The sequence below is a fragment of the Spermophilus citellus genome (genome assembly GCF_964194105.1).
Source record: "Spermophilus citellus genome assembly, chromosome: 16".
Taxonomy (NCBI): Eukaryota; Metazoa; Chordata; class Mammalia; order Rodentia; family Sciuridae; genus Spermophilus; species Spermophilus citellus.
Genome location: NC_138196.1, coordinates 52,191,476 through 52,335,654, shown reverse-complemented (window position 1 = coordinate 52,335,654; position 144,179 = coordinate 52,191,476). Strand labels below are relative to the sequence as shown.

Here is a 144,179-nt window from a genome sequence, read left to right as displayed (position 1 = left end):
TTCTCTGTGATCTCTTCAATTTATTTTATCAGTGTTTTATAGCTTTCATTGTAGAGATTTTTACATTCTTTGGATAAACTTATTTCTACATATTTTTCTTGTAGCTATTATAAATGGGATTGCCTTCTTGATTTATTTTCATTTGTTATTGATAAAGAGCAACAATACCAATTTTTGTATGTTGATTTTTCTATCCTATAACCTTCTTGAATTCATTTATTAGTTTTAATAGGTTTCTTGTTTTGGGGGAGGTTTTTTGGTGGAATATTCAGGGTTTCTATATATAAGATCATTTCATCTATAAACAATGACAATTTGATTTCCTCTTATACAACATGGTTGCCCTTTATTTATTTGTTTTGCTTAATTGCTCTGGCTGGGACTTTAAATACTATAATGAATAAAGGTGGTGTTAGTAGGCATCCTTATCTTATTATAGGTTTGAGAAAGAGAGTCACTAGGCATGGTGGTGCATGCCTATGATCCTAGCTGTGTGGGAGGCTGAGGCACAAGTTTGAGGACAGCTAGGCAAGTTAGTGAGAATCTGTCAAAAAATAAAAAGGGCAGAGTATGTAGCTCAGATGTAGAGTATCCCTGGGTTCAATTCTCAGTACCAGACACACACACACACACACAAACAAACAAAAGGAAAAATTGAGAGGGGGTTGTTGTAAGGGGCCTCTTCCATCCTATTTAATTTTTTGGAATAATTTCAGAAAGATTAGCATCTGTTCTTAATGTTTAGAAGAATTCAACATTGAAATAATCTGGTGCTGGGCTTCTCTTTGATGGGACACTTTCTATTATTGTCTCGATCTCATTACTAACTAACTGTATGTTCCAGTTTTCTTCTTGGTAAGTTATATGTTTTCCAGGAATTCTTTCATTTTTTCCAGGTTATCACATTTGTGTGGATAGTTGTTCATAATTATATCTAATGATCCTTTACACTTCTGTAGTGTCTGTTGTAATGTTTCCATTTTCATCTCTGATTTTTTTATTGGAGTCTTCTTTCCTTTCTTCTTGATTTAGCTAAGGGTTTAACCACTTTATATTTTTGAAGAACCAGGTCTTCTTTTCACTGATCTTTCACATTTTTTGTTAGCTTCTGTTTCATTTATTTTTTTTCATCCTTATTATTTCTTCCTTTCTACTAATTTTGCATTTGATTTGTTCTAGTTTCCATTCCTTGAGATGCAACAGTCTTTCTACTTTTTTGATATATGTGTCAGTTGCTATGAATTTCCCTTTCATACTGCTTTTACAGTATGTTTCCATAGGTTTGGGTATATTGTGTTTCATTTTTATTCGTTTCAATAAATTCTCAAATTTTCATCTTAATTTCTTCCTTGATCTTTGGGTTGTTGAGAATATATTTAGCCGGGCACAGTGGTACACATCTGCAATCGCAGCAGCTCAGGAGACTGAGGCAGGGGGATCTTGAGTTCAAAGCCAGCCTCAGCAATAGCAAGGCACTAAGCAACTCAGTGAGACCCTGTCTCTAAGTAAAATACAAAATAGGGCTGGGGATGTAGTTCAGTGGCTGAGTGCCCCCAGTACATCCCCCAAAAAGAATAAAATATTTAATTTCCATGTATTTGTAGTTTCCAAGGTTTTTCTTATTATTAATTTCTAGTTTCTTTTCATTGTGGTCAGATAAAATAACTTGACATGATTTCAGTTTTTAAAATATTGTTGAGATTTTTTTGTGGCCTCTGTCATATGATCTATCAAGTGAATGTTCATGTACTGTTGAGAAGAATGTATATTCTTCAACTTTTAGATGGAACATTCTATAGATGTCCATTTAGTCTAGGGTGCAATTTAACTTTTTCTCCTTTTTGATTTTTTGGGGGGAGTCTGGATGACCTGTCCCTTGCTGAAAATGAGATGTTAAAGTCCCCTACTATTATTCGTCTCTTTCTACTATTAGGTCTATTAATATTTGGTTTATTTATTTAGATGCTTCATTTTTGGAGATATATATATATATATATATATATACATATACATATATATATATATATATACATATATATATATATATATATGTATATATATATATATATATGATCAGAGCTGGGAGTAGTGGTGGATATCTATAAATCTATAATTGTAGTGGCTTGGGAGGCTGAGGCAGGAAGATTGCAAGTTTTATGTCAGCCTCAGCAACTTAGTGAGGCCCTAAACAACTTAGTGAGACCCTGTATCAAAATAAAAAAATAAAAAGGGCTGGGGATGTGGCTCAGTGGTTAAGCACCTCTGGGTTCAATCTCTAGTACAAAAATAAATGAACAAAACCCACAAATATTTATGATTGTTATTTCCTCTACTGAATTGACCACTTTATCACTGAAAAATGAACTTCCTTGTCTCCTTTTATGACATTTGACTTAAAGTTTATTTTTATGCAAGGATTCCAATTTGCTCACATTCTCACCCATCCTTATTATTTTCTGGTTTCTTGATAATAGCTCCACAATGGGGTGAAGTGGTACATCACTGGGATTTTTGTTTTCATTCTCTAGTGATTGGTGCTGCTGTAAATCTTTCCCTGTATTGGCTGGCCATGTGTGTATCTTCTCTGGAAAAATGTCTATCAACTCCATTTCCCACTGTTAATCAGGTTGTTTCTTGTTGTTAAGTTGTAGGCTATATTCTGAGTAGTAATCGTTTACTAGATATATCTTTAAAAATATTTTCTCCCATTCTACAGGTTGCCTTTTCACTCTGTTGGTTGGGTCATTTGATGCACACAAGTTTTTAATTTTGATGAAGTCCAATTTACTTATTATTTTTTTGTCGTGCTTTTGGTGTCAGAAAGCTTTTAATTGTTTATTTGAAATATACCCTGCCTCTGGGCTGGGGTTGTGGCTCAGCAGTTGAGCGCTTGTCTAGCACATGTGAGGTCCTGGGTTCTATCCCCAGCACCACATAAATATAAATAAATTTAAAAAAGGTACTGTTAACTCAAAATGGATCAAGGATCTAGGAATCAAACCAGAGACTCTGCGTCTAATAGAAGAAAAAGTAGGCCCTAATCTCCATCACGTGGGGTTAGGCCCCATGTTCCTTAATAAGACACCTATTGCACAAGAATTAAAGCCAAGAATCAACAAATGGGATGAATTCAAACTAAAAAGTTTTTTCTCAGCAAGAGAAATAATATGTGAAGTGAATAGGGAGCCTACATCCTGGGAACAAATTTTTAACCCTCACACATCAGATAGAGCTCTAATCTCTAGGATATACAAAGAACTCAAAAAGTTAAACAACAAAAAAATAAATAACCCTAAATCAACAAATGGGCCAAGGACCTGAACAGACACTTCTCAGAAGAGGATATACAATCAATCAACAAGTACATGAAAAAATGCTCACCATCCCTAGCAATCACTAGCAATCAGAGAAATGCAAATTAAAACTACTCTAAGATACCATCTCACTCCAGTAAGAATGGCAGCTATTATGAAGTCAAACAACAAGTGCTGGTGAGGATGCAGGGGAAAAGGTACACTCATACATTGCTGGTGGGACTGCAAATTGGTGCAGCCAATTTGGAAAGCAGTGTGGAGATTCCTTGGAAAACTGGGAATAGAACCACCATTTGACCCAGCTATTCCTCTTCTTAGACTATACTCAAAAGACCTAAAAACGGCATACTACAGGGACACAGCCACATCAATGTTTATAGCAGCACAATTCACAATAGCTAGACTGTGGAGCCAACCTAGATGCCCTTCAATGGATGAATGGATTAAAAAAAGTGGCATTTATACACAATGGAATATTACTCAGCACTAAAAAATAACAAGATTGTGGCATTTGGAAGGAAATGGATGGCATTAGAGCAGATTATGCTCAGTGAAGTTAGCCAATCCCTAAAAAACAAATGCCAAATGTCTTCTCTGATATAAGGGAGGTGACTCAAAATGGGGTAGGGAGGAAGAGCATGAGAAGAAAATTACCTTTAGGTAGGGAAGAGAGGTGGGAGGGAAAGGGAGGGAGAATGGGAATTGCATGGAAGAGGGAAGGAGACCCCCCTTTGTTATACAGAATACAGGTATGAAGATGTGAGGGGAAAAAAAAGAAGAAGAAGTGGGTCACATTAGATTGGGTAGAGAGAAGGGAGGGAGGTGAGGGGAAGGGGGAAATGGAAGGACATAGAATAAAATAGACATTATTATTGCTGTGGGTATATACGTAATTGCATGACCAATGTGATTCTGCAAACTGTAAACTCAGAAAAATGAGAAATTATATCCCATCTGATTCAAATGTATGATATGTCAAGATCATTGTACTGTCATGTGTAACTAATTAAAACAAATAAAAAATTTAAAAAAGGTACTGTGGTCAACTACAACTAAAAAATAAATATTTAAAAATAAAATAGAATATACCCTGCCTCCTGTGGAGATTCCTCAAAAAACTAAGAATGGAACCATCATATGACCAATCAATCCCACTTCTCAGTATATATCCAAAAGATCTAAAACCAGCATACTATAGTGATGCAGGCACATCAATGTTTACAGCAGCATAATTCATAATAGCCAAGCTATGGAACCAAGCTGGGTGCCCTTCCACAAAAGAATGAATAAAGAAAATGTGGCATATATACACCACGGAGTATTACTCAGCTGTAAGGAAGAATGAAATTTGCTGATAAATGGATGAAAGTGGAGAATATCATGCAAGATGCAATAAGTCAGATCCACAAAGTCAAAGGTTGAATGTTTTCTCTGACATGCAGAAGGTAATGCAAAATAAGGGTGGAAAAAGGAAGAAAAGAAAAGGGGGATTTCATCAAAATAGAAAAAAGATCAGAGGGAAGAGGAAGAGGATTGAAGGGGAGGGAGAGAAGCCACAGGATAAGGGGATAACAGTGGGGAAATGTGACCTAACTTTCCTATGTACATGTACGAAAGCACCAGAGTGAAGCGCACCATTATGTATATCCTCAAGGCACTAATCAAAACCAAAACCAAAAAAAAAAAAAAAAAAAAAAAAAAAACAAGGAAGTAAATTAGAAATTAGAGGGAATGGAACAGGAGAGGCAAGAGGCAGGGAAAGGGAATATACTCAGGGCCACATTAAAGCAAATTATATTCCATGCTTTTATAATTATTCAAAATGAAACCTAATGCTATGTATAAGTAAAAAGAACCAATACAAAAAAATGCCCTGACTCATAGGTATCACTGAACCAGGTCCCTCTATGTGCTAAGCTTCTGTCAGAGATAAATGTCTTTTGAAATACAGAACAGGGATAATTATAAAATTGAAATGTAAAACTAACGTAATTATGAAAGTTCCAAATACAGAGGAAGTTCCATATGCTAATAGTCTTACTAATATGTCCTGGGAGATTTCTTTAAGAATTCAGGGGCTGGCCAGGCCTGGTGTGCACACCTGTAATCCCAGCCGCTCAGGTGGCTGAGGTAAAAGGATTGCAAGTTCAAAGCCATCCTCAGCAATTTATTGAGGCCCTAAGCAACTCATTGAGACCCTCCCTGTCTCTAAATAAAATATGTAAAAGGGGTTGGGGATGTGGCTCAGTGGTTAAGCACCCTGGGTTCAATCCCTGGTATCAAAAAAAAAAAAAATTAAAAAAAAAATAAATAATGCAGGAGTGGGTACAAGACACAAAGGGAGACAAGGTGTTGGGGATAAGAATGAGATGAGATCGGGATATTTGGAAGGCCCTTCCTTAGAAAATTACCTACAGAGGCAAAGGGGCAGCCTCATTTTTTTTTAAATTTTTATTTTTTTTAGTTGAACATGGACACAATACCTTTGTTTTACTAATTTATTTAATTTCTGTGGTGCTGAGGATAGAACCCATTGCCTCACATGTGTGGGGCAAGCGCTCTGCCACAGAGCCCCAGCCCCAGATCCATGGGGGCAGCCTCATTTTGCTGAGGGAAACAAGGTAGTAAAAACACTTTGGGTGAAAGACCCCTCCTAATCTTGACACATGGAGAAAGTATTAAACTAACTCTACAGGAGGGCATTAGGCTGAAATGGCTCCTATCCCTGGGTTCCTACTTAAACAAAACAAAATGCACCCTCAGCCAAGCACCAGTGACCATCTGGGCTGGTCAGAGACTTTTCCACCAAATAGTCCAAATAAGGCAACTGCTCAAACTTTAACCAAGTAACTTCTTTGCTTCTTTATTTACCCTATAAAAACCTTCCCTTCAAATTCCTCTGGTGGATTCCCAAACTACTTTGGGTTTGAAGCAATTCATGAATCGCTGTTTGCTCAAGTAAGTTCTTTAAAATTTTAATGTGTCTTGGTTTATCTTTTTGCAAAGGGTTTTTGATCCTTTCCTGAAATTTACTTGTATTAAGAAGTGAGGCCCCGCCCCCACCCCTGTGATATTGCAGGCTTATTTTAGACTGTTGAGCACTTTGGCCTCTAACCAAGATTTGCCTTTTGCAGTTTGCTCTCCTGAAGTTCAGGTTTAAAAATCTCAATGTAGAAAGCTCAAGACAGAAGGCAGGAGCGCATGTCTTCCTACCAACTCCTCAGGAAACGCAATAGGAGAAGTCTTGCCCTTTCATGGTCCCAGGCCATAGCAAGGTCTCCTCATTGGGCCAAATCAGCTGGATTTCCCCAGGCCTGTTTTCCCTGTATCAAGATAGTGACACTGTCTTAGAAGTGACAGCTACTCTAAAGGTACCTGGACTTTTTTTGCTGCTTCATAAATAGTTTTACCTGGAATAAGAACTGGCAGGAAAGTCAACAGAGATGATTGTTTGCATCAGAGGGTGTCTAGATGATTGATCATGCTTCTCAAGGCTTGATTAACTCTATAACCTTGCCTGTCTCCTGGAAGATGAGAAATATTTCTGCTGAGGACAGAATGCCCAGCTGAAGTGAATACATTGCTAGTTAAATCATCAACCTGATCAAGAAAAGCTGTCTGCCTTCGGCTCAGACTCCTGTGCATTGGTCGATTGCTCACAACACATGCACAAGTCGTCCTGTTTTTTTCTGGAGAAAACCTGGAATCAGGAGAGAGACAACATTACCACAGAAGGCCGCAAGACGGTGTGATCAGCGGGGAGCTGTGATACTGACCCCTGAGCAGAAGAGGTGGCCATGGGGAAATGCAGTATGGGGGGAGGTGGGACCCTCGGTATGAAAAGTATTCATCATGGTATTTAAGTGATGATACTTTGAACCCACAGGAATTCACTAAAGTCTCCCTGTTGTAGAACACCTGTGATTTGTAAGGGTGTTTTTTTTTTTTCCCTCTTTGCCAAACTTCCTCGTAACCAGCAAGATTGCAATTAGTGAGGTCAGCACCAGCCTTGGGACCTATTCAGGTTTTTTGTTTCAAAGTATCATCCAAATTTCCACAGGTTGGCCATGTGGTCTTTTATAAAGTGTTAAAGATGATAAATTCAGAGGCCTGTGGATATAGCTCAATTCGTAGAGTGCTTGTGTCACATGCAAAGGCCCTGGGTTCAATCCCTAGCACTCCGCCCCCCCCCTCAAAAGTGACAACTCTAGTCTCCTGTCTTTTCCTAACCTCTCTCTTTTTTTCCTTTGTTCTTTTTTTCTCACATGACAGTACAGTCATACATATACATATAGATATACACATAAATACTGATTGATCTAAAAGTATTTGTATCATCCAAGTGAAGATCTTGGAGATTTTTCTGAACATCTACTTTGTCCCAACTAGATTAGGTTCAGAAGTAGCAACTCCATAGTAATTCAACTTATTTCTGCTATATTATATGATACTAGGTTTACCTTAAAGTGTTTTAGCATTCAATCTCAGAATTACCAGTCAGTCTCTAGGCCGTATAGTATAATACTCACTATTTAAACAATAGCAAGTTATTGTCATTTTATGACATCTCCAGATGTTAAAATCAAACCTATAGGATATTAAGTTGAAGTTTAAATATCAATATCTCTACCGGGCAGACATAGTCCAGTCAAGTTGATTGAAGAAAAACAAAAACAAAAACAAAGAATCACAGTGGATTTTAATTCCAACTGTTACACATAGAAGCTGCATGACTTTGGAAGTTTGCTCTTTCAATTTCATCATCTGTTAGTAACATGTTATGGCTGATGATAAAAGAGAATCAACACAAAATGTCATGGCAGGACCTGGTCCTTAAAGCAGGTGACATCAACACATGTCAGGCCCTTTTCCACCATTTTCTTTGCTTGCACTACAAAACTGGAAATTAATGGGTGTAAAAAGTGGTCTTGAAGAGACTGAATTGGAAACTTTGGTCATGCAAAAAGGGGGTTGGAAAGTCATCAAATTTTGTGGCATGAGGAATTGTTGGCATGTACTTGGAGCTTTTTGCCTCCAAGATATTTGTGGAACTTGAATAATGTTGAGAGCACAGTTTAGATGCTATCTGATTCCTCTACCATAGAACTTCCTCCCCTTTTCTGAGATTTCTAGATAGTGCCTGTTATGTCTCTACTAATGCAGTTCTCGATATTGTCTGGACTATTCTGGCAGTTCCCAAACAGACCCTTCTGCAATTTATATGAAGACTATAAAATGAACATTCCTTTAAGATTATGTAATGGGTTTTTGGTTTTGTTTTGTTTTTTGGGGTGCTGGGGATTGAACTCAGGGGCACTCAACCACTGAGCCCCATCTCTAGCCCTATTTTGTATTTTATTTAGAGACAGGGTCTCACTGAGTTGCTTAGCACCTCACTGTTCCTGAGGCTGGTTTTGAACTCGTGATCCTCCTGCCTCAGCCTCCTGAGCCACTAGGATTACAAGCATGTACCACCGTGTCTGGCTGTAATAGGTTTTTTGGGAAGGGTGGGGGAGAGTACTTTAAGTTTAAAATTTCATAAAATAGGTTTTCAGAAAATGAGAATTATTTGTTGCATATGTCTATCACACTATATCATATTCATATATAAACAGTTGGAGCCTCCATATCCATGAGTACTGAATCCAGGGGTTCAACCAACTGTGGATCAGATATATTTGGGAAAAAATATTATGTCTGTACTGTGATATTTCTTTTCTTGTCATTATTTCCCCAAACTATCAATATAAAAACTGTTTTCATTGTATTTGACATTATAAGCAATGCAGAGGTGAGTTAAAGTATATGGAGAAGGTGCATAGGTTATGCATAAGTACTGTGCCATTTTGCATAAGGAATCTGAGCATCCTTGGACTTTGTTGTCTGTGGGGAAGAGGAGGTGTTGGAGCCAATCTGAAGGATGACTGTTTCCTGTATTAGAGTGCAAGTTACTTGAGAGCAGAGACTGTCATACCTTGCCTGCACCTGTGGTGCCTAGCTCAGTACTTAGGACACAGTAGATGTTCAATAAATACTTTAATGAAAAAATTACTAAGAATACTTTGGGAGACATAAAAAAAAAAGTACAATCTATGAACAGGGTCTGAACTGCAAAAGTCAATCTCTACGTGTCAAATCCTGTCGCATTTTTTAGGACCCAGCCTGAGAGCAATACAATTTCTTCTGAGACTCCCCTGATCCTTTCAGAACCCCCAAATGCAATCTTCCCCATTTTTGAAGGCGCTTCCCATAGCACCTTTTGCCTCCTCTTTTGAAACACTTGCCCCTTTCTACTTATGTCACTTTGGGATAAGCACCTGCCTGTTCATTGTCATGCTGTCCTCAATTATTCTAAAAGGCCAACTGACTGTGGACCCTCACCAAATGTTCTTGAAATTCTCTGATCCCTTATTCAACAGCTAAACTATTAATTTTTTTTAAATTAAAAAAAAAGTTTATAGTAGCTTCAAACCCCTTTTGGAAATAGGTCTATTCATAATAAGATGAAACTAGGAAAATATTGGACTTCATGTAATAGAAGGAGTCTTCCTGAATTTGCTTCAGGGACCCATAGTTTATTTGTGATTGATGAAGTTAACCCACCTCTCCATACCCCAGATCCTTCATCTACAGAATGGAGATAATAAGAACATCTAAAAGTTAAAAGTTGGAGACAGTATATAAAAGGTGTTTAGGAGAGCTCTTCATAAGGGTCAGTAGCCAGTTGTCAGCTATTATTTAATACTTATAATAACAAATGACTCAGATAAAGATTCCTAGGTCATATTCATCTTTTCACGAGAATATCAGACACTGGAGATATGAAAGGAAATGACACTGAGATGTATTTTCATGTTGCTAAAATGGTTCTCTCTCTCAGTCATCCAACTTCTGTCGTCTCCATTTTAACTCCATGTCCCACCTTCCCCCCAACCCGCCCCTGAAATTTCTTCTCTTCTGGTAAGATCCATCTTTGGCTTAAGAAGGTCCTGCTTCTCTGCCTTCCTTCTCCATTCCCCTGAGGGCCCAGGTGTGCACTGCTTCTGATGCTCTCCTCCTCCACCTGCTGGCCACTCCGAAGGAAGCAGCTCATGTGCAATCTTCTGAGTTTCAACCCCCAGGTAATAAATTCTCCTGCTTTTAGTTATTCACATCCTTTGTTCACAGAAACTTTGAGTCTAGTGCCTTCTCATTACTGACCTAAATAATATCTCTTGATTTCAAAATGAAGTTCATTTTAGTAACAATCACGAGTCATCACAGAAGCTAAGGAACTTGGGAATTCTACGAAATCATTTAAGTTTCCAAGGTCCCTTTTTATTAGTTCAAGGCCACAAAAATCAGGATATCATGGAACTGGACTTCTAGCTCACATTGGCATTATCCAAAGAATTATGAGTCAGATCAAATTAACAAATAGTTACAAAAACATGTTCTCCTATTTTTACAAACATCTCTCTAACCAACCCACAAGTTCAACATTAAATTTAGAATTCTGTCTCCTGGGCATGCAGTGACGGAAGAGGAGTCTCGAGCCCCAGGTCAATTACCTTTGCTTCTCTCCCAGCCTTGTCCCTCACTTGAGGAGCCTTGCAAACCCCATGTGGGCTCTCTTCATCCCATTCAAGCCACATCCACGTAGGCTTACCCCGTCAGACAGCAGCACCTCAGATACCCCTCGAGCAAGTGCAGACTGCCCTTTGAAGAGAGTCCCAGAGAAGAGACCATGCAGCAAGGCCACTTGGTTAGAGTAAATGAGCACCTAGACCATGAATTAGAAGACAGGGTGCAAGCTCCAGGTGGGAAGGTGGAGAGGGGGTGAGAGGGGGGCTTTCTAAATGACAAGATCCAGGACAATGTCTCTCATGCCTGGGTGCAATTGCTCAACTCAATGGCTTATGGTGTCTCTTCAGCCCACCTTTCATTTCCCTCTCAGCCACACTGGACAGCTCCACAGAAGCTCCGACTTTCCCTGTGCTACCAGCAGCCCATCTCAAACTCAAGCATAACTCTGCCCCAGGGCCGCCTCCAACACTGGAGGGCTTTGCCTGCACACAAATACAGCCCAGAAATATTGGGGAGCTAACAGCCTCAGAGGAAACCCTCAACCCCTGTGGGGCAGTAGTTAGTGGGCAAATGTGCAGGTCTCCCATTGTTTGGGTGGAAAATTCTGGATGCCTTTCTGAGGTTGTGGCTGAAAGAAGCCCATGGCAGCAGCCTGGATAGTGTACAGCATGGTGGCCTTTCCTTCTCGCCTGTTCCACTCTTCCTGCCTTCTCTCTTGCTTCCTGGGATCACTTCCCAGAAAAACCACCCACACTCAAGTCCTTAGCCTGAAGCTCTGCTTTTTAGGGGTGATCAAAAGAATAAAGAGACAAACCCAGGGAGTGGAAGGAGCAGTCCGTTCCAAGTACAACAGTATCTCAGCACTATCTCACTTCTGCCAACAGTCTTTTAAGAAATGTGTCTAATAAGTGTTCCCCACACGTTTATATTATAACCTAACCTTCCATTAAAGAGGTTTTGGGGATTTTAAAAAGGGGGTAGTTCCTTTGTTCTTTTCTCTACATTAATGTGTAATTCCTTTTATAGAGCCCTGCTTTCATGGTTAAAATTTCCCGAGGTGACAATGGCCTGTTGGGAGGCAAGATGGAGGAGGCTGCTTATGGGAAATGCACAAGGAAGAGAAGCAGAAGTGAGAAGCTATTGGTAATTTTGATATCAAAGATTCCAATGAAGATGGGAAAGTGCAAGGGGGCCCTTTTTCTAGCTGACCACGGAACTAAGGATCACTTATACCAGATTCTCCCGGAGAATTTCAATTTCAAATCTTTGGCCTGACATTATTGAATACTTTCCTACTGGTCAGACCTTTGTCCAGATTGAAGCTTCATAAAATTAGGTTTCCGGGGCTGGGAATGTGGCTCAGGCGGTAGTGCACTCTTCTGGCATGCGTGCGGCCCGGGTTCGATCCTTAGCACCACATACCAACAAAGATGTTGTGTCCGCCGAGAACTAAAAAAAAAAAAAAATATTAAAAATTCTCTCTCTCTCTCTCTCTCCTCTCTCACTCTCTCTTTAAAAAAATAAAATAAAATAAAATAAAATAAAATTAGGTTTCCTTGCAACGGGAGGCCTGGATACGATGCTGGGGGCCCTTCTTCCTCAGCATTCTGCTTTGGGGCATCTGTTACTCCTGATCTGGGGGTAAACTTGAGCATTTACTATTTACCTCCACATTTAAAAAAAATCCTGGATCAACCTGGAAAAACAGTCTTAGAGCTGGCAGGAAACTTAGAGTTACTCAACAGATGAGACTCTGCCATAGGATTATAGCATAATGTCATCTGTGGTAATCAATCCTAAAACTTTCAAGTACACTGTAACCATTTGGCATTTAATAATATTTTCCACAAGCAAGGAGGTACTTTGTACCAACTTCCAAGTCTTCTGCTGGGAACCTATAATCTTATTATCTGTGCTGCCCCCTAGTGGTGAAAAGAAGCTAGGGCACCCAGACAAGGACATTGGTGCCAGTGTCAGGAGAGACGTTTGCAGACGTGAGTACAGACGATTACCATCCATTATCATCAATTCTACAATAATTTTATAGGTTGGTCTCCCTATTCAGAAATTACAATATCTTACCTACAGTTATGAGTGAACATCTTTATGTACAAATTCTGAAAATTCTTAGTCTCCAGATATAAGCCATGGAAACATGTTTTAAATATGCCAAGTATTTTTCAGCAAACACTTATTGAAACTAACCATGGGACAACCACAGTTCTAGTCCCTTGGGACAGAGAAACCAATAATACAGAGTGTTTGGTTGTAAGAACTCACAGTTCTTGCCTGGGAATAAACAACCAAAGAATCATTACAATTCAGTGTAATTACACCAGTGCTATAATGTTTTTTCTATCCATCTATATATATATATATATATATATATATATATATTTCCTTCCAGATGACAGTAATCTAATAAAATGTAAATGGCAGTTATGAGGGATACTCCGTTCTTTCCTGCAACCTTACTGTAAGCATCTCTCCACCCATCTCTTTTAAGTTGCAAATGTAGTCCTCCTTTGGTATCTGAGGGACAGTGGTTCTAGGACCCTCCATCTTTTTTTTTTAATATTTATTTTTTAGTTCTCGGCAGACACAACATCTTTGTTGGTATGTGGTGCTGTGGATCGAACCTGGGCCGCACACATGCCAGGCGAGCGCGCTACCACTTGAGCCACATCCCCAGCCCCAGGACCCTCCATCTTGCAATGCTCAAAATCCTTTATATAAAATGAGCTAGCATTTGTACAGAACCTAATAGCAACACACCCCCTGCCAGATACCTTAAATAATCTCCAGACAATTTATACTACCTAATACCATGCAGTATGTGAATAGTTGTTATATTGTAGTGTTTAGGGAATGATGACAAGAAAAAAAAAAGTCTGTGAGCACAGTTGGTACATGAGGTAATCTCAGTTATGTTAACTCTATATTTGCCTGTGGTTTAATTTAAGTAATTTGCCTTTTGAAGGGAACACAAATCCAACCAGAACTTAAGTATATATAAATGCTTATTTATTGATTTCATTAAGATGAGATGCCATTGACTCATCATTTGAGTAAAGTAGAACATCTGATCTGTGTTCTAGGGCTCTGTGTGTAACAGGTGTGTAGAAATACTGCTGCCCTCAGCCATTGGAGAGGCTCAGAGAGGCCTGGGGCCCTGGAGCCCTTAGGGAATTCATCTCGACTGACAAACATCTTTGTCTGTTTATTATCACTTGATATAGAAATATTATTTTCTGAGCCAGGAACAATAGCATATGCTTGTATTCTGAGGCAGGAGGATTGTGAGTTCAAAACCAGCCTCAGCAATTTGGCAAGGCCCTAAGCAACTTAGTGAGACCCTGCCTTGAAATAAAAAAAAAAATTTAAAAAGGACTGGGGATGTGGCTTAGTGGTTATGTGCCCCTGGGTTCAATCCCTGATATCATTAAAAAAAAATCTGGACATACTGAGATGCAAATGAAAAAGAACAAAGTGTTCCAAGGAACTATACCACACCTTTATGCTCAAGTCATATTAGTAAGTGAAAGTGAAGCTTCTCTAGCTTAAGTAGGAAACCTAACTAATATTTATATGTTTGTAAGATACCTTTTTAAGTGTTATTAAATAGGCAACTGATACAAATAATACAATCAATTAAAATTGCAGAATTGTAAGGGTTGTAAGTTACATTTCATAGAACCATATTTCGTAGCAATAATCTTAAATCTACGTTAAGAGATTTAATCAGAATTGAGTAATCAGAAATGAGAATAAAATTAATACAAAATTAATGCAATTATAACTGTCATTTAGAAACAAAGTGGCATTACATTATACAAGTGTTTGGGTTGATTTCTAATGCAGCCTGGGTTGTGGTTAAATGCTGGTTCCTCACCACACAGATTCATCCATATCTTGGCACTAAGAAGGTATCAGTTGTTAGTTATCTCTGCATTTTGCCACTGAGAAAGTACAAACTGTGAAGTTAGACCAGTTATCATACCCATCACATTTGGGGAGCTTTTAAAAAAAAAAAAAAAAAACTTTAGCTGTTTAACTGTCACATGTAGCATCTCAAGTGAAAGGCATTTGTCTTGTGGGGATTTCATTTTGTGCTTTGTGGCACATGAGAGGGGACCTTCCTATTTAGAAGCATTTAAGTATTTTGTATATCAACATGACAGTGAAAGGAACCTGTTATTATATTTTTAGAAGACAAGATCACAGTAACTAGTTCAAGGCATCTTACTCAGGAAAAGTCAGTTTTGCTCCTTGAGAGTGAATTCCCTTTAGCCCACTGCCATGACTTGCTGACCAGATCAGACCAAATTTTAGGTGGAACCATGCAGCAAAATGTGGTGGTTGGTGCTCACTGTCCTGCACTGTCAGCATCTGTGATGGTCAGTGTATCTGTCCTCTTGTTGACAAATGCTGCTTTGGAGTTTTGACTCTTTCCAGTTACAGCAGGAAAAACTTACTTCAGGGAGATGAGGAAGACCTTGGTTCGAGAGCAGGTCTATCGTTTGACCTTGTGGTCATTGGTGGGACCCATCGGGATGCCACTACTGACATGGAATTTAGTAGACTGGTGTTAAATCCTATGTCTAGGGACAAGAAACATTAATGGCTGTAAAATGAGTGGGATGAGCATTTGTTTATCCTGGGAGATAAAGAGTTGAGATCTGATGACTTGGTACTTTAACAGGTTTCTTAGTAATTGATAGGATTTGATAAAATCCTTTTTAGGGAGGGTTAAGCAATGTTTTCCATGGACAGACTCCAATGTTTGACCATGTTATTTCATAATTACACAGATCAACTGGTGGAACATCTCTTGTGATTGAAAAGTCACATCCATTCTATATTTTTTTATAATCCAACACAATAGCATTTAGCGCATGCATATTCTGTCCAAAGTGCCCAGAAAACTACAAATTAGTATTCCATATGCAGAGAATATCAGTCATTTATAGCCTGAAGAGTTCATAGTCATAGAGCTATGTGCAGGGTTGGGTTGAGTGTCATGACAAGTTCATTTTCCAAAATGCCATTTTGATACTTTGCCATTCTTGCTGGGTCTGGATGATGCAAGTAGCAGCAGCATTGTTGAGGCTCTGTTTACACCATCCTATGAAGAGTCCACTTACTTTTTGTGTGTGTGTTTGTGTGTGGGGGGGGATTGAGCCCAGGGCCTTGTGCATGTAAAGCAAGCACTCTACTAACTGAGCTATATCCCCAGCCCCCCACTTACTCTTAATGAGCAAAGCATTTCAAACATGGAGTAAAATCTTTTACATTCTCTGTGTATAAGTTGCTTTTATCAATCCTGAAAAGATACAATTACTATAGCAGATATTAATAAGGATAACATTTCTATTACTAAATCAAGTCTGAATAATAATATTCATTATTATTTATTATTCCTTCAAGGAGAAGAATGAGATTTTCCTTTGTCTTTAAATTTTTTCTTACTCTATGGACTTGAAAAATGGGGGCAATTCTTAAGTCCGGTTGAGCTACCATGAAAAGATTGCAGAGCATATTGATCACATCTTATTATTATTAGAATCCCAACTAAAAATTCCTGTCAGCTAGTCCATGAATTTAATTAGTGGATAATCAAAGTAAATCCTTTGGCAGCAGCCAGAAGCCACCTAAGTAGTGCCAAAAATCATTTGGATACTCAGTCACCCTTGTAGTCTGCCGTAGTCTGGCTGGGCACAATTCAGGAGCCACTTGTCAAAAGAAACGAGCTTTATTTTTAGAACACACACACCAAACCACACAGATCCTCAGGAAAAACCTTCAGAGCCCAACTGCCACCACCAGCTTCCCACAAGCCTCTCCATCTCCCCCCACTCCTCCTGCTCTTGAGGCTGATTGGCTGGGTCCTGTGGGCAGAGCCAAAAAAAGTACCCCAATGAGCAGCTCTGTGGTCTGAAAGGGCGGGGAAACAGCCCAATGAGCATCACTGCAGAGGAGCCAATCAGTTGGCAGCTAGAAGTTTGCTGGCAGCTGGAAGTTTGCTGGGGCCCCTTCGGCTGTGGCTCTCAACAGTAGTCTGCTAAATATTTCTCCTCCCAAATATGGGGTTATGATAGAAGACTTGATCTATTTTAAAATCAAGTGTCCAATATGAGAATGAGAAAAAGAGGACCATTTGAATACATCAAATATCAACTCTTTAGAAGGGACACCCTATTGTCTTGTAGTTGTCACTAGTCACATATTATCCCAAAGCAGAACCAGTGAAGTTCTTCTTGGAGGAAACAGAACCTACTTGAGGAACAAAGTCCAGCTGCTTAGGACTCCTTTTTCCTCCAGGGTTGGGGTCGGGCTAAGGTCTGGTGGTATTTGGTTGGAGCAGGGTGCTTAATATAAAAAAAAGTTTGGTTTGCTTGGCTGCCCTTTTATTGATAGAGGTAGCAGGCTTTCCTTGGAGGATTGTTTTTTGTGTGTGTGGCAGACAAGGGGGTGGATGGAGAGAAGGGGTATCTATGCCCACTAATGTTGTGGGGTGTGGCTTCTCCAGCATCCAGTCCAGGGTATATAAGACAAAAACAAAAACCCAGGGGACCTACTGCCGTGCATCCCTGAGTTCCTAGTTCCTTACCCACTTTCCCTTCTATCCACTTTCAGAGTTTTCTTATATTTATTTTGTATAAGATGTTCAAACTTTTTAGCTATACTTAGCAGGAAGAAGAAGGAGAAGCACATTTACTTCATTTTGTTTTCTAATATTATATATCAAGTAGGAATCCCATTGGAATTCAGAAACATACCATCAACTTCAGATGTCTCAGAAGAAACAGAGTGATCTAGGTCAGAGTTTTCTCCATTATAAACCTTGCACCTGGGTCGTTTTTTAAAATCAACTTTATTGGGGTCTGATATCCATATAATGACAATTTAAATATAATAAAATGCACTCATTTTAAAATTGCGATTTTTGGGTTGGGTAGGTACCAGGGATTGAACTCAGGGGCAGTTGACCACTGAGACACATCCCCAGCTCTATTTTGTATTTATTTAGAGACAGGGTCTCACGAGTTGCTTAGCGCCTCACTGTTTCTGAGGTTGTCTTTGAACGTCAATCCTTCTGCCTCAGCCTCCTAAACTGCTGGAATTGCAGACATGTGCCACCTGGCTAAAATTGTGTTTTGATGATTTTAAACAGATGAACATATCTATATAATTTTTCCCACCATCCTATCCAGATCCCTAATGTCTCCCTAATCCCCCCTCATCCCCAAATCTTCCTTGAGCCCCTTTCCAGTTGATATGCCCCAATCCCTGCCCTGGGCAAGTACCAATCTGATTTCTTTCACTGTAGTTAGTTTTTTTTTTTTTTTTGCTTGTTCTAAATCTTTGTTTAATGAAATCAGATAGTGTATACTTGTGTATCTGACTTCTTCCACTTAGTAAGATGCTTCTGAGATCCATCCATATAGTGTGAATTAGTAGTTGCTCTTTTTTTTTTTTTAGTGAATAAATTTCACTGTATGACTATACCTCAGTTTGTTTGTCCATTCACCCCAGAAAGACATTTGTATTGTATTATGAATAAAGGTGCTATGAATGCTTACGTACAAGTTTTTTTTTTCCCCAGATGTGTTTTTTCATTTCTCTAACATCTAGGAGTAGAAAAAATTTTTTTATTAGGTGTAAATGGACACGACACAATGCCTTTATTTTTATGTGGTGCTGAGGATCGAACCCGGGTCCCGCCCATGCTAGGGGAGTGCTCTACCACTGAGCCACAGTCCCAGCCCCATATCCTTAACTTTATAAAAAACAACTAAACTGAATTAGGTGTCTGATTTTGCATTCCTAATGAAAGCCAGTGAGAATCCTGGGATGGCGCTCTGGTTAGAGCACTGGTGAGAATCCCAGGATGATTTTAGTGCTAGCCTTCACCAAAGGCACTTATTTCTCCATGCTCACATACACTGGAGGTCTTTAACTCCCCTTTAAAAGAGTTGAAAGGCCAGTCTGGACAGACTCTGGGGTCTACTTTGCAACACCCAGAAACACTCTGGACATTTGACTTTGAAATTCTAGATTTTGAATCCCACACATTTTTCTCAAGCCTAATCCCACTTTTGGTCACCTATCAGGGATCCTTCCTTAAAGGAAAGCTAACACTGCTGGGTCTCCTTCAGAAGCTCAGCCTAAAAGAGATGTGAAGGTCATTTGGAGGGTCGAAGGTAGCAGAGAACTGTAGGCCAGCCAGATGTCAGTAGCCTGGGAAGGGGAGAATGACCAAGATAATTGTGTGGCTGTTTTACTCCTATAAACTTTGAGGAACTTTGTAAGTCACCCCGTTTCTTATGCTCATGGAGTCTATTAATATGAATACAACTTTTTCCTACTGTAAATGAGAAAAATGTTTTAATTCTTTTATATGAAAGAATTAATCCTCAATTCAATCAAGTCAACATCAAAGAATTTGAAGACAATTTTTTTTTTAACCAAAGCTGGGTTATAGTGGTCATTTCAGAAATTTAAAATTTTAAATGAAAAATGTCCTGACCCATTCACTTTGGCTAGTGTGTTTTCCATTTCCTAGCTGTTGCCCATTCATCAGACCACTTGTTAGAAATCCTAAACCATTAATATATCTCTCCTTTGATAACTAGGCCCAATCAACCCTTGGAAATCTCAGGCAAGACAGCACTACAGGAACTCATCCAGAGCAGGGGGCTGGATGAATTTGGTCCTGTTTGGGCTTTAATTTTCTCCTATTTAGATGGAGGGTATTTCCAAAATTACACCCTATGCCACTTGACATGTTCTTCTGGCTGCACAACATATTTACCATGTTCCCTGGGACACACAGACAAAGGACTTTGGAATGACAAAACATACTTCCTCCCGGGTGTGACATTTCCAGGAAGGATAACATTTTTCCCAGGATGTGGCATCTACAAAATTTTCCAAGATTGTGTAAAATATGTAAATGTGACACAAAGAAAATTCTGGTGAATTTTCTTAGCAAATCAACAGCTGAATCACAAGGCATCTATCAAGCATTACTCACCACTTATTAAGGATCAGCCCTCTCTTGGAGCTGGTATGAGTAAGCAGGCAGGACAGGACCAATTCCAAGGTGCCCATCCCCCATACCCCGTGTACATGCCCTGTATGACCACATCTGTGTTGCAGGAAGGACACATGTGACTGATGGGATTCCACTCTGCTGAGTAGCCAGGTCTTATGCCAAGAGCAAAGGATCTAATCAGTTAACTTGAATTAATCAAGAAGGAAGTTATTCCAAATGAACACCACCTGATCAGATGAGTGCTTTAGAAAAGCCCGGGCAGTCACAGACAGGAGGAGATAATTTGAAGTGAGAGCGCTCCTCCTTCTGACTTTGAGTAATGTTCTATGGAGGGGGCCCCATGGCAAGGGTGAGGGTGGCCTGCAGATGCTGAGAGAGGTCCTTGTCTGACAGCTAGAAAACAGGAACTTCAGTCCTACAACCACAAGGAACTGAATTCTACCAACAAAATTCTTGAGCTTGCAAACAATCTTTTTCCTAGTGAGATAAGAATATACCCACCTGGTACCTTGATATCAGCTTGGTGAGAAATATGAATCTTAACACTCCCCCCACCACCACCCTCAACACACACACACGAAGAAGGCACACCACCTCTTTTCTGAAGCATTAGAGCTAGGTTTTGGGGTATTAGCAATGGGTATAGGTATGTAACGGAGAGAATCTGAGGAGTCTCAGAAGAGAGGGAAACTCAGGACCAGTGAAGTTCTTGGCATATGTGATGGAAGAGAATTTCAGCATGAGCCAGACAAAGGCAAAGACAGAGGTTTCTTTAGGAAGCTAGATGATTACACATTCAAGGGAGAATGTAGCAATCTACATTCTTGAGAGTGAGAAGCGGCCCTGAGTTAGGCTGGGCGTCCAATATTTATAGGAGGACTATAACAGGGGCTGGACTGGAGGTGGATTCAGGGTAGAGCTGCACTTTCACACCAGTTTTCCTGGGCTTGTGTATTTCCCTCAAGTTTGCAACCTTGTTTTCTGTATCTCAATGGCTTGATTCTGCATTCCAATGGCTTCAGGGTGTTTCCTATAGATTCCTGTATTTCTCTCTCCTTATCCTGAATCCTAATCTCAGGTAGAACAAAAGGGAAAGATGAAGCCAAGGGATACATCCCAGGCAGGTTCCTTTCCCTCAGATCTTATTTCTTTCCTTTACTTATTCCAACACCCACTCACTTTGTACCACTGTATTAATAATCCTTTAAATTTTGTTATAATGAAATATCTGAGGCTCGGCACTTTATAAAGAAAAGAGGTTTATTTAACTCACTATTCTGAAAGTTGAAGGGCATGGTGCTGGTATCAGCTTGGCTCTGGTGAGGACCTCATGGCATATAGTATCACTATGGTTGGAGCACACGAGAGAAAGGGGGAGAGAGAGGGAGAGAAAGAGGGAGAGAAAGAGGAGAGATCACAGCCAGACTGGAAACCAAAGAGCTGGGGATATGGCCAGGTTTATTGTTTTTTAATTCTGCTCTCAGGATGCAGGAGAACTACCTTAATCCTTCCCAAGGTCATGCTCTCAATGAACAAACAACTTCCCACCAGGCCCCAGGTTACCACCACCTCCCACACTGCCACACCGGGGGGCCAAGCCTCCAACAGGTGAACCCTTGGGGACAAACTACAAAAAACACTTAATGAGGAATGTAACATTCCCTCACAGGGCAAGGTTTCTAATCTAGGACCCCACGTGGGTGCTAAGAAAAATCCCTAAAAAGCTAAAATATTCTGGCTTAACTTGGCCTACTCCCTGTGTAGTCTGGGGGAGGTAGGATGTGCCATCTCCTTAAAGACCTAAGTCTCCTCCCCACCCACCTCAGTGTGATTCCAGTTTGATTGAGTTGATTACAGTCCATCTGTTGTCCTGTAGTGTCACCCCCTTCTCCACAGAAAATCTGAACTAAGCTTCTCCAGAATTCTTCACCATAATTGATTTTAGGACAATCAGCAAAAGAATCTCTACAAAAGAGTTCAATGTAGGTAAAATTCCTGTTTTCCTGTTGCTCTGTTTTACTTGGCCAGTGGCCTAGAAGAAATCAGGACTCCAGGTGCTGAGCGCCCCTTTATTAGTTTTTCACAAACATTTATCCAGTATAGTAGTTTGTAGAAGTGTGTTTGCAAATGCAAAATGTGATTAAAAAAGATAAATCCTTTAACAAGGCCTCTGGTCTTGAGCTGGGCTTCACAGAGATGTCTACATTTCTAAGCTAAGAGAAGTTACCAATTGGGCTGGCAGGGGGAGGAAAGAAAGAGGAGAAGAAGTTGTCCCCTTCTCAGGTGTTGTCCTTGAAGGGTTCACTTGCCCAGAACAGTGAAAGAAAAAGCTGCTTTTATGTGAACTTCTGCAGACTGTGAACTTCTGAGCCCCTCCCCTTACATGATGGGTATAAAGTTCTGAAATTACCTGAACTTGGGGTTCAGGGGATTAATTAATTACAGTGAAAGCTGTACCCTCTGAGCCTGGCTGCAGCCAAATAAAACTGTTTCCTGCTATATTTGGTGCCCTGCCTCATCTGTCCCCTACAACAGTTTGGTTTTAGGATTGACTAGAATCTCTCACTGTCAGCTGGGAATTGGTGCTAGGTTTCTCTGTGGATTTAAAAAAGAAAAACAAAAACATAAACCAATATCCTCAGATTCTCAAGTCCAGTACATCAAATGGTATAATATTTGCATAAAACCTATGTACATCCTCCTATATTTTAAATCATCTCTAAATTATTTATAATACCTACTACTATGTATGCAAATAGTTGTTACACTCTATTAATCAGGAAATAATGACCAAAAAAATCTGAACATGTTCTGTACAGACACAATCTTTATTCTAATTACTTTCTATCTGTGGTTGGTTGAATCTGCAGATGCAAAACCTGAGGATATAGGTGTAAGCGCAAAATAATGGGTGCAGACCTCAACAGATTTAGGGAAGCCATTTGTTGTTCTTTGTAGAATCAGGCAGAATGGGGACTCATTTTCTGGATGTGAAAATAACCACCAGTTACAGAGGGGATTTTGGTTTTATAGGGTACCAGTAGGGTGGTTTCGTCACTGGAACTTGTGGGTGCGCTGTTTGGATAGTTAGGGGCTAGTCATGTAGGTTCAAACTTTAAACTCAGGAGGGCAGCAGTAAAAGGTTGAGACTCATTTTTACTTGGAGAGATAGGAGTCCAGTTTGCGAAGGATGGGTATTTCTTTTTCTGGAATTTATTGTCTCCTAGAGTTTCTGTATTCGCCTCCTTCCTTCAGGGCCCACTGTTCAGTATTCACTGTGTGTCCTTTTAGGATTAATTTGCAATGGGGGAAGGTCAAATTCCAGAGCCTAATATTCAGTATTCACTTCCTTCCTTCAGGGCCCTCTGTTATCACGAAAGGATCTACCAGAAGGTTAATGCTGGGCTAGTTTCCCCTTCCTCCTCCTGAGCTGCTTAGTCTCCACTGTTCTTTGTGGTTGTTTTGTAGGATTATTATTTTCCATAACTGTTCATTTTAGACTCTGAAAAGATAACGGAATAGGGGCACTGGATTTGGATCTGGCTGCTTTGAGCTGAGAAGGGGAGACCACCTTTCAGAGTTCTGGAATAGAGCATGGAGACCCTGGTGGGGAGAGGTAAGGTGGGAGGGGATCTTGAGGTCTTCAAGCAGAGTTCCCCTTTGTGTTCTTGGGGAGTCAGAGGTGAGCAGGAGAATGGCATCCATCCATGTGTTGTAGAAGGCATCTGGATCCTGGCAGGTAAACTTATTAAGAAATCATTCCCATATAAAATTAATTATTATGCTCGAATTCGGGACCCCCCAAAGACCATCAGAGACCAAGATCGATGTAAGCAGCAAAGAGGTGTTTATTGCGAGCTAGCTCGGTCCTCCGCACGCACACAGTAACTTGTGACACTGAGAGGCCCCAAGCCCAGGGTTTGCAGCAGTTTTATACATTCTCTGGGGAAGGCAGGGACTTTACATACATCATAGCATCTCTTAGCAAATCATCACACACCGAGGGAAAATCAAATAAAAACTCTAAAACATGATTAGCACATTCACTGGCGGGAACTAGTTGGGTAAGAGTGACTGGTTAGTACAAGAGGGGGATTCATTTGAACTAATTGGTTTAGGCCATGAGGGGAGTATGTGCTGAACTAACTACATGGTTTCCCAACATGCTATCAACCACCATAAACTACTAGGGGTCATCTGGCATCCCAGGTATTTTCCCTGTCTCATGCTGATTGGTGGTTGCTAGGGGATTGCTATGGGTCCTCACCTAGCCCGAGTCAGGGACACCTGGCGCCGCAAATCTCTCCTGTTATTTGTAGATAAACAACTCAGCAGAGTGGGTATGTGCCTAGGAGTGCTCTGTGGGTTTTTCCAAGGACAAGGGTCATGCCCCCTTCCTTGGACAGACTTTGCTCTGAGGTAGAGGCTGGTTTCTCAAAAATGGAGTCACATCAGTTTTTCATAATAATAGGCAGAGGAAAGGTTATTGAAAGTATAGTGAAATTAGGTGATAAGAAAGGTGAAAATTGGGGCTGGGGTTGTGGCCTAACATGTGCGAGGCCCTGGGTTCCATCCTCAGCACCACAAAAAAATAAATAAATAAAATAAAGGTATTGTGTCCACCTAAAACTAAAAAAAAAATATTAAAAAAAGAGAATAATTTCAGCAGGTAATACAGTTCGGACCCTCTTGTCCTTAGTCAGGGCCATGTGTTCTATTCAGATATAGGGTGTACTCTCCATGATTCCAGGAGCGCAGGGTCTTCAGAGCATAGCAAGCATGATTAACCATGGAATCATCATTTCCTGTTTTTTTTTTTTTTTTTTTAAGAGAGAGAGAATATTTATTTTTTTTAGTTTTCGGTGGATACAACATCTTTATTTTATTTTTATGTGGTGCTGAGGATCGAACCCAGCGCCCGCAAATGCCAGGCGAGCACACTACCGCTTGAGCCTCATCCCCAGCCCAAGTTTCCTGGTGTTTTAATCTTCTTCTTGCTCAACAAATTTTGCAAAATAAGAACAGAAATAAAATTAACAGTATAGTTATAGCTAGTAATCCAGTCACATGTGTAGAAAAGCATTTAAAAGGGTTCATGGGAGAAAGTCCTTCAGCTAAACTGGCCCAAACTTCTTCACTATTAAAAGTAGGTGTTTTTGCATTGGCCATGGTCAGAACCTGAGATTGTAAGTTTCAAACCATGTTACTATGTGAGCAACGGCAGGCTGTGGGATGTGGGCCCAATAAATTTCTGTGCCATGGGTCATGCTCACAGTTGTGCATGTTATTAAGATTATCATGAGGAATCTATTAGTATGAATAATGAATTGACTAATTTTTCTCAAAAATTTTCTGGTTATTTCTGTTGCTGCTTCAACGTGTCCCCATGGCATGGGGTATGTCTTCCAGGTTTGAGGCATTAACATTTTCATCAGCAGGGGCAGGATTTTCATTGAACTCATCAATTAAATTAAATTTGTCTTTTGACAATATTATTGTTCCCATTTTAGAGATGAGGAAATGAGTTCAGACTGGGAAGTGGCAGCCAACTATGGATTCCAGAGCTATGTGCAACCCAAGAGAGAAAGGGTAGATGTGAGAAGTGGAGCAGAGAGAGGAACTGAAGTTGTTTCATTTGAGTTGAAAGGAACTGCATGTGATTGTTTTGAGAAAATATTTCTTAGTTGTATTTTATCTATGTTTCACATGCTGAAAAACTCTTAATATGGTGGATTTACTTTTCCCTTCCCAAGGACACTCCATAGTTGATATCGATCCAATGATTTGAAGGGACAATGAGATCAGGGCTTGAACACAAAACAGAGAGAGGGATTGATGGTTCATGGATAAATGTTTACAATAAGCCTCCATCAATGACTTTGTGAGATGAAAGAAGAGAACCCATAGTAAATCACCTTAAATTTTAGTAGGTAACTGTAAGAATATGAGTGTATTAGAGTGGCTCTGAGTTTGTAACAGTGGCTAGTGCTTTGTGAATTGTCCTTTGCAAGGTTACACCGAATCCCTTTGCCCAACATTCTAAAGAAAAGCAGTCACTCTTTTTATTCCCTAGAATTATATACCCCTGTAGTTTCATTTCCATCTATTTAGCTTAGATGCCATGGTTCATCAATTTAGAAAAGCATTTCCTAGAATCCTTGAAATCTGTTGATTCCTGTTTTAAATAAATGCAGGCAAAAGCCCAGTGTTGGAAAAAACCAACACAGGCAATACCCGTGCCAAGCCCTAAACGTTTCTAGATAAAACCACAGTGAAGGTTGCTGCCACTGTACACTCACAATGTAGGTTTCAACTGCCCCGCCCCCACCATTTTACTGATCTTTTCTGGTCAACTTCTCCCACCCTTAACTTTGAACTCAATTCCACTCTCATTTCTTACTTTCGGTGAGTCCTTGACTTGTTTCAGATGATATAGAAACTACCATTACAGACTTCCTGCCACAAAAAGTACACATCTAGCTTAATTCACACCTAGTTTCTCATACTTTTACTGTTTTTTAAAAGAAAATAGTCTCTTCTCCCTGCTGCACTCTAATTATGCTGGTTTATCCTTCTTGGGGTTCTCAGGGATCCTATACTGCCAGTTACTTTTCCCTCTAACATTTTCAATTTTTTTCTTAATTGGATCCCTGCCATCAGCATTTATACTTGCTCAAATCTCTTCCACTTAATAAAGCAAAAATCAAAACTTTCAACTCACTTTTCCCTCTAGGCACTTCCTTTTCTCCTGTGTGAATGCACCAATGTATTTGACCTATTTTCTTTGCAGTTAGGTTCCTGCCATTTTTAAAAATCATTAAAACAATGTTGCAATGAAAATATTGCCTGCAATTTTGTATATTGGCAGGTGGAGAGATAGTCTATATTTCTAGATAGTCCCACTTCAAAGACTAAGGATTTGATAGGTATGGTCATATTCCACAGGGGATCAGACCACTTCACACTCCCATCAATGGGAGTATGTATTTTCTGCCTTGATAGCAAATTTTGGAAATTTTTGCCAGTCTTAAGATAACATAATTCCTTAATTTTTTCTCATTATGATGGAGAACAAGCTCTTTATTCAAGTTTAAGGGAATCTGGTCTTTCTTTTTCTGTGGTCTTTTTTAATGCCATTGGCCCATTTTTCTAATGAGCTGTTGGTCTTCTTTTTTAATATCTGAGACCTCTTTATATAGCAGGGAGATTAGAATAGGCTAGATTTTTCTCAACACAGTACAAAGCCACAGTTTTAAAAAAAGAGGCTTAATAAAATAATTGAAGCCACTTTCTTCCTTGGAAATAAGAGCTCCTGTTCCAATTTTATTGTTTCTGACTGAACCCCAGCCTCTGTGGTTTAGATTGTCCTTTGCCCTGCTAAAAATTTATGTGGTAGAAAAATTTAAAATTCAGAAATATGGTCCTATTTATTGACTGAGATCTATGCAAACCTGGCATCCTGGTCATTTTAGAAACAGGACGGGACCTTCTCATAGGACCCATGACCTGAGTGAGGTCTGGTCATTTGCTAGCACCTTAAAATGTCACATTATAGCCTTGTTGCATCCTCTTTACTTCTTCTGGATTAAGCTCTTGGTTAAAAATATTTTAACTTCCATTTAGCAGCACAACATCAAATACATCATCATCAATAAAGAACTCAAACACATTGGTGATTTTAAGTTTGAATTTATGTTTTGAAATAAAAATGCAATAACAAATATTTACAAAATTGTCACACAGGAACACATCATAAGATACCATTATATGCTACATTGTCTTAGAAAAAGTCAATAGATCGAATCAATTAGCTGTAAATTAAAACATAGTTCCTTTCTTTGGGCAAAAAGAAAGCTCATGTGAAATGCTGGACAAAAGCCAGTGAGACCTGCCAGTATAGTCAGTAATGGCTCAATGTTTCCAGGTGTGAGGAAGCCAGGATTCTGGCCTCATTGGCTGGGGCTAAGCTCTGGCCTCCAGGTTCCCTCTGTGCACAGGACAGGCTTCCACCTGATGCTTCTGAAGTCCTGTGTGCATGGTCCTTTTATTTCAGATAACTACATACAATTTTGCCACTATTTTACTTTGTAAACTTCAGAAAATAACATTTACAAGTTTTACCACAAGGAATACCATAATTTTTATTATGACTCTCACCACCTTGGAAAAATATCCATTTTGTAAGTTTCTGGTTTGGTCCATCTTCTTATGACATGCCTAAGAAGCATCTGCCACACGCAAACTTGTACATGTAAGAAACCAGAGGGTGGTGCTTTTCTGAAGCCCAGTCTATGGCTCTGCCTACACTGAATAGGCTGTCCCACATCTTAGGCTCAAACTATTTTCTCTCAAATTACAGAGTGCCCAGCTGATCATTTATTGTTTTTTCCTTATATTTTCACTATTTATTGTACACATCATATTTCAGTATGTTCCTGTAGCAGTTCTTTGTTTAGCCTAACAATCAAAAATTGAATTTTTTTATATTAGTTCTTTACACATTTTGTTGGTCTGTAAAGTTGATTTGCATAAAAACAAATGAGAAGAAACATATGCTGGTAGATCTTAGCACCTTAGAGTTATGATTCTGTCTGTCCATTAATATTGCAAGTTAGCCTTAAAAGAATCAACTCAGCTTGCTCATACTTTCTCTAAAATATTTAGTTCTCTTCAAGTAAACATAATTTTTTTATAATAGACATGCTCAGAACAAATAGCACAAAACCATAAGCTATGACAACTGATGTAAAAATGCAGTTGGCTGACTTCCATTTATCAATTCTAAAATAAAGGCTTAAGCCTTTGAACACGCCAATGTCCTCCAAGTTCTAAGGTCCATAATTCCACATCATCATTTATATAGTTTGACAAAAACTAGAATGCACAGTCTTAAGTGTGTGGAGGAAAATATTAAAATTCATCATTACTGAAACATTTAATCTTCATAAATTATTGAAAATTCATAGCATGGCATCACTAAATCTTGTGAATTATGAAAGATGTAAATTTACAATAATTTCCTCTCCTAATAATTGCACCATTATTCATATTTATTTATTCCTAATTAAATTCAAGTCCAACTACCTAATTTTGAGGTAGCTTCATTGTGGTTCTACTGCAGAAGTGGTATGTTTCAAAGTACCATCTTTAGATAAAATTTAAGTGGGAGAGGAAACAAAGTATTATTTATATTGTTGTCTCACTTGGCATACAAACTAACAAAATCAACTATTTCTTTAGGGATAAAAATACAGTTCTTTTGTGAGCATGGACACAATACATGGAATCTGTTTCTTTGCATGAAAAGTGGAGTCAAGAGAAAAGGACTCAAATTCTGTTGCTACCTTCCGGTTTACCCGAGTGAGAATATGCATAAACTCAAGCTTATGAGCATATTGTTTCAGCAGAGCACACAGTGACTGGATGAACCAGGATCCATCCTTGGAATTTCGCCAGGAATAGTAACCTACAAGACAACATATAACCAAAATATCATGGATACCTGACTTTAATTGACTCTGTACATTATTATATAACCTCAATGATAAAAATAAGCATGAACTTCCATAGGTCTTTTTAGACTTAAAAAGGAAAAATGGCTTCTTTGGTTTCAGGAGAAATGATGCTGGGCTGGGGGTGGGGGGAATGTGCATTGTGTATTCACCTCTGCTTTCGGCAGGGAAAGAGAATTGTGGATTAACTTTACCACTGAGTTACCGAGAGTTTTACTTTCTGGGCTCCCTTCCCATAGATAAGAACAAACAAACATGCAGAAGATAAGATGATGCAAAAGCAAAGACATATAAAAAGGACCATTATAAAATTATGTGGTCTTTCAATCAAATTTCATTTTTTAGTTATAAGTAAACACAATATCTTTTGATTTAATTTTTATGTGGTGTTGAGGATCAAATCCAGTGCCTTGCGCATGCAAGGCAAGTGCTCTACCTCTGAGCCCCAGCCCCTCACCTTATTTTAATATTGGCTTAGTCAAGAAATAAATTGCTTATATATGAACACACGTTTTTTTAAAAAAATATTTTTGTAGTTGTAGATGGACAGCATACCTTTATTTTATTTGGTTATTTTTATGTGGTGCTGAGGCTCGAACTCAGGGCCTCACAGGTGCTAGGCAAGCGTTCTACGACATAGCCCCAGCCCCTGCACACATATTTGAGATGTCATTAGCTACAGGCATCTAAATAAAGTACAATAAACACAGAGTATTCAAAAAGTCTGAAAAGGGAAAATAGTGTTTTCCTTGTACTTTTTCAGATCAACCATTGGACCCACTGCATTTAACTTAGAAGTACTGCTCCTGGAGAAATAACTAGAAGATAAAGGAAACCATATTGAACATATTTAAAAATGTAACACTGTTTAGAAAACTCAAAGTGTCAAAGAGTTTGGAAACATAAGATAAAACATAGATTTATGTTTCCAAAGTCTTTGACACCTTGAGTTAGCTGTATAATAGTTGTAGAATCAATAAAATATTTATGTATATGTGAAACACAACCATAAAAATGTGGTTAATAGCATATTTATAAATTATTTTTACCTTCTTTATTTTTTCCCATTCACTTCTACCCTCTTCTATGCTAGCATGTTTATCTTATTACCTGTCTTCCAAAGAATTCCTAGAAAACAGTCATCCCTTATTCACAGGGGATGTGCTCCAACATCCCCAATGGATGTCTGAACCCTATATATGCTGTTTTTGTTTTTTTTAATGTGTGGATTAACTAAGGGATTTATTTATTTTTCTAAGACTACAGAACTATTGTTACATTTTTATTCATTTCAATCAATCATCACTTAGAAAATACGGATGTAAAAGAGTTCTGTAGTCTTAGGGGAAAAAAAAATCCTTTGTATAATACACACAAACACATTCATGTCTTCTACCCACAACTTAATGCCTTTTCCATCTTAACTAAGAATTCATCATGTACTGCGGCCACAATTTCTGTAGTTTATTGTGTAACAGCAAAATTAACATGAATTTCTTTTTCTTCTTCACAACTTCATGAGAGATTCATTCTTACTGTATATCTTAGAAACCTCAGTACAAAGTTTTTTGTTTTTTTTTCCTATAGGAAGTCAAAAACTTTCACTTATTCCCCCCCCCCTCCCCACATAAAGGAACCACTTTATGGCTTCTCTTTGGCATATCTGAATTTCCAACATTACTACTTTTAAACTTTGGGGCTTTCTTAAGTAAAATATGGGTAACTTGATTATAAGAACTGATAACTAGACATTAGATGTGACACTGAGATGGCTACTGTGTGACTAATGAGTGGATAGCAGATACAGCCTGGGTACAGTAGACAAAGGGATGGTTCATTTCTCAGGAGAAATGAAAAGAGATTTCATCATGCTACTTTGGGTATATTGTGATTTAAAACTTAATGAATTATTTATTTCTGCAACTTTTCATTTAATTTATTTTCTGGCTACAGTTGACTATAGTTAACTAAAAATACAAAAACTGAAACTGTGGACAAGGGGGGATAAACTGTACCTCTCTTCTATTTTAGTAAGTGGGTGAAGTTCTTACTTAGCCTCTGTTGCCATATAGTATACTCTTTTTGATATTTTAAGTTTGTGAATGGCACTGTGTAAGTCTACAAATTTTAAAAAAAATATTTTTTAGCTGTAGATGGACACAATATCTTTATTTTTTAATGTGGGGCCAGGTATCGAACCCAGTTCCTCACACATGCTAGGCAAGTCCTCTACCACTGAGCCACAACCTGGCCCCCATGTCTACAGTTTTTTGAGATTTCTCTGTGGTAGCCTAAAAATATAGACAAGATGGTTATTTTTTAGGGATATTGAGATCTTAACAAGTTTCTGGAACATACTCTTCATTGCTTAAGTCTCCAAATGGCCAAAGTGAAATTCATTTAAAATCTACACATAACATTCACTATATGTAACTTTCTTACCTGGTGCTGTAGAATATGCATATAAGAAGTCGGCCTCTACTGGTATTTTGTGGCATGCCATGTCATCATCAATGCCACTGTCTGTCTCAATGCCACAGTCTAGTTCTGTACCCCGGCAGGCCTACATGTTAGAAAATAAACATTTATTTAAAAAATATGTGTGTATGTATGTAACTCATATCTAAGGTAAAGGCTATGTAAAATCCAATGCTATTTACTGAGTCTGTCTGATATAAGTCTACAATTGAAATGTACTCCATTTTCCTAAGTGTTGGTTTAAATGAATAAAAATGTAACAATCGTTCTGTAGTCTTAAGGAAAAAAAAAATCCTTTGGATAATCCACAGTGGAGTAAATTTTTTTTTTTTTTAAAGAAACACATTTCTTTCTTTTTTTTAAAATTGTAGTTGAACACAATATCTTTATTTTATGTATTTTTTTTATGTGGTGCTGAGGATAGAACCCAGGGCCTCACACATGTGAGGGGCCTCACTCAGCACTCTACCACTGAGCCACAACCCCAGCCCCCTCACAGTGGAGTAAATTTAATCTCTGATTAATTCTCCACAACTAAGGTGTTCAATTTCATACTACCTGAATAATGAAAAGTTTGGGTTTTCCAGTTAGACTTCTACAATAATCTCCTCTGAAGAAACTTGTTAATTTTTTCAGGTCAACAGGTCCATTTGTTCCAAATATTATTCCTTCATCACCATGGCTTAGAATTACACAAATAAAGCTGCTCCTTTTGCTATGATCTTCTTTAGAAACTAGAAAGACATTTATTGAGGAAAAAAAAAAAAAAGAACAACTCTTGCAACTTTATTCAGCAATCTCAGACATACTATAGGTGAATCAGATGAAAAAACTGAGAACAGCGATATTCAACTACAAGAATGGAATTCTAGTAACTTATACTCCATGTATGTGTAATATGTTAAAATACACTCTACTGTCATATATATATGTAAATATATATAATTATATGTAAATATATATATGTAAATATATATAATTATATGTAAATACATATAATTTATATATAAATATAAAAGAAAACTGAGAATAGAACTATGAGATCATCTAAATCTAACTGAGAATAGAACTATGAAATCATCTAAATCTAACTTGGGGCACAGCCACAAACTGGAAACCACTGTAGGGGGCTAGCATGAATAAAATTTATACTACTTATTAAAATATATAAGATCAGAATTATGTGCATGCAGTATAATTCCACAGTTGAAGGTCATTCTTTCTAGTTATTTCTTACCATTGTGCATTAACTCCACAATTTCTTCACGTGTAAGGTCATTTTTATTCCTGACTTCATATTTCAAGTTCATGAATATTTCTCTGAGGTTTGCTGCATCTACATCTGTACCAGACCGAGAGGCCATTCCTTGCAACAGAAAGAATTACTTTTAATTGCATTTTAAAAGAAGAATATCTGCTTTGAAATAATGAACTGTGTAGCAATTCATGAAATCAGTGAATTCTTCCTTTTAAATGGTTAAGAAAATCTGAATTATTTTAAACATGTAACACAAAACCTCTTTAATTTTTTGCATATAAGACACTTTATAATATAAGCTGTCTCAGTGTTACAGATACAAGGATATCTTTCACAGATGTTTAGACAGTGAAAAACAGAAATGACTTCAAAAGCCTAACAATAAGGGTTTGGTCAAATACATTAGGATTCATTTGTATAATGGAGTATGTTGCTTTTTTTAATATAAAATTTTGGCATGGAAAAATGGTCATTTTATTTTTTTAAAGAATAAAAACCACTATGATCCTACTTTTGTTTAAGAAAAAAATATATATACTCACAGGGACTGAATTTCTTTAATTCTAAGTTTACAACAATTTTAAGATACATTACTGTTCTCATATTTCATTAATACTATTCATCAGGTATTCTGCTATGGGTAATATCTTTTAATCCTTCCAACTACATGAGTTATTACTATTAGCTTCATCTGTAATGGATGTGGGATATGGCACAGATGAGTTAAAAAACTTGTCCAGGGGCTGGAGTTGTGGCTCAGTGTTAAAGCACTTGCCTAGCATGTGTGAGGCACTGGGTTTGATCCTAGGCACTGGGTTTGATCCTTGGCACTGTATAAAAATAAACAAATAAAATAAAAGTATGCTATCCATCTACAACTATAAAAATAAAATAAAATAAAATAATAATAATAAAAAAAGAGGTAAAAGAAAAGAAACTTGTCCAGGGCTGGAGGTATAGCTCAGTGGTAGAATATATGCTTAGCCTGGGGGAGCCCATGGGTTTAATACCCAGCACAACAAAACAGAACAAAACAAACAAACAAAAAAGATAGGAAAGAAAAGAAACATGTGCAAAGTTTGTGGGCCACTTTACAGAATGGAAAACACTGCTAGTCATTCAAATTTCAAACCAGAAAAAGCCAGACTACTATTATAAAAATTTTGGGGAGGGGGGGGCAATGGAATGAAATGCTTTTTAAAAGAGAAAAGGAAGGAAAGAAACAAAAAAGAAAGAATAAGTTCAATAGCATAAAACTCTATAGGCCAATACAAATGGATATTTGTAGAAAATGAGATAGAATACTATTATGGTTTAGATATGTGACGCCCCCCCAAAAGTTCATGTATGAGACAGTGCAAGAAGGTTTAGAGGTGAAATGATTGGGTTGTGAAAGCCTTAACCTAATCAGTGAATTAATCCCCTGATAGGGATTAACTGAGTGGTAACTAAAGGCAGGTCGGGTGTGGGTGGAGGAGGTGAGTTATTGGAGGAATGCTTTTGGGGCATAGAATTTGTCCTAGAGCTCCCTATTCTTCCTGGATGTCTTGAGCCGGCTCCCTCAACCACACATTTCTGCCATGATGTTCTGTCTTGTCTCTGCTCTGAGGAACGGAGTTGGCCATCTATGGACTGAGACCTTGGAAACTGCAAGCCTCAAAATAAACTTTTCCTTCTTAAAATTATTCTTGTCAGGGCTGGGGTTGTGGCTCAGTGGTAGAGCACTCGCCTAGCATGTGCAAGCCTGGGCTCGATCCTCAGCACCATATAAAAATAAATAAATAAGGGTATTGTGTCCAATTACAACTAAAAAAAATAAGTATTAAAAAATTATTCTTGTCAGGTCTTTTGGTCAAAGCAACAAAAAAGCTGGCTAAAATATCTACAAGTAAAATTTTAATACGTAAAGCAAATGACAAAGTGCTTTGTCATTTATTTAACAGCTAAGTTGGTCTCTCAATTTGTAGCCAAAAGTAATAAAAACAGTACCAATCAGATTAAGAGACCAATTTCTCAACTCTATTCTCCTCAGTCCTTTTAACTAACCTAACACCAACTCCTGCTTATCTTTCCAGTATAATCTGACTTCCTTCCATTCTCACTACTATTCTGGTTGGGAGTCTTCTAAATTAGATCTGTACACCTAGTTTCTCTAATTAAAAAATAATTCCAATATGATTAACATGCTGATTTAAATAATTATTACAGCATTATATTAAAGATGAAAAAATAGGAAAGAGACAAAATACTAATTTATATGGTAAAATATGCAAGTTAAATATTGGCATATTTAGGTGATGCAGTAATATATAATATTGAAATAACAGGGAAATTATGCAGGCCATGAAAAAAATGCTTATAGTATATTGAGTAGGACAAGGAGGATACAATATTTGCTTGCATAAGTTTTCAAAAACACTGTCATAAAAAAAAAAAAAAAAGATCAAGGAATGTACCAAAATGTCAATTAAGTTTTGGGGATTGTGAAGTATTTCGTTTTCTATGTTGTCTAAAAAGATATTCTAAAATGTGTTATTAGATTCAAATCATACATGATGCACTGAAAATGGGACGTGGTGCTCAGTCCTTGGTGAATTTAAACACAGTAGTTTCAGTGGTGAAGGTAGAAAATGGAAAGGAAAAATAGGTTTAAGAGAAAGTGGCACGAAGGGAAGATGTCAAGCTTAAACTACATGTTTTCAAAATTTAGGGAAGAAGGGAAGGAGGTGAGCATCAGATCAAACCTTAAGAGGAAGCACACTAAAACAAAGGTGTCTTTAATATTCGATCTCTGTCATCTTTGTAGGGTAAAGAGGAAAAGGGCAAGAGTCAATGAAGACACAAGAAGTAAAGCAGGACCGACCAAGTGGGGGAATAAGAGCTGGGACTCTGGAGTCAGACACACCAGGGTCCAGACTCTAGCTCTGCTACTGTATACCTACGTGACTGTATAAGGTTTTTAACCTTCTGTAATCTAACAGTAGTTAGTTACTTTTCAGGATTGTTGTAAAAATAAAAGAGACAATATCTGTCATATGCTTTGCAGGTTTTAGAAAGAAAAAAATACTACTACTTACTTAGGAATTGTTGAGAACCTTTTATTGTCATAAAAGAGAGAGCAGAAGAATAAAGAAGCAAGGGTTACAGGTTAGTAGGGGTAGAAGCTAAGCACATAAATAGGAGGCTGGCTGTGGGAAGAGGAAGAGCTTCTGAACATGGTAGAAAAGGCCACATTGTCTTAAAGGACCTGCAAGGTTCTGTCTTTTCTCTACTTTCTGGCTATTCTGTATCACAGTTTACCAATCATTTACACATGGATTCTGTTTTTTTTTAAATATCAAATACAAATGGCACAAATGCTTGAAAAGTTTAAAATATCAGATAAGATACATACCAGTGCTTTTATGAAAGTTCTTATTATTAATGATTAAACATAAACCCATTTCAGGATAATCCATTTTGTAACGATTGTCCAAGGATATTCCAGAGTCCATTGATTTGCTTCCATGCATGGTCTTTCTATTTGGAAATCAACAACAGTTCATCAAGGTAGAAATGACTGGACTGATCCATTAATATAACTTTTATGACTCATAAGAACAGTTTACATTTATTTAATGCTAGACACAAAATTTTGTGCTAAAGGTTTTTCCTCATATAAATTTTACAACCCATTTTACAGATGAGGAAATGATTGGCCTGAGGCTAAGCAATATGCTGAAGGTTATGCAGATACTGTGTCAGAGCGAAGGCTGGAGGAAAACTTTGCTGGACTTGGAGTTTAGGCTTTTAACTTCTGTTTCATGTTTTCCTCTAAATTTTAATAAAATTTCATCAAATGCATTTTATAATTTAAAACATTTTTTTGCAATTCTGAAATAGTTTATCCTTTAAGGAAAGAATGACATCTTTTTTTTTTTTTGTAGTTATAGATGGACAGAATACATTTATTTTATTTGTTTATTTTTATGTGGTGCTGATGATCGAACCCAGTGCCTCATGTATGCAAGCCAAGCACTCTAACACTGAGCCATAGCCCCAGCCCCAAGAATGATATCTTAGAGATCACCCTGAAATGATAGGAAATCACTAAACTTCCTCAAACTCTATGAGCTCAACAAATGAATAATTTATTAATACACAGAAGCACTGTTATAAATAATTGAAAATACTTGTCTGGAAGTCACTTATTTTAAAAACCTTGGCTACGGAAGCCGGGCATGGTGGCACACACCTGTAATTCCATGATTCAAGTCTAAGGCAGGAGGATCCCAAGCCTCAGCAACTTAGCAATACCCCAACTAAAAATAAAATAAAAAGGACTGGGGGCTGGGGTTGTGGCTTAGCAGCAGAGTGCTTGCCTAGCACATGCAAGCCCTGGGTTCAATTCTCAGCACTATATACAAATAAATAAACAAAATAAAGGTATTGTGTACGACTAAAAATAAATAAATAAATATTAAAAAATAAATTAAAAAGGACTGGGGAAGTGGTTCAGTGTTAATCCCTAGTATCAAATAAACAAACAAACAAACAAACAAATAAATAAATAAATTCAAACCTTGGTTATCCAGATCAGGGGTCAGTAAACTGATTTTTTTTTTTTTTTTTTTTTTAAAGAGAGAGTGAGAGAGAGGGGGACAGAGAGAGAGAGAATTTTAACATTTATTTATTTTTTCTTAGTTCTCGGCCGACACAACATCTTCGTTTGTATGTGGTGCTGAGGATCGAACCCGGGCAGCACGCACGCTAGGCGAGCGCGCTACCGCTTGAGCCACATCGCCAGCCCTGATTTTTTTTTTTAAGGTACTGGGGATTGAACTCAAAGGCACTCAATCACGGAGTCACATCCTCAGCCCTGTTTTACATTTTACTTAGAGACAGGGTCTCACTGAGTTGCTTAGCTCCTTGCTTTTGCTGAAGCTGGCTTTGAACTCAGGATCCTCCTGTCTCAGGCTCCTGAGCTGCTGGGATTACAGGTGTGCACCACTGTACCCAGCTTAGTAAACTGGTTTTTAAGAGACAAATAGTAAGTATTTGGGGCTCTTAGATCATCTAGTTTCTGTTGTAGCTATTCAATTTTGCTAGTGAAATTAGCCCAGAACTTTATGTGAATGAATGGGTATGGATATGTTCCAAAAACCGACCATGATTCTGATCGTGATCTACTAAGAATCTGGAAATAACAAGTCCAGGAACAACCAAACACCAAAACCTTAAGTCCATATACTCAAGTACTTTATAGTATTTTAGATTTTTAACAGTTTCAAAAATTTTGTTGGAACAAAAATTAAAAGTAGTAAATTAAAGGAGTCAAGGTAAGAAAACAATTTTAACATTTAGCTAGAGGTTAAGAGCCCATATTTTACAGCGAAAATGAAAACCCTAAAAGCTTCAGGTTATATAGTATGGGTGAGCCTCACTAATCCAAAAATTCAAAATCAGAAATGGTCAAAAATATGAAACTTTTTGAACAGCAACGTGATGTCATAACTGGAAAATTCCACACCTGGCCTCATATGACAGGTTGTGGTCAAAACGCAGGTGCACTGAAGGTGTCATATAAAATTACCTCAGGTTTTCTGTGTAAGGTTTTTATAAAACATAATTTTGTTTCTAGACTTGGGTCCTATCCTCAGGACATCTCATTATATACATGAAAATACAGCCAAATTTGAAAGAATATGAAATTCAAAACACTTTGGTTCTCATCATTTCAGATAAGGGATACCAACCTATAATAGACCACAGAACTTTTAACTCCTCTCTCCTGATGCCCATTCCCCAATGCCTCCTGCTGCCTCCTTAGGAGGTAGATCCTCTACCAGCAATATGATCACTAGACCAAGAGGAGCCACGTCTTAACAAAGACCAGAGACTCAAAATATGGGAATATGAGGGTGCCTTATATCTGTGAGACTATATGCAGTTTCCTGTTTATATGATATTCTGTATGACAAGAATATAGGGAAATGTATAAATCACTTTAGAAGTATTTAAACACAACAAACTACAACAACAAACTCTGGAAAATGGGATTGCATTTCAAAAGTTTGATTTTTAGGAAAATTACTTTGTTCAACAAACATGCTAAATCTTTACTACTACTAACTTTTCAATAGCATTGCTACAATAAGTTGTTTCACAGTAAGTGGTCTACAACAATACTGGGCCTCAGAAATAAACTTAATAAAATCAAAAATTTTCCTTTCATTGATAGATAACAATTATATATCTTTATGGGGTGTACTGTGATGTTTTGGTACATTTAGACATTGGGTTGATCAACTCAGAATACTTAAAAGTATCACAAAAGATTTCACATGGAAAATAAGAGACATCAATTAAATGAAGAGTTTTATATTTTTCATTTCTCTAGCTACTAGTTATTGGAAGTATTAATAAGCAAACTAAAAGGAAGGCCAAAACAAAACAAAACAAAGTTACAGTAAAAGATAATCTAGAAATAGGCAATTCTTTCCCAGACTGAATATTGACATTGCAATTTAAAATCTAGAAACCAGAGGTCAAAAACACCCTAAACACAAAACCTCTAATCCTGTACAGTGATTTAGGAAGAGCCAGCACACTCTGAGGAGTGAGTTCTGCCTCTGCTGTCTGGTACTTCTAGTCATGGGTCAGAAGCTGTACAGGCCTTTTCCTTTATCCTCCCTATGGTTTTTTTTTTTTTTTTTGAGTTTTATCCTCCATTTAGCCCATATTCTGCTTCCCCATTTCTCAAAATCTGCTGTATTCCACATACCCATTTTTCTCTGATTGTGTAGGATTCCACTTAAATACTCACTGTTCAAAATTTTTAATGGATTTTGAATCCACTGAGTTTTCATTGTTCTCCATGGTTACTTTTCTTAACTAGAATATAAGCAAAATAGAATAAAGTCACTATAAAGTGAGTCATTATAAAACCAATGTACTATATTAGTCTTCCCAGTGATTATTTCTCCAGATACCCTTGTTTTTCTTCTGTTATTAAAAGTCTCTGTGAGTCAGACCTGGGGAGAATGAGCCTTTGTAAAGTATGCACATTATAAGCTCTCTCTTTTTTGTTCTTAACTGAGCTATGAATTACATATAATAAATCATATCAGTACACAGAGAACTGTGCAGCTGGATAAATTCTTCCATTTGTGTATCTCTGCCAGATCAAGATAGGGAACACAACTTGTTTCCTTTGTCACACAACAAAGCAGGTCATCTGTAGGAATTTGGCTTCCAACTAAACACAGGTAAAATAAAAACCAAAAATTTACCATAATGGTATACCTCAGATAATACTATTCTACAATGCTTAGATTCCCAACAGACACAGTACCAAGAAGTTCTAAACCTCCATATAATCTTTTTTTTTTTAAGAGAGAGAGAGAATTTTAATATTTATTTTTTAGTTCTCGGCGGACACAACATCTTTGTTGGTATGTGGTGCTGAGGATCGAACCCGGGCCGCACGCATGCCAGGCAAGCGCGCTACCGCTTGAGCCACATCCCCAGCCCCTAAACCTCCATATAATCTTTATTCTGAAACTGAGTTTTAAGATCCCAATTTCTCATTTAGGATGTCGAAGGGTCTAGGAAACCTAGAAGTAAAGACCATAGAGTTTCTGCTTTCATTCTTCCATCAATTGCATCTCACACAGTGAACAAGTCCTTACAATCGAAGCCACCACCACTTACTACTATGTGAAACATCTCGTCTTTACTCTTCATGGAAATTCTACAAAGTCAAGAAACCAAACTTTTAGTGATGAAGTGAGTTTGACAACAGACGCCCACTGAGTGACAGATGCCCTTCTATTCCCACTCTGCTGTGCTGCCTGAGGAAGCCATCTCCTTATTACTTGTCTTCTGAAGTTCTATTAGTAGTCTCTAGCTTTCCAGGAACAAAGGGACTTGCCCTGGTAGTGTACTTCCCCAAATAAAAAGAAAACAGACAGAAACAAAACAAGAAACAAGAACAAAGACGCTCAAAAGAATTTCTCAACTCTAGAAGCCCTGGAATGTCAAAAATTTTAAGCAAAATACAACTGTAACCTCTGTACTATGCTAAAATAAAAAATACTGGAGAAATACACAATCCTACCATCAGGACTCGTCACCCATAAAAGGCTTTCTAGAAAGTCCCCTGCTTTTTAAGTGTTAAAAATCTTAGTGCCACATACATAAAACTTACCATTTTAACCATCTTAAAGTATATGGTTGAGTGGCATTAAGTACAGTCACACCATTGCACAGCCATCACTGACATCCTCTCTGGAACTTTATGTTCCCAAACTGAGACTGCATGAAGGCCCCCAATCATGATCTCCTGGAAATAATTCCTTCCCTTTACAAAGCTAGATTCCTCCCTCCCCTCTCTCCAGTTTTGTGTGCATTTCTGGTGGGAAAGATGGAAAAAGAACACAGAGAAAAGGAAGTCCATTTCAATGTAATCACAGAAGAGGGGAGTGTTTCACCTTCTCCCAAAGCCAGTCTATGGTTTGCATTTTTATGAAGGCTCTTTGCTTTTCTACCCTTTTACCTCCTGTAGGATTTTTAGAAAAATCAGTGGAGGATGCAAGCACAACTGGGATGAACCACCTTTTAGTTAGCTAGCAAGTATTTAGTGAGCACATATTTTGTGCCAGGAATTAGCCTAGACTCTTCAACAGAGTGGAAGATGAAACAAGTTCCTTCCTTTAAGAAGCTTTCATTCTAGACAGAAATAATTATAAACTAATAATAATAAGATTTCAGACACTGGAAGGAGCTCTGAAGAAAATAAAATAAGGTTAACTAATAAACGGGGAGTATGAGCTACTTTAGCTAAGGTGGGGGGAAGTCACCGTTGAGGTGATATTTATAGAAATCTAAATGATATAGGTGTTGCCACTAGAGGATGTCACTGCTGGAGGAAGGATCAGTAAGTACAAAGGATTTGGAAAAGTTGTGGCACGCATGGTACAGAAAGACGAGTTTGACTAGTGCATGGTAAAGGAAGCGAAGGAGTAAAGAAGGATGACAAGGGAAAGGTAAATTACATAAGGTCATAGGAGACAGAAGGAACTTTGATTCTGTCCTAATTATAAGGAGAAACCATTGGAACATTAGGTGGAAGAGGAACAGCATTCTGAATAAAGGGAGAATCAGCTGCAGATGGTCAGAATGGTAGCATATGGTCCAGTGAGAAGACTTTCTGAATAGTCCCAGCAGAAGATGATAGTAGCCTAAACTAGAGTTGAACAGTAGATATAGATAAGAATCTAGAAGTTGGGGGAAAGATCAGGGCAAGAGATATACTGGGGCACCCTGCTATTTAGAGATTTAGTAGAGAAACTGTTTGCATGTGGTATACAAAGCATGCAAAAATCTTTCAAAGAGAGCTTATTCATCCATTCCAAGTCTTGCTAAGAGGTCAATTTAGATGAGAGCACTGGTTTTGTTGAATGTTATGCATATAGTAAGAAAATACTATCCGAGACCTGAAAGTGGGCAAAAGAGATTTTTAGGTCTAATTTCAATGGGGTGCAGGCATTGTCTAGAACTCTCCGGGATTATGGATTCTATAGGATACACTCTTTTAACTAGACTCTTGACAGTATCTTTACAACTCTAGGAAGTTAAGCCATAGAAAATAGCTAGGCTAATGATTCTTGTCTATAGCAGTCAAATTGAATTTTTCTTGTAACGATGTAATTGATATCCACCTGACCAAAAAAAAAAAAAAAAAAAACTGCTCCTTCCAATTTACATTTATTACCCTACAGGAAAGTAAGGCGGCGGGGGTGGGGGGGGAGTGTATTCTAAGGAAATAATACCAGCGGGTGGTAGGAGTAAGGAAAGGGAAAACCATGCATTAGTCATTTCAAAAATTGGAGACTGAGAACAGAGACATGTTTCAGTTACAGCATATCCAAATAATGGTTTATAAAGCTAATCATTTTAAATTTTCCCCCCACTTTCTTTTATTTTGTACTAGGCACTGAACCCAGGGGCACTTAATCACTGAGCCACATCCCAGTCCTTTTTATTTCTTGAGACAAGGTCTCGCTAAGTTGCTGAGTCCGGCTTTGAACTTGCAATCTTCCTCTGCCTTGAGTCATTGGGATTATAGGAGTGTGCCACCATGTCCGGCTCCCACTTTTTTTTAAAGAACTTATCAGTGACATAGGGAATGCTCACAATTTAAGGTTAAGTGAATTTAGGCTATAAAAATCACTGTGAGGGCTGGTGTTGTAGCTCATGTGGTAGAATGCTTGCCCAACACATGTGAAACACTGGGTTTGAGCTTCAGCACCACATAAAAATAAATAAATAAAATGAAGGTATTGTGTCCATCTACAACTAAAAATTTTTTTAAAAAAATTCACTGTGATCTCAAAACACACACAAGAAAAAGAATAAAAGTATGCAAACCTTCATGTAGTAATATATTTATTAATAGTGGCTATATCTGGATAATGGGAATACTGACAACTTATTTACTCCTTAATATTTTCTAAATTTTTCTATAGCATTTGGATTGTTTTTAAGGTTAGAAAATACTAACTATGAAACAGTATCTACAGTGGCTAGAAAATTTTAACCCTTGACACTGATTCAAGCATGATAAAAATAAGGTTACTGAGGTGCCACCCTTTTTTGCCTATGTCATTCTCAGTACTGTGTCCAGTCTATCTACCTTTCTCTTTTCCTTTTAATATGGACAATAAAAATGTATTAGGTACAAGGGGCTGGGATTGTGGCTCAGCAGTAGAGTGCCTGCCTAGCACATGTGAGGCCCTGGGTTCGATCCTCAGCACCATATAAAAATAAATAAAGATATTGTGTCAAACTACAACTAAAAAAAAAAAAAGTATTAAGTACAAGAAAAATCTCAAACTTCCATGCCAGGTAGGCATCATAGAGACCTACTTGTCTCCATGCTTGTCAATTCAAAGTGGGCAGACCATAGCCAAAGTAATTATTCACCTGCGGTTGAGAAATGAGATGTGGTTAATTTGTTTAATGGAGGTACGGGGGGATAACAAGTCCAGAAACTGGTGAATTCATTATAAATGGCTTATTTTTTTTTAATTTTATTTTTTTTTATTGGTTGTTCACAACATTACAAAGCTCTTGACATATCATATTTCATACATTAGATTGAAGTGGGTATAAATGGCTTATTAATATATTACAATGCATGAGAAAATATTATTATCTTTGTTTCAAGACTTTATGAGTAATCAGTAGAAAATCTGGAAAGATGTCAAGAAAGTGTATTAAAAGATGTTTTACATCACATGTCATCAGATAAAAGCAAATTTAAGACCAGAAACCACAATACACCTATTTAAAAGGCCAGAATCCAAAATACTGTCAATGACAACTGCTGGTGAAGATACGGAACATGTAAAATGATACAGGCACTTTGGAAAACCATTTGGCAGGTTCTTGCAAAATTAAGCATACTCTTACCACTTGATTCTTAGTATTTACCCAAAGGAGCTGAAAACTTAGGTCGACACAAAAACCTAGACAGGTGCTTACAGCAGTTTTATAAATAATGATTCTTTAAGACAGTGGCGTAGTATTCAGTGTTAAAAAGAAGCAAGCTGTCAAGCTATGAAATGACAGGGAGGGAACTTTAAATACATTACTCCTACATGACAGAAGTTAATCTAAATTATTCCCATTATATGACATTCTAGGAAAGGCAAAACTATGGTTGCCAGGGATTAGGAGAGAAGGAAAAGCACAGAGGGCCTTCTTAAGGCAGTAAAACCATTGGTTGGTACATAATTACAAATTTGCCCAAACTCAAAATATACTCCTCCAACAATGATAGCTAGTGTGAACTCTGGACTTTGGGTGATAATGATGTGTCAATGTAGGTCCATCAATTGTAACAAATGTACTGCCCTGATGGGGGATGTCAATAATGGAGGAGGCTAATCAAGTGTGGGGTTGGGAGGATATGGGATAGCTCTGTACAGTCTTTTTAATTTTGCATTAAATCTACAAATGTTCTGAAAAATAAAGTCCAATTAAAAAACAAAACAAAACTGGGGCTGAGGAGGTGGCTCAAGCGGTAGCGCGCTCGCCTGGCATGCGTGCGGCCCGGGTTGGATCCTCAGCACCACATACAAACAAAGATGTTGTGTCTGCCGATAACTAAAAAGTAAGATATTAAAAAATTCTCTCTCTCTAAAACAAAACAAAACAAAACACCAAAAAAAAAAAAAAAACTATTCTATCTTTATGACTGATAATAGAATATTTAAATAGGGATCAGCTTTCTAGAATTTTATAATATTTGTTTCTTGGCTCAGACCAATGTAAGATTTTATCTAAATAGTAAGTCACTTTAAGTAGTTGTTTCCTTAAGCCAAACACAAAAGTCAAGGGTCATACCTTGACTTTCAATTTTGCTTTAAATACCGTTTTTCTCATATATAGAACCTTGAGAGAAAAAAGGGAAAAAAAAAGTATGTGTGTGCAAATCTTATGAAAATTGAGGGGAGACTAGTAGAGGAGAGGACTTAGCAGGAAGAGGGGAATACTGGGGAATGATATTGGCCAAATTATATTGTATGTAAGTACAAATATGTAACAATGAATCCCACTATTACATAAAATTATATTGTATCAGTAAAAAATATGAGAAATCATTTTCTTTTCCTACATCAAACCAACTTTCTTCAACCAATTATTGAAAGTTTAAAAAACGTTCAGACAGATCAGTCTTATTGCCAATAAACTCATTTCTGATATTAGAAATGAGACAGATGAATTTGAAAAAAAAAATTAATTCTTCCAGGACTGGAGTTAAAATATTAACTTATATTTGATAAGGATTTCTTAGGAACAGATACTACAATGAATTTATTTTTTTCCTCATTATTATTATGTATCATCTCAGTTATCAGTTGATCTTCACAGACAACTAATTTTTATGTGATGGTGAATAAAATCCTTCTAGCACCAGACATGTGCACATTTGCTATCTGTCATCATCTGCTTTTTCCACGTGAAGTACTAAATCCAATCTCTTGGGAGTGGAGCTGTGCCTTCTGCAGAATTGCTAATGTTACACTCAACATTACCTCACCTCCATTAGCTAGTGACTGGCTGAATACAAATTATTCTGGGGATGGTGATCTCATCTTAGAAGGATAAAAAATCATCTCCTAAGGGAAACCTTTATTGCCCTAAATGATAATAGGAGTTAGGTTCTTACATTTTTCTATTGACAAAAATACACATAAGTGAAGATAAATAATGGGGTTTAAAATACATACCCTGGCACAACAAGAGACTTAACTCTAATGGTTCCTTACTGTGATGATGTGTTATTCTTTGCATCAGTTTAGGATTCTGATAAGAAATCAAATTTTCAACATATATTGGGGTCATGGAGAAGTTGTAAGTAAAGCAGCTGACATTAGATACCAATGTGGAATTTAGGTCTTAAAATTACTAACTCCTGAATTCCTTTAACACTTGCCACAGAAGTTACAGCAGTCAGATGTTCAAAAGTTAAAAAATGTTGCCAGTATAAATTTACTGTCACTCTAAATAGACATTTAAACATTTCAAGCTGTGTTTTTCTAAGGAAGTGAAAAGTTGGAATGCTTTCCCTATTTACATGCTGGTTAGTCAGTTATTTGTTGCAATACTGGCATAAACAGAATAAATTTTCTATAGAACTAAAGTAGAGGAATAGAAATTAATTTCTAAAATTGAAATTTCTATATTAAGTTGCAACAGATTAACTATTTGAAATTAAAAAAAAAAAGCACCCTGTTACTGAAGAATAAACAGTGTGAAAGTATGCATAGGGTAGGGCTTTCAAAATAAGATGTTAAGTTAGTATAAGCAGTTTTAGAGATTCTTTTTTTTTTTTAATTTTTATTTTGGTTATAGATGGACACATACCTTTATTTTATTTATTTATTTTTATATGGTGCTGAGGATCGAACCCAGTGCCTCACACATGCAGGGCAAGCACTCTACCACTAAGCCACAACCCCAGCCCCTAGAGATTCTTAATTAGGAAATCTGCCCCCCATTATTAGGCTGTTTTTGGTGCCTGTCCTATAGGGACACTCTAAAACCTGGTCTCTGCCCTGAGGGTTTTCTAAATCTTATGAGACCTAAGAATCAACATTGATCATTTTTGAATCATTTCCATGAATATGAATACTTTGAAAAAAACACTTCTAATTTAAAAATTTACCTAAGCAAAAATTAAAATGCCTTTTATTTCTGGTTAATATAGACTACTCTGGGATGAAAGGCCCATATGTATTTTTAGTCAGTCCTCTTAAAAAGATCCTGAGACACAATGGTCCCATTTTATGCTTCTGTTAACTGAGACTTAGAGAAGTTTAAAAAGTGTCAGAGCCAGAATTCATACAAGGATATGACCCAAGAGAGCCAACTCCCACTCCATATTCTATAGGCGGCTAAAATCATATGGGAGTAGGGCTGAAGTTGTGGCTCAGCGGTAGAGCACTTGCCTAGCATATATGAGGCACTGGGTTCTATCCTCAGCAACACATATAAATAAATAAATAAATAAATAAATAAATAAATAAAATTAAAGATTCATCCACGACTTAAAAAAAAAAAATCATGGGAATGATGATACCAGTTAATTTAAAAAAAGGCAATAAAAATCCATAATCTGAAAGCTATAATTAAGTTGAGACAAAGAACATTAGTAACAAGTTAGAAATCGACTACTGAGAACTGAAATAGGATATACAGTTGTCCCTCGGTATCTGTGGGTGATCTGTTCTAGGACCTCTCTTGGATACTAAAATGCAAGGATGCTCAAGTCCCTCATATAAAATGGAATACTACTTGCATATAACCTATCATACCTTCTATATATTTTAGCTCATCTCTAGATTATTTATAATAGTTAATACAATGTAAATGCTATGATGTTCAGAGAATGACAAGAAAAAAAGTCTGTACATGTTCAGTACAGAAGCAATTTTGTGTGTGTGTGTGTGTGTGTGTGTGTGTGTGTGTGTTGCTGGGGATTGAACCTAGGACCTTGTGCATACAAGGCAAACACTCTACCAACTGAGCTTTGTCCTCAACCTATCTCCTAATATTTCTGATTCGTGGTTGGTTGAATCCACAGATATTAAGTGGCAACTGTAGAGTACTTATTCTAAGTAATGAAGAAAATAGGAATGAAGATTATGTTTCTGATGTCATGAGGTCATTTACTTCTAAAATAAAATAACTGGTTTCATGTTAGGCATTCATTAAATCTTTGAGAGATTTCCTACATTTCCACCTGCCTCCAAAGGAAGGGTGAATCCATTCCAATGTGACTTCTGGGAAGACTGTATTTCTATCAAACAATTTGAAAAATATCAGGGTTACATTTATTACCTATCAGTGACAACAAAGTCTCAAAAGCAGTTACATTTCCAGATTAAGTAAGTGAAACAGAAACAACATCTGTGTCACAATAGGTTGGATAAGAAAAGATTTCAGTTGTAATAATGTACCAGAGGTTTTAAATCTGGTCTCTTTCCTATCTCTATTTGATCTCTAAAGTTCTTCAGGGACATATAAGAATTACTTATATGGAATTATAAGAATTACTAAACTGGCTACTATCATTGGGCCTGATAAATTCATCTCTCTCTTTTTAAAAATACTTATTTCTTAGTTTTAGGTGGATACAATATCTTTACTTTTTTTTTTTATTTTTATGTGGTGCTGAGGATTGAACCCAGTGCCTCATGCATGCCAGGCTAGTACCCTATCACTTGAGCCACATCCCCAGCCCTAAATTCAATCTCTTAATAGTTAAAAGGTAATTAAATTTAAAAACACACACACAAATGGAAAGTAAGATTAAATACAGAATAAACTAAATTAAGTTGTAGCACATGCACATATGCACCATACTTTCCTTTTCTTTGGTGTGGGCCACACAATAAGAAAAACTAGTATGTTATCACTATTCAGAGCCTCCAATTTTGTGCCACAAGTCAGAAAGGACATGGTACAACATGTGCAAGGGGATCTGTTTTTCCTTCTCTCCCAAGTTCAGTCCTGAGATAATATTTTTTGGAGACACAAAAGGAGAAAATAGAAAATCCCCTGTAGACCTAAATATTTTGTATGAAATAAATGTAGAATGAAGGATCGTAAGTACCATTTATAAAAATTATATAGATAACCATAATAATTTACTGAACATCAACTGTGGGCAGATATGTAGAAACTCCTACTTAGGTTTCTATTTTCATTTAACAAACTGAAGATCAAGTCTTCCTATACATGTTCCTTTTGCAACAGGCATTGCCTAAGAAGCATCTGTCATATCCTTTACAGTTGTTTGTATTCTTTCCTACTAGATTGTAGAGAAGAATCCATGAGGGATTGACTATACTTATCATGGTGTTCTACATTTTATTTTCCCCAAACCAGAACCTAACACAAGTGAATGCCTGTACGTGTGTGTGTGTGTGTGTGTGTGTGTGTATGTGTGTGTGGTGTGTGTTTGTGTTTTATTACAGTATTTTGCTTTTTAATGATTATGCCTGATCTAGAAAAAAATAAACTTTTTTTAGGATTATTTAGCAAATTATAACTAAAACACGTGGATTAGAAAAGAATGGTAGAGGTGAAACATGAACTCATTGTACCATAGAATATGAAAGATAACATAAGTGCTAAGTAAAGTGGTGGAAGACTTTATCAAGATGTGCTCAGCCACTTGAATGTGCTATGGTCACATGATCTCTAAAAATTAAATGTAAAGCTTAAATCAACCCTGTTATAATCTGAATGTTTGAGCTTTCTGAGAAAAGGGCTTGCCCCCTGCCATTTTAAGAAACTGGCATCTTATCTGATATTTGAAATTAAAATGCTGTTTATTGTTTTCAAACATAATTTAAGAGAATCTCCTACTGCTTCATTGCTCTTCTAATGTTACAAAGCTATTTTTATCTTCATGAATGACATTGTATTCATTCTGGTCTTAGTATTAGGTAATTCTTTAAATTCTTCCCGAAACATAGGGAGTATTGGACTTTAAAGAAAAAAATGTGGGGGGATGGGAATAGGAAAGATGGTAGAATGAATGAGACATAACTTTCCTATGTTCATATATGAATACACAAACAGTGTAAATCCACATCATGTAAAGAACAAAAATGGATCCTAATTAGAATAAGCTGTACACCATGTATGTATAATGTTAAAATGATGTCATGTGTACCTAAAAATAATTTAAAAATCAAAAAGAAAAGAAAAAAAGTGGGAATTTTTAGATTCTTAAGTATTGTTTTGTACCTATTTAATGAATGCAAATGTATTGGAGGGTAAAGGTATTCTAATGTCAGATGACCTAAGCCTAAGTCCCCAAGTTGAGACTTGCTAGCTCATCCTATAAATTAGTTATAATATATGCACCTCACAGGGTTGTTGTGAGGATGAGTTGAACAAATGTCTTTGACAATACATTCTGTATTATGGTAGGGTATGATAAAGTTATCTGCTAGGGAATGAACATAGCCCTGCATTTGCCTTGTTGAGCCATTTTACCTGTGAATATCTGTATAAGATCTGCATAAGGGTAGGATCTTTGTCCTTTCTACTACTTCAGTTTAGCCTAAATCAAGTCAATCCCTCATGGAGTTTGCTTATAATCCAGTAGAGAAGAATACAAACTGTAAAGGATATGACAGAGGCTTCTTAGGAAATGCCTGGTGCAAAAGAAACACATAATAGGAAGATCTGATCTTCAACTGTTAAAACAGAAACCTAAGTAGGAGTTCCCACTTGCAAGCAAATGTGATGGGAGGAGAACGGGAATATAAATATGTTCCAGGAAGAGAACAGGTATGAAGGTGAACACAGGACCTTATAGAAAGTGAAAGGATACATGGTAAAAGATAACGCAGAGGAGGGTATTCAGGACCTCAATATTTGGCTTTCTGTTAACCACATTAGGGTACTAGATTTACCATGAGGATAAAGAAACAGTTTTCTATATTTTCACGTTGTAACGAATGGACTGGAATGAAGCCGGAGACAGTGGGGAGACCAGAGAGGAGGCTGGCAAAGTCAGAGCGGTTGAAATTAGAGATGGAGGGGCATGCAAGGATCTTTAGGAGGCAGACGTTTAGGAGGTTGACAAGTCTTGGTGACTAACTGCGGAAGGAGTGGGTGGGGTAGGTGAGACGTATGCTTTCTGGGTCCCCAGGCAGCAGCTCAAGTCAGGCTTAAGATCAGACCCACTGAGAAAAAGAGTGTCAAGTGTGACACTATTTCAGCACGAATTGAAGGGATTAAGCTGTTGATACAGTAACTTTGACTATGGATATAGAAACACAGAAAGGAACTGGGGGATTGACGAAAGCCACCAGGACTGAAAAGGAATTGGGGTTAATGCTTAAAAATTAGCTCCCCTAAAAACTAAAACCACACAGTCAACCTGAGAAAAATCTAGGATCGGGTCCTAGACAACAGCAAACTCCAAACACTCGTGCAATAATGGCAGGATCAGCTCCCAGAACCAGTGCCTCAGTCAGCATCTGGCAGGCTTTCAGCCCCCAGGGCAGAGTTTCCCGGGGCCGCTCCTCCCTTCTCGATCCCGGGCAGGGCCGGCGAGTCCAGCCGCCGTCACTTCTCCAGCATCCCACCTCCTCCCGTCTCGGTCCTGCCTCCACCTGCCGGGCCTCAGCGCCCACGGCCTACCCACCCGGCCGCAGCCCCCTCCCCGCCCGGCCTCCGCCGACAAAGCTCGGCGCCCCGCTCTCCGGCCTCTCATCTCCTGGGTCTCCACACCCAGCACAGACTCCAGCTCCGCGGCAGGGTCTCTCCCTCCGCCGCCTCACTGCTCGCCCCCGCAGTCCTAGTAGTCACAAAACAAAGGATCCGCTGCCCAGACCGCCCATTTCCTCGGTCCCCTCGCAGCAGCTGCAGACACCAGCAGGTCCTGGCGGTGGGCGCCGGGCTTGGGGGGGATGAAGCCAGCGAGCCGAGGGCAAACGACGCAGGGCAGACAAGGGGCGAGCGCGCCACTTACCGCGTAGCTCTAGCGAGCGCCACACGGCACACACCGCTCCCCTCCGAGACTGCAAGGCTTCCGCCACCCGCCGCCAGGAGAGATAAGTGGAGAGCTAGGCCCGCGCCGCCGGAGGCCCGCCCCCACAGGCCCCGCCCCTCCCCCACAGGCTCGGCCCCGCCCCCGGCCCGACTCGGCCCCGCGGAGCTCACACTTCGGTTGGCGACAAAGCTTACTTCAGCTCCGGCCCGCCTGGCCCAAGCCCGCCTCAGGACCACGTCCCCGCTGGGCCCGGAGCGGAGCCCGCCTTTCTCCGGCGGCAGCCCCGCCCCGCGCGCTGGGCCCGCCCCCGCGCGGAGATTGAAGTCTGCATCCCGCCCTCGGCTGAAGACCCGCTGGCTTCCGCCCCCGACCCACTGATTTCCGGAGGTAAGTTGAGGTACAACCCCGGCCACGCCAGGTCCAAGGTCACTAACAACTGAGATAAAGTGTCTCCTGCTGCCCAGTTTGAGCTCCGGGAGGGAGGGAGGGAGCAAGCCCAGACTCGCACTTCCCCTCAAAAGACCTCAGGCCTTTCCTTGGTTTCCCCCAGCTCCCTGCCTCTAAATCAAAAATCTTAACTGTCCTCCAGGTTTCCGGCCTGTTTTGGGTTCTGCGCTCGTTCCAGACCCTCATGCAAACTGTGAAGTGTCTTCATAGAAGAATATACCAACGCACATGAGCACGAACTGCTGCTCAGATTTTGTGTTTAGTTATAATTTTGAAGTTCTGTCAAGAAATCGGGGACACCCCCCCATGGTAGAACCTACTTTCCCCCAACAGTTTTGTCCAGTTGGATGTAAATCGGGCTATATTGCTATATTCTGATATAAATATACACAGTTAAACACATGGCACCCATTTGTTGAGTGCTTAGCCTGGGCTCTTAAATTTCTTAACACAGTTAGTTTTTCTTTTTTTTTTTTTTTTATACCAGGGATTTAACCTACTGGCGCTTAACCACTGAGCCACTTTTTGAGACTGGGTCTCACAAAGTTGCTGAGACTAGCTTTGAACTTGCAATCCTCCTGCCTTAGCCTCTGGAGTTGCTGGGTTTACAGGCGTGCTTTGATAAAACTGAGGACTAGGACCCACTCAGCCCTAATAGTGGTTCAGCAGGGCAGTAATTAGCAAAGAGAGAACTAATATGATTTAACAAGTCCTCCTTACCCCATTGTGATGCCCCCCCCCATTTTTTGGGGTGCATTGTAGTTGTACATATTAATGTTACATATTCATTCATTAGTTGTTATATATTCACACAATATAATTAATTTGGCCAATATAACTCCCCATTATGCTAAATTTTCTTGCAAAAATCATGCTTTCAATAAAGCATTAGCAGCAGTTTCTTCTTTTCACCTAAATTATACTAATTTACTTAATCTAGAGAAGTATTAATTATAGCAAACAGCTAGAGGCAATGTTTCCTGACTTAGCCCTATCATTTCTCTTTACAGAGTGTCCTGGAGGTAGCAGAATTTGATCTGGACCTTGAAGGAGAAGAATTCAGGAAAAGCAACTGTGAGAGAAACAAGAGCAAGAGAATTTCTGGAGTGGTCCAGGAGCAGAAAGTGATCATTATCATTCATTTGGTGAGAAAGCTGAATGAGAATAATAATAGGTAAGTGATTTAAGGCCAGATTCTGGAGGGGAGTTTAGACTTCATGAAGTAAGCTATAATGTGAATTGAGTGATGCTGTGAAATAGTTAATTAGTATTCCTATGGAAAGTTTTGAACATAGTTTAAGGATGCGTCTGGCAGAGTTATGTTGTTTGGATGGGAGATGGAGCATGCCTATAATCCCAGCAGCTCTGGAGGCTGAGGCATGAGGCAGGAGAATTGCTAGTTCAAAGCCAGCCTCAGGAAAATTGAGGAGGTAAGCAACTCACTGACACCCTGTCTCTAAATAAAATACAAAATAGTGCTGGGGATGTGGCTCAGTGGTTGAGTGCCCCTGAGTTTAATCTCTGGTTACCCCGCCCCTCCCCCCCCCCAAAAAAAAGAAAGAACTAGAAAAGAACAATGTATCAGTATAAGATTTTTTTTTTTTTTTTTTTTTGGTACGGGGGATTGAATCCAGGGGTGTGCTTTACCACTAAGCTACATCCCCAGTTCTTTGTATTTTTTTTTAAATTTTGAGACAGTGTCTTGCTACGTTGGTTAGGGCCTTGCTAAGTTACTGAGGTTTGCTTGAACTTGTGATCCTCCTGCTTCAGTCTTGAAGTCGTATGTATTACACTCACGCACCTCTGCACCCCATTGCTATAAGCTTTCTTTGCCCATATGATAGGTTTTTTTAAAAAATTTATTTATTTACTTTTTTTTTTATTTTTTTTTAATTTTTTATTGATTATTTAAAGCATTACATAGCTCATGATATATCATCTTTCATACATTAGACTCAAATTGTGTTTTGAACTCCCATTTTCACCCCAAATATAGATTGCAGAATCACATCTGTTACATATTCACATTTTTACATAATGCCATATTAGTGTCTGTTGTATTCTGCTACCTTTCCTATCCCCTACTATCCCCCCTCCCCTCCCCTCCCCTCCCCTCCCATCTTCCCTCTCTATCTCCCCTGCTGTTGTTCAATTCTCTCCCTTTTTTTTCCCTCCCCCTTGCCCCTCATAGCCTCTTATAATTTTATGTATCCTTGAAGGTCTCCTACCATTTCCATATGCTTTTCCTTCTCTCTCCGTTTCTCTCCCCCCATTCGTCTTTGTTTACTGTAGTCTTTTCCACATGCTCTTCCTTCCTGTTCTGTTCTTAGTTGTTCTCTTTATATCAAAGCAGACATTGGGCATTTGTTTTTTAGGGCTTGGCTAGCTTCACTTAGCATAATCTGCTCTAATGCCATCCATTTCCCTGCAAATTCTATGATTTTGTCATTTCTTAGTGCTGCATAATACTCCATTGTGTATAGATGCCACATTTTTTTTATCCATTCATCTATTGAAGGGCATCTAGGTTGGTTCCACAGTCTAACTATTGTGAATTGTGCCGCTATAATCATTGATGCAGCCGTATCCCTATAGTGCGCTCTTTTAAGGTCCTCAGGGAATAGTCCGAGAAGTGCAATAGCTGGGTCAAATGGTGGTTCCATTCCCAGCTTTCCCAGGAATCTCCATACTGCTTTCCAAATTGGCCTCACCATTTTGCAGCCCCACCAGCAGTGTACAAGTGTACCTTTTTCCCCACATCCCCGCCAACACTTGTTGTTGTTTGACTTCATAATGGCTGCCAATCTTACTGGAGTGAGATGGTATCTTAGGGTGGTTTTGATTTGCATTTCTCTGATTGCTAGAGATGGTGAGCATTTTTTCATGAACTTGTTGATTGATTGTATGTCCTCCTCTGAGAAGTGTCTGTTGAGGTCCTTGGCCCATTTGTTAATTGGGTTATTTGTTATCTTATTGTTTAATTTTTTGAGTTCTTTGTACATTCTGGATATTAGGGCTCTATCGGAGGTGTGGGGGGTAAAGATTTGTTCCCAGGATGTAGGCTCTCTATTTACCTCTTTTATTGTTTCTCTTGCTGAGAAAAAACTTTTTAGTTTAAGTAAGTCCCATTTGTTTATTCTGGTTGTTAACTCTTGGGCTATGGGTGTCCTATTAAGGAATTTGGAGCCCGACCCCACAATTTGTAGATCGTAGCCAACTTTTTCTTCTATCAGACGCAGTGTCTCTGATTTGATATCTAGCTCCCTGATCCATTTTGAGTTAATTTTTGTGGATGGCGAGAGAAAGGGATTCAATTTCATTTTGTTGCATATGGATTTCCAATTTTCCCAGCACCATTTGTTGAAGATGCTATCCTTCCTCCATTGCATGCTTTTAGCCCCTTTATCAAATATAAGATAGTTGTAACTTTGTGGATTAGTCTCTGTGTCTTCTATTCTGTACCATTGGTCCACCCGCCTGTTTTGGTACCAGTACCATGCTGTTTTTGTTACTATTGCTTTGTAGTACAGTTTGACCTCTGGTATCGCTATACCTCCAGATTCACACTTCCTGCTTAGAATTGCTTTTGCTATTCTGGGTCTTTTGTTTTTCCATATGAATTTCATGATTGCTTTGTCTATTTCTACAAGAAATGCCGTTGGTATTTTGATTGGCATCGCATTAAACCTATAGAGAACTTTGGGTAATATCGCCATTTTGATGATGTTAGTTCTGCCTATCCATGAACAGGGTACATTTTTCCATCTTCTGAGATCTTCTTCTATCTCTCTCTTTAGGGTTCTGTAGTTTTCATTGTATAAATCTTTCACCTCTTTTGTTAGGTTGATACCCAAGTATCTTATTTTCTTTGAGGATATTGTGAATGGAGTGGTTTTCCTTATTTCCATTTCAGAAGTTTTGTTGCTGATATATAGGAATGCCTTTGATTTATGCGTGTTGATTTTATAACCTGCCACTTTGCTGAATTCATTTATTAACTCTAGCAGCTTCTTTGTAGACTCTTTTGGGTCTGTTAAGTATATTATCATGTCATCCGCAAATAGCGATAGTTTAATTTCTTCTTTTCCTATTTTTATGCCTTTAATTTCTTTTGTCTGTCTAATTGCTCTGGCTAGTACTTCGAGAACTAAATTGAATAGAAGTGGTGATAGAGGGCATCCCTGTCTTGTTCCAGATTTTAGAGGGAATGCCTTCAATTTTTCTCCATTCAGAATGATGCTAGCCTGAGGCTTAGCATAGATAGCTTTTACAATGTTGAGGTAAGTTCCTGTTATCCCTAGTTTTTCTAGTGTTTTGAACATAAAGGGATGCTGTACTTTGTCAAATGCTTTTTCTGCATCCATCGAGATGATCATGTGGTTCTTGTCTTTAAGTCTATTGATGTGGTGGATAGCATTTATTGATTTCCGTATATTGAACCATCCTTGCATCCCAGGAATGAATCCTACTTGATCATGGTGCACAAGTTTTCTGATATGTTTTTGTATTCGATTCGCCAGAATTTTATTGAGAATTTTTGCATCCAAGTTCATTAGAGATATTGGTCTGTAGTTTTCTTTCTTTGAAGTATCTTTGTCTGGTTTTGGGATCAAAGTGATGTTGGCCTCATAGAATGAATTTGGAAGAGCTCCTTCTTTTTCTATTTCTTGAAATAGCTTGAAAAGTATTGGTATTAATTCTTCTTTGAAGGTTTTGTAGAACTCCGCTGTATACCCATCTGGTCCAGGGCTTTTCTTAGTTGGTAGTCTTTTGATGGCTTCTTCTATTTCTTCTTTTGTTATTGGTCTGTTTAAATTGTGTGTGTCTTCCTGTCTCAATCTGGACAATTCATATGCCTTAAGAAATTTATCGATATCTTCGTTATCTTCTATTTTATTGGAATATAGGGTTTCAAAATACTTTCTAATTATCTTCTGTATTTCTGTAGTGTCTGTTGTGATATTGCCTTTTTCATCCCGTATGTTAGTAATTTGAGTTCTCTCTCTTCTTCTTTTCGTTAGCGTGGCTAAGGGCTTGTCTATCTTATTTATTTTTTCAAAGAACCAACTTTTAGTTTTATCAATTTTTTCAATGGTTTCTTTTGTTTCAATTTCATTGATTTCTGCTCTAATTTTAATTATTTCTTGTCTTCTACTACATTTGCTGTTGTTTTGCTCTTCCTTTTCTAGATTTTTGAGGTGTTGTGTGAGTTCATTTATTTGTTGGTTTTTTCTTTTTTTGAGGTAAGAACTCCAAGAAATGAATTTCCCTCTTAAAACTGCTTTCATTGTGTCCCATAAATTCCGGTATGTTGGGTCTGTGTTATCATTTGACTCTAAGAATTTTTTCATCTCCTCCTTTATGTCTTCTATAACCCATTGATCATTCAATAACATATTGTTCATTTTCCATGTGATGTAGGATTTTTCCTTCCTTCTTTTATCATTGATTTCCAATTTCATTCCATTATGGTCAGATATGGTGCATGGTATTATCTCCACGCCTTTATATTTACTAAGAGTTGTCTTATGGCATAATATATGGTCTATCTTTGAGTAGGATCCATGTGCTGCTGAGAAGAACGTGTATCCACTTGATGATGGTTGATATATTCTATATATGTCGGTTAAGTCTAGATTATTGATTGTGCTGTTGAGTTTTATAGTTTCTTTATTCAGTTTTTGTCTAGAGGATCTGTCTAATGGCGAGAGCGGTGTGTTGAAGTCACCCATAATTATTGTGTTGTGGTCTATTTGACTCTTGAACTTGAGGAGAGTTTGTTTTATGAACGTTGCAGCTCCATTGTTGGGTGCATACAAATTGATGATTGTTATGTCTTGTTGGTGGATGGTTCCTTTTAACAGTATATAGTGACCTTCTTTGTCCTTCTTGATTAACTTAGGTTTGAAGTTGATTTTATTCGATATGAGTATGGCCACTCCTGCTTGCTTCCGAGGGCCATGTGAGTGGTATGATTTTTCCCAACCTTTTACCTTCAGCCTGTGTATGTCTTTTCCTATCATATGAGTCTCCTGAAGGCAGCATATTGTTGGATTTGTTTTTTTGATCCAGTTTACTAGCCTATGTCTCTTGATTGGTGAGTTTAGGCCATTAACATTTAAGGTTACAATTGAGATATGATTTGTATTTCCAGTCATGCTTCTTTATTTATTTATTTTAGTTTGGTTAGTTTTGCTTTTTGGTTATTTTCCTCCCCCTTTACTGAGCTACTTCCTGCTGTTAGTTTTGGGCACTATTTTTCACATCCTCTTCTTGTAGTGTTTTGTTCAAAATGCTTTGCAGAGCTGGTTTTCTTGCTGCAAATTCTTTTAGCTTTTGTTTATCGTGAAAGATTTTAATTTCATTGTCAAATTTGAAGCTCAATTTTGCTGGATATAGTATTCTTGGTTGGAATCCATTATTTTTCAGCGTTTGAAATACGTTATTCCAGGATCTTCTCGCTTTCAAAGTTTCTGATGAGAAATCTGTCGTTAACCTAATTGGTTTACCCCTGAAAGTAATCTGCCTCTTTTCTCTCGTAGCTTTTAATATTCTCTCCTTGTTCTGTACGTTGGCCATCTTCATAATTATATGTCTTGGAGTTGGTCTATTATGGTTTTGAATGTTTGGGGTCCTGTAGGCTTCCAGGATTTGGCAATCCATTCCATCTTTCATCTCTGGGAAGTTTTCTAGAATTATTTCATTTAATATGCTGTCCATTCCTTTGGTTTGAATCTCTGTGCCTTCTTCTATCCCTATGACTCTCAGATTTGGTTTTTTTATGACATCCCATATTTCTTGAATAGATTGCTCGTGGGAATTAAGCATCTTTTCTGTGTTGACTATATTCTTTTCAAGTTGATAAACCTTGTCTTCATTATCTGATGTTCTGAATTCTACTTGATCAAGTCTATTTGTAATATTCTCGTTTGAGTTTTTAATTTGGTTTATAGTTTCCTGTAATTCTAGGATTATTGTTTGATTTTTTTTTAATATCTCTATCTCCTGGTAGAGCTCGTTCTTTGCCATTTGAATTTGTTTGTTTAATTCATTTTCAAAATATATTTTTATTTCTTGGACTTGCTGTCTCATGTCTTCTCTAATATTCCTTTCCATTCGAGTTAGGTATGCCTTGAGTTCTTTCCCTATACCTGTTTCTGAAGTTTCTATGTCCTCCTGTAGAATTGAGTAGTCTTGCATTGTTTGTAATCCTTTTTTCCCTTGTTTTCTCATGTTGTCCACGTTACTTTCCAGCTCTTTTTGATTGTCGTGTTTCTGCTCTCCTCTATAGATTTGTTTTGTTTCTGTATTACTCTGATGTCTCTCCTTTGTGTTGTTGAAGTATGACTGCTAACGTGGATTCCGCTGGGAAGGAATTCCGACGTTCGAGCTCCAGTGACGACACTACTCTGCTATGACAGGCCCCAGTCTCCTTGCCGGGGTGCCCTAATGGGGGGGTGTGACTGGACTGTCTCTGTGTGGTTTCAGCTCCCTGTCGTGGCAGGCGGGTAGACTCCAGCCGCCCAGTATCACAGGCCGCGGACAGGTGATCCGTCACCAGCGGGAGGGCGTTCTCCTACCGCCCAGTTACGCGGGCAGTGGGTGAACTGTCGCCGGCGGGCCTGAAGTTTACAGCTGCCCAGTCGCGAGGGCCTTGCCTCTAGGCTCCTGGTTTCTCCTGCTAGCCTTGGTTTCTCCTGCTAGACCAGATTTCCCCTCAGTGATGATTCTCGGCAGTTCAAACTGTACTCTGTGCCTGTTTTGTTGTTGCAATCTGTCGGACAGTGGCGGTGGATACTTAAGCTGTCCAAGATGGTGGCCGCTGGTTACCTTAGTGGAGTGTCCCTTGTGGGGGGTGGGGCTGTACCACTTCCGTCCCCGTCAGCAATCCCGAACTCAGCCCGGGGGTCAGTGCGGGCTAGGGCTTGGCTGGTGGGATACCACAGTGTCGCAGCCACTTAATTCCCTGCTGACTAGTTAACCCCTTCTCTGGGGCGCCACGCCTTCTGTAGCCTCGGGGCAGGCCGCGCGAATCAGACAGCCTGGATCTCCGGGGTCACACCGTTGGCTTTTGGGATCCCCGGCACTCTATGGTTTTGATTTTTTCTGCTTGCCCCTCCCCCAGCGCTGGCTAGACAGGTTTTGTTTTGGCCGCTGATGGGAGGGGGGATTGGGGGTCAGGTGCCTCTAGCTCTCCTTTAGTCTTTATGCAGGCTCACTCTGATAGTCCCTCCCCCTGAAAGTCTAGGAGAGATTTTAAGCGAAATCCCCCTATGTATGGAGGCTGAGCTGGGTGACACACACCTGTTTGTTGTTGCAATCTGTCGGAGAGTGGCGGTGGTTACTTCAGCTGTCCAAGATGGTGGCCGCTGGTTACCTTAGTGGAGTGTCCCTTGTGGGGGGAGGGGCTGTACCGCTTCCGTCCCCGTCAGCAATCCCAAACTCAGCCCGGGGGTCAGTGCGGGCTCGGGCTTGGCTGGTGGGATACCACCGTGTCGCAGCCACTTAATTCCCTGCTGACTAGTTAACCCCTTCTCTGGGGCGCCACGCCTTCTGTAGCCTCGGGGCAGGCCGCACGATTCAGACAGCCTGGATCTCCGGGGTCACACCTTTGGCTTTTTTCCTTTTTTTTTATTGTTGGTTGTTCAAAACATTACATAGTTCTTGACATATCATATTTCACATTTTGATTCAAGTGGGTTATGAACTTCCATTTTTACCCCGTATACAGATTGCAGAATCACATCAGTTACACTTCCATTGATTTACATATTGCCATACTAGTGTCTGTTGTATTCTGCTGCCTTTCCTATCCTCTACTATCCCCCCTCCCCTCCCCTCCCCTCCCCTCCCCTCTTCTCTCTCTACCCCCTCTACTGTAATTCATTTCTCCCCCTTGTATTATTTTTCCCTTTCCCCTCACTTCCTCTTGTATGTAATTTTGTATAACTATGAGGGTCTCCTTCCATTTCCATGCAATTTCCCTTCCCTCTCGCTTTCCCTCCCACCTCTCATCCCTGTTTAATGTTAATCTTCTTCTCATGCTCTTCGTCCCTACTCTGTTCTTAGTTACTCTCCTTATATCAAAGAAGACATTTGGCATTTGTTTTTTAGGGATTGGCTAGCTTCACTTAGCATAATCTGCTCTAATGCCATCCATTTCCCTCCAAATTCTATGATTTTGTCATTTTTTAATGCAGAGTAATACTCCATTGTGTATAGATGCCACATTTTTTTTATCCATTCATCTATTGAAGGGCATCTAGGTTGGTTCCACAGTCTTGCTATTGTGAATTGTGCTGCTATGAACATCGATGTAGCAGTGTCCCTGTAGCATGCTCTTTTTAGGTCTTTAGGGAATAGACCCAGAAGGGGAATAGCTGGGTCAAATGGTGGTTCTATTCCCAGCTTTCCAAGAAATCTCCATACTGCTTTCCAAATTGGCTGCACCAATTTGCAGTCCCACCAACAATGAGCAAGTGTACCCTTTTCCCCACATCCTCTCCAGCACTTGTTGTTGTTTGACTTCCTAATGGCTGCCAATCTTACTGGAGTGAGATGGTATCTTAGGGTGGTTTTGATTTGCATTTCTCTGACTGCTAGCGATGCTGAGCATTTTTTCATGTGCTTGTTGATTGATAGTATGTCCTCCTCTGAGAATTGTCTGTTCAGGTCCTTGGCCCATCTGTTGATTGGGTTATTTGTTATCTTATTGTCTAATTTTTTGAGTTCTTTGTATACTCTGGATATTAGGGCTCTATCTGAAGTGTGAGGAGTAAGATTTGTTCCCAGGACGTAGGCTCCCTATTTACCTCTCTTATTGTTTCTTTTGCTGAGAAAAAACTTTTTAGTTTGAGTAAGTCCCATTTGTTGATTCTAGTTATTAACTCTTGTGCTATGGGTGTCCTATTGAGGAATTTGGGGCCCGACCCCACAGTATGTAGATCGTAGCCAACTTTTTCTTCTATCAGATGCTGTGTCTCTGATTTGATATCAAGCTCCTTGATCCATTTTGAGTTAACTTTTGTGCATGGCGAGAGAAAGGGATTCAGTTTCATTTTGTTGCATATGGATTTCCAGTTTTCCCAGCACCATTTGTTGAAGATGCTATCCTTCCTCCATTGCATGCTTTTAGCCCCTTTATCAAATCATGATTATTGTATGGTAGTCTATTAGACTCTTGAACTTGAGAAGAGTTTGCTGGATGAACATAGCTGCACCATTGTTTGGGGCATATATATTTATGATTGTTATGTATTGTTGGTGTATGGTTCCCTTGAGCAGTATGTAGTGTCCCTCTTTATCCCTTTTGATTAACTTTGGCTTGAAATCTATTTTATTTGATATGAGTATGGACACTCCTGCTTGTTTCCGAAGTCCATATGAGTGATATGATTTTTCCCAACCTTTCACCTTCAGTCTATGTATATCTTTTCCTATCAAATGCGTCTCCTGTAGGCAGCATATTGTTGGGTCTTGTTTTGTGATCCATTCTACTAGCCTGTGTCTCTTAATTGGTGAGTTTAAGCCATTAACATTTAGGGTTATTATTGAGATATGGTTTGTTCTTCCAGCCATATTTGTTTATTATGTTACTAAACGTGGTTTGTTTTCCTCTTTGATTATTTTCCCCCCTTTACTGTCCTACCTCCCACTGTTGGTTTTCATTGTTGTTTTCCATTTCCTCTTCCTGAAATGTTTTGCCAAGGATGTTTTGAAGAGATGGTTTTCTAGCTGCAAATTCTTTTAACTTTTGTTCATTGTGGAAGGTTTTAATTTCATCTTCCATCCTGAAGCTTAATTTCGCTGGATACACGATTCTTGGTTGGAACCCATTTTCTTTCAGAGTTTGAAATATGTTATTCCAGGATCTTCTAGCTTTCAGAGCCTGTGTTGAAAGATCAGCTGTTATCCTGATTGGTTTGCCCCTAAATGTGATCTGCTTCCTTTCTCTTGTAGCTTTTAAAATTCTCTCCTTATTCTGTATGCTGGGCATCTTCATTATAATGTGTCTAGGTGTGGATCTCTTATGATTTTGCACATTCGGCATCCTGTAGGCTTCTAGGATTTGGGATTCTGTCTCATTCTTCAAGTCTGGGAAGTTTTCTCGTATTATTTCATTGAATAGATTGCTCATTCCTTTGGTTTGGACCTCTATACCTTCCTGTATCCCAATGACTCTTAAGTTTGGTCTCTTTATGTTGTCCCATATTTCTTGAATGTTCTGCTCATGGTTCCTTAACAGTCTTGCTGAGCTGTCTATGTTCTTTTCAAGTTGAAATACTTTGTCTTCATTGTCTGATGTTCTATCTTCTAAGTGTTCTACTCTGCTGGTAGTATTCTCAATTGAGTTTTTAAGTTGGTTTATTGCTTCCTGCATTTCTAGGATTTCTGTTTGTTTGTTTTTTATTACCTCTATCTCCCTGTATAATTGATCTTTTGCTTCTTGGATTTGTTTATGTAATTCATTGTCGAAGTGATCTTTCATTGACTGATTTTGTTGTCTAATGTCTTCCTTGAGACTCCAGATCATCTGAAGCGTGTATATCCTGAATTCTTTATCTGACATTCCATCTGCTGCAGCTATTACCTCTTCTAAATCTGAGTTGACCTGCATTGCTTGTGGTCCTTTCTTTCCTTGTCGTTTCATACTGCTCACGTTTCTTTCTGCTTGGTGAAACTGTTGTGTTTTTGAAATTTTCCCCCTATATATTTATATTACTCTTGTATAGTTAAAAAGTCTCCCTTGCAGGGCGGGCAGCGGCTGTGCTCCTCCTCCAGTTGGTGTGACGTGTCTACCACGCCCGCGGACCCCTGGGGCTGTTCTGCTGGTCGGTGGCAGGTCTGCCTACCTTGCAGGCGCGGGCGGCGGCTCTGCTCTGCCCTTAAACCAATTGGGGTGACGTGTCTACCACGCTGGGGGGTCGCTGGGCCTGTTCCGGGCGCGGGAGGCGGCTCTGCTCTGCCCCTACTCCAATTGGTGTGACGTAACTACCACGCCGGCGGGCCACTGGGCCTGTTCAGGGATCGGGCAGTGGCTCTGCTCTGCCCCTACTCCAATTGGGGTGACGTGACTACCACGCCGGCGGGCCTCTGGGCCTGTCCCGGGCGCGGGTGGCGGCTCTCCTCTGCCCCTCCTCCAATTGGTGTGACGTGTCTACCACGCCTGCGGACCGCTGGGCCTGTTGTGTCGGTCGCAGGTCTGCCTACCTTGTGGGCGCGGGTGGCGGCTCTGCTCTGCCCCTTCTCCAATTGGGGTGATGTGACTACCACGCCCGCGGGTCGTTGGGTCTGCTCCGGATGTGGGCGGCGGCTCTGCTCTGCCCCTACTCCAATTGGTGTGATGTGTCTACCACGCTGGCAGGCCGCTGGGCCTGTCCCGCCGGTTGGTCGCAAGTCTGCCTACCTTTGCGGGCTCGGGCGGCGGCTCTGCTCGGCCCCTACTGCAGTTGGGGTGAAGTGATACCACGCCGGTGGGTCGCTAGGCCTGTTCCGGGCGCGGGTGGCAGCTCTGCTCTGCCCCTACTCCAATTGGTGTGACGTGTCTACCACACCGGCAGGCCGCTGGGCCTCTTCCGCCGGTCGGTCGCAGGTCTGCCTATCTTGCGGGCTCAGGCGGCAGCTCTGCTCAGCCCCTACTGCAGTTGGGATGAAGTGATACCACGCTGGCGGGTCGCTAGGCCTGTTCCAGGCGCGGGCGGCAGCTCTGCTCTGCCCCTACTCCAATTGGTGTGTCGTGTCTACGACGCCGGCAGGCCACTGGGCCTGTCCCGCCGGTCGGTCGCAGGTCTGCCTACCTTGTGGGCTCGGGCGGCGGCTCTGCTCGGCCCCCACTGCAGTTGGGGTGAAGCGATACCATGCCGGCGGGTCACTAGGCTTGTTCCGGGCGCGGGCAGAGGCTCTGCTCTGCCCCTACTCCAATTGGTGGGACGTGTCTAGCACGCCGGCAGGTTGCGAGGCCTGTTCCGAGCGCAGGCGGCAGCTCTGCTCTGCCCCTACTCCAATTGGTGTGACGTGTCTACCACGCCGGCAGGCCGCTGGGCCTGTCCCGCTGGTCGGTCGCAGGTCTGCCTACCTTGCGGGCTCAGGCGGCGGCTCTGCTCGGCCCCTAGTGCAGTTGGAGTGAAGTGATACCACGCCGGCATGTCGCTAGGCCTGTTCCGGGCGCGGGTGGCGGCCCTGCTCTGCCCCTACTCCAATTGGTGTGACGTGTCTACCATGCCAGCAGGCCGCTGGGACTGTCCCGCTGGTCGGTTGCAGGTCTGCCTACCTTGCGGGCTCAGGCGGCAGCTCTGCTCGGCCCCCACTGCAGTTAGGGTGAAGCGATACCACGCCGGCGGGTCACTAGGCCCACTCTGGGCGCGGGCGGCGGCCCTGCTCTGCCCCTACTCCCATTGGTGTGACGTGTCTACCACGCTGGCAGGCTGCTGGGCCCGTTCCACCGATCAGCCGGTGGTCTGCCTACCTTGTGGGCTCGGGCGGCAGCTCTGCTCAGCCCCCACCGCAGTTGGGGTGAAGTGATACCACGCCGGCGGGTCGCTGGGGCTGTTCCGGACGCAGGCTGCAGCTCTGCTCTGCCCCTCTGGCCCCCACAGCACTCAGCAGGATCCGGACCGAGAAGCAGTCTCTGCGGGTTCCTCAGCCCTGGGTCAGAGCAGCTCCAGGAGCCAGAACTCGGCCGCTCTGGGCTCCGTGCATGCTCTGATAGGAGCAGGCTCCAAGAAGCAGCCTCCGTGGGCTCCTTAGCCCTGGGCCAGAGCAGTTCCGGGAGCCAGAATTTGGCCGCCCCGGGCTCCGTGTATGTTCTGATAGGAGCAGGCCCCAAGAAGCAGTTTCCGCGGGTTCTTCAGCCCTGGGCCAGAGCAGTTCCGGGAGCCAGAACCCGGCCTCTCTGGGCTCCGTGCATGCTCTGATAGGAGCAGGCTCCAAGAAGCAGCCTCCGGGGGCTCCTTAGCCCTGGGCCAGAGCAGTTCCGGGAGCCAGAATTTGGCTGCCCTGGGCTCCGTGTATGTTCTGATAGGAGCAGGCCCCAAGAAGCAGTTTCCGCGGGTTCTTAGCACTGCGCCTGAGTAATTTATCTGCAAGACGCAGGCAAATGGCAGCCTGAAATTACCTGTTCTATGGTTGAATGAGCTGAGATCAGTCGAAAACAGGGATGATGACGTCAACTCTCCAAGATGGTGGCCGCTGGCTTCGTCTGTGGTCTGACCGGTGGAGAACCGAACTGGACCGCTTCCTTCCCCCGTCTCAGACCCAGAATTCAGTACTGTGTACCGTGATTGCACAGCTGGCAGGAGCCCACAGAATCCGCAACGCTGTATCTTTGCGTTGCTATCTCTTGCTTCCCAGCGCGTGCCGCAGATTCTAGCCACAGGGCGATTTGCTGAATAAGCGGCGTGACCCTCCATGCGGACAAGTCGCTCGCGTTTGAGCCCCTGTAGCTGATCCTCGTGCGATCAAAATCCTTCCACTAGGTTTTGGAGCACCCCAGTTTTGCTAGAAATTCCTAACAAGATAGTTTTTAGCTGTTCTAACTCTTCATTCTTCCGAACAGTGACGCAGTACACGGGAGTGATGCACTCCCTTCGCCGCCATCTTCCCCCTCCATGATAGGTTTTTGGGAATTTAAATATGAGTTACTTTTGTTTAAGCATACACAGGCAAAGTACTGAACTGGGGGGAAAGGAGGAAGTTCAGTTAATTATGTTTAATTTCTTAAGGTGTTATTCATCCAGGAAGTAAACATAGAATACTTCTTTTTTTTTGGTACCAGGGATTGAACTCCGGGGCAGTTGACCACTGAGCCACATCCCCTGCCCTATTTTGTATTTTATTCAGAGATAGCGTCTCATTGGGTTGCTTAGCACCTTAGTTTTACTGAGGCTGACTTTGAACTCATGATCCTCCTGCTTCAGCCTCTGAGCTGCTGGGATTACAGGCATGCACCACCATGCCTGGCCCATAATAATATTTCTACAAGTGGATTTTTTTTTTAAAGAGTGAGAGAGGAGGGGGAGAGAGAGTGTGTGTGTGAGAGAGAGAGAGAGAGAGAGAGAGAGAGAGAGAATTTTTAATATTTATTTATTTATTTTTTTAGTTCTTGGCGGACACAACATCTTTGTTGGTATGTGGTGCTGAGGATCGAACCCGGGCCGCACGCATGCCAGGCGAGCGCGCTACCGCTTGAGCCACATCCCCAGCCCCTACAAGTGGATTTTGACCACATACTTTAGAATGAATATTTAAGCACTGAGAAAAATAGTATATAAATGTATTACAAGCAACTGGAAAAGGATAATATTAAGAAAACCTTGTCATATACCAGAATATTACTAAGTATTAGAACTAGAATATTACTAGAAAACACAAAATCCTGATGAATCTAATCTCAGTATAGAGGGAGAAGTTGGAGTTAGGGGATTGGGGTTGATCTATGATTACACAAAAGGAGAACCTAGGAGAGCTGGGCTAGAAAGAAGCATGGCAAGATTGGCTTCAGGTCTCCCTAAAAGCTAGTGAATATGAATCATGTATTCCCCTAGTCCAGCTGCTGAGGGGAAGCCACAAAGAGTCATAGCTGAGCAAGTCTGAACATAAACCCAGGGAAGCCAAGGCTGCTTAGATATGATTGACTCTCCATTTATATCCTCATTGCCCCTTCTTCCATAGTTACCCTGAAAAGACTAACCCAACCTTTTTTTCTAGCTCAGCCACCTGATGAGGTATAAAACATGGTTAAATAGACATTCTGGTGCAGTGTTAAGAAATAAATTATAAAGCTCTTTAAACCTACTCTCTTAAAATACATCAAGTATTTTCCTTTGGAACCTGGAAACTATTGCCAAAAATAGTTTTGGTCTCTGGGTAAAAAGAATCTTTATGTATAATTATATAAAAGAGTACTGTATTCATTCTCCACCAGGAATTAAAAGCATTTCTAATATGATGACATATTCTCCCATAAGGTAGGGATGAGGAATATGATAGTCCCAAACCAGAATGCCAGATGCCTTCCAATTCTCCATTTCCTTTGCTTTTGTCATTCAACCCTCCAGTTGTCTTCTGATCTCATGCCAGCTGTTAAAATTTTTGTGCTGTGCAAAGAATTTGGGACATGATATATACTGATCCCACCCACTCCCCGATGCCCCCTGTTGATGCTCCTGGTTTCCCAAAGGCAGCAAATCTTCAACTGGTTTTCCATTGAAGACTCCGTGACTTTAATGTTTGACATACTCCCATGTTCATACCAGGATTTTTATAAAAACAAGCAAACTTTTTCTTCTCTCTCTCTTTTTTTTTTTTTTTTTTTTTGTGGTGCTGGGGATTGAACTCAGGGCCTTGTGCATGTGAGGAAAGCACTCTACCAACTGAGCTATATCCCCAGCCCCAAGAAAACTTTTTCTGAGAAGATTTCAGACTAGCTGTTGTGGTGTATGCCTCTGATCCCAACTACTCTGGAAGCTGAGGCAGGAGAAGCATAAATTTCAGACTTGGCTGGCAACTTAGTGAGACCCTGTCCCAAAAGAAAAAATAGAAAGGGCTTGGAATGTAGCTTAGTAATAAGGTGCTTGCCTAGCACGCATGAGGCCCTGGGCTCAATCCCCAGTACTGTAAAAAAGAAAAATTAAGATTTCAGTGTCACTAAGTGTGAATGTTTATATGGTTATTCCTAGTCAGTTGTTGGTTAGATACTATGATTCAGATATGACTGTATTCTGTGTTATTTTCTTCATTAAGCAAACAGTGGACTTTGTTGAAAGTTAATACATTTCATATAATAGACAGTTTCTCAATTAGGTTTATCTAAATATAGTGGATTTTTATGTAGTTATGAAGCAGATTAAAGTAAAATGAATATCCAGAATCTATCTAGCAATAAAGAACCATAGCACTATGTATACACACATACACACACACACACACACACACACACACACACACGCACACATGCACACACACAAGCTGGGGATTAAACCCAGAGCCTTGCACATAGTAGGCAGGCTCACCACTGAGCTACACCCTCAGTCCATTCTCCCACCCCTTTAAAATTTTTTTTGTCTCCCAAGTTCTCCAGGCTCTCCCATACTTGCAATCCTCCTACCTCAGCTTCCCAAATAACTGGGTATAGGAGCTGGGTTTATAGCTCAGTAGTAAAACACATGACTTGCATGCATGAGGCACTGGGTTTAATCCTCAATATCACATAAAAATAAATAAATAAAATAGAGATATTATGTCCAAATAACTGGGTAGCTGGGATTACAGGCGTTGCATCACCACATCTGGCTAAGAACCATAGCACTTTGTATCGACAAGTTAAAGTAGCTTTTAAAAATACTTGTAATGCAAAAATAAATAAATAAATGAATTTTAAAAAATACTGTCCCATTTCCTCAATCCACCGAATTGATGTTTCTTTCCGAGGAGTATCTGTTGTGAAATTTATATTGATATCTCTAGAACTATGTTTGTTTCTTGGTTTACAGTTTTCTTGTGGATTAGATGTTACTCTGGATTCACATATCTAACTGCTGGTGCTGGCTATTAGCTGGGATGTTTTGTTTCTTCTCCATATGACCTTTCATTCTTTATGAGGCCACAGTTATAACATGACAGTCTCAGGAGAGAACTCCAGGATAGCCAAATCCAATGCAAAATCACCTCTGTTTATTTTACATTTGTCAGTGTGACATTAGCCCCAGCAAGTCACAGGGCTAAACCCAGAGTTGATATGGAACTGAGCTTAGATGGCATCTCTTGCTGGAAAAAAAAATTGTAATGACATTTAAGTGACGTTATGCTTAGATACTAAAACTTGTGTTGGGAGACAAGAAATAGACGTCAGAAACAGAATAAAAGAGAACTAAGAGGTACACACTGGTGTCTAGACGTGAACTCTATACTAAGAAATAGTAGCAGAAGAATGGTGACCAAGTTAGTGGCACCAGCTGGGCATGTAGGTAGCTAGGTGGTGCAATAAAATGGTTATAAGAAAAGCTATAATGATTGAAACAAAAAAAGCACTTACATTTATGTGAAACTTTGTACAGTATAAAATATTTTTATATTCTTATCACATCTGTACTCAGGATACTACATAAAGTAGTCAAAAAGTTATTAACTCCCATTTAAAAAAAAAAAAAGCAAGATTCTGGGAGCTTTATTAACCTTTCTGAAGTCATAACACTACTACGTGAAAGAGCCATTAGATGGAAGAGAATCTAAGATTTCTGATAACCAGTCCTGTTCTTGTTCAATGGTAAAACTTCATGTAAAGAATAAAATATAGGGGCTGGGGATGTGGCTCAAGCAGTAGCGCGCTCGCCTAGCAAGCATGCGGCCCGGGTTTGATCCTCGCACCACATACAAACAAAGATGTTGTGTCCGCCGAAAACTAAAAAATAAATAAATAAATATTAAAATTCTCACTCTCTCTCTCTCTCTCTTTAAAAAAATGAAAGGTATAAACTCTTTAATTTAAAAAGAGAATATAAAGCAAATAAAGACATAAATGTGGGCTGGGGATGTGGCTCAAGCGGTAGCACGCTCGCCTGGCATGCGTGTGGCCCGGGTTCGATCCTCAGCACCACATACAAACAAAGATGTTGCGTCTGCCGAAAACTAAAAAATAAATATTAAAAACTTCTCTCTCGCTCTCTTTAAAAAAAAAAAAAGACATAAATGTTAGGAAATAGTTTGAAATTTTATCCACCAAAACATGTTCTAAACAAAGAAATTGATGGCCTTTTTGTTTGTTTGTTTTAATACTAATTGATAGAAAACTTGAGTGGAACAGGATTTATTCTCCCCACACTTAAAACCAATGAAGAGAAAATGGGAAGAAAAACTGAAGCGAATTGAAGAACTAGCATCTCAGTATGAGAGGAAACCATTGTCCTCTGTTTATAGACCAAGATTGTCCAAGTCAGAAGAACCACCCTCCATTTGGAAGCTGTTTTATCGACAAAATGAAGCTTTTAATTTTGTTAAAAGCTGTAAAGAGGTAATTGCTTCATCTTCTTTTTGTTTTTTGTAGAACAACTATGACTCAAGATTTCTAAATATATCTATTTGACTCCATTTCAGATTATGTTCTCTATCAGGAGAATTTAATAGCAATCTTAAAATCACATGTTGTAGGATATTATTCCTTCAAATCATTAACCATTTAATTTGTATTAGTAATAAAAAATGATATAGATAGTCCAATTAGCTTAAAAAATGTGTAATCACATTTAAATGAAGCTGTGCTTAGAGAAAGGGCAGCCATACATATTGCCAACACATTAAGCAAGTGGGAGGAAGAAGTACTTGAAACATTCAAAAAAATTAATACATGAAGCAATAGAGTACATTGCACATTCTTTGTTTATTGGGTACCATCAGAAATAAAGAAGTATAAAGGAAAAGATAAGGTGCATATTTTAATCCAAATTAAATGTATTGTAACTCTTGGCCATTGATGCTGTGTAGAAACCTAATACACTTAAGTTTTGGGAGTGAGACCCTTCTTTACCTAGCAAGAAGAGGCTCACTTATATCTTATCAAAATAGTTTAGGAAATATAAGAAAAACTTTTCTTAATTATTTTGTACAAACCTAACTCAGGTATCAGAAATTAAAACATAGATTCATGTCAATTTGGATTTTTAAAAAAGATACAGGTGTCTGCCTGCTGGTTTTGTTAATTACCAACTTATAAAATTTATTTCAAAAAGATTTTTAATAGGATCAAGCAGCTGAGTCCTATGATTTTTTCATTCATGAAAATGAAAGTAGGCTGAACAGCTGCCTTAGCTTAAATGGAAACAAAAGAACATACGTATATATGCCTTTATTAGAAGCAGCTCTACAGCCCAGCCATGAAGGTCTATTTAATTCAGTATTCTAGTAGCCTTTAAAAAATTCATTCCCACACAATTTTATAAATATTAGAGAATTGATTAATTGATTTTTAGCTCAAATTATTTGTAGTAATATTTAGGTAGTTTTGAAATAAATATAGCTTTAATTTCATATACTAAGAAATACAACTATCGTAGGAGGTTTTAACTTAATGTAATGGAATCAAGAATTTTTTTCCCCTTTAATCCATTCTGTTTGTTTCCATTTTGTACATGATGTGAATGATTAGAAATAAATATAAATAGATTTTGAATTGCATGGATATAGTGACTTTTTTAATAATATGATTGTCCATATTCTAGTTTCTGAAAACTTGAAGCATGAAAATGTTTATGAATATTTAATAGCATGCAGTTGAATTTAGATTTGCGTTTTTTGAATTTTGTTGAATATTATTTTTGATTTTTTAAGGATGTTCACGTATTTGCTTTGGAATGTAAAGTGGGAGATGGTCAACGCATTTACCTTGTAACAACCTATGTTCAACTTTGGTTTTACTATAAATCTCGGTAAGTAGTTTCTAACAGATTAGTCACTCCTTTACTATTAGAATTGGGTTTGGAGTTCCTTTGTCATAGCAGTGCTCAATTATTTCACCTGGTGTTGGAAAGAAAAATCTCTCTCTCTCTCTCTCTCTCTCTCTCTCTTTCTCTCTCTCTCTCTCTCTCTCTCTCTCTCACACACACACACACACACACACACACACACACACGTTTGTGTACCCAAAGGGAATTCTGTGAAGTTTTTCTTTTGCAAACAAGTATTATGTTGTACTATTATTACAAATGAGTATTTACCTGATTAATTATCTAATAAAGAAATATCTGCTTTCTGAGCGATTAATTCACGGATTTTCCAGACCTGAATAATGTATGGAATTAATGTAAATTAATATGGGATGCTTGTTTCAATTTAAAATACTTTCATTATAATGTTACTTAAGTAGTTGCAAATATAAAACTAGACATAGTTATGTTTATTTACATGGAATACTAATTAGAGGTGAATTAAAATTCTTAAGGTAATGTGACAGATGATGTTTTGCTGAAACTAAACCTTGCAACATAAATATGATACTGATTATTATAAAACGTGTACCTGCATGCATGTGCCTGATGTGTGTGTTGAATTCCTGTACTACCTATTACATGTTAGTACTATACCCCCATCACTTTTCCTTCTTCAAGTTACTACAAACCCTTTATTTGTATAGTATGTCATCTGGACTTCACTTAATCTGAATTATCATTTACATTTGAGTCATCATCCATTCTTTTAAAATTTTTTTTAATTAAAAAAAATCGGGCTGGGGATGTGGCTCAGTGGTAGCACGTAGGCCTGGCATGCGTGAGGCACTGGGTTCAATCCTCAGCATCACGTAAAAGTAAAATAAAGATATTGTGTTCACCTAAAACTAAAAAATAAATATTAAAAAAAATTTCTTTGTGGTTATAAATGTATAGAATGCCTTTATTTGTTTATTTTATATAGTGCTGAGGATTGAACCCAGTGCCTCACACATGCTAGGCAAGCACTCTGCCACTGAACTATAGCCCCAATCCTCATCATCCATTCTTATTACCTGTATCACAGTCTTTCCTCCCTTTTTAGCAAATGTGTCCATTAGAAACATTAGTAAAGTCAAGTCATTCAGAATATTTCTTTACCAATTTCTAAAATATCTTACTACTGAAAATACAAAATTGAAAAATTCTCATGAAAAATTTATAGAACCTCAAGAATATGTGATTCTGGGATCGCAGTTTGAGGGAAAAAAATATTTTCTAAAATTTGTTTCATGATGATACCAAAAAACAAATTCAGAGATATTATATAATATCAAATATTTGTGAATAAATAACACTGTAAGACTGACCTTATTTTCCAGTTAAATAATGTTTTAGAATATAATTGTTATATCTTTTGATGGAAACTCTTGGTACTCTGAGCAATAAACCTATTGTGAGCACATTTTCTTTATCACGTTATTTCATAGGCATATGTAGTTGAAGCACTGTTTACACTGTCCTTGAGGTATAAGATCAGCTTCCATGATTTAAAAGGTAAAAGCCAGATGCAGTGGCACACACCTGTATCCCAGCAAATTGGAAGGATGAGGCAGGAGAATCATGAATTACAGAGGCCAGCCTCAGCACCTGTCTCAAAATAAAAAAAATAATGGACTGGAGATATATCTCAGTGGTAGAGTGCCCTGGGTTCAATCTAACTAACTGACTAAATGGTATAAGATATAAATCTAACAATCTTGAATTATTCAATTTAGAAAAAATCTCATGCACTGCTATGAAGTTATTCCTGAAAATGCTGTATGCAAACTTTATTTTGATTTGGAATTCAACAAACCTGCCAATCCTGAAGCCGATGGGAAAAAGATGGTTGCATTACTCATAGAGGTAAAGGATATTATAGTTTTTCTTCCACTTTCTATTCATCTCTTCATTCATGTATTCATTCATTCAGCAAATCCAGTCTGTGTCACTTTAGATTTTGTATTTCTCCTTATTTCTTGCTACTCTTTCTTTGACTTTTATTTTTTTGACTTTCATTTTTTAATGCTACTTCTGTGAGTAGTATTAAAAAAAAATTGAACCATGAAAATTTTAATTTTTATCCAGATATTTTAATATCACTTTTTTTTAAGAAAGCTTTGAGAAAGATGGCAATTTGGGAGTTTTCTGTGTTTTTAAGTTATGCATTAATTCTCTGACTTCATTACAAATAGCTGATTTTGGTAAAGGCCAGATAAAATATTTTTTACTGTAAAATTTGAGTACTGAGATGAACCTCAAGGAAACTTCAAAAGGTAATATCAGAATATTTGAACTAGCAGGAGTTTGGGAAATCATTGTATCTTGTTTCTTCATGAATAAGAAAATCAAGACATAGAAGAGACCATTGCCTGCTCAGGCCTTACAGCTAGTTATTGGCAAAACATAGTCTAAAACTATAGTTGTCCCAGTTTTCATAGAAGAGAAAGGTATAGTTCACACTCCTTTGCCCCCAAAACAAAACAAGTTTTATTTTTCTTAAAATAGCCATTGAACAATTAGAAATAAATGTTATTTCATTAGAGTTGGTAAATTATGCTTAATTTTCAATTTAATTATTTAAAAAAATTTTTTTAGTTGCAGTTAGACACAACACCTTTATTTTATTTATATATGTTTATGTGGTGCTGAGGATCGAACCTAGCGCTTTGTACGTGCTAGGCAAGCACTCTACTGCTGAGCCACAACCACAGCCCCTTAATTATATTTTAATAATTCATAAGTCTTGATTTTTTTCTGATGTGTGATACATTTCTGTTGTCTAAAGTAGAATTTCCTATGTAGCTTCTCTGAGGCTTTACAATTAATTAAGATTCAAAGATTGGGCTGGGGTTGTGGCTTAGTGGAGGAGCGCTTGCCTAGCACATGTGAGACACTGGGTTTGATCCTCAGCATCACATAAAAAACTAAATAAAATGAAGGTATTGTGTCTATCTACTACTAAAAATTTACTTAAAAAAAAGATTCAAAGATTTTCATCAGCATGAAATGTGGTGATTCCCTTAATAAAGATGTACAATATTGTATTAGAAACTAGAAATATCCCTAATGAAATCAACGTTAGTATAAATCCTGTTTGCAATGTAGATTAATGAATATGGGTGAAAAAGAGCACTTACATGTTCAAAATTCTTTTCCTCCTAATTCATTACATCATTTTATCTAAATAAGCCTTGAACAACTCATCTACATCAACAAAACTTGGAATAATTATAGAGCTCTAGGTTCAAAATTATATATTTTCATTTAACATGTTTACCATGTTGATAGAATTGTTCATATTAGGATTGTTTTACTTAGTGAAATGCTTTTATAAATAACTATTGAAGTTATTTTCATTTGTCATTTGTTGGTTACTTTGTATGCAATAAGTCTATAGTCCAATGAATAATTTTTTATTTTGAATCTTTGAAGAAATACAGATTAGACTAGGTCTCTTCTTTTGTTATGGTTTTATTAGTGCAATTATAGTTTTTACATAATATTAGGTTTTATTTTGATATAATCATACAAGCATGGAATATAATTTGCTCCCCTTCAGTCCCCATTTCTTTCCCTTTCTCTTACTTCCTTCTCCACCTTCTCCTTCCTCTACACTACTGGTCTTCCTTCAATTTATTTATTTTTTTATACTAGTTTTTTTTTCTATTTTTTTTTTAAAGAGAGAGAGAATTTTTTAATATTTATTTTTTAGTTTTCGGCGGACACAACATCTTTGTATGTGGTGCTGAGGATCGAACCCGGGCCGCGCGCATGCCAGGCAAGCGCGCTACGGCTTGAGCCACATCCCCAGCCCTATACTAGTTTTTAAAATATTTTATAGATATACATAAAGGTGAAATTCACTGTGGCATATTCCTGTGTGCATAGCATAATTTTATCAATTTTTAATGTAAGTGACAGTTAATAAGTAACTGATTAATAATAACTACTTATAATATTAGTGCCCTTTGCTTCATTGACTTATATGACAAATTTGATAAGCCTCTTCTGCCAATTAGGATGAATTCTAGTGCTAATGGATTTTATCAGGTAGTGTTGTTCAAAAAATCATTATTCTTATCCTCTAGATTTTACAACTTAACTAGTTAAATAACTATAAATTTTATTTAAAGTTTAACTTAAGTTGCAATCACTACATTTATTCTCTGTAGCTCTAAAGTACAGAACTCTGTTTCATTCATCTACCAGAAATAATTTTGGCCTCTACCAAGTCGAAAGCACTGTGCCTGGCCTCTAGGAATACAATGGTGCACCCAAAGAGACAAGAGTTTCTGACTTCACAGAATTTTTAATCCTATGGAGAACAGATTTAGCTGCCATTTAAAAAAAATCCATAATGAAGAGACTTAAACAGGATAGAAATTTATAATATCCCATGTAGCTCCATTGAATTAGGTTTCAGGCTGTTGCTTTACCAATCCTGAGATGTTGCCTAATTCACATTATGAGTGTAACCTAGAAATAGCATACATTGCTTCTTTTCACATCCCACTGGCCAGACTTAGTCACATGTTCGTGCTTTTCTGAAAAGGAGTCTAGGGAAAATGGTCTTTACTCTTTGTGACCTCTTACCTAGCTAAAAATGGGGATTCTGTTTCTGCAAAACGAGAAAACAAATGTTAGGAGATGCCTTCTGTAATAGAGAAGAAACAAATGTCAAAATAACCACATAAATTAGCATAAAATTAGATCATATATTATTAAGAGATAAAGGCAGTCTTTATAGTGATCAGTGATTGTGACCAGAATCTAAGAAGAGGCAGGAAGAGTCCTTCCCTAGAGCCTTTGGGGAAATCTGGCCCTCCCAACACAGATGGATGGACTTCTAGCCTCCAGGACCCTCAGAAAATAAATTTTTGTTATCTAAATCCACCCGGTCTGTGGCACTTTGTTAAGACAGGCCCAGCACACTAATGTATGCACGTCTTAAAGGGGCCCTTTCCCTGTTGTTGGGCAAAGAGGGCCTTCGGTTGAGTTTCATCTTCATTGGGATGAAACTAATCATGCTAATTTTCTCTGAAAACTTGGACTGCAGTTATGCCTTTTTTCTTGAACCAATTTAAAGTGTTCAAGTAGTATTTGCCTAAATCCTCCCACTTATAAATAAATTGACTTTCCTCAAGATGCGCATCAGAGTTTCTTATCCCAAACTTATTTGCCTTTTATTACGGTCTATTACTTGTGTTCCCTAAATATAACATGGTTACTTCCTTATGCTTGTTCCTCATTATTCAAATCTGTACCTTAAACCTTCTCAAACTCTTTTTGGCAGGCTGTAAAATCCCCAGGCATTAGGAAAACCTCAACTAATCATACAATAATAAATATTTTGATAAATGGTGGGAGAAAAGGTTGGGGAAGTGTTCTTGTTTTGGCAGCAGTAAAATAATTTTCTCTCCATATAGCAGTCCTGCAGACTTCTTTCCTGGTTTCTAATAAAAATGGGCCACATCTTCTCCCTGAAAAAAAATTAGCATAAAATTATAGTTGTGTCAGTACTGTAAAGAGATAGAATACGTAAGGAGAATTTGGTGTCAACATGGAGATTGATGTAACCTTCTCTGAGAAAGTGGTAATTTACTGATGAGTAAACTCAGATAATGAAGGGGAATATGGTACTCTAATAATACCAAAATAATGTTAATGAATACAATTTGTTGCATAACTATTAGGTGTTAAAGTAATTGGCAAGAGCATTTTTACTATTTTCAGGATAACTTCACATGGTGGTTCTTAGTAGCTTCATTTTGCAAAGGAGAGAAGGAAGGCTTATAGACACGTGACTTGTCTTCAGATTGCATAGCCAGTACTTTCAAGCAGTTGCATGTGCCATACACTGTGCTGACTCCTAGATCTCATTTTTTTTCACTATTTTTAACAACTCCCAACATTAGGTGCTATTATCATTCCCATTTAGCAGTTGAGGAATATAAGGTTTAGATTTGTCCAGAGTCAGAGCTGATAAATGACAGAGCTACAACTCAGACTTACCTTACCTCATTTTGAGCCCTTACCCAGGTTGCTGCCTCTGTAACTAATGGCTGTCAATGCCAGTGTCATCTAACCCCAGAGGCTGTATTCCTGAAGGTGAATTGGGGTGCAATACAAATGAGAAATTTTTTAATAGCTCAAATTTTTAAAAATGGAATTAATGACTTTTTAACTCATGTTTAAAGAGATGTTTAAATTTGTGATTTTTAAAGGAGGTTAATGTACACATTGTTTGACTTCTAAGAGACCTCTTTAATCTTTAGAGCCAATGAATTCTTGAACATAAATATAATTTTTAAATGATATATTCAGTTTATAAATTGATAAGATTGTTATATTGTAAATGTTCTAAAAGTAAGTAAAAAATTTATTTTTAACATTAGACTTATTTGTGCCAAGATCTTTGCATTTGCTCATAGAAAAACATTTAAACATACAAATTATTTACATTTTACTTGTGTTTTTAGTATGTTTGTAAAGCACTTCAAGAATTATACAATGTTAGTTGTTCATCTGAAGATGTTTTCAACTTGGATTCTAGCACTGATGAAAAATTTAGCCGTCATTTAATATTTCAACTCCATGATGTGGCATTTAAAGATAATGTTCACGTTGGTAAGTACACTACCTTTTAAAATACTGTGAGTTCTATTAACAGCTCATATTTTCTTATTCTGCTTAAAATTTTATAAGTTTTTATGGTTGCCAACCTGTCCTAAAATATTGAAATGTGATTTTTTTGCTTTTCCAGAATTTGTCCTGATCTCTAAACTATCTGTTCCATGAAGGTTAACCTACTCAGGTTATCTTTGGCATTAGTGCTTTTCTCTCATCACACATGTTGGGGTTGGCCATACATGTCCTGGTACTGGTTTCTGTTTAACAGGATTCATTTCTGTTTTCTGGATAACTCGTAAGCAGTCTTTCATGTCAAGCCTTATCTGTAATGCCTCATATCTGCATTTCTGACCTTTGCTTCAGAATTGTGGTAACCTTCACTTTGAGCTTTGAGTCCCACATCAAGAAAGACTCATAATATTGTTCCACATGTAATTTCAGGGTTGGAATCTAGATGTATAAACCCAAAATTGTAACCAGAGTATTTGTTCCAGGACTGGGCATTTAGAGATACAGGCCTGAGTCTAAAATGAATATAGAGTCTACTGGAGAGACAAATAGGCAAAAGGGGAATACCAACTAATAAGGTCTAAATAGGAGCAAAAATTCAGAGTGTTTTTGAAAGCAAGGATAGGACAAGCATTCCTAGATCTAATTAGCAGATAGTTGACTGAAGTTCAGGAAATGGGCAAGCCATTTCAGCGCTGCAGGTTCCTTAAAATTTTATCAGTAGCTAGGATGAAAGTCATGAACGTAGTCACTAAAGGACGGCCTTGAAAATTGGGAACTTAATTGCTGGATCAGGGCAGTGGTAGGTCACAGTGGCCTGGTGTGCTGTGTGCACAGGGCTCCTTATTATCTCCCCATTTTCTGTTAACTTACTGCATATTCTTTCTGTCTCTGTCTCTCATCCCTTAGATATTACAGTCTATCCTTGATCCTCTTCTCATTGTACTTGCACCCTTGATGAATCCACTGTCATAACTTCCATTATCATCTGTGTTGATGACTCTCAAGTCTTTATCCTTAGCCCAGATTATTCTCCTAGATACCACACTCATACTGCCAGCTGCCTTGCAAACATCCCCATAGAGTCACTTCAAACTTAACATGTCCTATGCCAAGCTCCTCAGCTTCTCAATCTTCTCTCACAACATGTATATCAGTGAGTGGCGTCACTCTCCACCCAGTTACCTCAGGAAAAAATTTGTTGTCAGAGTATCTCTCTCCACCTGCTCATTCAGTCTGAGTGAACTGTGCCACTCGTGTTCCTCAAACCCTTCAGTGATTATTCCTTGCCTTTAGGGAAGTATACAGACATCCTTGCTTGCAAAACGGGACCCACTGTGCTCCAGCCTCATCTCTTAACTCTGTCCTCACTCAGCTCCTCCTGTGGGCACATTTTCTCTAGTCCTTGAGACTTTGCATTTTTATTGCTTCTGTCTGAACAGGTATACCTCCAATTCACCTGGTCTATTAAGACTCAGTGTAAATCTCAAATCATCTGAGCTGTTTCTGTCACATCCTAAACCCTAATGTTTATTTTAGTGTTCTGGGCTACAGAAAGTGTCCCATACTTATCATATCAAAGCATTTACCACTTCCTGGGATAGTTTCCTGTTTTCCTTGTCTTCTTCTCTATTCCACTTAATGTTTCTGTACAGCAAGGGGCTATTTCTTATTCACTATTGTTTTTTCAGAGCTTAGCTTACATATATTAATAGTATTTTTTATCAATAAAAAATTTACTAATATAACAACAGTAGCAGCAATAATAAATACAAATGGAAATTTAATAGATATTTGCTGAGTGAATGTGTAGAGATTAAGTAGAGTGTGAAAGCAGAATCTGACCATGATTATTTCTTTGTTTCCTGTTTACTCCTCATAGTCTTCTCTGTGACTACTGGCCACAGGCTAGAAATGGAAAATCCATTGCTAGGAAAGAAAGGGAGAATAGAACTACATATTTTTTCTGAAAGCAGACAACATTTATTATATAGACAAAGGTAAAAAAGCATTTATGTCAGGAAAGCATTAAAAACAAAAGTATAGAATGCAAGTTTGGCTATTTGGGGAGCAATGAAAATCTAGTGTGGTTAAGGCAAGAGACATAATCAGACCTGATATATGAGATGTCATCTAAGGCTCTTGGCTCTAAAATTATGAAGTGCCAGAATGAGATGCAGAGAATATAAAGTAGTTCAAACTTTCCCTTCAGTTCCTCTCTCTCAGTGTATCTCTTGATGAAATTTCAAGTTCCTTTTAGAAAGGGGAATTAGAGTTTAATCTATACAAATACGCTTCTGCGTTAGTATCTGAAGTGTCTGTGATTGATTAGTTCTTTTCAGTTATTGCCACCCAATATGAGTTGCTGTCTATGAGGAGTGTGGGTGACATGATTCGAGAAGGGAAGTAGAAAGCAGAATAGTTTGCTGGGAGTCAGAGTGTTGGCACTTAGCTTCTGTCATCATATCCTGGCTAGGTTATCCAAGGTCAAGGGCCTACCTGGCCTCCTCAGCACTACTGTCACAACTTTTATTGTTTTATTGCCTAGTTTAGCCCTCCACTGTGCTAGCTTCATGAAAGAAGGTTCGAATAGTGAGAGTTAAATTAAAGTTTTAAATTAAGGTTTTAAATTAAAGAGACAAGACTCTAATTACCTTTAAACCAGCTCTAGGACGGCTCCTCCTAGCTCCAGCCTCAAATCACCTATTGTGGTAGAGGAGAGAGAGAGAGAGAAAAACAAAAAATTCTGGGGAAGATCCCATCCAATGAAGATTAAGGGGGGGGGGCAGTGTCCCAAGGTCAGGGGCAATGATTGGGTCTTTGGGGTAGTGGCCAGACACGCCTCTGTATGTTCAAGCCCTCGAACCTGGAGAAGGGTGGGGAAAGCTCTGACACAGCTATGCCTAAGCGCCTCTCACCCAGCCAGGGAGGTAACTCAAATCAGGTGTGAGGATGGCCTCCCATGGCCTAGGGTGGAGGAGATATAATTTTAAGTTTCTAGGAAAATTAACTGATTCAGTTTATGCTTATTTTACTTGTTGTACTTTTGAGTCATGATTTCTTGTCACTCAGTGTTTATCTTCTCTCCCTTGTGTCTGTGTATCACTGTAAGGATCAATGCTTTTGCTTTCATTTTGATGTTTAGTATCTTGTAAGAAATTGGATTTATTTCTTTAAATAGGAATGTAATTAGAATGTGTATGTTATAATTTAAGGATTCAAGCCTTTTTGGTAAATAAAGTAATAAAAACACCAGAGTATTACAGTTTTAAAATTAAAACTAAAATTTACTTACATTATTACATTTCTTCAGTATTGTTACACTTAATAGCCAAGTTACTACTTGAAGTTGTGCTATAAATAGTAAATGTGAGTTTAAACAAATGTTAGTTTGTCTAAACAACTTTATGTACAGATAAGATGACTCTACTATGAAGAGCTCTTAGGGTAAATGTCAGAGACGAAACGTTTCTAATTGCTTTCATCTAATTGCTTTCACTCTATGAGGCCATAGATCATCCTGGGACTGGTTGGAGGGAGAGGTGGGATTAGCAATCACCTTGGAACTGACAAGTCAGGGTTCTTAGGGCATGTAATGGCAGGTAAAGGGAAAGAATGAGCTTGTGAGAAATTTATTGACTCCAGGGAGGGGAAGCGAGGAGACATGGGATTAGGAATGATGGTGGAATGTGATGGACATTATTATCCAAAATATATGTATGAAGACATGAATTTGTAATAATATAATTTGTATACAACCAGAGATATGAAAAATTGTGCTTTATTTGTGTAATAAGAATTGTAATGCATTCCACTGTCTTACATAAATAAAAAAAATTATTAAGAAAATTTATTAACTCCATGAGGGTATGGTAGAGATTCTCTCAGTGTTTCTGTCCATTATCTTAGGAGCACAGTTTCCTGATATAAACCCTTCATTCTTTAATCATTGATTGTAAAGATAAGTCTTTTTGATTTGTATTAATAAAAGTGGTGCTTTTTTGGTGACAGCATGTTAGATTCAGCACCATACTAGCAACATGTAAATAATTTGTTTACAACTGACACCAAGCTCCTATGCTAGGGGAAATTGAAAAAGTAAGAGTACACAGAAAGAAGGAAGTAGCAGGAGACACATGTTACAGTTTACAGCAACAACTCAGTTTCAAAAACGGAAATTTAAAAAACAATAATAAAAAACCCTTACTATGTAAAATTTTCAGACGTAGATTTATGTTTGGATCTTAAATTGTAGGTTGCAGAAAAAAATTAACCACAGTACCTTTTTTTTTTTTTAGGTAATTTTGTCAGAAAGATTCTGCAGCCTGCTTTTCACTTTATTGCCAGTGAAGATGATGATAGAATTCTAGAGATAACAGACCATGAATCTTCCCATTTTTCTGAAGCACCATTAAAACAAGGGAGTTCCTTGAACAAAATGTTGACAGTTAAGGATATGGGAGAGAGCTGGGCGTTAAATTTGGAGGAACTGGGGAGACTGGGGTCAGCTGACAAAAGTGGTCCTGATCTTTCATTTTTAATTGTAAAGAACATCATGGGAGAAAAGCATCTTTTTGTGGATCTAGGTAAGTAGATTGACAGCTGTTTACAAAGCTGGGTACTTTGTAAAAGACAAGTCAGTGCCTGCGCATAGGTATGGTTAGGTTCTTGCTATCACCATTGTTCCACAATGATATTTCGAGTCACCAGCAAAATGTGATCAGTGAGTTCGGGTGCTAGGAATCTACTGGGTTTCTGTTTAGAGATCTTGGGTCCCTGTGGAGTTGAAGCACTAGGTTGGCTTGAGCTCCAAAAGAGAATGCTGTGGCTGGCTGTGCTCTAGTTCTGACATTTGGACCAGCACACCCTAACACTGCTAGAGATTAAATCACTTTCCAAAACAGACACAATGTGAACACGCTGCTCATGTGGTAAAGTACGGGTAGGCATTTTCTAGACTGGGAGATTTGTGGTAGTGGCAGGAGCCATTACATCAGCTTTCTTGCCATGGTCAAATGATAACTTCTTCAACCTGGCCAACCTCCACTGGGTTCTGATCTTTGAATTGAGGATGTAGGAAGCCTTGGGATGAGCAGACTGCAGCCTGATTCAACACATAGGCCAATCAAGAGCCCTAATTCAACAGCTCCAATTTTATGTACTAAACCTGATTTTTTTTTTTTTTTTTTTTTTTTTTTTTTAGTTCTGGGGATTGAACCCAGGGCCTTGTGCATGCAAAGCAAGCACTCTACCAACTGAGCTATATCCCCAGACCCTAAACCTGATTTTTATGCTGAGTTCATAGCATGAGATGTGATAAATTGTAAGAGCAACATTTTTGTCATGGACTGTTTGAGCACTGCAGAGAGCTTTCAGAGTCTAAACAAGATTCTAGGCAAGATTCTGAGGCCAACAGAGATACCAGAAATAGGGAAGTGTTCCTGCTGAATCATACATCTTTCAGATATCCCCAATAAGTACCAGAATTTGGAGAGAGATAAATGCAGTGTACTGGTTTGGAGGTGAACAAGCAAGTAAGTTATGAGTAGAGGAGCATGTTTCCAAATGACAAGTTTGTTTTATTAGCAGAAATCAATTTTAGTTGAATAAGCCTGCAGTAAACTAGGAAAAATGCATAAGAAGAAGTTGATGGAGAGACAGCAGCATTAGCCAGTAAATATATTTTACCCCAGAATTGAAATGTCCATATGAATACCCTAGTTCATGTCAGTTCTGTCTTTGAAAGTTAGGTCACTGGACAGTGGTGAAATTTTCATGATAGTCTTAAAATTTCAACAGGATATCCAGATTTATTTGAATACCAAATGAGTGAGAAATCAAGTCCTAAACTGTCCTTTGAAAAGTTTGGAGATTTAATAGTACATGTCAAAAAGTTTCTTCACAACTTTTTAATGGAAGCATAATAATAATTCATGAGTGCTCAGGCCAATGAATTACTACAAAGTGAACACACTTCGCCAAAACCATTCCACCCCAGGCAAGGAGATGGTCGGGAACCCATGACCTACTCCATACCCCTCCCCAGGCAGTGTGCCTCTCCTCCCCAGAGGTAACTACAACTCTTCCGTCCTCTAACATGGGTTAGTTTTGTCTATTTTTGAACTTTTTATAATTGGAATCATGTGTTAAATTTAGCTTCCCTTTTCACTCTCTTAATGATGTCTTTGATGAATAAAGTAACCTTTAAATAGTAGTAATACTCTGATTTATCAGTGTTTTCCTCTGTGATTAGAGTTTCTTCTATGTTGTTAGATCTTTCTCTATCCCAGAGTCATGAAGATATTCTCTAGCTTATTTTCTAGAAGTCTTTTGTGTTGCCTTTTTTTTATATTTAGATCTGCAGCCTACTTGGAATGCAGTTTTGCTTACTGGGGGATAAGGAGCCAAGATTCATTTTTTTCTAATGTGGATTTGCAGTTGTCTCAGCACCATTTGTTGGAGTGACTGTGCTTTTCCTGCTGCTCACTTTTCCTGCTGCTCAGCAGTACCACCTCTGCCATAAATCAAGTGTTCATATATATTCTGGCCCATTTCTGGATTTTATTCTGTTTCATTGTTCTATTGATCTGTCCTTGTGCCAGTACCTCACTGTCTTAATTAATGTAGTTTTTTAGTAAGTCTTTATATCTAGCAAAATAATTCCTCTGACTTTGTTCCTTGAAATTTCTTGGCTATTCATGACCTTTTATACATCAATTTAAAATTGAAAATCAACTTTCAATTTAAATTTAACTTTCAATTTTCAATTTAAAATAGAAAATAAACACATAAGCCCTATCACAATTTTGATGTGGATTATATTGAACTGGGAGATCAACTTGAGGAGAATTAACATTTTCATAATATTGTGTCTTCTGATCTATGCATATGATATGTCTTTGCATTTACTTGTATGTTCTTTCATTTCTCTCAGTAATGTTTTATAATTTTCTGAATAGAAGTCTTGTATGTCTTTTCTTAGATTAATTCTAAGTATCTGATATTTTTTGATGCTTTCCTTTTCTCTGAGATTTTACACCATAGATCCTTGCTGTTTTTGTAGCTTCCCAATAGTCTTAATTTTTTTCTGTTATCTTTGTCTAGCTTTTCTATTTGTTTTCAACTGGACAGTTGCTCCTTACTATTTCTGAACATGGCATTCTTCCATGTCAGCTCAAAGTTATCTTATATATTGCTTTAATTTTGTTTATGGCTGTTTGTAGAAAATAATTGTTTATTCTGGTAATTATATACTAAAATAATATTTGCTGACTGTAAAACTAATCACAGAAAACATGCATTAATTTTTTAAATTAATTTTTGATGTAGGAGTTTATACAAGAAACAGAAACTTCCGACTGTATAAATCATCAAAAATAGGAAAGCGTGTCGCTTTGGAGGTTGCTGAAGATAACAAATTTTTTCCTAAACAGTCAAAAAGTATTTCTGAAGAAAATCAATATTTCCTTTCTTCCTTGGTCAGCAATGTCAGGTACGTAGTATCAGAACTAAACCACTGTATATTCATGAATAATTATTAATCAGTGGCACTGTATGTTACTGAGATGTGAATTGTATAAGTTCATTCTACTTTAAGACCAAGAAGGTTCCTAACATACTCTTTCCTCCATTAACTGAAAAATACTAGTAAAAGTTACCTTTTAACCACTTAGTTTTCTCCTTATATCTTTTTTTTTGGGGGGGGGGTACCAGAGATTGAACCTAGAGGCATTCAACCACTGAGCCACATCCCCGGTCCTTTTTTATATTTTATTTAGAGACATGGTCTCTCCTGAGTTGCTTAGGGCCTTGCTATGTTGCTGAGGCTGACTTTGAACTCTGGATCCTCCTGCCTTAGTTTCCCGAACCGCTGGGATTACAGGCATGCACCACTGCATGCAGCTCTTTATATCTTTTTATGATTATATTTAATTTATTTTCTAGAATTTCTGAAATAATTATCACATCTGTGGAGAAAACACTACTCCTTGTATTGAATTTGAAAATAGTTACAGTTATTTTCTCATTTTCCCACATACAAACCCACATAATCTACATAGCTCTTTTATTCATAAAGTATTTGTTGGGCTAGGAGGGTAGCTCAGTTAGAATCCTTTGCCCAGCATGCTCAAAGCCTTGGGTTTGAGCTCCAGCACTGTCCCTCACCAGAATTTTTCTTGAAATCATTACTTATATGGTTATATCACCTATTTTTTTCCAACATTATATCATGAATATTTGCTAAGTCAATAATTGGCCAACAGTTAATTATAAATAAAACTTATTGCCTATATAAATTTTCTATTATGGTAATGTACTTTAACGTACTTTGTTGTCAGATATATTGTTGAACATTTAGGTTCTTAGATTTTGGTCATTTTTTAAAAGTGTGAAAGTCAACCTCATTCATTCTCCTCTTTTCTGAATTGGCAATTTTGTTAGCCCAAAACATTAGGCTGTGATAGACCAAATCATAATTGACTTCCTATAATTCTTTTCCCTTTGCCTTCCCTAAATAGTTTTTAAAATTTAAAATTTTTTTTTTTTGTAGTTTTTTAGGTGGACATAATGTCTTTATTTTATTTTTATGTGGTGCTGAGAATCGAACCCAGTGCCTCACACATGCTAGGCAAGCACGCTACCACTTGAGCCACATCCCCAGCCCCCTAAATAGTTTTTTAGGAAAAAAATTTCATAGAAATTAATTTTAAGAATAAACATTTAAAGTACATTGCTGTAGGGAAAGTTGTGTATAGTTAACAACTATTATATAGTAGGGTGAAAAGATGGATTTTTAAAAAATTTTTATTGTATCTTTGTATGTTTGTGTTCCTTTAATAACATCATAGAAGTAAGGTCAAAATCTCAGTTTCTTTTCTTTACAGTGAAAACGATAACAACATTTATCTTATAGAATTGTTGGGAGAGTTAAGTTTAATTTGTACACATAAAATATTTACAACAGTTCCCAGCACATGATGTCTGCTCAGAAATGTTCGTTGGTGGTAGTGGCAGCAGCTGCAGTTCTAGAAGTGGTATTAGTGGTATGAAAATTCTCGAACTCTTGCTGCAGTGTCAGTACTAATCTTACAAGGAAGTGGAGGATTCTTCTACTGAATAAGACTACCTTAATTGTGTTTTATGAGCCCAAGTAAATACCAAGTATTACATTTCTAGAAATAAAGGCTAACTACTACTACTACTACTATTACTACTACTAATACTACTACTACTACTACTACTACTTCTTCTTTTCTTTTTAGTTGTAGATGGACACAATACTTTTATTTTATTTTATTTTATTTTTATGTGGTGCTGGGGATCAAACCCAGTGCCTCAAGCATATTAGGCAAGCGCTCTACCACTGAGCCACAACCCCGGCCCCTAAAGATTTTATGATTATCGCCCTTTTTAAATATTACAACAATTTCAAAAAAATATCATACTTTAGATTATTGCTTTAGCTGTTATAGAATCCTCAGATTTAAAATCTCTGTATTTGGGGCTGAGGTTGTGGCTCAGTGGTAGATCACTCATCTAGTATGTGTGAGGCCCTGGGTTTGATCCGCAGCACCAAGTAAAGATAAATAAATAAAGGTATTGTGTCCATCTACAACTAAAAAATATTGAAAAATAATCTCTAATTGAGGGATTTTAAATGATCAACAACCTATACTTTAAACAAAAATTTTTAATTGGCAAATCATAGTCTTATAAGGTAGGATTAGTGTCTTTCTATGCAAATGTGAAATAAAAATAGAATTATTTGGAATTCAGTTTCCTCTGTGAAGTCATGCCACTTTAATTCTAATATAATATTACTTTATTTCTTTTACCTATATTCTTCAGATTTTCAGATACTTTACGAATTCTTACGTGTGACGCACCTCAGATTAAACGAAAGCAAGCTGAGTATTTGAATAGTACCATCACTTCAGGTAATTTTAAGAAAATAATTTCCTATCAGAATTTAAGGATATAAAGTCTTTTTTGCCTTTAAAATTTTAAGTTTAAAGTTCATATCCACTGATCATTTAAAACTACTAATTTCTATGCCAAATAAAAAAAGTTTATGAAAATACTAATCACTAATTTGTATTTTATCATATTTAAAAAAATACAAAAGAGTTATACATTGTGTATATAAAATAAACACATTTCAAAATAAAAGCTACAGTTTCTTACACTGTCCTTTCTACAAAGACAGTAGTTTTCTATTTACCCTGCCAACCTTTTCCTGAATTTCCAATATAGAGAACACTCACTTTTTTAATGGTTGCAGAGTGTTTCATGATCTGTTATCATAATTTACCTCTTCCTGTACTAAAGAACATACCGTTTTTTTTCTAAGACTTCTTACATGAACTCTTCAGTAAAATTTTTTCAAAAAATATTTATTTTTTAGTTGTAGTTGTACACAATACCTTTATTTTTATGTGGTGCTGAGGATCGAACCCAGGGCCTTGCACGTGCTGGGTGAGCACTCTACTGCTGAGCCATACCCCCAGCCCTCCAGTAAACTTTTTTATTCACTATTTTGGTTTATTATAATTTATGATAATGAAAAACTGAAAACAATGTAAATATACAATGAAATTGGATTAATTACATACTGTGAAATACTATAAAACCATTAAATTTAGGTTTTTATGATGTGGAAAAATAACCATTTATGATAGAGAAAAAGTAGGCTCTAATATATGTATATTATGCTCACAAGTTTGTTAAAATATGGATAACTTTTTATATATTTATTTTCTTCTGATTGTTTAACATGTAATATAGGCATTGACTTGGAGTCTGTTTCCGTCATTTCTGTACTATTGTTTCCCCAAATTTCTCTAATTACTTATCTGAGAAGTAAAAGATAGATCTTTCTGACTTTGCAAATTAAATGAAATTATAAATAATACATTAAAATGATCACATTAGATTTTTAGGTAGAATTGAGTCATCAGTTCCTTCTAGTTAGAGACACAGAGAACACACCAGTACTGAGCAAGTTGAGTTTATTTTTCCTTGAAGCAATGGAGAACTACAGGTATCTTAATAAGAGGGTATAAGAAAAGACTTAGAGAATCTAGGCATGGATTAGGTGTTTTTAGAGACTATACAAGGAAACATGGATTTATTCTGAATTGGAAAATCAGTAATTGGTTATCTTTTTTTTTTTTTTTTTTTTTTTAGTACTGGGGATTAAACTCAGGAGCACTAACCACTGAGAAACACCCCCAGCCCTATTTTGTATTTTATTTAGAGACAGGGTCTCACTGAGTTGCTTAGTGCCTTGCTTCTGCTGAGGCTGGCTTTGAACTCATGATCCTCCTGTCTCAGCCTCCAGTGCTGCTGGGATTACAGGTGTGCACCACTACACCCAGCTTGGTTCTTTAAAAAAAAAAAAAAAATTTTTTTTTAGTTGTAGATGGATACAATGCCTTTATTTATCTATTTATTTTTATGTGGTGCTGAGGATTGAACTCAGTGCTACACATGTGCTAGGCAAGTGTTCTACCACTGAGTTACAACTCCAGCCCAGCAACTGGTACCTTAATAGGTCTTATTTAGACAGAAGGCAGATGGATGAGAGGGAGACTGAAGTATTTGTTAGCCAGGATGTGGTGGTGTTTGGCCATTTTTGTGGTTTGGAAAAATGTTCACACTTTGTTCACAAGTGATTACAGAGAGGGCTTAATTTTGTCTTGAGTCCTCATGACCACAGAGTGACCTTATCTGATGAAATTCTGTGAAGTCATTTATTTTTAACAGAGCCTCAAGGCAAAGAAAGGTACAAGAGCCAGGCCGGCTCATGACAGCTTGGCCAGTAGAACTAGGAAGTGCCTGGAAGCGAAGGGCTGCTTTTCTCTTTGTCAGACTGAAGAAACCCTTTGACATTAGTAGTTTGAAAATTAGTTAACATTGGGCCTAAGTGAGTTGAATTTTACCTGCTTTCTTGTAAGAAGCAAGAACCTAGGAACTGACTGGAGGGCAAATTGCAAAAAAGAAAAACAAAAACAAAACCCAAAAACTGATGGGTTGCAAAACTCATAATTGTACTAAATAACAATTTAATCAAAGTTTAACATCTAAACTTTTACCTATTTCCATTTATAAATAATAATTCTCTTTGTTGCAGTAGAAACCATTGAAGGTTTTCAGTGTTCACCCTATCCTGAAGTTGATCGTTTTGTTCTTTCTTTGGTGAATAAAAATGACATTAAAGGAGGTAAAGCTTATCTTACTCTTTTTTTAATTGTTATATGATAGAGTAACAGTACCTTTAGAAACATTCTCTGCATTTTAGGAATTCGGCGCTGGAGCTACTTTTTCCCAGAAGAATTATTGGTTTATGATATTTCCAAATTCCGGTGGTGTGAAAACATTGGAAGAGCCCACAAAAGTAATAATATCATGTGAGTAATATTGTTTATTAATGAGTTGTATGTATTTAATTTATGGTATATTTTAAATGTTTATAAATTTTAAATAAAATTGAGAATACAAAATTTATGTTGGTTTTCTGATAAAATAAGTTGTAATTAAATTTGTATTTGTTGTATTTAATGTTTTATCATATTTAATTTGAATTTCTTAGTTATTACATTCCTTTTAGTATATACCAGCTTTATTCATACTCTACTTGATAAAATAACCCTTTAGTAAAATATTGACAAGACTAAAATAGAATTGAGCAGGGAAAGCAAGAAGGCAATGAACAGGTGGACAGATAGTGATGGAAAGGTATGCCACTGCTTTTCACTTGCCATTATTTTTTGACACCTTATGGATCTAGATTGAAATTGGGCAGATTTGAGCAAGAGAGAAGCTTCTCAGTTGCTGTTAAGTTGGTGGTAAAAGGGGTGTTCATTTGTTCAAGACAAAGCATGATATTTATTGAATGCTTTCTTTGTATGCCAGGCTCTGTTTTAGGAATTTTCTTTAAAATGCCCCCAACAAAAGGAAAAAAAAACATAAAAGTAGAAGTAGAATTTTAAATGATATGTAGAATTTTAAATGATATGTAAATGATAAGTAGAATTTTAAATGATAGGGATAAACTAGAAACCCAATAATGAGTTAAGCTATGAGAAATTTTGCTGTTTTATGTCTAATGTCAAAGCTGAGATTCCTGGGTAGTCAAGCTGTAGTACAGCACATGCACTAGACAGGAGGAAATGATCATTAAGATTTCCTGGAAAGCTGGAAAACGTGCTGGTAGCATGATTCAGTGCTGCCCTTGACATGCTCGATTTAATTCAGTTTAAAAAGCCATCATAAACTGTATGTACAATACTAACACAAACCGTGAAGGTGTAGATCACTCATAGTCCCACAACCTAGGGAGAATTTTAGATATCATTTTCATGTATCTTTCTAGTCTTTTTTAAATGTATATAAACTTACCCAAAAAAAGTCATTGTCATATACTGATCATACCAATTTGTATTATGTATCCATGTCTATTTTGCTCTTTAATTGTGAAATATATACATTTTATTTATTTTTGGCTTTTTATTTATTCCATATTTTTAATTTCTACATTATAGTTGTACATAATGGTAGGATTGTTACATATTCATATATGGACACAATATAACAATATAATTTGTCCAGTATCATTCCCCAGTAATTCCCTTTCCCTCCTCTCCCTTGATCCGTTTCCTCTCCTCTTCTGATCTCCCTTCAAGTTTCATGAGGTTCCCCACCACCACCTTTCTGTTTTCCTCTCTAGCTTCTGCATATGAGAGAAAATTTGACTCTTAACTTTCTAAGTTTGACTTATTTTGCTTAACATATGTTCTCAAGTTTATTCATTTTCCTGCAAATGACATAATTTTATTCTTTATGGCTGAATAAAGCTCCATTGTGTATATATCCACATTTTCTTTGTCTTCATCTGTTTGACTCCAAGACTAATTCCATAATTTGGCTATTGTGAATTGTACTGCTATAAACATGGGTATGTATATATCATTGTAGTATGATGACTTTAATTCTTTAGGATAAATACTGAGGAGTGGTATAGCTGAATCATATGGTGGTTCCATTTGTAGCCTTTTGACCTAAGTCTCCACACTGATCCTTATAGTGGTACTAATTTAAAATCCCACTAACTGGAAAAATGTTCCTTTTTCTCCACATCCTCTCCAGCATTTATTATTGTTTGTATTCTTTGGGGTGGGCGGCCGGGGGTGGGGAGTGGGTGGGCGGGTACTGGGGATTAAACTCAGGGGCACTCAACCACTGAGCCACATCCCCAGCCCTGTTTTGTATTAATTGAGACATAGAGTCTCACGAGTTGCTTAGTGCCTTGCTTTTTGCTGAGGCTGGCTTAGAATTTTCGATTCTCCTGCCTCAGCCTCCCGAGTGCTGGGATTACAGGTATGTGCCACTGTGCCTGACTACTGTTTGTATTCTTGATGATGACTGCCACTGACTAGTGTGAGATGAAATCTCAGTGTAGTTTTGATTTACATTTACCTAATTACTAGCAATATTGAACCTTTTTTCATATGTTGTCCATTTGTATTCTTTTGAGAAGAGTTTGTTTAGTTTATTTTCTCATTTATTAATTGGGTTATTCTCTTGGTATTAATATCCTTTATATATTCTGGATATTAAGTCTCTGTCAGAAGACTAGTTAACTCATTTTCTGACATTCTATAGGTTCTTTCTTCACATTCTTAATTTTTCCTTTGCCAGACAAAATTTTTATAATTTGGACCCATCCCATTTATTAACTCTTGGCATTACTTCCTAAACTTATGGGTTCTCTTGAGAAAGTAGTTGCCAATGACTATGTATTATAACCCAGTGTTTTCTTCTAGGAATTGCATAATTTCTAGGTCTTGATCTGTTCTGAGTTGACTTTTGTACAAGGTGAGAGAGAAGGATCTGGTCTCCTTCTTCTATATGGATAACCAGTTTCCCCAGTAGCATTTATTAAAAATACTGTTTTTCCCCCCAAAGTATGGTTTTGGCACCTTTGTCAAGGATCAGATGACTGTAGCTGTGTGGGCTTGTCTCCAGGTCTTCTATTCTGTATCATTGGTCTGTGTGCCTGTTTTTATGCCAATACCATGCAGATTTTGTTACTGTAGTATAATTTAAAGTCAGGTATTGTGATGCTTTCAGCGAGGCTTTTATGCCTTAGAATTGCTTTGACTATTCTGGGTCTTTTATTCTTGCAAATTAAGTTTAGGACTGTTTTTTCTAGATCTGTAAAGAATGTCATTGATATTTTGATGGGAATTGCACTGAATTTATATAGTGCTTTTGGTCATATGATCATTTTTAGAACATTAATTCTGTCTCTCCATGAATATGAAAGATCTTTTCAACTTCTTGTGTCTTCTTCAGTTTCTTTTTCAATATCCTATAGTTTTCGTTGTAGAAGTCTTTCACCTCCTTGATTATTCTTAGGCTTTTTTTTAGAGGCTATTATGAATGCCATTTTTTTCCTGATTTTTTTAATGACCATCTGTTATATCTGTCACCCACTTATGAAACAGAACTATATCAAAATAATACCTGGTGGGCCCAACTCCCATTTCTTGTTTTCTTAGGCTTTCAGAGATAATAGTATTTTCCTGGATTTTATGTTAATTTTTCATTTGCATGGCTATTGTTATGCATATTCCCTAATACACATGTTGCAACAGTTTCTTAAAGCATATATTTAAAAGTGGAATTGCTGTCATAGAGTATGTATGTTTAATTTTACTAGATAATAAATTGTTTTCTAAAATGGTTATCCTAATTTATACTATTTCCAACAGTGTTTTACGACTTTGTATTGCTCCATATTCTCACCAACACTTCAGTAAAGTGAGATTTTAAAAATTTGTTTTGCTAATCTGGTAGTTATAATTTTGTTTTCTGTGGTAACTAATGAAGTTGAGGATTATATTATTAAAACATCTCACATAAATTAGAGATCTTATTTAATACCAAGATTTACTAACTTTTGGGATACCAGGGATTACAAGGCATAGGCCAGGCAGAGGAAGGCCTGGGACAGCTGGCACTTGCACTGCTGCTTGAGGTTGAAACCCAAGGCAGAAGTGAGCAGTCACCACACACAGCAGGGCGCACTGAGGTTATGAAACATCTGTATTTTATACTCATATAGTTACATAGCATGGGTGATGTTTCCGGGGGAACAAACCCTTATTAATCCCTAGATTCTAGATTTATCACCATATGTAATCCTAAAGCCAGAAAGATACTGCAAAGAACTTGTATAAATGAGAACTGTCCTCCTAGCATTTGGTCCAGAGGTGCCCAGATTTTCTTGTTTTATGGTGCCCTAGTATTTTAGTAATTTTTTTCATATTTGCTCCAGGGCCAAAAGGAATACCTAAGAGTTTTGTTAATTAACTAGCTACTTGAAATAATTCGATTAGTAATTATGTCCTAACAGTTTTGTTGCTGTTTGTTATATAATATTTATAAATTGGAAGAAGATATTTCATTCTTAAATATTATTACTTGTTAATGGATAATATGTCCTTTGGGGCATTGCATAGCCTCTTAAACCTTGGAGTGTAGATACCATCACCTCCTCCTCATATCATTCCACATTGATGTTGTTGATACCTTTTTTTATCACAACCACCACCCAAAATCCCAACTCCACAAAGGAGATATCATTGAAAGGAATGAAGTGCAATGTAATATTGAAGATGGAAGCACAAGTGGTTTTGGGATGCTTGACAAATGTCAGGTGTAACTGATTCTTAGAAGGATTTAAATATCCTACAGTGCCCCAGGGTACTTGAATGTATAATTTGAAAACTACAGCATTAGCCTGTGTCAATTTGTTACTGGAAGGTAAACAAGTAGATTAGACCAAGTCATTTTTTTTTTTTCTCCTGGTACAAGTCCCTTACCACTTGCCCGCCTGCCCTCTAACCCACCAACCACCATGTGGACTGTTAGCCATTCTATTTCCTTCTCTGTAAAATGGGTTGTTTTAAACTACTTAATTAAATTTTTGAGAATTTTATTTAATTTTAAGATTTAAGATTTCTGTTATATTTATTTTGCTTAATTTATTTTTATTTAGTACTTTTACAAAAATTTTCAAAGTTACTGGTAAACATTCATAGTACTCTTTAATAAGCTTTAGTATATGCTGCATTTGATTTCTATTTGTCTGCCTTATTTTTTGACTCACCTTGCAGTAATTTCATTAGTCTTCCAATTTTGACCTTCATTCCTTTTACTTAACATTACTTCCTACATTTTATTTTATTAGGGGTGATTCTGATGTCTTTTTCCAAATATTTTGAGTCCTTATTAAACTTTTTTTTTTTTTTGGTTATTTGTATTTGAGCTATAAATTACCCGAATGCTTTTTAAAATATTGATTTATTTGGTAGAAGATTGTTTATGGGTAGATTTGCTCATCCTCAGTTTTGTCAATTTTTTTTCTTTGCTTACATATTTTGAAGCTGTATTACATGGCTGATTCAGGGTTAAGAATTCTGTCATGTGAGGGGAGCTTTTGCAGATTTCTACATTCTTGCCTGAAGTCCATTTTGTGTGAATTTTAACTACCAGTTTTCTTTTGATTAGTGTGTATTTTCTATTTTACTTTAAAAATTTCTCCATATTTGTTTCATGCATATCTCTTATAAGCAGCATATAGCTGAATTTGTCTCCTATACAATATGGTTATTAATACTTTTTTTTAAAACAAAGGATTCTGGTTGATCTGAAAAATGAAGTTTGGTATCAAAAATGTCATGACCCTGTATGCAAAGCAGAAAACTTCAAATCTGACTGTGAGTAGTTCATTTTTTATTAACAACAAAGTAAAAACTAGATATCTGTCTATAATAGTTTTTCTATATCTGTATAATAGTTTGACTGTCTTTCTGATTCAGATTTTCCATTACCTGCTGAAGTCAGTCTTCTGTTTCTTCTCAAACAGGTAGGTGCAGTTTTTCATCTTTCTCATTACTAATTGGTTTTTGGCATAGTAGAATAAGTGAGCAGTCTCCAGATATCTTTTAAACAGAATGGTACCTGTTTTCACTTAGGAATATAGTGTAGTGATTTTCCCATCTTAGCACACATCTGATAATTTTTATGTCATTGCTGCATAAGAAATGATATAATCAATTAATTTAACTAGTCCCAGATGCTTCTCATTTTCACTTAACAAAAAGTAAACCAAAGTAGCCATCTTTTTGTTTCTTTGAACAACCACGACTGTTGGATGAATTTCTAGAAGTAGAATTGCACCAAAGAATATATACAGTTTTAGTTTCGATAGCTGTTATCAGACTGCCAAAGCAGCATTTTTCTTTGGTCTTTTATTTACTCAAGTGATTCATTTTCAGTGTAGAAGAAAAATAGAAAATACATACAAAGGGGAGAAAAATCTTCCCCACTCATAATTTGACCTGATGTGAAATTTTAGCATACATCTTCCAGAATTTGTATCTACACCTGTTCGTGTATATTTTTATAGGTCATAATACACAAACTATTTGGTAGGGTTTTTTTCCCCCTAAAGTGTCACAAATGTATTCAACAAAACCTGTTATCAAATTGCTGTCCATAAAACAGAAAATCAGAGTTCTATAAAAAATTGGACACCTAATAACACTACTTTCCTTTCCCAACACTGGATGTTCACCTTCTGTTCTTTATTAATGAAGTCAAACTCTTCTCATATTTACTATTTGTATCTCTATTATGAATTGCATATATCTCTCCTTTGTCCATTTTTCTATGACATTAATGTTTTATAAGAAATTTTATTAGAAGTTGAACCTAAAGTGCTTTAGCACTGAGCCACATCTTGAGCCCTTTTTATTTTGAGACAGGGTCTCGTTGAATTTCTCAGGGCCTTGCTAATAAGTTGCTGAGGCTGGCTTTGAACTTGTGATCCTTCTGTTTTAGCCTCCTGAGATGCTGGGATTACAGGCATGAACCACCATACCCAGTTGTTGTGTTGAACTTTTAAATCTTACCTTTGTCTTCTGGGTCATATCTATGAGCACTTTTATATCATTATGGTTAGAATAAATTACTTGCTATAAGCTGAACAACTGCTTGAGTTTATAGTCTAGAAAACCCACATTATCTATTCAATTAAAAATTATCTTAAATTATCTCCTGAAATAACTTATGTCTCCAAGTTTAGAATAGTGGAAATCCTAAGAGCTGGATATAAAAGAACCAACACTTCTAAATACTCTGCCAAACTGCCTGGTTTGAAAGTGTTTATAAATAACTAAGAACTAATTTTAAAAAATGAAATTGTGGGGGCTGGGGATGTGGCTCAAACGGTAGCGCGCTCGCCTGGCATGCGTGCGACCCGGGTTCGATCCTCAGCACCACATACCAACAAAGATGTTGTGTCCGCCGAGAACTAAAAAAAAATATTAAAAAATTCTCTCTCTCTCTCTCTCCTCTCTCACTCTCTCTCTTTAAAAAAAAATGAAATTGTGTCTCTTAGGAGGAGGAGGGATGTGTCATCTTTGATGGGAGTGTTATTTTGATGACTGGTTTCAGCTGATTTTTAAATTTATTTTTCTGCTTATTTGAAAATACCACAAATACAACAAGTTGAAAGTACTTTTGGCATATATAATTGTTACCATTACTTGGACACAACTTATTTTGGCTATTGTTTAAGATAATAAACTAACAATGATGAATACCCATATACTTATCACTTAAGCATTTTATCATTTCTGCTTAAAATCTTTTAAAAATATTCCAAATTATTATATTATTGGTGTTATTTATCACTTTTCTATAACATTATCTTATAGATTTTAAAAAGAAAATTTCTAACCTGCAAATACCGCTTGAAATAAGTGATTCTCCTGGCCCAACCTTCATCTGGATTTGCCATTTGTTGACATTTGGCTGCCTTCCTCCCTCTAATGTACACATGTATTACTATTTTTGATCTCAAGATTAAGTTGTAGATATTAAAACCCTTCATTTCTTAATTAAGCATGTTCATGAAGAATAACAACATTCTTACATAAATTCAGGAAATTTAACATTGATGCAATATGCTGTCTAGTATACAATCCATATTTTGACAATTTTCCCAAAACTGTTCTTTGCAACAATTTTCTTCTAAACCATGTTTATAATTTTTAATATACTTTGTAAATTGGAGAAATAAATCTGTTGTGAAGATAGCAAATATATTTTCTAATCTGTCTTTAGCTGGATTAGCCACTTGTAAAATCAAATCGACCTTTATTGTAGCCCAGTCTGGGAATATTGAAAAATGTCAAGGAACTGCAGGCAACTTAAAATTTGGAATTTCAAGAGTGTCTGAGCTACAAAGACAACACCTTTGAGTTAATACACTCATCCCATGACTATACTAGAGACAGTTCATCGAGCATATTCACTGTACTAACTGTTGAAGAACTGGTCCTTACTTCATCCCTTAGTTTAACATAGATTCAGAGTATGGTGAAATTGTCACATATTGCAATTAAATAACTTTTATCTTCCCATCTTCTTCCCCATTGAAATAAAGGAAGAAGAGTTTACAGAAGATGAAACTGGGCACAATGAAACCAAGAATCCTCATGAGCTCCCGTCAACAGCAGGTGCATCTGCCGATGCTGATTGGAATAATGGCACTGATGATGCTTGCTTTTTAGAAGCTACCGAAGATGCTGAATTAGCTGAAGCTGTAGAGAATAGTCTTCTTACTTCTCACAGTAGTGTAGATGAAATTCCCGATGAACTAATTATTGAGGTATTTCAAGAGTAGCTCTCTGTGGGCAGTGCTTATTATCCAGGCAATAATTTGCCAGAAGTCTGAGATTTGATAACAGATTTATTAAATTAGGCCTGGGAGTGCAGCTCAGTGGTAGAGTGCCTGCTTGTCTAGTATGCAAAGGCCCCAAGTTCAATCTCCAGCTGCACAAAAATAATTATATTAACTTATTAAGTCTGTTTATATCAATTGTGTTTTTATCACTTTATCTTCCAATTTGTTATTTACTAAAGTAAACCAGTTTTATTGAAAATTGGCTTTGGTGTTTTTAAACTCATTCAGTAGACATCTCATTAACCAAAATTGGTCTGTGTTCACAATGACAATTTTAAAAGTTTATTTATAGATTAATACTCATGTCTGGGTTTTGATAACTGGGGCTGATTAAAATAAGGTATCAGCATTTTATTATCAGGAAAGATGACTATGGCTTCTAAGACAAACTTGTTTCATTTATTTTAGTGATTAAGTCATACTTTTAAAAAAGTTTGAGATGTGTTATGTAGGTAATTTTTCATAGACTGGTCTTCTCATTCCTGTCCAAGGAGCTTTCCTAATTGATGATTGATATTTTGCAGATGGTTTTCAGCTCCCAGAAGTGTTCTTGCTTTAAATAACAGAGCTGGAAGGCTGGATGAATCATACTGTTGAAGACAGAAAATTATATAAGTTCACAAATATTAAATAGTTGACCAATGTCGATAGAACAATTTTTGATAGAACTTTTGATAGCTACTTCTTTCATTTTTTAACCAAGATCATTAAGAAAATTGGCTTTAATTTGCTCTGTAATATAAAGTTACAAGGGAACCACTCTACAAAGCTCAAACTGATCTATTTATCCAATAGTTGGTTCAAGGAGAACTGCAGTATTGGATTAAAACAAAAATCATGCCTGTGACAGGTAAACAACTGCTCTGGGCAGGTGTGCTAATCTGAGGTGGGGATTGCTTGATCTCATATCTATTTTAAAACACACAAAAAAGTAAGGTAGGTATACTTTTACTGCAAGAACTGATGGAATGAGAACACCAAGCTTATTATAAAAGTTTATAATAAAAATCCAAAATATCTAGAAAAATTGGGAGGATCAGTTAAATGTCTTAATGGGCTAAGAACATTTAAATTGCAACCTTTAAGTTACAGGTTTTCAATTATGTAAATATTTCAGTGAAACTGACATAGGTGCATTAAAATGGGTTGGAAATCGAATCTGTAGACTTTATATATTATATATTACATTGTATAATTATATGTTACTTAATTGATCATATTTAAATTTTTATACATGTTCTACTGCTTTGGGATTTTTCTACTCCTCTAGCTTTCATTAAATAGCTAAAAAAGTGAAATATAATAAACTTTCATTGCTTTATATTATGCTGTTTATTTGTCTTAAAGCTTCTTGTACTGTATAGCATGGAAATACCCTTCATCATCTAAAGCACAATAAAAAGTGAAAATCCAACTTACCATTTCTTTTATGTTTGGTTCTTTCTCTTGAACAACTGAATAATCGTGATAAAGCTGTTTTAAATTAGATAAGAAATACACTGAATTCCTAAGGGATGACTTTCTCTCCTCAAGTTCATCATATTTTGTTTGTAGTTGTTTTAGTTGTGGTTCTAACCTAGAACAAAAATTTTTCCACAAAATAAACATATAGTGAAGTGTAACAGGCTACAAAGTATGAGACTGTGTATTTAGGTATACTGCATTAAGTATGAAAAACTAGGGGAGGTATCTTTGGATCTGACAAAGATAATTGAAAAAATGAAAGGAGTACTAGGTTTAAATTTTCTTTGTAGGAAAAACCCTCTGACCTGTGATATACAATGAATAATGAACAATGACACCCAGAAGAATATGCCTTACATATGCTAAAATTCATCAATTCAGTCCAGTCTTGGGAGCTATGAATTAACCTGTAAACTTGGTTGGCATTTTATAGTCTCAGGCAAGAGTAGCCAGGCATTGTAGTTTTAACTATGGACAAAAACTTTCCCCTTCTTATCAAAATCCTGTCTACTTTTCAAGGTCTGGGAAAACTATCACAGTACTTGGATGAAAAATGTGGACCTTGGACCACTGCTTCACTTCTTAGTGGTTTAGTTTGTTTACCTATAAAATAAGGGATAATTTAGATTTTATAGGCCAAAATGAGGAGGAAAGGCTGCCAATTTTTATTTTTCTCAAATATAGAAAAACAACTGTCCTCTACTATGATTTTATAAAAGTCAAGTCCTCTGCTTCCAGCTACCACACTCTTCCACCACAATGTTCTGTCTCCCCTGGGGCCCAGAGCAATGGAGTTGGCCAACCATGGGCTGAACCTCTGAGACTGAGCCAAAATAATCTTTTCCTCCTCTTAAAAATAATAGAGAAAAACCCTTTTTAACAGTCCTTCACATTGAACAAATGCAGCACCCATCAGCAAACTGACTTATGAACTGGCAGGATTATGATCAGGAGTCAGAATTACAATCAGCTAACAGCAGAGTCTTGCTCCCCCAGTTCCTAGGGATTTGACTGTGTTATTATTCCCCTGTGCTTTGGGGTTTTCACATGCAAAGTTAAAAACATGATATACTACACTATTCTTACTATATATTTTTGAAATATACTTCTCCAACTTCTAAAATTATACCCAGAAAAGGTATAAAAACTCTTTAAACCTGTCTGAGTGGTATCACATGACAACAAAGCAGAGCCTCATTACAGAGCTCTCATCACCTACTTCATAGGATGATGACTAATAGATTTGTAGAAAGTGCCCTGCCTCCAAGGAAGCTATTAAGTGTTACTATCGTTACTATGTTACCTTAAGTTTCTAATTTGGGGCTGTGCCAATGGAAAATTTATTATGCGACAGCCCCTATCCCTAGACAAAATTTGGAAATCAATGAACTAGTTAATAAATTTCTTCCCTTATTAAATCCTTAGGGCAATCTCTTCTTTTAAACTCAGTACTTTACTGGGGACTGAAATGGGGCCAGTTATGTTATATGCATTTATTAATATGTCAAAGTGAACTCACAATTATGTAAGGCAATAATGCACTAACAAAATAAAAAACCAACTTAATACTTAATTACATCTTTCCCGATAATATCACATTCTTTCTCAGGGCGTGTGTGTGTGTGTGTGTGTGTGTGTGTGTGTGTGTGTTTTTTGCAGCACTGAGGATCAAACCCAGGGCCTTGCTTCTACTAGGCAAGCAGTGTACTGGAGAGACTGGGCTACATCCCCAGCCCTCTCTATTTTAAAACTCCTTAAAAGCAGAAAGCATAGCTGATTCTGCTTTACTCAAGCCTCCAGCTCAGTCCTGGCCTCAGAAAAGCAGCAGAAAATGTGTGATCCTGTATTCTGAACCAGCCTGGGGGGCTGCCTTGGCCTGCAAAGCCTGTGAGGTTCTTCTGGCCCAACAGTATGGATTTACACAAGTGCCGCTCCAGGGTATACACTTCTGTGGTAACAAAGAACACTTAATGTGTGTTAGCCATTATGAAGCACTTTTCTAAAGATTCACTCAATTCCTACAACACTCTAAGGTACAGGTGGTATCATTATGCCCACACAAAAAAGATGAAACTGAGACACTGGGAAGGTAAATAACTTCACAGCCAGTAAATGGCACAAACTGGATTCAAACCCAGCAGTCTAATTCTAAAGATTATGCATTAAACCTCTTAAGCAGGCTGTCTTGGGCCAGAGCTGAGAGATATTGGGAAATAGAGCAGTGCTGAATTCTCTTGTGCTAATGGGTTCTGCAACTAGGCAACATAACCTGCCTTTTTTGACCATCTGAGCTCAAAGATAACCTGGTGCTTTTAATATGACACTCTACCAAATGACACACTGTACTACTGTCCTTTAAAGTTCTCAACCAGGATTTTGGTATTATCTTACCGAAGAAGTTCATCTTGGACTTCAATGAGACGCTGCCTTTTCCTTTCAATATCAGAAGTCATCTAAGTAATGCAATAATTTGTTAAATTAATGTAAACATTTAAACACTGCCACATACATCATGCCAGGTACTGGAAGAGCAGCAGGAAACAGAGAGACTAGGTGTGGCTTAGTGGGCAGTTTTTAGGTTACTGGAGTGTGCCCTTAGGAAACTGTAGGAACCCAGTCCCCTGCTTGCTCTCTTGTGTTCGCTGGCATGATGTTATGTGGTTTTGCTCTGTCACACACTCTTACCATCATGTGCTGCCTCGCCACAGGCCCCAAACCAACAGGTCAACTAGTCATGGACTGGAACCTCCAAAACTATGAACCCAAATTAATCTGTTCTAAGTTGATTATCTTAGGTATTTCACTATAGTGATAGAAGGATGACTAACATAGATCCCCATTCTTTACCTTGCATAACATTTCTCTAACTTAATCAACCACAAGATCAACCAAATAAAAGACTAAAAAAGATAAAAAATTGTATACGAATTCCAAAATTTGTACAAATTTTAAAAAGTCTTATCTTTACTTAACTCTATATTTGTCAGTATTATTTGATTATATATTTTTTTTGGATACCAGGGATTGAACCAAGGGACACTTGGCCACTGAGCCATATCCCCAACCCTACTTTGTATTTCATTTAGAGACAGGGTCTCATTGAGTTGCTTAGGGCCACACTTGCTGAGGCTGGCTTTGGACTCGCCATCCTCCTGCCTCAGTGTCCTGAGCTGCTGGGATTACAGGTGTGTGCCACTGTACCCGGCTTGTTTGTATAATTCTAATCACATAATGATTTACCTTGGCATTCTTCCTTTTCAGATTTTTCAACATCTGGGCTTCTTTAAGCTATACAAAACAAAAAATAAGCAGATGAATTTTTCCAAAGTTAAATGTTACAGAGTGTTATGGTTTCGATATGAGGTGTCCCCCTAAACCTCCGGTTAATACAGAATAGTCAGAGGTTAGATTGAAACGAAATGATTGGATTTTGAGAATGGTCCATCCTGGTTTGAATAACTAGGTGGCGCCTCTAGACAGATGGGGCATGGCTGGAAGGGTTCATCTTCCCTGCAGCCCCCTGCTCTCCCCCTTTCCTCTGCTACCCTGTGGCCATGAAGGGAGCAGGCCCTGCACTTCCCTCATGCTGTTCTGCCTCACCTGGGCTCAGAGCAGAGGAGTCAGCCATGGATGATGAACTAAGACCTCTGAAACCATAAGCCCCAAATAAACTTTCCCTCCTCTCAGTTGTTCTTGTCAGGTATTTTGGTTACAGCAAAACAAAGCTGAATGAAACATTTAGTTTCATATGTAGTTTATAGTAAAGTTTTTAGTTTAAAAACAGTGCATTAGAGCTACCCACATTTTACATGCTGTTATCCTATTGACAATAAGTGCAAGCTTTTCTAAACAATGTGCTGCCCCAGCATTAAAAAAATTTAGAGCAACAAATTTATGTTAGTAAGCTTACCATTCTGATGAGTTCTTCTTTAATATTAAAAGAAAATTTGTTGATGGCTTCCTTACAAATTTCAGATTCTACTCTTTGTCTGTAAAGGAGTCAAAAGGGAAAAAAATCAAACTAGGTATTAAAGATTTTGAAAGGTGTGCTTCATTTGCTTAGTGTATAAACACACAATGTGACATACACTACTGCACATATCTAAGACGACAATATTCAACCTGTAGCCCTTTCTCAGACTCAAAAAACAAAACTGGAAACATTTCAGCAGGAAATTTTTTTCCCCCCCTAAACCTTCTGGTGCAGGTCATTTAATTCCCTGGAATAAGCCAAGTCCACAGTGATACCAAGTAATGTAGAAATCCTTAAAGCAAATCCTGGCTTTTTCCTACTACCTGATCTATTGACTAGCAGACTTTATTCTGGGCAGCCCCAAGTTATCTGCCAGTGCCTCAGAAACTATAGAGCTGACCCGAAGAAAGTGGTTCGGGACCCTGCCACCAGGGAGAAGAGATGTGGTGGCCATGCTCTTGTTCCCCAGGTGGGAACACTCTTGGCTGGAAAGGAGACACATGTGACTGTGTTCTAGCAGCAGTAGACACTCTGCTAGGTCTCTGGCCCATTAATTTGTTGTCATCTTACTGTTGGGTCCTAAGAGTTCTTAGTATACTTTGAATAACAGTCCTTATCAGACATCTTTTGCAAATATCTTCACCTATTCTGTGGCTTATCTTTTCATTCTTGAAAGTGTCTTACATGGAGGAAAAAAAGTTATTGAGGTTTGGCTTATCAATTCTTTCTTTTGTGGATAGTGCTTTTGGTATTATTATTTATTTTCAAATCCAAGGTCATCATTTATTTCTTCTCCTGTTCTAAGAGTTTTATAGTTTTGCATTTTATATTTGGGTTTATAATTTATTTTGAGTTAATATTGTTAAGCATATAAGGTCTTTGTCTCCGATTCTTTTTTTCCTTTTTTTATATGTGGACACCCTACGGTTTCAGCACAATTTGTTGAAAAGACTTTTGTATCCTTTTTATTGTCTTTCCTCCTTTTTCAAAGTCAGTTGACTACATTTCCGTGGGTGTGTTTCTGGGCTCTGTATTCAGTTCCACTGATTTATCCATTATTTTACCAATGCCACGTTGTCTTGTCTATAGATTTATGGTAAATTTGTTGTCAGGTAGTATTAGTCCTCCAACTTTTGTCTTCCATCTTGATTTGGCTGTTCTCTGTTTTTTTGCCTCTCTATTATAAACTTCAGAATCAGATTATTGATATCCACAAAATAACTTTCTGGGTTTTTTAATGAACTTGACATCTTAACAATATCAAACTTCTCTATCCATAAACATGAAATCTCTCTCCATTTATGCAGTTCTTCCTTAATTTCTTTAATCAGAGTTTTGTAGTTTTATTTCTACATAGTTTGTGAGATTTATGCCTAAGTATTTTTGGGGGGGATTGCTAATGTAAATAGTCTTGTGTTTTTAATTTAAAATTCCATTTGCTTTTGATAGTACATAGGAAAATAGCCGACTGTTGAATACTAACCATGTATCCTGCAACCCTGCAGTAATCAATTTCTAGTCCCAAAAGGGTTTTTTGGTCTGTTCTCTCACATTTTCTACATAGATGATCGTATGATCGTGTCATCTGAGAACAAAGACAGTTTCACTTCTTTCCCAATCTGTATACTTTTTTTCTTATTATCTAGGACTTCCAGTGTGATGCTGAAAAAGAATGGTGAGACAGGCTAGCCTTTCCTAGTTCCTGGTCTTGGGAAAATTTCTAGTTCCTTATCATTCAGTACGATGTTAGCCAAGGATTTTTTTTGTTTTGTTTTGTTTTGTAGATATTCTTTATCTAAAGTTAAAGAATAGAGTGGTGTATTCCTAATTTTACCAATAGTTTTTATCATGACATGGTTATTGGATTTTTATCAAATGCTTTTCCTGAATCTATTAATATGATCACGTTAATTTTTCTAAACATGATTTTCTAAAGTTGAATTAACTTTGCATACCTACTTGGTGATGGTGTTTAATTCTTTTTCATACATTGTTGAATTCAATTTACTAACATTTTCTTGTGAATATTTCCATCTATTTTCATGAGAGATAATGGTCTACTTTTCTTTTTTTTTTTTTAATAATGTCTTTGATTTGGGTAGTAGGTGATGCTGGCCATACAGAATGAGTTAGGAAGTATTCCTTTTACTTTTATCTTCTGAAATATTGAAGAGAAATATCTAATTTCTTCCTTAAAAATGTGGTGCAATTCACCAGTGAGTCCATTTGGGTTTAGTGATATCTGTTTGGGGGAGTTGCTACTGATTCAGTTTTTTAAAATACTGACCTATTCACATTACCTATTTTTTCTTTTGTGTGTACTGTCAGACTGTGTCTTTCAAAGAATTTGAGGACTTCATCTAGGTTATCAAATTTGTAGCCATACAGTTGTTCATAGTTTTCCTTTATTATCCATCTACTATTCATGCAGTTTACTATAGTGATGACCCCCCTTTCATTTCTGACAATAGTAATTTATGTTCTCTTTTTTCTCTTAGCCTGGTTAGAGGCTTATTGATCTATTCTGATTTTCTCAAAGAATGGGTTTTTGATGTTGATTTTCTCTATTCTCTATTTTAAACTTCATCACTTTCTACTCTGATTTTTATTCTTTTCTTCTAAAGATTAACTTTGGCTTTAATTTGCTTCTTTTTACTAATTTCCTAAGGTGAAATGTTAGATGATTGAGGCACTGATTTGTTGCATCCCTCAAACTTTGATTAGTTGTAGTTTCATTTTCACTTAGATCATAATATTTTAAAATTTCTCTTATGATTTTTTTCTTTGACCAGTATGTCTGTTCTTTAGAAGTGTGTTGTATAGGGGCTGGGGATGTGGCTCAAGCGGTATTGAGCACATCTGGCATGCGTGTGTTCCGGGTTTGATCCTCAGCACCACATACAAAGATGTTGTGTCTGCCGAAAACTAAAAAGTAAATATTAAAAAAAATTCTCTCTCTCCTCTCAAGAAAAAAAAAAAAAATTCCCCTCTTAAAAAAAAAAAAAAGTGTGTTGTATAATCTCCCAACATCTTGAGATTTTCCAGCCATCTTTCTGGTATTGATTTCTAATTTGTGGTCTGTGAGCAAAATATGATTTCTATTTAACTCTGGTAAAGTGTGTTTTATAGAATGTGGTCTATCTTGGTGAATGTTTCATGTGTGCTTAATAAATATATGAATTCTTCTGTTGTTGGATGAAGTAGTTTACAGATTCCCATTGCAGGTTAAGTATCCTTATCCAAAATCTGAAATGCTCTAGTAACTGACATTGAGTAGACATGACACTAGATGTAAGTTATAGATTTCAGATATCCAATTTTCAGGTTAGGGATATTCAACCATAAAGCATATGCAAATATTCCCAATTTAAAAATGCTGAAATATGAAACACTTAATGTTCCAAGCACTTCAGATAAGGGATATCCAACCTGTACATTGTTTTTAATCTAACATTTCTTTTTTATTCTTCCTTAGAATTTACGTCTCTGCTTATGTTGCCTATCTTCTCCAACAAAGATGTACAAATGGTCATCAAGTATATGAAAAGACGCTACACAATACTAACCACATGGGAAATACAAATCAATGCCACTTACATCCATTGGGTTAACTATTATAAAAACACATCAATAAAAACCTAAAAAACAGATGTTGGTGAGAATGTGGAGAATTTATGGAAGACATAAATTAATGGACATCCCATGCTTATAGATTGGAAGATAAAATATTGCTAATATGTCCATACTACCTAAAACAATGCATAGATTCAACATAATCTTTAGCATAATACCAACAACATTTTTTTGCATAAATAGAATATCCTAAAATTAAAAGGATCCCCAAAGTAGTCAAAACAATCTTAAGAAAAACAGCTGGGACCTCATACCTTCTGATTTCAAAACATACTACAGATTTACAGTAATCAAAACAGGATGGTAGTGGCAGAATGACAGACACAAACCAACAGAACAGGACATAGAACCCAGAAATAAACCCTCACGTATCTTGAGGGTTTATGATCTTTGACAGGGTGCCAAGGTTACAAAATGGGCAATAATAATTTCTTCCAACGATGGTGCTGGAAAAAGTGGATCCACATGCAAAAGAATGAAGATGGACCCTTACATTATACCATATACAAAAATCAACTCTTAAGTATATTTTAAGTACTAAATGGAAGAACCTGAAATTTATAATACTCCTAGGAGAAAAGCTTCATGACACTCAATTTAGCAATAATTTCTAGCATATGACATCAAAAATCATGAGAAAATAGACAAATGAGTCTACATCAAACTTAAAAACTTCTGCACATCAAAGGAAACAATCAAGGCAATGAAAAAAGGCAACCCACAGAATGAAAGGAAATAATGGACAAAGTACTTGAATAGACATTTCTCTAAAGAAGGTCTGTGAATGGCCACCTTACAGAAGGGAAAATGTTCACCTACACCAACCATGAGGAAATGCAAATAGAAACCACAATTTTATACCCACCAGGATGGCAATTATATGTGTATGAAACAGGTAAGTGTTAGCAAGAATGTGGAGAATTGGAATTCTCACGCATTGATGATGGAAATGTAAAATGGTGTACTTCTGTGGAAAACAGTTTGGTAGTTCCTCAAAACACAGAATTACCATACAGTCTTCTGGATATAGACACAACAGAACTGAAAGAAGGGACACAGATATTTGTACACCAAAGTTCATGGCATTATTCACAATAGTCAAAAGGTGAGAATGCATGTGTACTGGTGAATGAATGGATAAAAAAAATGTGAGATACATATGCTGAAATATTATTCAGTCTTAAAAAGGAAGTATATTCTGACACATGCTACATCATGGAAGAACCTCAAAAACATTAAAATAAGCCAACTGCAACAAAACAAAACAAAATCACTGTATGACTCCACTTAAATGAGTAGTCAAATTTATAAAGCAAGTGGAATGTCATTGCTGGGGAGGAGAGAGAAATGATGAGTTGTTTAAAGGGTGCAGAATTTCAGTTTTGCAAACTAAGTTCTAGAGATGTGTTATAACAAGGTGCATCTGGTTAACACTACTGTATCCTTAAAAATGGTTGATGATACATTGTTATGTGTTTTTACCTCAATATGAAAATACTTCTATAATCCACAACTATCAGAATAGTTATAATACAAAATAGTATTCCAAATATGATTTTACTGGTGAATTGTTAATAAGCTCTGCTAAATCTAAGATTATGACATTGGCATTAGGGTCCCACGCTATGGCTCATGGGAAAGTCCCTCTTTGGGTAGAAGTCTAGCTTTCCTAGACATTTTCATGACATCTCTTGGGCTGAATGGCAACCTTCTTTCTGAAGGCACATGTTAGGCGTCATGGTTTAGATATCACAAAAGCTGATGTATGAGATAGTGCAAGAAAGCTTAGAGATGAAATGATTGGGCTATGAGATCCTTAACTGTGGGAGGCCATCCTCGCAGGTGATTTGAGTTACCTCCCTGGCTGGGTGAGAGGAGATTAAACACAGCTGTGTCTGAGCCATTCCCCACCCTTTCCCAGGTCCAAGGGCTGATCCGTGCAGAGGCGTGCCTGGCCCCTGACCTTGGGATGCTGCCCCCTTAACCTTCATTGGATGGGATTTTCCCTTGAATTTTTTGTTCCCCAATAAAAGCTCACTTCCCTGGCGTGAGCTCCCTCTCTCTAGTCTCTTCTGTAAACCTCACCACTGCATTAGGTGGCTGGAGGCGGGAGCTAGGAGAAGCCCTCTGGGAGCTGGGGTTAAAGGTAATGAGTCTGTCTCTTTAATTTAAAACTCACCAGCAATTTCTTTTGAACCGAACCTTCTTTCATGAAGCTCCTGCTGGTCTAGTGGCATACTTAACCTAATCAGCATGTTGCTTCACTTGAATGAATTAACTGGGTGATAATGGATTAAGGTGTGAGTGGAGGTAGGTCTTTGGAGGAATGCCTTTGAAGCATATATTTTGTCCTTGGTGAGCAGAGTCCTCCCTCTGCTTCCTTGTGTCATGTCCTGCGCTGCTTTCCTCCACCACACTCTTGCGCCCCGATTTTTCTTTCTGCCTTACCTCAGGCCCACAGCAGTAGAACCAACCATCTATGGATTGAGACCTCTTAAACTGTAAGCCCCTCTATGTTGTTCTGGTTGGGTCTTTTGGTCACAGTGATGAAAAAGCTGACTAAGACAGTGGCCAAAAATCCCCCAGGGCAGTGTGGGACTAAGTAAGTCCTGGGGCAGAACTGAGGGATATCCCTGGTTTAAACACAGAGGGGCTCAGAGATGTTCCTCTGTTCTTGTTATTTTTTCCTGCCTGTGTCCTCCCCAGCACTCTGTGTTGTAGTCTGTGCCTTCTGCTTCAAGCCTCCTTGTCTCCTGAGCTGCCAGTTCTCTATTCTTCCTCTGAATCCACACCCCATCCTCTGACCTCACTGCTGTCCTCCTCAGTGATGTTCTCAGGGATAGCTGGCTGAACCACATCTCGGGCTCACTCTGCCAGTTTGCATTATTTTGGTGGTGCTGGGGATTGAACCCAGTGCCTTGTAGAGTCAAGCACTCTACCAACTGAGCTATATCCCCAGCTCCTGAAGTTTTGATAATACCTTTTTTTTTTTTTAAACCTCAAGGACTTCAGGAAAGAAAAGGAAGAAAACAACAACTACAACAACGAAAAACAAGAATAAAACTGGGGCCTGTGCTTGTAAAGTCTGGAGAAAACACAGGTGGAGAATGACTTTGTGTAGCTGTTTCTTCACTGTCTCCCACCAGCCCCCCAGGCTGGAGAATGACAATCAAAGGTTGACTCTTGAGTCTGTTTCTCTCTGGACACAGGGTGAAGTCCTGACCTGATGGGCTATTCTACACGATGACTGAGGGCTCAAGCCCAGGGGCTCATGTACCTCCAAACCTTTCAATCATGGGAGCTGACTGGCCTTTTACAGTCTGACCAGAAGCCAACAGCCACAGAGGGCAACAAACTCAAAGGCTAAAATAACAACATAGGGGGAATGCACTATTTCAAAATGGAACACATGTTAGATAAGAGAGTCCATAGGAAATATATTTTAGACAAGATGCTTCAATAGTTTGAAATCAGCCTAATAAAAATATGTTTAATAGATATAAAAATATCTATAGTGCAATGATAGCAAAAACACTACATATCAAAAAATGGTGCGATGAGCAGAAGAATGCTTCAGGAGAAATTCATCAGGCAAACATCAGAAGACTTACTTATATTCTACAATGGTTTTCTCAAATGCAGACAAAACAATATCCAATTCCATGATGTCTCTGGTCTTCCTCCCTTCTAGACACCAAATATGCACACTTTCGGAAGTTTCTAGAATATTAAGATAAGTCAATTTAATACACTGATTTTTCATAATTTGGCTTTAGGTCAAAGGTTCTGAAAATAAAAATAGTCCTAGCAAATTGCTAGAGACCTATCACCAAAGAATCTGGGAGAAGCCATACTTCTTCCCATCCAGGCACAGTCCCACAAACCCATCTAAGCTCTCACTCTTACTACTGTCCACCTGGTTCTCCCATTTTGGGGGGTAGGGGAGTAGGGGGATTGAACTCAGGGGCACTTGACCACTGAGCCACATCCTCAGCCCTATTTTGTATTTTATTTGGAGTCAGGGTCTCACTGAGTTGCTTAGGGCCTCCCCATTGCTTAGGCTGGCTTTGAACTCAGGATCCTCCTGCCTCAGCCTCCCGAGCTGCTGGGATTATAGGCATGTGCCACCACACCTAGTTCAGTTCTTCTATTTTTGCACAAGTAATCAAAAGCATCGCTGCCCTTAATACCTTGCTGGGCCTTTTTTGAATAGTCTGCTATTATTTAACAACACAACTGGTGATAAACATCTCTCAGTTGTATTTTCTAAATTTTAATTATCTGATAAGCCATGTAGAATACATCAAGACTACTGAACACATTAATTTAAAAATTTGTAACATAGTAATATGCTCGACTAGCAATCTGAAAACCTAGGTTCTCATTTGAGCTTCTTTCTTACTAGTCTTGACACCTTAGCAAATATTTAACCACCCAGGGCCCAGTTTCCTCAATAGTGAAACTGAAGAAATGAAATATGTTCTACCAACCAGGTGTGGTGGCACATGCCTATAATCCCAGTAACTCCAGAGGTTGAGGCAAAAGGGTATCAAGTTCAAGGATAGCCTTGACAATTTAGTGAGAATCTCTTAAAAGGAAACCTATAAAAGGGGTGAGGATGGAGTTGAGTGGTGGAGTTCAACTTCAATTCCACAAAAATAAGTTCTGGCTTTTGTTGTGATATTGACTCAAGTAAGAAAATACCTATGAGTACATTTACAAAAGCTATAAATTACTATGCATTTGTAAGGTATTATCATCAGTTAATTTTGAATGAATATCCAAATTTTTTGTATACTGTTAACAAACCAATGGAAACCAGTGACAGGATCGTCCTTTTTCCATAATTACTTCCTTATTTAATACTGCAAAGCTGATGGCATATGGATTCACACTGACCTGAGTCCAATGCTTGACCGACATGGATTAATAACAGCCACAAATTCTTTGCCACTTTTTCCCATTTCCCTTCCTTGATGACTGGCTTGATCAATAGGACATGATGGAGTGATACAGTACCACTTCCAAGGCCAGGTCTTAAAAAGATCTGCAGCTTCTACTTTTTCCCTCCTTATATGCTCCCTTTTGGAAGTCAACCATCATGTGAAATTCTGACTGCCAAACAACAGGAAAGCCCAAGCTAGCCACATGGAGAAAAAAAGAAAAAAATCACATGCGGTAACTAACTCCATGCACCACCACACACATGAATGGAGCCTACTCAGACTTCTACTCAGCCCAGTCACCAAATGAAGGTAGCAAATTAGAACTGCCCAAAGTAAAACTGTGAGGTGATCAAATGGTGGTGGTTATGATTCTATTGGCAACCTTCTGTAAAGTGCCAAATAGTAACTACTATTGGCTTTATGAGCCAACTACTCAGCCCTACCATTGTAGCATGAATGTGTTCAAATGAATGAATCTGGCTATGTCCCGATAAAAGTTTATTTTCAACAAAAGGCAAGGGTCATATTTGGACTGTAGACTGTAGTTTTTTGACTGTTATTTTAAATAACAAAGTGTGGGGTACTTTGTTATGCATTAATAGATGCCTGAAACACTGGCTGATCCCAGTTAAGGTATGCAAGCTCAGACAAGTATTTTGACCTACGTCTCAATTTGTTTATCTGTAAAAATGGGGAAAACAATAGCATCTATCCCCCATAGGTTTATTATGAGGACTGGAGTAAGGATGATATTAAACACTCAGTGTAATGACTAGCACACAGTAAATATTCTGTTGTTTCATTGCTATTAATTTACAAACTAGAAACAGGAATTAGTGAAAGGTACTCTGTTAAGGCTTCTAGACTAGAGCCACAATGCAACTCAGCCCAATTCAGCCACTATCCCAATTCCCAAATCCTCGCTCAGTTAAGCTCAACTTACTAGGATCTTTGGATAAACCAATAATCTATCAAAAGTAGTCTGGCTAGGTGCGGTGACACACAAGCCTATAATCCCAGCAGTTTGGGAGGCTGAGACAGAAGGATCATGAGGTCAAAGCCAGCTTCAGCAAAAGGTGAGTGCTAAGGAATTCAGTGAATAAAATACAAAATAGGGCTGAGGGCGTTGCTCAGTGGCCAAGTGCCCAAGTTCAATCTCTTGTACCAAAAAACAAAAACAAAAAAAACAAAACCAAAAGAAGTCTGGTTTTTCTAAATTAAGTAATACTAAGTATTTTATTAATAGTCCAAATAAAAATCTTCCTTAAGCTCTTAATAGCTTAATAGATTTTTAAAGTTTAATTAAGAACCATTATATGCAGCCTGTCCACCTTATTTTTTTATGGGGGGGTATCAGGGATTGAACCCAGGGGTGCTTAACCACTGAACCATATTCCCAGCATCCCACCCCCCTTTTTTTATGTTTGAGACCGGGTCCCACTAAGTTGCTTAGGGTCTTGCTAAATTGCTGAGGCTGGCTTTGAACTTGTAATCCTCCTGCCTCAGCCTTCTGAGCTGCTGGGATTATAGGCATGCGCCACTATGCCCATTCTTTTTTGATTCAACATTTCTTATTCTGTCATTAGAATTTATTTTTTATTATGAGATATTTTATATACACAAAAACATTTATGTATGTGTGATGTAAAGATGAATAATAAAAGGAATACCCATAGGCCCACAGTACAACTTAATAAAGAGAACATTAATAAGATATTAGGCATCCTATGTACCCTCAACTTGTATCCCCTGCCACATACTATTCTGCATTTTGCATTTATCTTATTAGTTGATTCTATAGCACATGAATATAATCCTAAACAATATAGTTCAGTTTTGCATGTTTTTGATGTTTTCATATTTATGTTGATGGACCAAAAAATATTTTACTTTGTATTTCATTCTGGTAGAAAATATACCATGACTTATCCATAATTTCTACTATGATAGGTTTTGCTAGCATAAAAAATAATGTCAGAACACTAAAATACACGTTTCTTCGACAGGTAATAAGGATTGCTAATAAATGTAGCCACAAGCAACTATAGGTTTTGTTTGGTCTCATTTTCAACATTACCAGAGTTGTCCAGGTGATTGTAAAAAAAATTCTATCTTTTTATACCTGCAATTAAGGATTTACACTGATGGTAATCTCCATTATATATGAAATTGAGACTAAAATATTTGCCAGTCTAGTAGGTGTGACAAGGTGGCTCACTGTAGTAGTAACTTAGATTTCTATGATTAGTGATCGCTGTAGTTTGGATGTGAGTGTCCCCAAAGGCCCATGTGTTAAGGACACTATTGGGAGGTAGTGGGACCTTTGAGAGGTGGGCTATAATGGGGGGGGGCATTAGGTCACTGGGGTGTGCCCTAGAAGGAGGTTATGGGAAATGTGGGACCTGGCCTTTTCCTCTTACTCTCTTGCATCCCCATCATAGGGTGGGAAGTTTTGCAGTGCCACATGCTCCTGATGTGATGGAGGGTCTCACCACAGGCCCACAGCAAGGGGGCCAACTAATCACAACGGACCTCCAAAACTGAGAGCCAAAACAAATCTTTTCTCTTAGAGGCAGTATTGTAGGAGCAGAAAGGTGACTAATACAGAGATGGATTCTTCAAGTTTATTCTACTCTGTTTGCTATTCAGTTAAAATTTATTGATGTCATCTGCCCAATTTTCTAATTGTCTTTTTATTCATTTTTAGGAGTTTGCTAATCACATATAGTATCTTTTTTCAGATTTTTTTTTTAATTTTGTGCCTTTCTTTATGGTTTCTTATCATCAGCTACTTTTGCCAGCTGCAGCAACTTAGCAAGACCCTATCTCAAAATAAAAAAAAATAAAAATGGAGATGTACCTCAGTGATAGAGCATCCCTAGGACCAAATAAATAAATAAATAAATAAATAAATAAATAAATAAATAAAAAGTGTTCATAGTGGCTTTACTTATAATAGCCAAAACCTGGAAATGAGTCAGTTGTCCATCATAGACACTGGATAAGTTGTGGTATAGTCACGCAGGGAAATACTACACAGTAATAAGAAAGACTCAAAACAGTGTGAATGAATCTCAAGAGTACATACTATGTGATTTCATGTATATGAAATTCTCGAGCATGCACAACTAATCTATGGTAGAAAAAACAATCCCAAGAAATTGCCTCTGGGGCTGTGGAGGAGTGGACTGACAGATACATAGAAAAACTTTCTAGAACAATGGCAAGCATATATATTTTGATAGTGGTTTGAGTTATATGTTTGCATTTCCCCAAACTCAGCAACGACACACCTCAGATTTCAGCGTTTTGTATGTGCACTTTGCATTGTAAGAAAAAATGGTTGACAAATACTGAACTCTTAATTATTGACATGGAAGCTAAAGTATTTCAGAAGAGCTGATGTCTACAATTTATTTTAAAATACACTAAAAGTCAAAATGAATTAATAGGTGATAAAGCAACTATAATAAAATGTCAACTCTGAAACAGGTGGTAGCCCATGAATATAAATTCTAAAATTCTTTCAGATTTGCTACATGTTGAAAATTTTCATGGCAATACACTAGAAAAAAATGTCACTCCAAAGTCACACATCCTTAATTTTTCACAGTGGCAATTTACTACTTCTACTAATGCTACTTTAAAAAATTAAAACAAATTTTCTTTCATGAATTCCTTGAATGAGTGACAAAATTTGTACCTGAGTCGATGGCTTCTCTTCTTGATTTCTTCCTTTTTCCAGGAGATATTTTCCCTTTTTTCTGCGTTTTCTACCGGAGGTGCGGGTAGTGTTAAGAAAAATTTTTAACATAAGGATTAAGACCCTTAAGACCATATTATCAAATTGTCAATCAATATTTAGCTATAATTATCACCTAATTCTAAATTATTTTTATGCTATATAAATTAATATATGAAACACTGGGAAAATTAAAGCTTTTGGTTGATTTTTAAGAATGGCTGCAATGGGACTGGGGTTGTGGCTCAGCAGTAGAGCCCTCGCCTAGCAAGTGTGAGGCTCTGGGTTTGATCCTCAGCACCACATAAAAATAAATAAAATAAAGGTATATTAAAAAAAAAAAAGGAATGATTGCAATGAAGGAAGTTTTCTGCTGTATCATGATGAAATACCAGCCGTTATAGCTCATGTATGAAAGAGAAAATGGCTCCCGCATTTCTTTAATATATTTTTTGAAGTTCTTAAGGTGGACACAATATTTTATTTGTATGTGGTGCTGAGGATCGAACCCAGTGCCTCACGCATGCCAGGTGAGTGTGCTACCACTTGAGCCACATTCCCAGCCCCTCCCGCATTTCTTTCTGGTTTTTTTTTTTGGCTGGGATGCAATGAAACTGACATAAGAGAAAACCCATGTTTAATTACCTAACATGCATAGGAGTTCTTGCACAGAAGTCTCAGAGAGCATGAGACTTGAAAGGGTCAGATGATGGAAACATATGTATCATCCCAAGTTGTAGAAAGGAACAGAAATTGGGATTCCAAGGGATGGTGGTCACAAAAGTTATGGAAGGAAATGTATGGTGAGTAAAGGTTATCCTGCATTTAGGTAGTCTCTCTCGGGGGAAGCATAGTCTGGGGCAGCTGATGCAGTTGGAATAAGCTATTCAGAGCATCAGGAGTTTGTGTGGGGGTCCCCAAAAAGTCCTCAAATAAGTACTATACACACACATGAAGGGCGAGACTATAGAAAGTTTACAAGAAAGGGGTTATCGTGGGATTAACAACCTAACAGATAAAAGAAGACAAGGAAATTAGATGTAGAAAATGCAGAGCTCTCAACTGGCTAACTGGTTTACTGTATTGACAAGTGGCTAACTGCAGAGCTCTCACTGACAAGTGGTCAGGCAGAAGGATCCATACTTAGGGATAAGAACTATAAACTATTAGAGCATGAGCTCTCAGACAAGACCATATTGCTCTCCATGGGGTAAAAACTGGTTCACTGTGTTTTGGGGGGAGGATGATAAGGAGGAAAAATGCCTATTTAAAAAAGCTTCTTAGGACCCAGGCACAGTAGTGCACGCCTGTAAGTAATCCCAGCAGTTTGGAAGGCTGAAAAAGGAGGATTGAGAGTTCAAAGCCAGCCTTAGCAACAGTGAGGCGCTAAGCAACTCAGTGAGACACTGTCTCTAAATACAAAATAGGGCTGGGATGTGGCTCAGTGGCTGAGTGCCCCTGAGATCAATCCCCAGTAACCCCCCTCCCCCCCAAAAAAAAGCTTCTTAGGGAGGACAATAATGAAAACAGGTTGAGAAACACTGCCCTAGAGTAAGGCCTGTTCTAGAGCCACCCTATCAAAGCCTAAAACCAATCTCTGACCAGGTCTACCAGTGAGCCAGAGTGGAGACTATGGTGAGCAAAATTCTAAGATAACTTGGGTAACTTGTATAATCAAACTGCCCTTGAGTGTGGGTGGCACTTGTGCCTGATGGGCATTGCTCCCTTGATTGCAAGTATCACATAAGAATCTGCTGTGGTATTCTGCAGAGGTGTCTGGCTGGCTTTGAAGAGGAACAGGCCTTGCTGAAAAAGGGTCACATGACTAGTGCCTGAGGGCAGCCTGTGGAGCTGAAAGCTACACAGCTTCCAAGTAGAGAGAAAATAAGGACCTCAGTCAAAATCTTAGATGAAGACCCTGAGTCTCAGATGAGATTTCAGTCCTGCCATAGACCTTGATTTCAGCTGTACGAGACCCTGAGCAGAGAATCAAGCTGAGTAGAGGGTGCACTTCTAACCTACAGAAAATGTGAGGTAATTGGGCTGGGGTTGTGGCTCATCTGTAGAGCTCTTACCTAGCACGTGCGAGGCCCTCTCAGAACCACATAAAAAATAAAACAAAGGCATTGTGTAAAACTAAAAAATAAATATTTAAAAAAAAGAAAAAGAAAATGTGAGGTAATAAACAAGTTATTTCAACGACTTTGTGTGTGTGTGTGTGTGTGTGTGTGTGTGTGTGTGTGGTGCTGGGGATTGAACCCAGGGTCTTATGCATATGAGGTCAACCCACTACTTCCTCAGTAATTTGTTACACAGTAACTGAGAACATATACAGAGGTGAGTCTAAAATTAGAAATATTTAGAAAACACCTCAGGATTTTTCACAAACCGTCCCCAACAAAGCCTATAGAACTTCACGATGATTAGCCAAACCTGCTAAAGTAAAAGGTAACAATACTCACAAGATGACATAGAATTCAGTGCCTCAACAACCTATCAACAACAATGTCTATTATATATCTATTAGATTAAAAATTATCACACAGGAAAATATGACCCAGTCAAGACAGAAAAAACGCACCCAACAGAAACTGATCTGAAGAAGCCCAGATAATGCAGTTAGAAAACAAAGATTTTAAAGCAGCTATCATAATTATGTCTAAGGATGTAAAGGAAATGATGGTCATAACTCAATTGAGAATCTCCTCAGAGAAACAGAAATTACAAGAAAAGAGCTAAATGTAAATTTTGGAAGCAAAAGCACATAGCTAGAAAGAGAAAAATCATTAGGTGGTACATCAGTACAAACTATCACAAACTTGGTACCTCAAAACAGCAGAAATTTATCCTCTGAGAGTTATGAAGACTAGAATTTTGGAAATTAGCTCCAATGGGCCAAAAAAAAAAAAAAAAAACAAAAAAAAAACAGAGGCATCAGCAGGATAGCGCTCTCTCCAGGGGGCTGAGGGAAAATCTCTTTCAGCTTCTAGTGGCTGTGGCATTCCTAGGCTTAAGCCATATCACTCAATTCTTCCTCTGTCTTCACATTGTCTTCTCTGTCTAATCTTCCTCTGCCTCTCTTACAAGGATTCTTGTGAAGACATTTGGGCACACCCACGAAATACAGAGTAATCTGGAATTGGACATAGGCAAATCTTTTGGCGAGGAGCACCATTCATCCCAATCCATATGGACTTAATTGCAAGCTATAATGGCAAAAAATAGTGAATTTGAAGACAGAACAATAAAATTCTATCCAATTTGCAGATTACAGAGAAAATAGATTTTAAAAGGACCAGAGTCTCAGGGACCTAAAAATATCTTGTGATTTAAAATAAATACAAGTTCAAAATGAAGAGAGTGAGAACCACAAGAAAACTGTATTTGAAGAAATATTGACTGAAATTTCCCTGATTTACAGATCTGAAAAACTCATCAAGCCCCATGTAAGATAAATACAATATAATACATAGCCATATCAAAGTTAAAATGATGAAAACTAAGGATAAAGATATAATCTCAACAATAGCCAAAGAAAAGGAACATATTAAAGATATGCTTTAAAATAAGGGATGAGGCTGAGAATGTAGCTCAGTAGTTGCCATCTTGGAGATTTTTTGTCTCTTGCAGCTTCTAGTGGCTGTGGCATTATTTTTTGCCAATATAACTTGCATGCACATGGTCAATTGGGGGGTGGTAGAGTGAAACAGTTTTAGAAAAACAAAATCTGAGAGAATCTGTCACCAGCAGAGAAATGCCAGACGATGTTCTATAGTCTGAAGGGAAAAGGTATTAGATAGAAATACATATTTATAAGATGGTAAAAGAACAGGAAGACGAGTAAAGACTATATTTTTCCCTTTATAATTTCCTTAAAAGATAATTGTTACAAGCAAAAATGACAACATTGTAAAGTTAGATTTATAATTTCAGTAGAATTAAAACCTATGAGCAAAATAGCAGAGGATGGGGTGAATAAATGGAAATATAATGTTGTTACGTAATACATTTATATAGTGAATAGTAATTAATTATGAGAAATACATAAAGTAGTAATAAACTTTGTTAATTTAAGGATCTATATTTTTAACACACTAAAATAAAAACTTAAAAGTGGCATAGCTAAGAAGCCAATAGAGAACAACAACAACAACAACAACAACAACAAAATACGTAAAGAAACCAAAATTAGTAACAGAAGGACAAAAATATAGAGGAGTAAATGTAAAACAAGGAGTAAGTGGGACAACTTGAACCTAACCATGTTTAAAATTACATTGAAATAAATGTATTTTTAGAGGAGCAACAAAGCTAAAGAAACAGAAGGGACAGATGGAAAATAAATAGCAAGACAGTGGGTTCAAAACCTAACCTATCAGTAACTACAAGTACTGGCGAAAAAAATCCACCAAATTATGCTGTGTCCATGTACAAATAAATATACCACAATGAATCCCAGCTATAATTATAGTGTACTAATTAAAATACCAGTATTAGAAGGGAGATCAGTAGAATACATTAAAGTTATAATATATAACAGTGGAATGAGATTGGTGCAGGTAGAAATATGGCATAATGAATCCTCTGTTATATATTATAACTTTAATGTACTAGTAAAAAATAATAATTTAAAAACTAAATATACCAAGCAATCCAATTAAAAGGGAGAGATTGTTAAATTGTCTATAAAAAAGATATTCTAAAGGCAAAAAACAAACAAACCCCCCCCCCAAAAAAAAAACACAGATTGAATGTAAATGGATAAAAAAAGATTCACCATGCAAAGGAAACATAAGAAAGCACCTCTGGCCATGCTAACATCAGACCATATAGATTTTCAAGATAAAAAATATTATAAGATATTAAAGGGGAACATTCCATTAAGATAATAGAAGCCATTCCTTAAAAAGAAGAAACAACTTTAAATAAGCATGTAATTAAAAACTGCTATATAAAGAATAGAATGGTGGCTACCAGAGGCCAGGGCAGGGGCACCAAGATGTTGGCTAAAAAAACACGTTTCAGTTAGACAGGAAGAATACGTTTAGACTAGTGCACAGCCTAGTGACTATAGTTAAAAAATAAAGTGTATTTTGAGAAATAGCTGAGTAAATTTCAGACATTTCACCACAAAAAGGTTACAGATATATTAACTTGATTTAATCATTCTTCATCATGTACATATATCAAAACATCATATCATACCCCATATATGTACCCAATTATGAGCTCTTGATTAAAAATATTAATAAAAAGTTTTGGGTAATTAAAAAAAACAGCCCAAGCTTCAAAGAACTAAAGAAAATCCATGAAGCTGTGAAGTTAATAGACATCCTCTCTATGTGACTGATATAGACTACCATCCCCTTCCCCAAAGCAACAATAAAAAGAAGTAGCCACAGGAAGGAGACACGATATCTGAACTACACTATCAACTGCCTTGACCTCAACTCATATTTACAGAAAAATATATTCAACAACTACAAAGTTAAAGTACTCATGGATGTCACCAAGACAGACCCTCCTGTGTAATATGCTTTTATTTGTATAAGAATAAAAAAATACATTCATATTTGCATATGAAGATGAAAACTCTGAGAAAGAACATACGGAAATTAATTATGATGTTATCTGTGTTTAGTAAGTGGGAAGCTGGAAGGCAGAAGACAGAGGAGAAGGGACATTTTTCAAACATGAGAATGAATTATTCAAAACATTAAGCCAACTGAATGAAATGGCATATGAAAAACACGATCAAATGATATGTAAAAACCTTAGAACAAATATGACCCAGAAATCTTGTGAGAGTGATCCCCCACTCCTATTGGCAATTGCATTTTACTTTACCTTTAAATATACATATGTGAGTGATTTTTTTCCTAAGGAAACGATCAAGGGTATGCAGAAATTGAGCTGTAAGAAATTTGTCAAGGCACCAAATTTTTTAAAAAATATTATTTTAGTTGTAGATAGACCTAATACCTTTATCTATCTATTTATTTATTTATTTATTTTATATGGTACTGAGGATTGAACCTGGTGCCTCACACATACTAGACAAGTGCTCTACCACTGAGCCACAACCCCAGCCCTATCAAAGCACCAAAAAATTTTTAAATTGTGATTGTTCATCAATAAGAGATTAACTAGGGCTGGGGTTGGTACATTAACTATAGCTCAGTTGGTAGAGTGCTTGCCTGGCATTCACAAGACCCTGGGTTCAATCCCCAGCAACACACACACACACACACAAAAAGATATTAATTATACTATGGCACTTCCATGAATGGAAGGTTATGTTTTCGTGAAAATGACACTGTAGAAAATGTAATGTCAAGTAGTGATCTCTTTTAGAGAAAAGTACAATGAAAGAGCCTGATGTATGAAGGAAAATACATGATTATTTTTGGGTTATGAAAGTGTAGGTGGATTTGTCTTCCTTTCCATATCTTCTGGTTTTCTAAAATAAGCAATAATTTAAATAAAAATTATGAAATGCATTATTTTTCATAAAATTATGAAATTCATTATTTTTAATAACTTTTTTAAAAGACATGAAGAAAGAAAATGTTTTCCTTTCCTCCTGTTTTTCAATAAACTTTTTTCTCTGCACGTACCAGTTGACTTTGTGTTGCATGACTCTCTTTTTCAACAGAGGACTGGTCCCTGAGGGGTCCCAGACTTTGAGGAGGGACTGATTCAGCTGGCTTCTCTGCACATCCTGAAGAGGCCACATCTGGAGCAGCTGCGTGTTGCTGTGTACTTACTTTCTCTGCCAATTTAACTTTTCTTCTTATGTTATCTTCTTCACTGCTTTCCGACTCACTAATGGGCTTGAGTTTTCTTGGCTATGAGGAAAACAGCATTACTGCCTTAGAAAACACAAATGCTTTTGGTTCCTATTTTAATAGAAAACTACAGAGTTCACATTTCTCACACATTAGAACTGAACCTAATAGGTAAATGGCGACATGATCAATGGCTAGGAGAGACCTAGACTAAAGACCACTGATGCCCCAGAATTCTGTCTTTATAAATCACAAACTAATGACTAAAATGTGTTTAATATAAATGCCATGAAAACTGACTAGGAACATAGAGATTTGAGACTTCTTTAGTAAAAAATACTTCAGATATAAAAATACTATAACATACACCATCAGTGGAAAGTGTGGCTACAGAATATTTTCCCTACTTACATCAAATCTAAATAGGAAATGAGATAGTTTACAGAACAGTTTCTCTATTTGCATCCAATATAAATAAAGTACGAAATACCTTACAAATTAAGAAGAGATAATAATCCCACATACCTTTTTTGCACTATTTTTTATAGATTCATTTTCACTTGCTTCATTTTCAGAAGTGTTTGAGCTGTGCCAAAGAACAAGGCATCAGTATCTTGCACACATTTGACTTTTTTTTTTTTTTCCTTTTGTAGTGCTGGGGATTGAACCCATGACCTTGTGCATGTGAGGCAAGCATTCTACCGACTGAGCTATATCTCTAGCCCCACATTTGACTTTCATTCACATGTCTTCTATAAGTTGTTCATTCAACATGAAAACAGGCTTGTTTAATGAGAAGATATCTACTCATCATAGTGAGGCCTGTCACCTCCCAAGCTGTTGTCATCCATAGCTTCCCAAACCCAGGCCGCATCAGTTTATCCTAGGCAGGCGAGTATCAATGGTCCATTACTTGAGCACTTTGTGGTATGTCTGAGGGCACCTCTCCTTCTAAGGAACCACATCCAAGAACATGGACCATTGTTGGTACTAAAAGCTAATCCATGAGGCTGATCATTAGGTGACAGAAAAGGAAATAGCTTCTTTTGTCCTTGGCAGGGAAAAATAACCCCAACTTCTGATGGAAAGTGAGAACGTTTTTTATCTTTTTATCCAATTCAATACAACAAGTGTTTCACAACAATCAAAAAAGGCAAAGTGTGATGCATACAACTACTTTAAAAATGAGAGCAGCACCTTCCTTTATAGGGTTCACTGCCTGGTAGGAAAGCCAAAGGCGGTGCAAAAGGATAACTTGGCAAGCACCCAACAGAGAAGATGTGTACACCTGACTAGGGAATTAGGAAAGGCAGCATGGCTGGGACACTTGAGTTAACTTGTAAAAATACTTTTCTAGGCATAGTAGTATGGGGATGGGCATTTAAGGTAGAAGGAAATACGAATGTAAAAACATGGTGGTATAAAACAGCCTGGCATATTTGAGAAACAAAACAGTGCAGAAAGAATGTGTTGTTCCAGAGAAGAAAATGCTAGGAAAGAAGTCACAGGATATAACCGGAGAGGCTGAGAGACAGCCCCAAAGGCAGGATGCTCAGATCTCCCTACAGTTAGCTGGCAGACTTCAGACAGAGCCCTGGGATCCCCTGAAGCATTTGTGAGCAGTCTTGGGCCCCTAACAGCATGATGAGGGTTCTTGGGCCTGGTCATCTCTGCCTAGTATAGTAGACCCTCAACAGGCAACCTTTCCTCCAGGGTTCCCTGGGAGGTTGGCTAGAACCATCTCTGGCCAATCTGATTCGCCCAACTTCAACTTTTACAGATACTTTAATAAACCTTTCCATTCCTTCTTCTTTTCAGTATCTACTTATCTAAGGATCCAATCTGGCACAGGGGCCTTCCATGCCATGCAAGTGGTCAATGGAGAGCCCCTAAAATGTGGTAGGAATAGAGATAAGAGTCCTTCTGGGATCTAGGGGAAATAGAGAGGGCGATTCAGGAGACAGGGAGACCTGGCAGGAAACAACTGCAGGGAGCGTGTGAGAGTGGCCTGTGATGATCGACAACAGCTGCAGGGAGATGGCAGAGGCATGAAGGACAGAAGCAGTAAGATTCATGGCACAGAACATGCCAGAATGATTCCCAGATGGCTGGATTTTACATGACTGGATGGACAGCAGGATCATTACTCTAGAAAACACACAAGGAGTTTGTTGACTCCTTGAAAAGGCTGGAGCTCAGTTTTGCCTTTTGAGTCTGAATGCCTGTGGGCATCTAGGGAGATAGGAGCAGGACCTCTTGGGGCTCAGGAAGAAAGCTGGACAAGAGAGAGGGACTCAGGATACAATGGCATACAGGTAGTTAAAACCATGTGAGTAAGTTGGGGGTGGGTGGCAAGGAGAGGGCTAAAAGCAGGGCCACCTAAACCTAAGACAGGGAAGGAGAAGTTAAGGAAGAAGACAACTAAAGTCCCTCGGGAGGATCTGAAGGACTGGTGGCTGCCACCTCTGTGAGTCCTAGGCAATGCTGCTGATCTCTCCCCCAAGTGCCCCCTCCTGCCCTGACTTTCTTTTGTATTATATGCAAATCCTGTCTTATATTCCCAAATGAGGTCTTTTTGTTTAGATTTAGCAGGCGACCAAAACCAAGGATACCAAGAACATCCTCCTCATTAAATGCAAGGAATGGGCATGTCAGCCCTCACCCTACTCGCTTCCCAGCTGCATTTATCAACTGCTTATTCTTTTTTTTTTTTTTTAAATTATTAGTTGTTCAAAACATTACAAAGCTCTTGACATATTATATTTCATACATTTGATTCAAGTGGGTCATGAACTCCCATTTTTACCCCATATACAGATTGCAGAAACACATCGGTTACACATCAACTGCTTATTCTTTCTCTCTCTCTCTCTCTCTCTCTCTCTCTCACACACACACACACACACACACACACACACACACACACACACGTACTTTTGTGAATAAACTCTCCTTGTTTTTGTCTTTCTCCTCTTGCTACCTTATCTCTCTCCCCCTTTCCTTTACTTGGACAGATGAGGCTGGATTTTTTTTTTTTTTTGCAGGGGGGAGGGGGTACCAGGGATTGAACCCAGGGTCACTTAACCTCCGAGCCACATCCCTAGCCCTTTTTAATTTTTTATTTAGCGATTAGAGACAGGCTCTCACTAAGTTGCTTAGGGCATGGCTAAGTTGCTGAGGCTGCCTTTTAACTCAAGATCCTCTTATTTCACCCCCCCCCCCAACCTGAATTGAGATTACAGCATGCACCACAGTGCCTGACTGTTGCTGGATTTTCTTGCCATCTCAAAAGTGGGCTGTGTACCATCTATATACAGTAACTTCAGTTTCCCTCCAGCTTAACCTTCTACTCTGAGCTCCAGACTCAACAGACAATGGTCTCTTTGACCTCTGCCTATCAAATCCATGATCTCCCTATAAAACTCAATCTCCTAGCAACCCCCATCTTGGTCAATGACACCCCCAGTAATCCATTTATACAAGCTGGAAACCTGGGAGCTACCTATGCCAGGAACTCTTCTCCACCCTCCTGGAGCAACACAGCACCAAGCCCTGCTGATGTGCTTTACAACTCTGCTTGAGCTCCTCTCCATCTCTGCTGCAGTTACCCTAGTCCCTGCACCGACTATTAAAACAGACTCCAAACTAGTCTGTCCATTCCACTCTTGCCCCTTTTATATCCATTCCTCACATGGCAGTAGGAGAGATCATTTTAAAGTGCAGGTTTGATCGTGTCACTCTCTCCTTAAAATTCTTCAACTGCTTTTAGGATAATGGCAAAACTCTTTACCATTAGGAGTAGTATTGATGTAAAAATAGAATATGGATGAAACAAGACACTTTCTTTACCTCTGAGCAAAACTTCAGAAGCAACTTAGGGCTGGTATAGCAGCCCCGTCATCAAGATACAGGTTCCCTCTATCTTACTATCCCATTTCTTAGTACAGTGCCTGATGGTCCAAGAGAGAGAGACATTTTTGTAAACCCAGAGTCTAATACAGAGGTACCTAGTCTATGCTCAGTAAATGCTTGTGGAAAAAACAATAATAAAAATCTAACATTTGAAAGTTTACTACATACCTGTTTGAAGAACTTAAGGGGAATAATTCATCTGAACTGCAGAAGGTAGGTTGCATTACCATCCCACTTTCCAGATGAAGGAACCTGGAGGTTAAATGTCTTTCCCAAGGTCAAATACTTGGTAGTGGCAGAAGATATGAACCCAGCACAGTGGGTCCAAGGTCAGTCACCTTAGCCATGTCACTACACTGTACACAGGAAGATGAATTCAAATATTCACAGAATGTGTATCAGGTGCCAGGTTGAGTTCTAAGAACCTGATGTACAGCAATAAACTGTAGAACTAAGCCCTACTCTGTCTTAAGTTTCCATTGTGGACAGAGACAATGAACCAATTAAAACATAAGAATTAAATATTGGTTGGGTAGAGGTAAAAGCTATGAGGAAGAAAAGAGTAAAGAAAATCTACTGATGAAAGAAGGTGGTATTTTCTGGGAGGTACTGGAAGACTGCTTGATCTGGTGGTGCCTGAAATCCCAAAGGAAGCATGCAAAGATAGTGGGCCACCTAGTCACAAAGAATAGAACCTGCAAAAGCCCTGAGGTAGTGTATATTTAGGAATTTGAAGATCAGCAAAGAGGCCAAACCAAAGTAGGGTTGTTTTTTATCCCAGGAATGCAATGCTTTAATACAGAAAATCTACAATGAAGGTTAAATAGTAAGACACCTAATTTTTATAATAGATGAATTACAATATAATTCACAACTCATTCTTAAATACCATCAAGAAGATATTCTTATAAACATCTTTAGTGTTCAATATCTAACACAGTATTTGGCATAGAAAAAATGCTTATTTTCTAAAACTGAATTAACTTAAAAACATTAATGTAAGAAATTCATAGCTTTCACATAAACGATCAACCACAACTGAGAACATAAAATGGAAGACCCCCATTTATATAAATTGCCAAATACAAAAAAGACAAATTACTTGGGAATAAACTTAGGAAATATGCAAAATCTGTAATAAATAAAACTTAGAATAGCACTAAAGAACACAGGGCCATTGAGCAAAGCCAAGACATTTGCTTATCATGACACCAATATCCCTGCCCTCTAGTTTCTAAATTTAACTCGTATCAATAAAGACAACATGTTTCCTAGACAATCAGGTGTCAATTATGTCAATTACTATAATTATTATTAGTAATATCAATTATTGAAAAATTAAGTGGTTATATCTTCATTCTCTTGAGGAAAAACATAACAAGTTGTCTCAAAAGATCTTGAAACAACTTTAGTTTTATTAGTTTCTATCTTAAAGAGTTGCTCAGAAATCCCATTAAGCACAAATAAACAAAAACTGCTTGAAATTTTACCATACCTTTTCTTTCCTTCTTTTTCTTGAGGAGTTGAAGGCATGGATGATCCACAGTGTTTGGAAAATTCTGCTTCATCAGCATATATAGCCGTGCTGTGTAACGGAGGATCTGTGAAACACAGACACAACCTTAAGAGTCTGGCTGTCTGGGAAGTATCTGAGTTTATTCCTTTACAGTGGAATACAAAATAATGTTTGTTGAAATGGCTGACAAGAGCTGAACACAGAGGTGCACGAAGGTAATCCCAGTGGCTTGGGAGGCTGAGGCAGGAGAATCTCAAGTTCAAAGCCAGCCTCTGGCGCAGTCTGGCTGGGCACAAAATAACCAAGACTCCACGAGGCCCTTGTAGGTTCAAACAGGAGCTCCTTTATTGCCCGAACTCTCACCGGCACTCCTGGGAACTCTCTCCGCCCTCACCGGGGCTCCAGGAGAACTCAACGGGAACTCCTCGAGAACTCAAAAGTAGCAGGTGGGCACCAGAGGCAGCAGGAGCCGCCCTATTGCCGGACAGCAGGGGTCTATATACAACTGAATACACAGCCTGTTTCAATCCAGCATCATCCAGTCACAGCAATTATACACAGCTTAACTTAATTATCATCATCCTAATGGCTCGATGGTGTCACCTCTCAACCACTCCTTCTGGCAAAATGCCAGGTGCCATCTGGCTGTGGCTCTCAACAAGCCTCAGCAATGGGGAGGCACTAAGCAACTCAGAAAGGCCCTGTCTCTAAATAAAATACAAAAGAGGGTTGGGGATGTTGCTTGGTGGCCAAGTGCCCCCAGAGTTCAATCCCTGGTACAAAAAGAAAAGAAAAAAAATGGCTGACAAGTTACAAATCAGTTACACAGGCCACTTTCCAAATTTTTTTAAAAAATATTTCTTTTAGATGTTGATGGACCTTTTTGTTCATTTATTTATATGAAGTGCTGAGAATTGAACCCAGTGCCTCACACACACTAGGCAAGCACTCTACACTGAGCTACAACCCCAGCTCCTCCAAATGTTTTTGATATCACACCTCAAAAAATTTTAACCATAACACCAGTAACTACCTGGATATTTAAATTATAAATCTGCATTCCTGTATTTATATATTAATGGGAATATTTTAATTTTATATATATATGAAGAGGAAATCTAATATTTTATTTGCTCACCCCTCTGGAATATTATATGCTCTATTCAGGAGACCACTGCATTTATTATAAATTCTACATGTTTAGGGTGGTTGGTCTACTCCTGGGACTATTACTCACTAAATTCCTAGCACTTGGTTGGCACTCAACATTTGTGAATGAATGCCCTTTGGGGAAAGATGTCAGACCTCCTCATTTCTCTTTCTCTTTTCTTTACTCTGGATTTAGGTAGTATAAAAAAGTAAACTTAAATGAGGAAGGAAAGGACTAGGAGATATAGCTCAGTGGTAGAGCGCTTGCCTAGCATGTGCAAGGCCCTGGGTTCAATTCCCAGTCCAGGAGGAAAAAAGAGACAAAGAAGATTAAAGAGGAAGAGATCAAATGGCCTTGGTGGAAAGGCAAAATAAGGAAATGCTATAAGAGGAGGATGTTCCCACTTGTTCAGGAAAGAAGAGTAATGGAGTCAGTACACTGGGTGGGGCTTATGGAAAGGACAGCAAACTTGAGAGGGGAAGGGAGGTGGCCAGTAGTGACAAACGTGGGATTGCTGCAGGAGCGGGCGGGAGTGTGAGAGGGAGTTGTGGGGGGTGGTATCTGGTGAGAGCCAGGAAACCATGATTTCATGCTGAAATTTTAGCATGATAGTGCAAACAAACTTTTCTAAACAGCTAGCTGCTTAAATAAGGAACATATCAACTTCACAACAGAAGTTAGTAATATATTCTGTACTGGTCCTGTGGATTAAAGGGACGAGGGAAGGGAGAAAAATAGATCAATCCCTAATTTCCATATGTAACCAATCATATAAGATGAATTCCTACCACTTAATTTAAACAACAAAACAATCCAATTTTAAAATGGGCAAAGAGTTTGAATAGACACTTCTTCAGTGAAGATATACAGTTGGCCAATAAGCACGTTGAAAAGATGCTTGACATCATTGCTCATTAGGGAATGCAAACCAAAACCATGAGACACCATTCTCAACCCTGGGGATATCTATTATCAGAAAAAAAGAATAAACCCAGAAAATAACAACCATAGTGAGGATGCAGGGAAATTGGATCTCTGTGTGTCCACACGGTGCAGCCACTGTGGAAAACAGCAAGGCAATTCCTCAAAAATTTAAACATGGAACTATCATAAATCCAGTGACTCCACTTCATCAAAGAAAAGCAAACAGGGAGTGACTAGTAACAGGTATGAGGTTTCTTTTAGGATGATAAAAATATTCTGAAACTACATATGATAATAGCTGCATGAATTTTTGAGAATATTAAGACAAGTAGATTTTAAAAACCTACAGAATCTTCTATTTTTAGATATTTTAGACAAGTAGCTAAAACAATTTTCTTAACTCATAATAAAAGATGTATTCTGTGCTAATTACTTGCTGCCCCGACCCAAACTGGCAGCTGAATTTAAGGTGGCTTGGTGTGAATTTCCAGGGACACCAACTAAAACAGACACACACTTTACCTTTAAACAAGCTTCAGGACAGCTCCCCCACTCTCTGCCTCAGGCTCCCCAAATGGGAGAGCAAGAGAAAGTCATGAAAGGCTGGTGAGAGAAAGTGAGCTCGTTTGGAAGTGGGCTTTTATTGGGGGGGGGGGGGGGAACGACATTTGTTCTTAGAAAGTTCTATCCAAAAAAGGCCAGAAAGGGCAGGGTTACAAGAAACAGGTGAGTGTAATTCAACCCAAGGGATGACACCTACATCTGAGGACTCGACCTCAACTTCCTGAGCTGGGAGGACACCCAAGTCACTATGAAATGGAGTGATCTGTCAGAGCCTATTGCTTCAGGATGGAAGGCACGGGTCATTCAGAGTGACTCCCCACAATTACTTCTCATTTTATTTCATCTTATGAAATATATATTTTCTTTTCTTTTTCTTCTTTTCCTTACCAGGAATCGAACCCAGGGACGCTTACTCACTGAGCCACATATGAGCCCTTTTTATTTTGAGACTGGGTCTAGCTAAGTTCCTGAGGCTGGCTTTGAACTTGTAATCCTTGTTGCCTCAGTCTCCTGAACCCATGGGAATACAGGTGTGTGCCACCTGGAAGGAATATATATTTTGTTCCATGAAAAAAGTAGACTGAAAATTTTTAGAAGCCAAATAGAAAATATGTGAGATGGTAAATAAGTTTTCAAAGTTCTCTTAACACTTACTGCAGCAAAAATATCTGATTACCGCTGTTCTACATACAGGGGCCCTTGGCACTTCATCATTTTTTGGTCTCTGGACTGGTCATTGACACATTGAGACACAAATAGCCCATTGGAAGAGCTCATCGATTACTGGCCAGCCATGTATCAGCCCCATTTACCTCACACTAAGGAACACAGGTGAAGTTCTTCTTGGTTCCTTTGAAACATTCCTGCCTCATGAGTTTACGATAAAGGAAAAGTCCCTCTACTTTTCCTCTTGAAGGTCCTTATATAGTGGTATGATGTGAGAAATATATTTTATATTAATATTGTTACAAAGTAACACAGTATCTTGATATGAACAAAATATTAATGAATGTTAAAAGAAGAGTTCTAATTTGATGATGTTCTTTTTTTTTTTTTGGTACCCCAGGGATTGAACTCAGGGGCACTTGACCACTGAGCCACATCCCCAGCCCTCTTTTGTATTTTATTTAGAGACAGGGTCTCACTGAGTTACTTAGCGCCTCACTTTTGCTGATACTAACTTTGAACTCATGATTCTTCTGTCTCAGCCTTCAGAGCTTCTAGGATTACAGGGGTGTGCCACCGCACCTGGCTTGATGATGTTCTTAATTTCAATGTATGATAAAAATTATCAAGCATTCTCCAAAATGTTGCATTTAAATGCAGGTTACATATTTGAAAATACTTCTGTATTTTTGTTGTACCTAACATAAATGTTTTAAAGTTATTTTAGGATAAAGATTTAAAATACTCACCAAAGGTTTCATAAGGTTCATCATCTTTCTCATTTTCACCAAGGCTGCCAATACTTGAGATGTCAGAATTATCAGCAAAGTCAAATGTATCATTAGGCCTGTGCTTTTGACCAGCTTTCTAAAAGTGAATAAAATCAAAGTCTTTGAATTGGTGCTCACAACCAAAGAAAATTACAAAGCCAATTTATTTAGCAAGGATACTCCTGCTATCAGTGCTACCTAAAGAAGCAATCCTTGGGCTGAGGCTATAGCTCGGGGTACACCGCTTGCCTCATACATGTGAGGCACTGGGTTTGACCCTCAGCATCACAGAAAAATAAATAATGACATTGTGTCCCTCAAAACAAACAAACAAACAAACAAAGCAATCCTGGGGATATAGATGCCTTTGATAATAATAAGGCAGGGGTTGGTAAACTTTTTCTAAAAGGAACTAGAAAGTAAATAATGTAGGCTTTTACAGGTTACTAGATTTTTGCTGTACCTACTCAGCTCAGTCACTGAAGTGTGAAAGCAGATAATGGAAATGCAGAAAAAAAAGGGGTTTAGCTGCGTTCCAATACAACTGTACTTATGGGCACTGTAATTTGAATTTCAGATCATTTTCGCAGGTCACGATGTTTGTCATCGTGTGCAAAGTCCTAGGCTCAATTCCCATCACTGCAAATAAATAAATAAATACCTTTATTATAAAAACGCTTCTTAGCTTGCAAGGCTGTACAAATACAAGTGGCAGGTCAGTTTTGGCACACATGCTATACAGTTTGCCTAAATCTCTGATCTAGGGAAGGCTATGGGCTCTCTCCCCCAGAAATATGTCATATACCCAAAAGTTCATTAACATTTTCAAAGGCACAAAGGGTAAAATCTCCTGGCCCTAGGACTGACCAGGGTTCACAGTTCGACCTATTTGTAAATCCATGAAGTTTGCTTTCCCAAATCCTAATGAAAGACCCAAACATACATAAGATGAGGAAAACTTCCATGGAAGCATGGAAGATGTAGAGGGATACTATTAACAGATAAGAAAATTCTGGAAGACACACAGGAGACACAAAAAAACAGCAAATGAAACAAAAACGTCACCACTCATAGACCTCAGTGAAAGAACCATTCATGGAATACTTGGTGGTGGAATGCCACAAAAGAGGTGCCACTCTAAGGCAAAGGACTCCTCCTTCACTTGTTAGGCAGGCTGCCTTACAGAGGGAAGAAGACAGGAGAAGAAATCCATTCCAGGCATTAGGAACTTTCAATAAGGCAGCCTGGGAGCCAAGCTAAAAAGCTTAGAGAAATCCCTCCAAGGCACACTGGACTTCAGCTACCAGGAGTAGCAGGTAGGACAGGAGAGCTGAGAGAAATCCATCCACTGAGCAGGTGAGCCAAGGCTGGGTGGGAGCAGAAAGCTAAGCACAAGTCCACAGAGGATCCCAGAGTTTCATGAGGAATCTAAGTGTCATCCTCTGATGCCTGGGGTCAGGACAGAGAGACAAGACCATTTAAGACAGAAAGACAGGGAGGGGCAGAATAGAGACCAAAAAGAACCCTCAACTTCATGCAACCTGAAAAGCAGATGCTTTTCAGGGTGAATGTGAAATGCCACAGGCAACCAGAAAAGCCACTAGAGAATAATTTGTAATCAGCTACCATGAGGGTTAAAGAAATGTACCTACCTTTAACTGATTCTAAAACTATATGGGGACTAAGTGGAATATCATAAACAAGTGTTGAAAACTGTAACATGGAAAAATTACTATGCATGAAAAATGGCAAAATATACATGACACAATTTTAACATGATGTCAATTATCTGGATGAAAATAAAATCAATTTAGCCATAGGAAAAAAAAGCACTTTCTAAAATGTTAACAAAGGTTATTTTCTCCATCGTATTGGAAAAAGTAGAAGCAAAGAAATATATTTTTTCCCAATAATAAAACAGAGTTTACCAAGAGAGGTCTACAAAACAGGTTCCCACAAAATGTTATTTTGTTTTGTCAACAGTGAGAAAATTACACTAAAATGTAAAAAGATAACTTACGTCTTTCATGGGATGTGTTCTTCCTAATTCATTCTTTGAATATCCTGCACTATTAAACAGAAAACACACACATGAAAGGGAAAGTTAGTAAATGTGTTAAGTAATTGGGGAAAACACTGTAACTTGTGACACTTTCCAAGCATTTTCTTTCCAAATTACATTCCTCATTAGTTGAACTAATAGCACGCATCCAGTGGAATTTAGGTTATGGCAAAATCCTTTGTAGCAAGCAGAACCTGTATGCCACAAATTTAACTGTATTTTTATAGGTCAAATCATATCGCCAATTTATAAAATAATACTTCTCTCTCTAAAGGAGGTAGAGAACTCCTAATCCTGCTGTTATTCTGTCCCTGAAGTCCTCATCAATCAACAATGATTGATTATCTCTGCACAACTGAGCCAAGAGGAGGCATGCTAACATTTACTAGGCACGTAACACCTGTTCCAACCTATGCCTGGCTATTGTACCTACATTTCTTCATTTAACTCTAACAGTCCTTTAAGGTAGAAGCAAATCCCATGTTACACATGTACACTTGCCCAAAGCAATACACAGCCAGGATGGAAAGAAGCCTGCATTAAAATCTACATTACTTCCAATCTAAAGCCTGCCTTCTTTCCAACCCTTAATATTCCTTCATGGGGCACTGAGGTTAAAAAGGATAAAGCTGAATAATTTCAACAAGCTTAAAGTAAACAAATGTAACACTAGTGACTTTAATAAACTAGAAATAACAGTGACAGGAAAAAAATTATATAATAGTATATTATTAATAGTAACATTGTCAGTTGACACTGAATACTTACTGAGTATCCTCCACATACCAGGCACTGCAGAGTGGTACCAGCGGATACTCTGGCATAATACAGTACGTAGGCTCTGACTTTAAAATACGTCATGCAGATTACACCTGTATTTTTCAAATACTCATTTGTCAGTAGACAAATCAGTATTTCTTTGAGTATTTTTTTGTGTGATAGAATTTCAAACTTAAAAGTAATACAAACACACCCAGTATATTGTTTACCCAGATCCAACAATTGTTTACATTTTGTCTCATTTGCTTCCTCTGTTTGTGGTGTGTCTCTATGGTAAACTGAAGACACTGCACCCTTAATCCTGAGTACTTCAACATGGCTTTCCTAAAGAGGGAATTATCTTGCATAATCATAATACAATTTCTAAAATCAAGTAATTCAACACTGACATAATTATCTACAGTTTATTTTATTACCCTATAATAGTTTAAAAGATTTTTCATCTTAGCATTTTTTTAAAAAGTACAGAATAGAGATATGAGATTGGACTGGGTATAGTACTTTTTTTATAAATAATTTTTTATTTGTTTTAGGGTATAGTACTTTAATAAACTTTTTGTTATGTGTGCACTATATGTGATGTAAAATATCATTTCTGTGAATCACTGTAAAAGAAAAAATTGGAAAACTGTTTAGAGTAGTAATTTTCAAATTTTAGCAGGCATGAGCATGATGTAACAGATTTGTAAAACAAAATTGCTTGGAGTCAACCCATTCCTAGCCCAGTGTCTGATTTAGTAAACCTGGAGCGAGGTCTGGGATTTTGCATTTCTAACAAATTTCCAGGCTCTGATTCTCAAAACCTGGTAGAAAGTTTTACGGCAATTTTACAGACTATCATTCTGGGGTTCAGTCAAGTAACATAAATAAGTCTAAAAACTAGAATCTCCTAAGTTTCTTAATCTAAACTATTTCACCTGCCTGGGCTCAAACATCCCATCAAAGATCCTCCCTGCTTTAGGCTGGATTCCAGGTGGGGCTTCCAAAAGATGGAAACATCTGTGATAACCATATGTAAGATTCTGAAGTATGTGCATCTGTGTATGAACACATTTCATGAATCTCAACCCCCATCCCCCCAAAGGGGGGGGGGGAAACTACTGGCCTATTAAGAGAAAGATTAACCCTTTTCAGCTGGGGCTACTCTATTTTTCTCACCAGGTTACAAGCAACTACTCACAGCTGTGCCCTGCTCCATGGCCACACAAATGACGCCTTCTCCAGGGGGTCGACCCAGGATTTGGAGGAACTCCTGGGGGTGCGGTCTTGGGAGCGTTCCCTAGCAAACTGCTAGTCTGGTCCAGACAAGGCCTTGGATGCGCTTTAGACATCGCCAGCAGGGCACTCGCCAACGCATCCAATAAAAATTAATCTTTTAGATCAAGTTTTTGCAATCTATTTTTAAGTGCATGGCCCCTTTTGATAAAAATAAGTGGCTTGACCCACCGTGGAATGGCATTTAATAATAACAAGGGGCAGCTTAGTCCTCCAGCCAGAAATTTGGTTTATTTTTACGGTCTGTAGTTTCTACTACAAAAACAGCTGCGTTTGGAAAATAAGAGTAGGGACGCCCAGCCAGAGTGTAAACTTCCCTCCATGAGGTAACGTCTGGCAAATGAAAGGTACTTCCAAGTATTTGCTGCATATTTTGTTTGAACTACTTTGAAACTCACACACACAAAGCAATACTACCACTAGCTAACGTTCTGCCTCCTGCCCACTGTTAACTCCTGTAATCTCACGATAACCATAAACACCGGGGCTGTTGCTACCCGGGTTTTACAAAAGTGGAAACAGACCCTGAACAACTGATCACTCGGATAAGTTTCAGTGGCAGCAAGAACAACTCCGCGAGGCACAGACCACGTCAGCAGAAAATAAAGTCGGTCCAGGCCTAGGGTTCCGAGAGTCGGCCGCACTTACCCTGCGGGCGCCGGGGACCTAACCCGCCACTGCAGAGCCATGGGGCTGGTTCCTGAACCCGCCAGATCCACGAAACTCCCGCCGAGCTCCGCGCTGCTTAGAACCAGCCAATCAGGACCGAGCATGCGCACAAGCCCCTCCCAGGCCTCTTCCCGGGGCGGGCCCAGGGCTCATTCCCCGGCCCCGCCCCCGACCCCGCCTCCGGCCCCGCCCCGCCTGGAGCAAGAGAGAAAACCCGGAGCGAGAGAGAGAACCCAGACACGTCGAAAGACCACAACTGAGCCGGAGACCACGCCTCTCAACCTGCTGTTAACAGGACTTTCTCTCTCACCAGGATCCCGCACCAGTTTTTAAGAGCTCCAAAGCCCTGAGGCCTCGAGGGCGGGGAAAAGGTGGACTGCCTACGCGGATCAGAGGGTGGGCCCTGGACAAAAAATGACGGATCCAAATCCAATTGAGCCGCCTGTGCTGGAGTCCTAGCGCAGTTGTCTAGTGTCATACATTGGAAATGGACAGGGTTTGGCTTTTAGCTCCCTGCTGCCTTTGGTTGTGGGAGTTTGGCATGCTCTTTCTTACCCAAAGCTATGAATTTTGTAATTATCCAGACTTGTATGCAACATCTATATAGCTAGTGGTAGTTCATTCACTTTCATTATCCTTGAAATGCACTAAGCAAATAAACCATTTTATTTTTTTATTTTGTTGTGCATGGATACATCAATTTTAGTGTTTTGCTACTATCAACAATGTAGAACTCAACATTCTTGGGCAAAACTTTCAGGCCATGTGTCTAAATGTTTCTCTAGGGATGGAGTTAGTAGTGATATCACTGCTATTTAGGCTACAGACATTTTCAACTTTGTATGATATGCCATTTTTTTACGCATTGTTTTGTAGACTGTACAATGTATACTCTCACCAGCAGTATATGAATCCTTGGTTTCACATATTGTAGATACTTAGAATTTTCAAGACTTTTACATTTTGCCTATCTAGTAAGTTGAAATGGTATCCTATTGTATTCCCGATTTGCATTTCCCAGAAGTAAATCATCTTTTCATTTTTTTTTTTTTTTTGGTAGCCATTCCTGTTACCTCTTCAGAGAAATGCATGTTCTCTTTACCCAGAAATCATTTGGGCAACTGCCATTGAAAGATAAATTACCTTTGTGATATTTAAGGAAGTTTCCCACTGATGGATAGAAACAGGTTTTCTGGATAGATTGGAAGTTTTTACCCTTAGGAGAGTGGACAGGTAGTTCCATTTCTGGGAAAGGGTGGTATAGTCATTCAAACCTTTTGTGCTTGCAGATCTGAGAAAAAGAAATTGCTCAATTGTAAAGACAGGAAGAGATTCCATACTCTGGGTGGAAATAAAAATTTAACCCAAATAGGTTTAAATAATAAAAGGAATTTTTTAGCACATGTCACTGAAAAGTTCAGAAGTACCAAGCTCAGTTTAATCCAGAGGTTTGAGAAGCAATCTGGATTTGGACTGCAGTTTCTTGTCTTCCTTCTACATTAACCTTTTCCTCAGGCTGAGTTTTCTTGTCATCAATATCATCAGTATTGCCTGGATTTCCTAGATATTTACAATGATTCAGGCATTATTCTGAGTGTTTAGTATCTATTAACTTGTTGAATGCTCTCAATAATCCTATGTAGTTGATAATCACTAAATCCCAATTTATAGATTCTAAGAAGCAGTCCCACCACTTGCTAGTGGTGGTACCTGCACTAGACCCCGAGTCTGGGCCAGAACTTGCACCCAGCAGCCATTCCAAGTCTCATATCTGAGTTCTACCATCCATTGAGAAAGCCTTGCTGTACCACAGTATTCTCAGAAAAAAAAGACTGGCACACATACCTGTATTTTCCAGGATTCTCTGGAAAAACAGAACCAGTATTTATGGGAAAGGGAGACAGATATTGATATGCTTTAAAGAATTGTCTCATAAACTGGGGAACTGGCAACACCAAAATCTGTAGGGAAGGCCAGCAGGCTAGAAATTCAGGTAAGTATTGGTGATGAAGTTTTGAGTCTAAATTCTGAAGGCAGCAGACTAGGAACTCAGGTTTCTCTGTTGCAGGCTTGAGAGCATTCCTTTTCCAGGAAACCTTGGTCTTTTTATCTTAAGGCCTTTAACTGGATGAGACTCACATACGTTATGAAGAGTAATCTACTTTATTTACTCAGAGTCTAATAATTTAAATGATAGTTATATCTAAAAGTACCTTTCAGCAACATCTAGAATGATGTCTAACCAACCAGCTGGGCACTGTAGCATAACCACATTGGTGCATAACATTAATAATCACACTACTCTGAACCAATCCTGTGGCCAGGGAAAAGCAATGTGTTCTATAGCTTCCTGGAACCATATGAATTCTCACTGTAATTCAGGAGGTGGGTGGGAGGGATGGATATTGGGAAAGGGAAAATAGAAGCTTCAATGACAGATAATTGCCCAAGACTGTATGTAGAGCTAGGGTTGTAGTCAGCGAAGCCAGAATTTCAGTCTAGGTATTATTCTCCACCCAAACTCATCTTTGTTCCCCATCATGCCGCTTTCTCAGTTAAACTATCAGCTTAGGACAGTGACTCTCAAGTTGGGTGAGGAGAAAGCAGAGGGAAAGGGAAATTCTGGGATCTCTCTGGTGGATGTAGCATGATAAACCAAGACAGAGCTGTCATAGGAAGAAGATGCCTCATTTGCTCTGGCCTGAGGTTATGTGAGAACCATGCCAAAGAATTTGGCCATCTGTATCGTTGAGGATGAAAAGCCGAGCACCTTCATGAGCTTCTGAATAGGTAAAGGCAGGGGTGGAACCTAGTTGGGGAGAGAGATGGATCACAAAAAAAGGCTCATTATAAGGCATTCTTGGAAATGTAGGGGCTGGAGGCTGGCCAGTTGGTAGAAAGTCCAGTGAAGGGAAGAGGAGAGATCCAGCAGATAGAAGCTACAGCCAAGGAAGTTTCCAGCCAACGAGAAATGCCTCACAAGAATAGTAATTACTTTGAAGCGGAAGCTATGACAGTATTTTCTGTTTTTTTTTTTTTTAAGATGGCGCCCATGTTGTGCTGTGCTCTTTCCACCAAAGTTACTTTTGCAAATGTTTGCCAAGCTCATCCACCTTGTATGGATGTCTAGGGGGGTGGTGAAAAATGAAAGATATTGTTCAGGATGGGGTGAAGCATATATGTGGGAATAGGGCTGTGGATATTGGAGTAGAGAATGTGGGGTTACCCCTACTCTAGGACACCTAGAACAACATGACCAACTTCTGAGAGACCTTGAAGATTTCTTAGAATAGGTCACTTCAGGATGCTGGAGGACATCTGAGTGATGGTCCTTAAATTATATAAAATACTTTCATTTTGGGAAATGGGAAAGTATCCCTATTGCCTATTATAATGCAAACTACAGAAAATAAAAGAACTATAAAACTTCTTGGATGCTTGGGATAAAGTGAGTGATTGGGTATGAACCTTTCCCTATGGAAATATAAGCTTCCCTGAGGAATAGATTGATGTATATTTTAGTTCTTGTTTTGAAATTATTAGTTTGATGTTCAAATAAGAGTATTATTTATCTTAAAGAATTATCATGAAGATAAGAGTGAGGAGCAGGTCCCTTATCTTTCCTGCCTCTGCTTTTTTCTAGGGAGTTTTGTTGAATTTTCTGTTCAACACTGTGTCCACCAGAGGGCAGATAAAGAAAGGGACTGGAGACTTGAAAATGTAATGGGAGAACTGATCTACTCATTTTCAAACCTGTAATATCAGTTTAAAAAAAAATTGGTTCAAAGTCAGTTCAAGAAGATTAATAAGCCTAGAAGCTTTAACTGCCAATAATTAGCTCATTTTTCTTTTCACCTGATTTCTATTCTTCCATAATTCATCAAATCTGTTCTAGTTTCCCTTAAAGCAAAGACTCTGACTTTCTGTTGTAGAGAGGAAAATACTTTATTTCTCAAAATTTCCTACTTTGTTATTTACCTTCCTGTAGCACTTACTAAATATTGGGTAAACAGGAATATCTCACTCAACTTGCGTTTCATTAAACAAAGGTAGTTATCTGTTTTAAACAGACCAACTGCTCAACATCTGTGACTATGACACTGCAAAACAAATCGAGATGTCCCAGGAGGGAAGGGGGGGGGGGGAGAGGGAAGGAGGAGACTTTCTCTTGCTTGTTCCCTTTAAGAGGAAATGAGTCCCAGAAAGGAAGTACTAGTCAGTGTCTTTTAAAGTTGGAGGGCAAGAAGATTTTCCATTGCAGCAAACTGAGTGACATTAGATTCCTTCACATGTCACATGCTTTTCAACAGTGCCCTGGCTCTCTTACCCAATGACTAAACTTATTTTCTTTGTAACTAATGTTGCCCTACTTTTTCCAGCCCTGACTGGCAGGGTTCCTGCCCTAGCTGAGATCACGTGGTTAAATAGGTCTTACCAGTATATCATAACCGTTCAATGTCACGTGTTTCAGATTCCATTTCCAGCTCCCTGAAGGGCTGGGAGGAGCTGCTGCTGGAATCTTGGCAGGAGTATTCCAGCAAAATCCAGGACTTCTCTAGCCAAGGAATAGCAGACTTCCAACCTGCTTAGGAAATAATTTTATTATAACTCAAGCTGAGGTTAATGGGCCAAGTGAGCACTTAAGCTGAGAAAGAGAAAATAAAAATCAAAGGACACCCCAAGGAAAAAGCTTTTCTTTGGGAAATAATGAAGAGAAAATATGGAAA

At 38.0% G+C, this 144,179-nt stretch overlaps 3 protein-coding genes across 6 annotated transcripts; 1 reads left to right on the top strand and 2 right to left on the bottom strand.

Moving 5' to 3' along the window:
• Window positions 1–27,771: 27,771 nt before the first annotated feature.
• On the bottom strand, window positions 27,772–52,353 carry CASP3 (caspase 3). 2 transcript variants are annotated; one of them, XM_081269010.1, is made up of 7 exons: window positions 52,232–52,353; window positions 39,992–40,059; window positions 36,581–36,705; window positions 33,166–33,294; window positions 32,487–32,662; window positions 31,893–32,013; window positions 27,772–29,404 (listed from the first exon to the last, which is right to left on the bottom strand). In XM_081269010.1, exons 2-7 carry the CDS (start codon window positions 40,042–40,044, stop codon window positions 29,175–29,177), a joined length of 834 nt encoding a protein of 277 aa, XP_081125136.1. In that variant the 5' UTR covers window positions 40,045–40,059; window positions 52,232–52,353; the 3' UTR covers window positions 27,772–29,174. The 2 variants fall into 2 exon arrangements, with proteins under 2 accessions (XP_081125136.1, XP_081125137.1); XM_081269011.1 differs by lacking the exons at window positions 31,893–32,013; window positions 52,232–52,353 and having other exon boundaries at window positions 29,198–29,404; window positions 39,992–40,058.
• Window positions 52,354–52,500: 147 nt separating this feature from the next.
• On the top strand, window positions 52,501–102,024 carry PRIMPOL (primase and DNA directed polymerase). 3 transcript variants are annotated; one of them, XM_081269007.1, is made up of 14 exons: window positions 52,501–52,639; window positions 53,710–53,844; window positions 71,481–71,705; window positions 73,019–73,116; window positions 74,892–75,021; window positions 79,638–79,785; window positions 84,096–84,383; window positions 87,127–87,289; window positions 89,647–89,735; window positions 91,931–92,020; window positions 92,099–92,207; window positions 97,501–97,583; window positions 97,686–97,732; window positions 100,319–102,024. In XM_081269007.1, the coding sequence occupies exons 3-14, from the start codon at window positions 71,526–71,528 to the stop codon at window positions 100,556–100,558; spliced, it is 1,665 nt and encodes a 554-aa protein (XP_081125133.1). In that variant the 5' UTR covers window positions 52,501–52,639; window positions 53,710–53,844; window positions 71,481–71,525; the 3' UTR covers window positions 100,559–102,024. The 3 variants fall into 3 exon arrangements, with proteins under 3 accessions (XP_081125133.1, XP_081125134.1, XP_081125132.1); XM_081269008.1 differs by having other exon boundaries at window positions 53,710–53,873; window positions 91,934–92,020; XM_081269006.1 differs by having other exon boundaries at window positions 53,710–53,873.
• CENPU (centromere protein U) lies at window positions 101,074–139,767 on the bottom strand. Its single transcript, XM_081269009.1, has 13 exons — window positions 139,432–139,767; window positions 136,687–136,735; window positions 134,646–134,763; window positions 130,572–130,677; window positions 125,690–125,750; window positions 124,994–125,224; window positions 118,338–118,407; window positions 113,300–113,408; window positions 105,993–106,071; window positions 105,323–105,370; window positions 104,474–104,535; window positions 102,038–102,194; window positions 101,074–101,208 (listed from the first exon to the last, which is right to left on the bottom strand). The coding sequence occupies exons 1-13, from the start codon at window positions 139,554–139,556 to the stop codon at window positions 101,095–101,097; spliced, it is 1,329 nt and encodes a 442-aa protein (XP_081125135.1). The 5' UTR covers window positions 139,557–139,767; the 3' UTR covers window positions 101,074–101,094.
• Window positions 139,768–144,179: the final 4,412 nt, after the last annotated feature.

What these genes read in the sequence shown, in the direction of transcription:
- CASP3 (XM_081269010.1), bottom strand. Translation starts at nt 40,044, where the DNA reads ATGGAGAACAATGAAAACTCAGTGGATTCAAAATCCATTAAAAATTTT. An exon ending in GAACTTTCATAAAAGCACTG is followed by an intron (nt 33,295 to 36,580) that starts GTATGTATCTTA and finishes TTCTGTTGCAAG; the next exon opens with GAATGGCCTCTCGGTCTGGT. An exon ending in TGTGGAGTTAATGCACAATG is followed by an intron (nt 32,663 to 33,165) that starts GTAAGAAATAAC and finishes ATGTCTTTCTAG; the next exon opens with TTTCTAAAGAAGATCATAGC.
- PRIMPOL (XM_081269007.1), top strand. Translation starts at nt 71,526, where the DNA reads ATGAAGAGAAAATGGGAAGAAAAACTGAAGCGAATTGAAGAACTAGCA. An exon ending in TAAAGATAATGTTCACGTTG is followed by an intron (nt 79,786 to 84,095) that starts GTAAGTACACTA and finishes TTTTTTTTTTAG; the next exon opens with GTAATTTTGTCAGAAAGATT. An exon ending in CACAAAAGTAATAATATCAT is followed by an intron (nt 92,208 to 97,500) that starts GTGAGTAATATT and finishes TTTAAAACAAAG; the next exon opens with GATTCTGGTTGATCTGAAAA.
- CENPU (XM_081269009.1), bottom strand. Translation starts at nt 139,556, where the DNA reads ATGCTCGGTCCTGATTGGCTGGTTCTAAGCAGCGCGGAGCTCGGCGGG. An exon ending in ATGCAACACAAAGTCAACTG is followed by an intron (nt 118,408 to 124,993) that starts GTACGTGCAGAG and finishes CACCTCCGGTAG; the next exon opens with AAAACGCAGAAAAAAGGGAA. An exon ending in AAAACCATTGTAGAATATAA is followed by an intron (nt 106,072 to 113,299) that starts GTAAGTCTTCTG and finishes ACTCCTTTACAG; the next exon opens with ACAAAGAGTAGAATCTGAAA.